We start from the raw sequence: 144,179 nt of genomic DNA, 5'->3' as shown, positions 1-144,179 counted from the left end.
CGACCAAATGGGCGGCGGAGAGCATCTACACGCAGCTGGGAACGAGCCGCATTGACTGGTGGTGGTGGTGGAGCTCGGGGTCGCCGGAATCGACACCGGCGAGGAGCTATGCGGCTGCCGGGGTACGGGTGTAGTCGAACCCGTCGCTAGAGAGCACGGCGAGGGGCGTGCGATGGTGCTACGGGCTCCTGGCGATGAAGTGAAGCTAACGGCCATGGTGGTGTGACCGTTGGATGGCCGGAGCCTCGTCGGCGACGAGCTCATGCGACGGCGTGTGCGGTGCTGCTGGTTACGGTCGACGCAAAGGCGGCAGCAAGAATGAGAGGATGGGGAAGGGGCAGAAGCTCACGGCAGAGGCGATGAGCTAGGTGGCGCTGTCGGGGACGAGCTGCTGCGGTGGTGACGGCGAAGGGGATCTTCGGCGGTGGGCGGTGAAGGCGAGGTCGAAGCAGTGGCTTCGGGGCAAGCGAGCGCTCGGGGCTCGCCTTGCTCGAAGGGGAAGGCGACGGCGGAGCTGCTGGACAGGGTCAGGTGACGCGGGGACGGGAGTGGCTACGGCTACGCCGGCGAGGTGGCAGCGGCTGTTTCGGCCATGGCGAGAGAGAGCGAGGGAGAGGCGATGGGGGCGAATGGAGGTGTCCAGGAGCTCGGGGGCGCGACGTGGAGGTCGTCCAGCTCGTCCACTGGCGAGGCGGCAAGCAGGTGGCGCCGTGGCGAGCTCGCGCACGCCGGCGTCACCTCTGTGCCTGCTCTGGCGGGAGCAAGCAGCTGACTGGCGCGGGCCAGCACATTGCTGGGCCGGCCAGTGGGCTGCCAGGTAGGATTCCCTCTCTGCTTTCTGTTTTTCTTTTTATTTATTTCTGTTCTGTGTTTTGAAATAGTAGAAATACTATTCCATTTAGGAAAATCCTGAAAATATTCAGAGGCACATTTAAAAATATTCTCAACAGCCTAAAAATACCTTCAAGATTATTTGGGCATTTTAAAATATTTATAGGATTTAAATTTCCCAAATGCAAGTACTTATGGTTTGGTGCAAAAATCCAGAATGGCCTCCAAAAATATGAAACCATTTTTGGCAGAGGTTTTAGCCAGGACCAAAGATGGTGAACATTTATGGAGGGCATTTCAGGTTCATTGAAAAGGATTTTAGTAAACCCTAGTTGTGTTCAGGGGGGGTGCTGGGGGTTTCTGGCATCCCCATTTCAAGATTCTGTGAAAAGTAGAGATGATGCAACACTCTAATGCATGAACTAGCTAGGATGTGACAACTATGCTCCAAGCAAAGCACATATCATGTAACGAATAAAAATATAGCTCCAAGTAAGGTATACCGATAATGTTGAAGACGAAAGAGGGGATGCCTTCCGGGGCATCCCCAAGCTTAGTTGCTTGTATCTTCCATGAATTTTATCATGGGGTGCCTTGGGCATCCCCAAGCTTAGGTTCTTGTCACTCCTTATTCTCCACATATTGATATCTCACCAAAAAGTTGAAAACTTCAATCACACTAACCTTAACGAAACTTTGTGAGATGGGTTAGTATAGTAAAGCAAATCATTCAATTGGGTACTGTCAAAGACAAGATTCATAATTGTTTCCACATAATGCCTTCTTTACTCTATAATTTCTACAATTTATATTGAGCAATATAAGCCATAGAAACTAGAAAACAAGCAAACTATGCATCGAAAACAGAATCTGTCAGAAACAGAACAGTCTGTAAAGATCTGAATTATAGTCTTACTTCCGTAACTCCAAAAATTCTGAAACATTAGGACAACATAGAAAATGTGTATATCAATCATCTAAAGAAAATTCAGAATTTTTCGCTGCTCCTGTAATTTCTAACAATTCTGTTACTGGGTGTAAAAGTTTCTGTTTTTGCACAGAATGAAGTCAACTATCATCCACACTATCCCAAAGGCTTTACTTGATACTTTATTGAAAAAAATCTATAAAACATGATTACTACAGTAACTTAATCATGTGAACAAAAAAAGTAAGGATAAATATTAGGTTGTCTCTAAACAGGAACTTTTCTTTAAAGCTTTTTCGCTAAGCAGTGCTATTTTAATGATACTCTTCCAAGCCCAATTTCAATGATAAATTTATTCATACTCCAAAAGATACAAGTGAAGTTGACATTGCATTCTACAATTAATATAGGTTGACCAATATCCAAGCTCAAAATATATAAGTGAAGCACACAAAGCATTCTATAAATCCATACTCAAAAGATTTAAGTGAAGCACAAAGAGCATTGTATAAAGCCATACTCAAAATATTTAAGTGAAGCACAAAGATAATTCTATAAAGCCATACTCAAAATATTTAAGTGAAGCACAAAGAGCATTCTATAAAGCCATACTCAAAAGATTTAAGTGAAGCACAAAGAGCATTAAATAAAGGAAAAGAAGAACACAAAAGACGCATAGCATGTGAACAAAAGAAAACCGAGGTATACCGGTAATTGTTGAGGAATAGAGATGGGATGCCTTCCGGGGCATTCCCAAGCTTAGATGCTTGAGTCTCCTTGAAGTATTTACTTGGTGTCGGTGCAACAAACACTGGGTCCGTTGCCCAGACAGTGCACATGCACGGGAGCAAGATTACAACCCCAAGATCAGAATGGAGCACAAGGAACCAGTTCTTCAAAGGACCAGCATCCAGCTCAAGGAGACCAAGACTAGACAGGAGAGAAAGATATCACTAAGGAAGAAACCTCCCTTGCCGGGCAGGCGAGGCTGGCATGGACGGGGTCACCCCCGGAAGCGAGCCTCCAGGTCGTCCCGACAGGCTTGCCGGGACTCGCGAGGGCAGAACCACCTCATCACGACGCACGCTGTCGATCGATGCGGTGTCAAGCCCCAAAGTGGCTAAGTGTGTGCTATTCGCCACATGGCAGCCACTTTCTACAGGAAATACCTACAGGCGACACCCGTCCTACGACGAGTCGACCGAGCAGATGCGAAGCTGGCAAAACAGCCCGGCAGGGCCTGTCGGGCAAGCTATGATGTGAAATTGAGCGGCGCATTTAATGCGCTCTGTCATCCCGTAGAGTTAGGTATGATAGCACTATTTGCTATCTAATCAGTGCATAAGGACTGATTTGGCACTGTGGTGACCCCTTTGTCTATAAAAGAAGGCCCAAGGAAAACATAGAGAGGGTTGGACCCTGGGTTAGCGAATCCACCCCCTCACACATTCATACGTGCGTAGCCGTTCTGCCCTGAGGCAACCCTGCCGGGCAAGCATGTTGCGCTCACCACCATTTTTACACCATCAATCCACCAAAGTAGTACTAGGGTTTTACGCCTCGCGGCGGCCCGAACCTGGGTAAAGATTGCCTGCGTGATCCATGTCGTGCTGTTCGACGCCCCTGTGCTCTTTGTGCAACGTGACATCCCCCTGCCGAACCAGCAAGGGACCCTTGGTCCCATAGGTGGTTGTGGTTTCCCACGACATCTTTGGCGTGCCACGTAGGGGGATCCCTTGTGCGAAACTGAAGGCATGAGCAACACGTCATCTCCATCACCATCTTCTTCATCTTGCGGCTCCATCGACTATGGCACCCAAGAAGAAGCCCGGTGCTTCAGCTCACCCGTCAACCTTGAAAGCTCCGCCGCTCGCAACCACCGACGCCGCGGGGGCCATGGAGGCGCACGAGGATGTGGGCGCTGTGAGGGATGTGGTCAGCACAGGTGGCGTCGTCACTACCTCCCCGTGGCCGAAACAGGAGCGGGAGGCACCGGAGGAGAGCAGCAACAGCATCATCCCAGCGGCCATGCTCCATGAGCTATGAGCAAAGGGGTTGTTCTTCCCCTTGCTGAAGGGCACAACCACAGTGGTGGCACCCCAGACTGGGGCTAATCGCCACCATCCAGCCGCCCCCATCACGGGTGCGACCGTAGGGATGGGCTAACCCAACCATTGCGTGCAATGGAGCCACTGGCCCACAAGCACCTTTGCCGCAGCACCATGCCCTCCAAGTGGCTGGCTCGCAATGGCGAGGGGGCGACGCCGTCGCCACTGGCACCGTTAGGAGCTAGGCGACGGTGCGGTCGACATCATCATCACCGATGCCGAGCACCGCTACGGAGGCCATGGCAAGGGCCCAGCTACTGTTGAGATTTCCCCCGACGGCCGATCAGATGGATGAATGGAGAGCCACCCTTCAGAGTCTCATTGGCTTCGCCGAGGCTGGGGGCTCACAGCGAGCTGGTCCATCATGGCCTCCCCAAGCGACGACAACGGCTTGCGCTGCTGGCCGCACGGAAGGAGCCACCCCACGGTGCAGTCCCCACCCTGGCAACCAGCGCGGGCCCGGCAGAATCAAGACCATCACGACGTCTCGATGAACTCTTCCAACCATCGAGCACGTCCAGGCCAATGGCGAGCCCCAGAGGACATGCGGAGGGGATACGTGTGCGTTGTCATCAAGCAGCGCCACGACGACCATCGCCAGGCCAATGGGTGCGATGGTCCAAACGTCGACAAGCCTGCGCTTGAGGACGGCGGGTGCCTGCCTTTCGAGGTTGGGTGCCCTGCCTTTACTCGTGAGCTGCGGCAAGTCCGTTGGCCATCCACTCATACGTTCAAGCCAGAGATACCAGAGAAGTATGATGGTAGGCTGAACCCGACAGAGTTCCTGAGCATTTACACCATTGTTGTTCAAGCTGCTGAGGGAAGAGATGGAAAGGTGTTTGCCAACTACTTCCCTTTGGCACTCAAGTCCAATGTGAGGTCTTGGTTGATGTACCTACCAGAGAACTACATTTCGTCATGGGCTGACCTATGCCATGAGTTCATGGGCGCCTTCACATGCGGCCATCAAGAACCAGGATGGCCCAGTGATTTGCAACTTCTCCAATAGAATGAAGGATAAACCCTCCAAAAGTATTTGCAGAGGTTCAGCAGAATCCACGGGAATATCCCAAATATCCATCCGGCGGCCGTGATAGCTGCCTTCCAGTCCAATGTGCGCAACTGCAGGATTCGTTCCAAGATGAACATGTGGTTGCCCAAGACTGTGAAGGAGCTTTACACCTTGGTGGACAAATGTGCTCGGATGGAGGAGAGAAGGAAACTCCCTGGAGAGGAAGAATGCATTGACATCGATTCAGAGGATGACGATAAATCCACCAGTCAGAAGAAGAAGAGCAAGAAGCACAACAAGAGGCGCAAGGATAAGGCAATGATGATCATCAAAGGATCGGGCACGCCTAATACCGACAAGAAGGCTAGGGCCGAAGCCCCCGGCAAGGAAGCTATCGCATGCGCTGACTGCCGGGAGGCTGCGGCTGCTGAGAAAGCTGGGAAAGGCGATGGGCCGTACTGCAAGATCCACCGGACCAAAGGCCACGATCTCCAAGAGTGTCATCAGGTTGAGCGGCTTGTCAAGAGGCAGAGAGCTGAGTATGAGAAGCATGACAAGGAAATGGGTCAGAATGGTGCTGGTGGTAAGGGCCGGGGCTGTGAAGCAAATCATCCCGACGAGGCTTTTAGGAACCAAGGAAAACCCGCTAGGGGCCGAGAGAAGGAAGCTTGCAATGATGAGAGTAATGGAGGGGATGAAGAGGAAACCAGTGACCAAGAGTTCCAGAAGGCCACTGAAGCCCTGTGCATTGACGGGGGTGCTTCTTTGCATCCTGTCGCCACCAACTTAAAAGGTGGGCGCGTGAGGTCAATGTCGTGGAGCCGGCAGTAGAGTCCTGGACGCCGCTCAAATGGTCATGCACGCCCATCTTCTTTGAAGAAGAGGACCATCCTGACCGCACCACTGCGGTAGGATGTTTGCCATTGTTGGTCTCTCCAACAATTCGCAACCTCGAAGTCACAATGATGTTGGTTGACGGCGGGGCCGTGTTGAATCTGATTTCCCGAAAGGTTATCAGCAAACTTTAGATAGCAGAGGAACAGCTAAAGGTCATAGGCATGTTTCAAGGAGTTAATCCCGGCAGGAGTCATCCTAAGGGAAAGATCACGTTGCCAGTGACATTTGGGGGAGATCTGAACTATCAGACTGAAAAGGTTGTGTTTGACGTGGTCGACCTCCCCCTGCCGTAAAATGGGATCCTTGGACGCCCAGCTCTGGCAAAATTCATGGTGGCATCCCACTATGCCTACAACACCTTGAAGATGCCAGGGCCGGTTGGAGTCATTTCCATTCCATCAAACGAGAAGGACGCAATCATTTGCGTGGATAAGATGTACCGGGACGCAGTCGCGGCAGAGGTCACGGCAGCGGCAGTTCTCGCCAAGGAAAACAGAGGAAAGAAGAAGGATAGCAAGGACACCGGCAAGGAATCTGGGAAGCATACCTCTTCGGAGTGTGCTGCGCCTATTGATGATCTGCTGGAAAGTTCCAACGGCAAGAGATCCAAGGTTGCTGCACCACATATGAAGAAGGTCCCGACAGGGTTTGCTGGCGTTAATGGTACCTTCACCATCAATGCCACCCTTGATGAGAAATAGGAAAGCGTGCTCGTTGCCTTCCTGCGGGGAATATCGATGTGTTTTCCTAGCAACCATCTGATATCCCCGGTGTTCCCAGGGAGGTAATCGAGCACCACCTTGTTGTCTGCCCGTCAAGCAGAAGGTTTGGAAGCAGGTCTTGGAGAGGCAGCAGTTCATTGCTGAAGAGATCAAGAAGCTTGAGGCGGCTGGTTTGGTCATAGGAGTGCTGCATCCGACATGGTTGGCAAACCCAGTGGTAGTGTACAAAGCTAACGGGAAAAGGAGGCTTTGCATAGATTTCACATATCTCAACGAAGGCTTGCCCGAAGGGCCCATTTCCCTTGCCGCGCATCGACCAGATTGTGGACTCCACTTCAGGTTGTGATTTGCTCTCCTTTTTGGATGCATACTTTGGGTATCATCAGGTCTTCATGTCTAAGGAAGACGAAGAGAAGACCTCGTTCATCAACCCATGTGATACGTACTGCTTTGTGCGCATGCCTTTTGGATTAAAGAGTGTCGGGTCCACTTTTGCAAGAGCAGTCCAGATTGGTTTTGAACCACAGTTACACAGAAACATTGAAGCTTATATGGATGACATTGTGGTCAAAACCAAGGACAGATCAACCCTCATCCATGATTTGGAAGAGACATTTGACAATCTATGCAAGATCAATTTGAAGCTAAATCTGGTGAAGTGTGTGTTTGGCATTCCCTCCGGCAAGCTACTTGGGTTCTTCGTGTCCCATCGGGGGATCATAGCCAACCCCGACAAGATCAAGGCTATCGAGCAGATATAGGCACCAGAGACAGTCAAGGATGTGAGGGATCTAACAGGGTGTGTTGTCGCGCTTAGCAGATTCATCTCCAAGTCTGCCGAGCATGCCTTGCCGTTCTTCAAAATTCTGAAGAAGGCAGGGCCCATGAAGTGGAGCCTGGAAGCAGATATAGCATTACAAGAGTTGAAGGCCTACTTATCCTCTGTGCCCACCTTGGTTGCCCCCAAACCACAAGAGCCATTGCTGCTATACTTAGCGGCAACCAATCAAGTGGTTAGTGTAGCCTGTGTAGCACAACTGGAAGTGGAGGAAGCAGAGAGTGAACAGAGCCCGGAAGAGCCAGATGAGGATTAGGAAAGAGAAGAGCACGACAGTAGGGGCAACCCAAGGACGCGGCAAGGAAGAAAGTGGTGCAGTGCCCGGTGTATTTTGTTAGCCCCCTGTTACAAGGGGCTAGATCGAGGTACTCTGGCGTGCAAAATTTGATTTTTGGCCTCATCACGGCCTCAAGGAAACTGTGCCACTACTTCCAAGCCCATGAGCTCACAGTTGTCACCCGCTTCCTGTTGCAAAGGATACTCTGAAACCCTGAGGCTACCGGCAGAATAGTGGGGTGGCCTTTGGAGTTATCCAGCTTTGGCCTGAAATTTGAGAGCACGTCAACAATCCAGAGTAGGGCGCTGGCAGAGTTTATTGCAGAATGGATGTCAACCCCTGATGAGGAAGTGCCGGAAACAGTTATCCCCGGTAAGGAAGCGCCCCAAGAATAGATCATGTATTTCGATGGTGCCTTCTCCCTACAAGATGCAGGGGCTGGCATGCTTCTCGTTGCCCCCACAGGGGAGCACTTGAAGTACATCATCCAGATGCACTTTCCCCGGGAGGAGGCAACCAACACTACAGTAGAGTATCTAGGGCTCCTTGCCGGGCTCAAGATTGCAACATAATTGGGAATCAAGAAGCTGATCATTCGAGGAAATTCACAACTTGTGGTGAGATAAGTCAACAAGTATTACCAAAGTCCATTGATGGAGGCATACGTTGAGGAAGTGAGAAGATTGGAGGAGCACTTTGATGGATTGCAAATAGAGCACTTACCCCGTGCGGAAAACAACGTAGCTGATCATCTGTCAAAGTGTGCTGCGCAAAAACTTCCTGTGGAACCAGGAACTTTTGTTCTCCATCTTACTCAGCCCTCCGTATCCCCGGCAACAATGGCCAGAAAAAGGAGGAAGTTGGACTCCGGTAAGCCTCTCCCGGTAGAGCCTCCTGGGGCTCCTGGCAGGAACCCTGCCGGAAACAACTCCCCATCACTTGCCGGACCACACCCTCTAGCCGGGCCAATGGTCCCCGCGAATGAGGTATGTGCCCTCGCAGATGAGGAGGTGCTGCTAGTCCTCGTTGCGGAGCCTCAGGCTCCAACTTGCGCAAGGCACATAGTCAATTTCCTCCAAATTGGAGAACTTTCGGATGAGCAAGAGGTAGCTGAAAGAGTAGCCCAGAGTGCCAGTATGTATCAGCTTGTCGATGACACTCTATACAAAAGGAGGCCCAACAGAGTGAAATTGAAGTGCATCTGCCGGGAAGGAGGGAAGGAACTGCTGGCAGAGATACATAAAGGCATGTGCGGCTCCCACATTGGATCAAGGGCATTAGTTGGGAAAGCATTCCGCCAAGGATTCTATTAGCCCACAGCCCTCCAAGATGCAGTTGAGCTAGTCACTAAGTGTGGAGCCTGCCACTTGTCGGCGTTCTAGGGACAGGGGTACCTATACTTGCCTGCCTGCGGACCATGGTGTGGCTCCATCGACGGCCTGGTATGGCCCACCTTCAGCATCAACAACTCAAGACCCTCGCGAGGGAACAAGCCTCGCGAGGCGGACGACACCAAGACCTCCAGCAGGAGCGGCCTCCTCAGGCTGGCTCCTGAGGAGCGAAGATCTCTATGCAAGCCACACCTCATGAGGTTTAGATGACGTGAGCCATGACGACCAAGGCCAGGCGGGCGCCAGTGGGCGTAGGACAGCAGTTTCCTCTTTGGTGCTAAGGAAGCAAGCGAGGCGCAGAGTCCTGGGGAATCAGCCAAAGGTTTCCATTCCTATGCAACAAAACCAAGACCGCCAGGACGGCAGGACGGAGTTCATCGCCGAGCCCACCACGGCGTCACGACCAGAGGCTTTGCAGGCGAACACTACTTTTGTCAGAATAAGAGATACTAGTTGTCTCCCTTCGAATTTGGCCGTTGTGGGATCCCTTCCCGCCTTCATTTGGGAAGAGGACCAAGGCCACTATAAACAGGGCAGCACCACCACCGTAGAAGGGATCGGATCCATTCCATCCTCACACCCACTAGCTTACTTGAGCACAAGAACACGCCTCCTCCTGAGGTTGTTCTTCCACTGTACTAGTTCATCCTCAGCCCCTCGAGGCCAATCCACCACAAAGCAAGAGTAGGGTTTTACACCGGAAGGTGGCCCGAACCTGGGTAAACTGTTGTGTCCCATTTCCTTGCTATTCATAGAGCTAGGCCGTGAGATTGGCGAGTAGGCAGACTGGGGAGGTTGAGTTCTTCGCACGCACCCCAGAGTTCGAATCTCTCAAGGGTCTGCGGAGCCCGAAATCTGACATTTGACGCGCTAGGCAGCGGTGCATCGGAGCCTCTCTTCCTGCAGTCGATTCACTGCCGTTCCGCCGTCCCCATTGCTGATGCTCATCGAGTTCGTGCTGAGCGCCGAGCCGCCCGCGTCGCCTAGACGGCACCCACTGGCAACAGTGCTCCCTGTCGTTCCCCGGTGCCTGCGGCCAACGCTGCCACTGGCCCCGTGGCCCACGAGCAGCAGGCTTCGTTGATGCAACCCTCCGTGCGATGGGATGGGTGCACCGCCACTTTGTCGCTGACCCCGGTGGCAATGCGAAGGCTATGTCGCTCATGGCACGCGAGCTCCTGTGCTATCACCCCATCGACGACCTCTACAAGGACTGGCTCGACCACCTCACCGAGCTCGTCAGCGCCGCCGGACATACCCCTGCATCATCCCGCTCGCTGCCTCCCCCACCGCCTCTCGCGGGCGATGTGGCTCACGGTGCGCCTCCTCCACCTCCCAGGCAAGACGTCGCCCTCGAGCCAAGGTGTGACGCTCCATGCTGCGACGCACCGTAACAGGTGCCGACGCGCGACGATGAAAGTTGCCAGGTGGTGCAGCGACCGCAAGGAGATGCGCGTGCGCTCCGAGCACTGCCACATCAAGATTGTGCGCCGCCTGTGGTGGTGGCGCGCGAGGGCCAAGATCAGGCTCCACCTCTACGACGGACTCCCATGACCACAGCGGGATGTCACGCGTTCACTCCGGAGCTGTGCAACGTCGTCTGGCCAGGGAAGTTCAAGCCCGACCTGCCTCCACATTACGATGGCACCCCCGACCCTACAGAGCTCCTTCTCCACGCTTCAGGTTGTGGCAGAGGCACTCGCAGGGCCCCGACGAGCTCGCGCGCCTCCCAGAGCGTTAGGAGGGCTCGACAACATCAGCATGGCCCACGGCGCTGCGCGTCCTACCACAACTGTGCCACCTCTAGGAGGAACGAGCACTGGCAGTCCCCTACGGGGCCGTGTCGGAATGCCACCCAGCGACCGCCAGGGCCAGGCGCTGCGGCCAGCGGCCCAAGGCGCGGGGCACGCAGGCGACGGCTCCGGCACGGCAACCATGGACGCCTACGTGCCCCGCATGATGGATCTGGAGTACACACCGGGAGAGGGCCCCAGCTCGTTCCCCGAGCCAGGATGGGAAGATGGAACGCTCGAGGATGGGGCCTTCCACGAGCTGCCCGGAGGCTTCGCTGACCCCTTCAGCGACGACAACAGCAGGGTACAGCCGATACCTCGGGAGCATGCTTACGCTAACCATGGGCTGCAGGTGAACCAGGCCGCAACAGCGGCCGGACACCCCAGGTCGGCGGCTCTGCTCCCGGCGGAAGTGGCACACTAGGGGCTGCGCGGGAGGGACCCGGAGCCAGGGCCTCCCCCGCGCCGCCCGGAGCAAGGCGTTGCATGGAGGTAGGTCCTCTGCCGAGGGAGGCGCAGGTAAGCCCTTCACCCCTGGCAGAGGGCCTTGATGACCCACAAGTATAGGGGATCTATAGTAGTCCTTTCGATAAGTAAGAGTGTCGAACCCAACGAGGAGCAGAAGGAAATGACAAGCAGTTTTCAGTAAGGTATTCTCTGCAAGCACTGAAATTATCAGTAACAGAAAGTTTTGTGATAAGGTAATTCGTAATGAGTAACAAGTAACAAAAGTAAACAAGGTGCAGCAAGGTGGCCCAATCCTTTTTGTAGCAAAGGACAAGCCTGACAAACTCTTATATAAAGGAAAGCGCTCCCGAGGACACATGGGAATTATCGTCAAGCTAGTTTTCATCATTCTCATATGATTCGCGTTCGTTACTTTGATAATTTGATATGTGCATGGACCGGTGCTTGGGTACTGCCCTTCCTTGGAAAAGCACCCCACTTATGATTAACCCCCCTCGCAAGCATCCGCAACTACGAAAGAAGAATTAAGGTAAACCTAACCATAGCATGAAACATATGGATCCAAATCAGCCCCATTATGAAGCAACACATAAACTAGGGTTTAATCTTCTGTCACTCTAGCAACCCATAATCTACTTATTACTTCCCAATGCCTTCCCCTAGCCCAAACAATGGTGAAGTGTCATGTAGTCGACGTTCACATAACACCACTAGAGGAAAGACAACATACATGTCATCAAAATATCGAACGAATACCAAATTCACATGACTACTTATAACAAGACTTCTCGCATGTCCTCGGGAACAAACGTAACTACTCACAAATCATATTCATGTTCATAATCAGAGGGGTATTAATGTGCACAAAGGATCTGAACATGTAATCTTCCACCGAATAAACGAACTAGCATCAACTACAAGGAGTAATCAACACTACTAGCAACCCACAGGTACCGATCTGAGGTTTTGAGACAAAGATAGGATACAAGAGATGGACTAGGGTTTGAGAGGAGATGGTGTTGGTGAAGATGTTGATGGAGATTGACCCCCTCCCGATGAGAGGATCGATGGTGATGACGATGGTGATGATTTCCCCCTCCCGGAGGGATGTTTCCCCAGCAGAACAGCTCCGCCGGAGCCCTAGATTGGTTCCGCCCAGGTTCCATCTCAAGACGGCGGCGCTTCATCCCAAAAGCTTCCTTGTTATTTTTTCTTAGGCAAAAGACACCTTATACCAGAAGATGGGCATCGGGGGCTTCCAGGTGGCCCACGAGGCAGGGGGCGCGCCCAGGGAGGTAGGGCGCGCCCTCCACCCTCGTGGATAGTGGGTGGCCCCCCTCTCGTGCTTTCTTCGCCCAATATTTTTAATATATTCCAAAACTGACTTTCGTGGAGTTTCAGGACTTTTGGAGTTGTGCAGAATAGGTCTCTAATATTTGCTCCTTTTCCAGCCCAGGATTCTAGCTGCCGGCATTCTCCCTCTTCATGTAAACCTTGTAAAATAAGAGATAAAAGGCATAAATATTGTGACATAATGTGTAATAACAGCCCATAATGCAGTAAATATCGATATAAAAGCATGATGCAAAATAGACGTATCAACTCCCCCAAGCTTAGACCTCGCTTGTCCTCAAGCGGAAGCCGATATTGAAAAATATGTCCACATGTTTAGAGATAGAGGTGTCGATAAAATGACATGAGGGCATCATGACCATTCTTAGAATAGCAACATATATATATTGTCATATGATTTCTTATGCTGAAGTAACAATCTATTCACAATGTAAAGTATGAATCAAAAACTTCATTGAAAAACTAGCAAACTATAATCTCAGTCATTGAAGCAATTGCAATTTATCATAACATCGGAAAGAGTTAATATAAGAGCTTTTCAGCAAGTCCACATACTCAACTATCATTTAGTCTTTCACAATCGCAAACACTCACGCAATACTTATAGGTATGAAGTTTTAATCGGACACAGAGAAAGATAGGGGCTTATAGTTTTGCCTCCCAACCTTTTACCTCAAGGGTAACGTCAACAATAATGCTTTATGAAAACACACACCCAATTGGATATATATATATATATATATATATATATATATATATATATATATATATATATATATATATATATATATATATATATATATATATATATATATATATATCAGGATCGTTCCAACACACAGTGCTTGCCAAAGGATAAAGTGTAAGAAGGAAAGGTGAAGATCACCATGACTCTTGTATAAGGTATAAGACAAAAATAAAACATAGGCCCTTCGCAGAGGGAAGCAGAGGTTGTCATGTGATTTTATGGTTGGATGCACAAAATCTTGATGCAAAAGAATGTCACTTTATATTGCCACTTGTGATAGGGACCTTTATTATGCAGTCTGTCGCTTTTATTTCTTCCATATCACAAGCTCGTATAAAGCTTATTTTCTCCACACTAATAGATCATACATATTTAGAGAGTAATTTTTATTGCTTGCAACAATGACAACTTACTTGAAGGATCTTATTCAATCCATAGGTAGATATGGTGGACTCTCATGGCAAAACTGGGTTTAAGGATATTTGGAAGCACAAGAAGTACCTCTACTTGGTGCAAAGAATTTGGTTAGCATGAGGGGGAAAGGCAAGCTCAACATGTTGGATGATCCATGACAATATAGTTTATTTCGAATATAAGAAAACATAACCCGTGACGTTGTCTTCCTTGTCCAACATCAACTTTTTAGCATGTCATATTTTAATGAGTGCTCACTATCATAAAAGATGTCCAAGATAGTATATTTATATGTGTAAACCTCTCTTTCTTTATTACTTCCTATTAATTGCAATGATGACCAAAACTATGTTTGTCAAATCTCAACAACTTTTATTCATCATACTCTTTATATGTGAAGTCATTACTCTCCATAAGATCAACATGATCTCTTTATTTCTTTTTTTCTTTTACTTCCTCAAGATCATAACAAGATAACCAAGCCCTCGACTCAAGACTAATCTTTATTATATATAGCTCACGGACTCGATTACATAGACAAGGATCAACACAAAAACTCAAAGCTAGATCATACTAAACTTTATTCTAGTAGATCAAGACATAACCAAAAGGATCGAACTAGGAAAAACGGTAAAGATAGAAGTGTGATGGTGATGGAGTAAGTGACCACGGGTACCCCGAAGACGGCAAGACAACATTTCCAGATATCGGGGCTAGCAAAGCCCCTCAGTACAACTGCCCGGCCGCTCCTGCCGGCTCCCCGTCCGACTGCTCCACCCGGTCGGCTACCTGGCCGGCTGCCGGCTGCCGACTGCGCCAACCAGCCGGCTGCCGACTGCAGCCTGACCCGACACCGACAAGACACCGACGTGACGGCCATACCGCGGACGAGACGGCTGTACCGCGATGACATCATCTACAGTGTATTTGTCCCTGGGCATTGTTTTATAAAGTGCACCAGGGACAAGGAGGCATGCACATCACGTCCACACCATCATGGGCATGGTGCCCCATGCCCACTTGTCCCATGCCACTACATAGCTTACATAGTAAGCTAGCCATGCCTATATAAGGCACACATCCATCCATCCACTCCCATGGGCACACACACATGCTCACGCACACACCCACGGCCAGGTGCCATTCGGCCACTAGAGCATGCATGTTCATCCGGCCACACGCATATACAAAGTCAGATGCCTATGGCACTGATCAAAGATACAGCTCCAGGAGCACTCTGTACGAGATATACCAGATAAACTCAGAATATTCAGACATGCAGGAGTAGGGGTATGATAGATACAAGATTGATAATATAATAGCATGGAACAATTAAAAATTATAGATACGTTGGAGACGTATCAGTGAGTAGCCCCTGAGGCCAAACGTGGTTTCAAGAAACCGACATTGGGGTCGTAAGGTTTAATTGGAGTTTGTCATGTAGCCCCAGGCAATTGTCCTGGATAAGTATTTTTGACCGTTGGCGTTGTAATAAGGAGCTCTGTTGACAGGTTTCGACCTCGGTTCCAGGATCCATCTTCGTGGACATAGCAGAGATGAACCGAAAGATCGAGAGGTCCCAGAAGGAGCTCGGCCTGGTGAACCAGAGCTTCGAGCAATCTCAGGGCAAGCAAATTGTATTTAAATTTCTAGGGTAAGCCTTGTTGAATAAAAACTAAGACTGAACTATTTAAATGATAGCAGCGCTAGCTGAGCTTGACAAGCTCAAGGCTAAGCTCAAAAGAGTTTGGCAAGAGTCAAAGAAGCATGAAGCTACAACCGCAGAGGAGGAGGAGGCCCGAATCGTCAAGAAGGTGGTCGGGGACAAGGACCAGGCGCATGTGGTTGAGGTCGATGAGATCCTGAAGGGCGTGTTTGAAGCACACGACAAGCTTCAGGTGTAAGGGCAGCCAACAAAGGACGAGCTCGAATAGCTCAAGCTTACCCATGCCAACCTCAAGACTACGGCCCGGGGGGACCGCAAGGTGCTCCAGCAGTTGGAGAAAATCACCTCGGGTAAGCACTACTTATTGCAGTGTGTTTTTGGTAGCAAGGGGTGCACCAAGCTCACCCAGCTATGGCATTCCGCAAAGGTCTTCAGAATCTCCCGCAGTGCGTGGCTGATGTCGTCACGTACATCAACCAGCGAGTGGGCCATGAGGTGGAGAAGGCTTTCTGGGGTCAATTCTAGGGGTCTCCGGCATCGCAGCTGCTGAACCATCGGATGAAGCAGCTGGCGGAGCTTCTCCGCCTTATGAGGTCATTGCTACAGGACCTCTGCATCGCTCTGTGGCCTACCGAAGCCCTTCCCACCATCCTATTTGGCCTAGTGATGCGTATACGGGGGGCTGTCGCCCGCGCGGACAGCTGGAAGAGGTCTGCGTGCTTTGAGGGAGAACAGAGGGCCTACGCCTGTGTGAAGATGCACTGGCGTAAGGTCGACGTAGTGACTGTGGACACTGGCCCTCCAGCGCAGATACCCCGCACCACGGAGCAAATCTACCAGGAGGTGGAGGAGGAAGCTCGACTTACTAAGACCACGTGTCCGAAGGACACTTTGTATTATTAGGTAGTACTTCGGAATACCGAAGTGATGTAATGTACAAAACATAATCTTTTTCTTAAATGGTCATGGCTTTAAATTCCATATGTGTGTCTGTTTTTAATTATTTTTACCTGCTAAGTGACTTTTCAAACTAAAAGTGGCCACTCGTCGACTTCAACCCCCTTGTAGCTTAGTACAAAGGGTGTTTCGAGATGCAGTTTTGACCCTCATGAGAGATTTCAATTAGTCCTAGGAGTTTGACTGTGGAGCTGATTGTCGGGCCCGTGGGACTGGGGGTACCGAGGTCCGTCTGCCTGCGGCCCATGGCACGGCGCTCATTGTGAATCCGGTATGTCCCATCTTCAAGGCTTCAATAACAAGACCCTCATGAGGGTCCCTATCTCGTGAGGCACCCAATGACGAGCTACCTAGGAGCTCCCGAGGCCTCGTGCTAGGCGGCATCCCCAAGCGGCCTCCCGAGGCCCCCTCGCGAGCGGATACTCCGAGGGTGCCAAGCCCTACCTCACGGTGCACGTGGGTGATGCGAGCCACAACTAGTGGCGCCAGAGCCGTGTCATTAGGTGCAGATGGTAGAGCTTTCCTCTTCCATGCAAAAGGACCAGGGCAGCTCGCCGGTTCCCAAAGCAATCACTAAAGGTTTCCACTCCGGTGCTAGAAGACCAGGACCGCGGGCTCACCAGGATGGAGGTCATCGTCGAGCCCACCGACATGTCATGCCCAGAAGCTTTAGCAGGCGGAGACTGCTTTTGCCAGGATAAGTTGTACTGTTGTCCCCCTTTGAATTTGGCCGTTGTGGCAACCCTTCCAGCCTAGAGTTTTGGGGGAAGAGGACCAAAGCCGGTATATGTATAGGTAGAACACCACCATATAGAAGGATCAGGACACCCGAGCTAGGTAGAATCCTGAGCCCTCCCGAGGCAGTTCATCTTCCTTGTACTCGTTTATTCATCCTCGCTTCCGAGGCAATCCACCACAAAGCGGGAGTAGGGTCTTACACCACAAGGTGGCCCGAACCTGGGTAAACTGTTGTGTCCCTAATCCTTCTTCCCTCTCGCTCGAGCACGTCGAAGCATCCCCGTGAGGCAGTGACCAGTGGGGCCAAGCATAGCGAAGTTCTGTGAGCACACCCCAGAGTTCAAAACTTTCTTGGGTCCCTGGAGTCCTTGTTCCAACATTTGGCGCGCCAGGTAGGGGTGTGCCTAAGTTCTTCCACTGCGCTCCGGCCTCCGCTCCACCGCCACCATGGCCGATGCTCGTCGTGCTCGTGCCAAGCGCCGGGCGGCTCGTGTCGCCCAGACGGAGTCTAATAATCCCCGATTGCAAGGAATCATCGTAGCAATTTCCAAAGGTGGAAGTGATAAGTATGGATTGTCAAACCCACAAGGAGCTAAAGGTAAGATCAATATTCTCTCAAGTCATGTCTGCCACTGATACGACTCTACGTACACCGAATGTTTGCTTCCATCTCGAAACGAGAAATAGAACTATAATATGGGTATAAAGAGGATAGCTTTGCATGATATCGGAGAGCTAAAATATAAAAATAGGTGTTGTTAACATAAAGTTAGAATATATCACAATATATTACAAATAGCGAGAGTGGAATAATGATGGATCGATGTGCGGAATTATCCTAGGCAATTGTTAACAAGATCGATAATCATTATTGCAATTTTATATGAGGGATAGGCATAAGCTAACATAATTTCTCTACATGGATCATATGCACTTATGATTGGAACTCTAGCAAGCATCCACAACTACTAAATATCATTAAGGTAAAACCCAACCATAGAATTATAAGGTATCAAGTCCTCTTTACTCCCATATGCAACAACCCCCTTACTCGGGTTTAAGCTTCCGTCACTCTAGCAACCCACTATAAGCGAATCATGAATGCATTGCAACACCCTATAGGGGAAATTCCTCACGTGAACGCGGAACGGAGGGCACCATAGGACAACACCAATATAAAACATACAACTCAAACCAATCTAGATCATCAATCAACCCAAAAGACAAAAGAAATCTACTCAAAACATCATAGGATAGCAACACATCATTGGATCATAATATGTTGCATAAAGCACCATGTTCAAGTAGGGGATTACGGCTAGGTGCGGGAGAGTGGACCGCCAAAAAGAGATGAGGGAGGCGATGAAGATGGTGTTGTCGATGAAGACTATTACCGTGGCGATGGTTCGCCCGGCGGCACTCCGGCGCCACCGAGAGAGGGTGGAGAGAGTCTCCCATTGTGCTTCCTCCTCCATGGCCTCCCCCCTGGATGGGGAGAGATTCTCCCTCTAGTCCTTGGCCTCCATGGTGATGATGGCCCCCTCCGGCTTCCTCCTCCATGGCCTCCAGTGATGATGGCCCCCTCCAGCAGGGTGCCAGAGAGGGCCTAGATAGATTTTTCGTGGGTACAGAGGCTTGCGGCGGCGGAACTTCTCTTCTAGGGTTCTTTTCGGAGGTTTGGGTATTTATAAGAATTTTTTGCGTTGGTCTCACATCAAGGGGGTTCCCGTGGGGCCCACAAGCCGGGAGCACCCTCCCTGGGGGTAGGGCGCGCCCCCTGGCTTGTTGTTTGCTCGTTCACTTCCTGGCCTAGCTGTGGTGCTTCGGGGGTCTCTTTTGGTCCAGAAAAAACACCGTAAATTTTCAGCCCATTCCGAAAACTTCTATTCCTGCACAAAAAACGACACCACGGTAGTTCTGTTGAAAACAATGCCAGTCTGGGTTAGGTCTAATCAAATCATACCAAAACCATATAAAATTGTTGTAAACTTGGCATGAATACTTCATAAATTATAGATACGTTGGAGACGTATCAGCATCCCAGGCTTAATTCCTGCTCGTCCTCGAGTAGGTAAATGATAAAAGAAATAATTTATGAAGTGTGAATGCTAGCATAGTGCATAAATTTGATCAATGATAGTTTGAAACACTTTTTCTAGCATCATTATATATCATAAACAGTAGCTTAACTCATAAAACTTCTCATGATCAAGTAACAAGATATTCACATGTTAAAGCATAGACCATGAAGTTTCTTGAAAACTAACAAACTATGTTCTCAGTCACCAAACAATTGCAATTCATCTTATTTTCAAGAAGGGTCTATGCAAGAGCATTGATTTAGCAAATTCCACATACTCAACTATCATATAGTCTTCCATGATTGCTAACACTCAAAGCATATTTTCAGAACAAATAGCATCTGTCGAACACAGAGAAAGATGGGGCTTAATGTTTCGCCTCCCAACTTATTTATCATATAGTTAATTGTCAACAATAATTATTCATGATAAAATTTATTTGAATGGCCATATATGCTTGGATCTTTCCCACCACATGATGCTTGCCAACTAAAGAATAATTGAGGTTGAAATAAGAAGGAATACTTTTGACTCTTGAATAAAAGTAAATATATGAAAGTAAAAGATAGGCCCTTCGCAGAGGGAAGCTGAGGTTGTCATGTGGTTTTTAATTTTGGATGTGCAAACCCTTAATGCAAAGGAATGGCACTTTGTATTGCCCTTTGTGATAGGAACCTTTATTATGCAGTCCATCGCTTTTTTTTCTTTACCATCACAAGTTCGTACAACACTTATTTTCCCTTGCAATAAAAGATCATACATATTTAGGAGCAATTTTTATTGCATTTTGCACCGATGACAACTTACTTGAAGTATCTTATTCAATCCATAGGTGATATGGTCGACACTCATGGCAAGAAACGAGGTTTAAGGGTTTCTGGATGCACAAGTAGTACATCTACTTAGTACAAATTTTTGGCTAGCAAAATATCCTAAGCAAGCACCACATGTTGGTGGATCCATAACATATAACTTCTATACAAATATACCCAAACATAACTCGTTACGTTGTCTTCCTTATCCAACTTCAACTAATTTTTTCAAGTTCGAAAATAATTAATGGGACTCACAATCATAGAAGATATCCAAGATAGTATATTTATATCTGAAATATCTCTTCCTTCAATATTCTTTAATTAATTGTTCAAGTGACCAATGTGTAGTTTGCTAACTTTCAATAAATTTTACCACCTATACTTCTTATATGTGAAGTCATTACTCCCCATCGGAGAAGCATATAAAACATATATAATTTTAGATTTATGATATTCAATTCATTCAACCATTTACTCATAGGATATAAGTGAAGCACGAGAGTAAATGACAAAACTACTCAAAAAGATATAAGTGAAGATCAATGCATAGTCAATTAGTTAAATAGCCATGTGAGGATTCTCTCTCATTCAAGATTTCAGATCCAATGATTTCATTCAAATATCTAGTAAAATGAAAATACGCTCCAAGCAAAACACATATCATGTGACGAATAAAAATATAGCTCCAAGTATGGTATACCGATAATGTTGAACACGAAAGAGGGGATGCCTTCCGGGGTATCCCCAAGCTTAGTTGCTTGTATCTTCCATGCATTTTATCATGGGGTGCCTTGGGCATCCCCAAGCTTAGGTTCTTGTCACTCCTTATTCTCCACATATTGATAGCTCACCGAAAATTTGAAAACTTCAATCACACAAACCTTAACGAAACTTTGTGAGATGGGTTAGTATAGTAAAACAAATCATTCACTTGGGTACTGACAGAGACAAGATTCATAATTGTTTCCACATAATTCCTTCTTTACTCTATAATTTCTACAATTTATATTGAGCAATATAAGCCATATAAACTAGAAAACAAGCAAACTATGCATCGAAAACAGAATCCGTCAAAAACAGAACAGTCTGTAAAGATCTAAATTATAATCTTACTTCCGTAACTCCAAAATATCTGAAAAATTAGGACAACGTAGCAAATGTGTATATCAATCTTTTAAAGAAAATTCAGAATTTTTTTATGCTCCTGTAATTTCAAACAATTCTTTTACTGGGTGTAAAAGATTTTGTTTTTGCACAGAATCAAGTCAACTATCATCCACACTATCCCAAAGGCTTTACTTGATACTTTATTGAACAAAAATCTATAAAACATGATTACTACAGTAACTTAATCATGTGAACAAAAAAAGTAAGGACAAATATTAGGTTGTCTCTAAACAGGAACTTTTCTTTAAAGCTTTTTAGCTAAGCAGTGATATTTTAATGATACTCTTCCAAGCCCAATTTCGATGATAAATTTATTCATACTCCAAAAGATACAAGTGAAGTTGATATTGCATTCTACAGTTAATATAGATTGACCAATATCCAAGCTCAAAATATATATGTGAAGCACACAAAGCATTCTATGAAGCCATACTCAAAAGATTTAAGTGAAGAACAAAGAGCATTGTATAAAGCCATACTCAAAAGATTTAAGTGAAGCACAAAGAGAATTCTATCAAGCCATACTCAAAAGATTTAAGTGAAGCACAAAGAGCATTCTATAAAGCCATACTCAAAAGATTTAAGTGAAGCACAAAGAGCATTCTATAAAGCTATACTCAAAAGATTTAAGTGAAGCACAAAGAGCATTCTATAAAGCCATACTCAAAAGATTTAAGTGAAGCACAAAGAGCATTAAATAAAGCATTAAGGACTATATCATCCTAGCACGGTGCATAAAGGAAAAGAAGAACACAAAAGATGCATATCATGTGAACAAAACAAAACCGAGGTATACCGATAATTGTTGAGGAATAGAATGGGATGCCTTCTGGGGCATCCCCAAGCTTAGATCCTTGAGTCTCCTTGAAGTAATTACTTGGTGTCGGTGCACCAAACCCTAGGTCCGTTGCCCAGACTGTGCACAGTCACGAGAGCAAGATTACAACCCCAAGATCAGAATGGAGCATAAGGAACGAGTTCTTCAAAGGACCAGCATACAGCTCAAGGAGACCAAGACTAGCGAGGAGAGCAAGATATCACTAAGGAAGAAACCCCCCTTGCCGGGCAAGCGAGCCTCGCAAGGACGGGGTCACCCCTGGAAGCGAGCCTCCAGGTCGTCACGGCAGGCTTGCTGGGACTCGCGAGGGCAAAACCACCTCACCACACCACCTCATCACGACGCATGTCGTCGATCGATGCGATGTCAAGCCCCAAAGTGGCTAAGTGTCTGCTATTCACCACATGGCAGCCACTTTCTATAGGAATACCTACAGGCGACACCCGTCCTGCGATGTGTCGAGCGAGCAGATACGAAGCTGGCAAAACAGCACGGCAGGGCCTGCCGGGCAAGCTATGATGTCACGTTGAGCAGCGCATTTAATGTGCTCTGTCTACCCGCAGATTTAGGTATGATAGCACTGTTTGCTATCTAATCAGTGCATAATGATTGATTTGCCACTATGGTGACCCCTTTGTCTATAGTGTTGGGGAACGTAGTAATTTCAAAAAAATTCTACGCACACGCAAGATCATGGTGATGCATAGCAACGAGAGGGGAGAGTGTTGTCCATGTACCCTCGTAGACCGAAAGCGGAAGCGTTAACACAACGCGGTTGATGTAGTCGTACGTCTTCACGATCCGACCGATCAAGTACCGAACGCACGGCACCTCCGAGTTCAGCACACGTTCAGCTCGATGATGTCCCTCGAACTCCGATCCAGCCGAGTGTTGAGGGAGAGTTTCGTCAGCACGACGGCGTGGTGACAATGTTGATGTTCTACCGACGCAGGGCTTCGCCTAAGCACCGCTACGATATTATCGAGGTGTAATATGGTGGAGGGGGGCACCCCACACGGCTAAGAGATCAATGATCAATTGTGTGTCTAGAGGTGCCCCCTGCCCCCGTATATAAAGGAGCAAGGGGGGTTCGGCCGGCCAAGGGGAGAGGCGCGCCAGGAGGACTCCTACTCCTACCGGGAGTAGGACTCCCCCCCCTTTTCCATGTTGGACTAGGAGAGAGAGGGGGAAGAGGTGGAGGGGAGGAAGGAAAGGGGGGGCTCCACCCCCCTCTCCTTGTCCTATTCGGATTGGGGGTTGAAGGGGCATGCGGCCCTGCCCTGGCCTCCTCTCCTCTCTTCCACCTAGGCCCACTAAGGCCCATTAAGTTACCGGGGGGTTCCGGTAACCTCCCGGTACTCCGGAATAATCCCGATTTCACCCGGAACACTTCCGATGTCCAAACATAGGCTTCCAATATATCAATCTTTATGTCTCGACCATTTCGAGACTCCTCATCATGTCCGTGATCACATCCGGGACTCCGAACAACCTTCGGTACATCAAAACATATAAACTCATAATATAACTGTCATCGTAATGTTAAGTGTGCGGACCCTACGGGTTCGAGAACTATGTAGACATGACCGAGACACCTCTCCGGTCAATAACCAATAGCGGAACCTGGATGCTCATATTGGTTCCCACATATTCTACGAAGATCTTTATCGGTCAGACCGCATAACAACATACGTTGTTCCCTTTGTCATCGGTATGTTACTTGCCCGAGATTCGATCGTCGGTATCTCGATACCTAGTTCAATCTCGTTACCGGCAAGTCTCTTTACTCGTTCCGTAATACATCATCCCGCAACTAACTCATTAGTCACAATGCTTGCAAGGCTTATAGTGATGTGTATTACTGAGTGGGCCCAGAGATACCTCTCCGACAATCGGAGTGACAAATCCTAATCTCGAAATACGCCAACCCAACAAGTACCTTTGGAGACACCTGTAGAGCACCTTTATAATCACCCAGTTACGTTGTGACGTTTGGTAGCACACAAAGTGTTCCTCTGGTAAACGGGAGTTGCATAATCTCATAGTCATAGGAACATGTATAAGTCATGAAGAAAGCAATAGCAACATACTAAACGATCGAGTGCTAAGCTAACGGAATGGGTCAAGTCAATCACATCATTTTCCTAATGATGTGATCCCGTTAATCAAATGACAACTCATGTATATGGCTAGGAAACATAACCATCTTTGATCAACGAGCTAGTCAAGTAGAGGCATACTAGTGACACTCTGTTTGTCTATGTATTCACACATGTATTATGTTTCCGGTTAATACAATTCTAGCATGAATAATAAACATTTATCATGATATAAGGAAATAAATAATAACTTTATTATTGCCACTAGGGCATATTTCCTTCAGTCTCCCACTTGCACTAGAGTCAATAATCTAGATTACACAGTAATGATTCTTACACCCATGGAGTCGTGGTGCTGATCATGTTTTGCTCGTGGAAGAGGCTTAGTCAACGGGTCTGCAACATTCAAATCTGTATGTATCTTGCAAATTTCTATGTCTCCCACCTGGACTAAATCCCGGATGGAATTGAAGCGTCTTTTGATGTGCTTGGTTCTCTTGTGAAATCTGGATTCCTTTGCTAAGGAAATTGCACCAGTATTGGCACAAAAGATTTTCATTGGTCCCGATGCACTAGGTATGACACCTAGATCGGATATGAACTCCTTCATCCAGACTCCTTCATTTGCTGCTTCCGAAGCAGCTATGTACTCTGCTTCACACGTAGATCCCGCCATGACACTTTGCTTATAACTGCACCAACTGACAGCTCCATCGTTCAATGTAAACACGTATCCGGTTTGTGATTTAGAATCGTCCGGATCAGTGTCAAAGCTTGCATCAACGTAACCATTTACGATGAGCTCTTTGTCACCTCCATAAACTAGAAACATATCCTTAGTCCTTTTCAGGTATTTCAGGATGTTCTTGACCGCTGTCCAGTGATCCACTCCTGGATTACTTTGGTACCTCCCTGCTAAACTTATAGCAAGGCACACATCAGGTCTGGTACACAACATTGCATACATGATAGAGCCTATGGCTGAAGCATAGGGAACATCTTTCATCTTCTCTCTATCTTCTATAGTGGTCGGGCATTGAGTCTTACTCAATCTCACACCTTGTAGTACAGGCAAGAACCCTTTCTTTGCTTGATCCATTTTGAACTTCTTCAAAACTTTGTCAAGGTTTGTGCTTTGTGAAAGTCCAATTAAGCGTCTTGATCTATCTCTATAGATCTTGATGCCTAATATATATGCAGCTGCACCGAGGTCTTTCATTGAAAAACTCTTATTCAAGTATCCCTTTATGCTATCCAGAAATTCTATATCATTTCCAATTAGCAATATGTCATCCACATATAATATCAGAAATGCTACTGAGCTCCCACTCACTTTCTTGTAAATACAGGCTTCTCCAAAAGTCTGTATAAAACCAAATGCTTTGATCACACTATCAAAGCGTTTATTCCAACTCCGAGAGGCTTGCACCAGTCCATAAATGGATCGCTGGAGCTTGCACACTTTGTTAGCTCCCTTTGGATCGACAAAACCTTCCGGTTGCATCATATACAACTCTTCTTCCAGAAATCCATTCAGGAATGCAGTTTTGACATCCATTTGCCAAATTTCATAATCATAAAATGCGGCAATTGCGAACATGATTCGGACAGACTTGAGCATCGCTACGGGTGAGAAGGTCTCATCGTAGTCAATCCCTTGAACTTGTCGAAAACCTTTCGCAACAAGTCGAGCTTTAGAGACAGTAACATTACCGTCAGCGTCAGTCTTCTTCTTGAAGATCCATTTATTTTCAATAGCTTGCCGATCATCGGGAAAGTCAACCAAAGTCCATACTTTGTTTTCATACATGGATCCCATCTCGGATTTCATGGCCTCAAGCCGTTTTGCGGAATCTGGGCTCACCATCGCTTCTTCATAGTTCGTAGGTTCGTCATGGTCTAGTAACATAACCTCCAGAACAGGATTACCGTACCACTCTGGTGCGGATCTTAATCTGGTTGACCTACGAGGTTCAGTAAGAACTTGATCTGAAGTTTCATGATCATTATCATTAACTTCCTCACTAATTGGTGTAGGTGTCGCAGAAACTGGTTTCTGTGATGATCTACTTTCCAATAAGGGAGCAGGTACAGTTACCTCATCAAGTTCTACTTTCCTCCCACTCACTTCTTTCGAGAGAAACTCCTTCTCTAGAAAGGATCCATTCTTAGCAACGAATGTCTTGCCTTCGGATCTGTGATAGAAGGTGTACCCAACAGTCTCCTTTGGGTATCCTATGAATACACATTTCTCCGATTTAGGTTCGAGCTTATCAGGTTGAAATTTCTTCACATAAGCATCGCAGCCCCAAACTTTAAGAAACGACAACTTTGGTTTCTTGCCAAACCATAGTTCATAAGGCGTCGTCTCAACGGATTTCGATGATGCCCTATTTAGAGTGAATACAGCCGTCTCTAAAGCATAACCCCAAAACGATAGCGGTAAATCAGTAAGAGACATCATAGATCGCACCATATCTAGTAAAGTACGATTACGACGTTCGGACACACCATTACGCTGTGGTGTTCCGGGTGGCGTGAGTTGCGAAACTATTCCGCATTGTTTCAAATGTAGGCCAAACTCGTAACTCAAATATTCTCCTCCACGATCTGATCGTAGAAACTTTATTTTCTTGTTACGATGATTTTCAACTTTGCTCTGAAATTCTTTGAACTTTTCAAATGTTTCAGACTTATGTTTCATTAAGTAGATATACCCATATCTGCTCAAATCATCTGTGAAGGTGAGAAAATAACGATATCCACTACGAGCCTCAATATTCATCGGACCACATACATCTGTATGTATGATTTCCAATAAATCAGTTGCTCTCTCCATAGTTCCGAAGAACGGTGTTTTAGTCATCTTGCCCATGAGACACGGTTCGCAAGTACCAAGTGATTCATAATCAAGTGATTCCAAAAGTCCATCATTATGGAGTTTCTTCATGCGCTTTACACCGATATGACCTAAACGGCAGTGCCACAAATAAGTTGCACTATCATTATCAACTCTGCATCTTTTGGCTTCGACATTATGAATATGTGTGTCACCACTACCGAGATTCATTAAAAATAGACCACTCTTCAAGGGTGCATGACCATAAAAGATATTACTCATATAAATAGAACAACCATTATTCTCTAATTTAAATGAATAACCATCTCGCATCAAACAAGATCCAGATATAATGTTCATGCTCAACGCTGGCACCAAATAACAATTATTTAGGTCTAATACTAATCCCGAAGGTAGATGTAGAGGTAGCGTGCCGACGGCGATCACATCGACTTCGGAACCGTTTCCCACGCGCATCGTCACCTCGTCCTTGGCCAGTGTTCGCTTAATCCGTAGTCCCTGTTTCGAGTTGCAAATATTAGCAACAGAACCAGTATCAAATACCCAGGTGCTACTACGAGCTCTGGTAAGGTACACATCAATAACAAGTATATCACATATACCTTTGTTCACCTTGCCATCCTTCTTATCCGCCAAATACTTGGGGCAGTTCCGCTTCCAGTGACCAGTCTGCTTGCAGTAGAAGCACTCAGTCTCAGGCTTAGGTCCAGATTTGGGTTTCTTCTCCTGAACAGCAACTTGCTTGCTGTTCTTCTTGAAGTTCCCCTTCTTCTTCCCTTTGCCCTTTTTCTTGAAACTAGTGGCCTTATTGACCATCAACACTTGATGCTCCTTTTTGATTTCTACCTGCGCTGCCTTTAGCATTGCGAAGAGCTCGGGAATTGTCTTATTCATCCCTTGCATGTTATAGTTCATCACGAAGCTCTTGTAGCTTGGTGGCAGTGATTGAAGAATTCTGTCAATGACGCTATCATCCGGAAGATTAACTCCCAGTTGAATCAAGTGATTATTATACCCAGACATTTTGAGTATATGCTCACTAATAGAACTATTCTCTTCCATCTTGCAGCTATAGAACTTATTGGAGACTTCATATCTCTCAATCCGGGCATTCGCTTGAAATATTAACTTCAACTCCTAGAACATCTCATATGCTCCATGACGTTCAAAACATCGTTGAAGACCCGGTTCTAAGCCGTAAAGCATGGCACACTGAACTATTGAGTAGTCATCAGCTTTGCTCTGCCAGACGTTCATAACTACTGGTGTTGCTCTCGCAGCAGGCCTGGCACCCAGCGGTGCTTCCAGGACGTAATTCTTCTGTGCAGCAATGAGGATAATCCTCAAGTTACGGACCCAGTCCGTGTAATTGCTACCATCATCTTTCAACTTTGCTTTCTCAAGGAACGCATTAAAATACAACGGAACAACAGCACGGGCCATCTATCTACAATTAACATAGACAAGCAAGATACTATCAGGTACTAAGTTCATGATAAATTTAAGTTCTTTTAATCATATTACTTAAGAACTCCCACTTAGATAGACATCCCTCTAATCATCTAAGTGATTACGTGATCCAAATAAACTAAACCATAACCGATCATCACGTGAAATGGAGTAGTTTTCAATGGTGAACATCACTATGTTGATCATATCTACTATATGATTCACGCTCGACCTTTCGGTCTCAGTGTTTCGAGGCCATATCTGCATATGCTAGGCTCGTCAAGTTTAACCTGAGTATTTTGCGTGTGCAAAACTGGCTTGCACCCGTTGTAGATGGACGTAGAGCTTATCACACCCGATCATCACGTGGTGTCTGGGCACGACGAACTTTGGCAACAGTGCATACTCAGGGTGAACACTTTTATCTTGAAATTTTAGTGAGTGATCATCTTATAATGCTACCGTCAATCAAAGCAAGATAAGATGCATAAAAGATAAACATCACATGCAATCAATATAAGTGATATGATATGGCCATCATCATCTTGTGCTTGTGATCTCCATCTCCGAAGCACCGTCATGATCACCATCGTCACCGGCGCGACACCTTGATCTCCATCGTAGCATCGTTGTCGTCTCGCCAACTATTGCTTTTACGACTATCGCTACCGCTTAGTGATAAAGTAAAACAATTACTTGGCGATTGCATTGCATACAATAAAGCGACAACCATATGGCTCCTGCCAGTTGCCGATAACTCGGTTACAAAACATGATCATCTCATATAATAAAATATAGCATCATATCTTGACCATATCACATCACAACATGCCCTGCAAAAACAAGTTAGACGTCCTCTACTTTGTTGTTGCAAGTTTTACGTGGCTGCTACGGGCTTAGCAAGAACCGTTCTTACCTACGCATCAAAACCACAACGATAGTTTGTCAAGTTGGTGCTGTTTTAAACTTCGCAAGGACCGGGCGTAGCCACACTCGGTTCAACTAAAGTGAGAGAGACAGACACCCGCAGTCACCTTTAAGCAACGAGTGCTCGCAACGGTGAAACCAGTCTCGCGTAAGCGTACGTGTAATGTCGGTCCGGGCCGCTTCATCTCACAATACCGCTGAACCAAAATATGACATGCTGGTAAGCAGTGACTTATATCGCCCACAACTCACTTGTGTTCTACTCGTGCATATAACATCAACGCATAAAACCAGGCTCGGATGCCACTGTTGGGGAACGTAGTAATTTCAAAAAAATTCTACGCACACGCAAGATCATGGTGATGCATAGCAACGAGAGGGGAGAGTGTTCCACGTACCCTCGTAGACTGAAAGTGGAAGCGCTAACACAACGCGGTTGATGTAGTCGTACGTCTTCACGATCCGACCGATCAAGTACCGAACGCACGGTACCTCCGAGTTCAGCACATGTTCAGCTCGATAACGTCCCTCGAACTCCGATCCAGCCGAGTGTTGAGGGACAGTTTCGTCAGCACGATGGCGTGGTGACAATGTTGATGTTCTACCGACGCAGGGCTTCGCCTAAGCACCGCTACGATATTATCGAGGTGTATTATGGTGGAGGGGGGCACCGCACACGGCTAAGAGATCAATGATCAATTATGTGTCTAGAGGTGCCTCCCTGCCCCCGTATATAAAGGAGCAAGGGGGGTTCGGCTGGCGAAGGGGAGAGGCGCGCCAGGAGGAGTCCTACTCCTACCGGGAGTAGGACTCCCCCCTTTTCCATGTTGGACTAGGAGAGAGAGGGGGAAGAGGTGGAGGGGAGGAAGGAAAGGGGGGCGCCGCCCCCCTCTCCTTGTCCTATTCGGATTGGGGGTTGAAGGGGCGTGCGGCCCTGCCCTGGCCTCCTCTCTTCCACCTAGGCCTACTAAGGCCCATTAAGATACCGGGGGTTCCGGTAACCTCCCGGTACTCCGGAATAATCCCGATTTCACCCGGAACACTTCCGATGTCCAAACATAGGCTTCCAATATATCAATCTTTATGTCTCGACCATTTCAAGACTCCTCGTCATGTCCCTGATCACATCCGGGACTCCGAACAACCTTCGGTACATCAAAACATATAAACTCATAATATAACTGTCATCGTAACGTTAAGCGTGCGGACCCTACGGGTTCGAGAACTATGTAGACATGACCGAGACACCTCTCCGGTAAATAACCAATAGCGGAACCTGGATGCTCATATTGGTTCCCACATATTCTACGAAGATCTTTATCGGTCAGACCGCATAACAACATACGTTGTTCCCTTTGTCATCGGTATGTTACTTGCCCGAGATTCGATCGTCGGTATCTCGATACCTAGTTCAATCTCGTTACCGGCAAGTCTCTTTACTCGTTCCGTAATACATCATCCTGCAACTAACTCATTAGTCACAATGCTTGCAAGGCTTATAGTGATGTGTATTACTGAGTGGGCCCAGAGATACCTCTCCGACAATCGGAGTGACAAATCCTAATCTCGAAATACGCCAACCCAACAAGTACCTTTGGAGACACCTGTAGAGCACCTTTATAATCACCAGGTTACATTGTGACGTTTGGTAGCACACAAAGTGTTCCTCTGGTAAACGGGAGTTGCATAATCTCATATTCATAGGAACATGTATAAGTCATGAAGAAAGCAATAGCAACATACTAAACGATCGAGTGCTAAGCTAACGGAATGGGTCAAGTCAATCACATCATTCTCCTAATGATGTGATCCCGTTAATCAAATGACAACTCATGTCTATGGCTAGGAAACATAACCATCTTTGGTCAACGAGCTAGTCAAGTAGAGGCATACTTGTGACACTCTGTTTGTCTATGTATTCACACATGTATTATGTTTCCGGTTAATACAATTCTAGCATGAATAATAAACATTTATCATGATATAAGGAAATAAATAATAACTTTATTATTGCCTCTAAGGCATATTTCCTTCATATAGAAGGAGGCCCAAGGCAAACGTAGAGAGGGTTGGACCCTGGGTTAGCGAATCCACCGCCCTCACACATTCATATGCGCGTAGCCGTTCTGCCCCGAGGCAATCCTCCACCAGAGCCAGAGCAGGGTTTTACGCCTTGCGGCGGCCCGAACCTGGGAAAAGATTGCCTGCGTGATCCCTGTCGTGTTGTTCAACGCCCCTCTGCTCTTTGTGCAACGTGACATCCGCCCGCCGAATCAGCAAGGGACTCTTGGTCCCATAGGTGTTCGTGGTTTCCGACGACATCTTTGGCGCGCCAGGTAGGGGGATCCCTTGCGCGAACCTGAAGGCGTGAGCAAAGCGTCATCTTCATCACCATCTTCTTCATCTTGCGGCTCCATCGACTATGGCGCCCAAGAAGAAACCCGGTGCTTCAGCTCACCCGTCCACCTCGAAGGCTCCGCCGCCCGCAACCAGCGACGCTGCAGGGGCCGCGGAGGTGCACGAGGATGTGGGCGCTGCGGGGGACTTGGTCGGCGCATGCGGTGTCGTCACCACCTCCCCCCGCGGCCGAAACAGGAGCGGGAGGCACCGGAGAAGAGCAGCAATAGCATCATCCCAGCGGCCATGCTCCACGAGATACGGGCGAAGGGGTTGTTCCACCTGTACCTCTTCCCCTCGCTGAAGGGCACAGCCATAGTGGTGGCACCAAGACTGGGGCGAATCGCCACAATCCAGCCGCCCCCATCACGGGTGCGACAGCAGGGACGGGCTAACCCAACCGTTGCGCCCAATGGAGCCACTCGCCCCCAAGCACCTTCGCTGCAGCACCATGCCCTCCAAGTGGCTGGATCGAAACGGCAAGGACACGACGCCGTCGCCACTGGCACTGTAAGGAGCCAGGCAATGGTGCGGTCGACATCATCATCACCGATGCCGAGCACCGCCACGGAGGCCATAGCATGGGCCCAACTACTATTGAGATTTTCCCCTGATGGCTGATCAGATGAATGAATGGAGAGCCACCATTCAGAGTCTGATTGGTTTCACCAAGGCTGGGGGCTCACAGCGAGACGGTCCATCACAGTCTCCCCAAGCAACGACAACGGCTCGCGCTGCTGGCCGCACGGAAAGAGCCACCCCACGGTGTAGTACCCACAATGGCAGCCAGCGCGAGCACGACAGAATATAGACCAGGACGATGTCTCGATGGCCTCTTCTGACCCTCGAGCAAATCCAGGCCAACGGCGAGCCCCGGAGGACAGGCGGAGGGGAGACACGCGCGTTGCCATCGAGCAGCGTTGTGACGACCACCGCCAGGCCAATGGGTGCGATGATCCAAACGTCGACGAGCCTGCGCTTGAGGATGGAGGGTGCCTGCCTTTTGAGGTTGGGTGCCCTGCCTTTACTCGTGAGCTGCGGCCAGTCCGTTGGCCGTCCGCTCGTACGTTCAAGCCAGAGTTACCAAAGAAGTATGATGGAAGGTTGAACCCGGCAGAGTTCCTGAGCGTTTACGCCATTGTTGTTCAAGCTGCTGGGGGAAGAGATGGGAAGGTGTTTGCCAGCTACTTCCCTTTGGCACTCAAGTCCAATGTGAGGTCTTGGCTCACGCACCTACCAGAGAACTCCATTTCGTCATGGGCTGACCTGTGCCATGAGTTCATTGGCGCCTTCACAGGCGGCCATCAAGAACCAGGACGGCCTAGCGATTTGCAGCTTCTCCAACAGAAAGAAGGAGAAACCCTTCACAAGTATTTGCAGAGGTTCAACAGAGTCCATAGGAATATCCCAAATATCCATTCGGCGGTCGTGATAGCTGCCTTCCAGTCCAATGTGCGCAACCGTAGGATTCGTTCCAAGATAAACATGTGGTTGCCCAAGACTATGAAGGAGCTTTACACCTTGGGGGATAAGTGTGCTCGGATGGAGGAGGGAAGGAAACTCCCTGGAGAGGAAGATTGCATTGACATCGATTTAGAGGATGATGATGAATCGACCAGTCAGAAGAAGAAGAGCAAGAAGCACAACAAGAGGTGCAAGGATAAGGCAATGATGATCATCGAAGGATCGGGCACGCCCAATACCGGCAAGAAGGCTAGGGCCGAAGCCCCCGGCAAGGAAGCTGCAGTGTGCGCTGACTGCCGGGAGGCTGCGGCTGCCGAGAAAGCTGGGAAAGGCGATGGACCGTACTGCAAGATTCGCCAGACCAAAGGCCATGATCTCCAAGAGTGTCATCAGGTTGAGCACTTGCCAAGAGGTAGAGAGCTGAGTATGAGAAGCGTGACAAGGAAATCGGTCAGAATGGTGCTGGCGGTAAGGGCCGGGGCTGTGAAGCAAATCGTCCCGGCGAGGCTTTTCGGAAGCAAGGAAAACCTGCCAGGGGCCGAGAGAAGGAAGTTTGCAATGATGAGAGTAATGGAGGGGATGAAGAGGAAACCAGTGAGCAGGAGTTCCAGAAGCCCACTGAAGCCCTGTGCATTGACGGGGGTGCATCTTTGCACTCCTCTTACCGCCAACTTAAAAGGTGGGCACGTGAGGTCAGTGTCGTCGAGCCGGCAGCAGAGTCCCGGAAGCCGCTCAAATGGTCACGCACGCCCATCATCTTTGAAGAAGGGGACCATCTTGACAGCACCACCGCGGTAGGATGTTTTCCATTGTTGGTCTCTCCAACCATTCGCATCCTCAAAGTCACAAAGAAGTTGGTTGACGGCGGGTCCGAGTTGAATCTGATTTCCCCAAAGGTTATCATCAAACTTCAGATAGCAGAGGAAGAGCTAAAGATCATAGGCATGTTTCACGGAGTTAATCCCGGCAGGAGTCATCCTAAGGGAAAGATCACGTTGCTAGTGACATTTGGGGGAGAACCGAACTATCGGACTGAAAAGGTTGTGTTTGATGTGGTCGACCTCCCCCTGCCGTACAATGGAATCCTTGGACGCCCAGCCCTGGCAAAATTCATGGTGGCATCCCACTATGCTTACAACACCTTGAAGATGCCAGGGCTGGTCGGAGTCATTTCCATTCCATCAGACGAGAAGGAAGCAATCATTTGCATGAATAAGATGTACCGGGACGCAGTCGCGGTATAGGCCATGACAGCGGCAGTTCCCGCCAAGGAAAACAGAGGAAAGAAGAAGGATGGTAAGGACACTGGCAAGAATCCGGGAAGGGTACCTCTTCGGAGTGTGCTGCGCCTATTGATGATCCGCCGGAAAGTTCCAACAGCAAGAGATCCAAGGTTGTTGCACCACATGTGAAGAAGCTCCCGACAGGGTTGGCTGGCGTTGATGGTGCCTTCACCATCAACGCCACCCTTGATGACAAATAGGAAAGCACGCTTGTTGCCTTCCTGTTGGCGAATATCGATGTCTTTTCCTAGCAACCATCTGATATCCCCGGTGTTCCCAGGGAGGTAATCGAGCACCACCTTGCTGTCTGCCCACGCGCCCGACCCATCAAGCGGAAGGTTCGGATGCAGGCCTTGGAGAGGCAGCAGTTCATTGCCGAAGAGATCAAGAAGCTTGAGGCAGCTGGTTTGGTGAGATGAGTGGTGCATCCGACATGGTTGGCAAACCCAGTGGTAGTACGCAAAGCTGACGGGAAATGGAGGCTTTGCATAGATTTCACATATCTCAACAAGGCTTGCCCGAAGGACCCATTTCCCTTGCCACGCATCGACCAGATTGTGGACTCCACTTCAGGTTGTGATTTGCTCTCCTTTTTTGATGCATACTCTAGGTATCATCACATCTTCATGTCTAAGGAAGACGAAGAGAAGACCTTTTTCAGCACCCCATGTGGTACGTACTGCTTTGTGCGCATGCCTTTCGAATTAAAGAGTCCCGGGTCCACTTTTGCAAGAGCAGTCCAGATTGGTTTTGAACCACAGTTGCACAGAAACATTGAAGCTTATATGGATGACATTGTGGTCAAAACCAAGGACAGATCAACCTTCATCCAAGATTTGGAAGAGACATTTGACAATCTGCACAAGATCAATTTGAAGCTAAATCCGGAGAAGTGTGTGTTTGGCGTTCCCTCCAGCAAGCTACTTGGGTTCTTCATTTCCCATCGGGGGATCGAAGCCAACCCCGACAAGATCAAGGCTATCAAGAAGATACAGGCACCCAGGACAGTCAAGGATGTGAGGCGTCTGACAGGGTGTGTTGCCGTGCTTAGTAGATTCATTTCCAAGTCTACCGAGCGTGCCCTGCCGTTCTTCAAAATTCTGAAGAAGGCAGGGCCCATGAAGTGGACCCCGGAAGCAGATACAACATTACAAGAGTTGAAGGCCTACTTATCCTCTGTGCCCACCTTGGTTGCCCCCAAACCACAAGAGTCGTTGCTGCTATACTTAGCAGCAGCCAATCAAGTGGTTAGTGCAGCCTTAGTAGCACAGCGGGAAGTGGAGGAAGCAGAAAATGAACAGAGCCCGGCAAAACCAGATGAGGATCAGGACGGAGAAGAGCACGGCAGTAGGGGAAACCCCATGGACGCGGCAAGGAAGAAAGTGGTGCGGTGGCCAGTGTACTTCGTTAGTTCCCTGTTACAGGGGGCTAGATCAAGGTACTCTGGCCAAATAGCCGCCCCCAACAACCACTAGCTAGTTGGCTGCTCTGAGAGAAACTGACACTTGTCATTTGAGAGCATCCCATCCTCCGAGGACTTTGAGCGAAATCATCAAGTGAGGAAAAACCCAAACCCAAACACCTACAAACCCAAAGTGACTGAGCATCACTGAAGAGATTGATCCTGCGTAGATCCGACGCTTGTTATCTTTGAAGACTGTGCATCTTCCAGACGGTTAGGCGTCATGGTCTAGAGCATCCAAGAGGAAATTGTGGATCGCCGAGTGACCGAGTTTGTGAAGGTTTGGAAGTCACCTGAAGACTTACCACGAGTGATTGGGCGAGGTCTGTGTGACCTTAGCTTAAGGAGAATACGGCGAGGACTGTGTGTCCGGGACTGTGTGTCCTCAGGTTTAAATACCTAGCCGCTCCAACCAGACGTACAACTGTCACAGCAGTTGGAGCTGGTCTACCAAATCATTGTCTTCACCAAGCCCACTGGTTCTATTTCCTCAACTCTTTCATTTCCTCATTACAGTTGTTGTGTGCTTGTTCATATCTGTTTGAAGACTTTGACTGAAGACTTTCTCAATTTCCTCAGTTCAATTTCTTCAGTTCAATTTCTTCAGTCTGTTTGTCTTCATCCTGTTTTATCCTGTGTTTACGCTTTCTGTACTCTGTGCTTGTCTTCATTTCATCATGATGACCATGCTTGTGTTCCGTTATGTTTACGTCTGAGTACTTATTCCACTGCAAGTTGTTCTTCGCTTAGGAATTTCCTCACCCTGAAATTCCTCAGTGAAGAATTCATAAAAATTGCCTATTCACCCCCCCCCCTCTAGTTGATATAACGCACTTTCAATTGTATCAGAGCAAGGTACTCCCTTGTTCTGTGTGATTTTGGTTTAACCGCCTGGAGTTTTAGTTATGTCGACCACAGGAATGAAGACCGTGTCATGCCCCATCTTTGACGGTCACAAGTATCCCAAGTGGAAGGCCATGATAAAGAAGCGTCTCATGGTGATGAACAGTGAGCTGTGGACCGTCACTGAGATTGGTCTTACCGATCTGTGCAAGATGGCAGAAGTTGATGACATTCGCAAGTTCACCCTTCTCAACCTCACAGCGAAGGACATCATCTGCTCTTGTCTGTCTCAAAATCAGTTCAGGAACATCATGCATCTCGATCATGCGAAGCTTATCTGGGACCGTCTCTTTGAGGTCTATGAAGGTCATCGAACCCGTCATGATCCTTGGTTTGAGGACTTCAAGGAATCTCTCAAAGAGATGACATTCGAACCAGAATCATCATCTTCTACACCATGTCTTATGGCAAAAGATGCAAAGGTAACTGAATGCTATCTATCTGAATCCAGTGATGATGAATCTGGTGATGAATTTGGACCCAGCTATGTCAAACTTGCTTCCGTTGCCACTAAACAACAAAGAGCTTTGGAAAAAGTTCAATTCATGCTAAATAAGAGCGATGATATGTTGGGTGAAGAAATGGATTAGCCGAATGCTTTGGCTGAGAGTCTTCAGAGACTTCAGTCTAGGTTTGACAACCTTCAAGGTTATCATAACACTCTCGTATCTGATCATGATAAGCTTTCTTATGAATTTCTTCAGAGAAAGCAAGATCTTGAAAAGCTAAGAGTGAGTTATGAAGATCTTCAAAAGGAGCGCGATTCATTACTTGCTCAACAAATCAGTGCTTCTTAGGAAGAATTTGTTCCTCCATGTTTGAAATGCAATGAACGTGAATCTGCTAATTCTTGAGCTGAATGTTCAAATGCTTCTAATGCTACAAATTCTTCAACTGTCTCTGCTATCACTAATTCCTCATATGAGAGCATTGCTAGTATCACTGATGATGCAGGGCTGAAGGAATTGTACATGACAGGCATGTACAAAAGCCTCAAAGGGCATCAGACTCTTTGTGATGTGCTTAAAAAGCAGATCCTCAACAGGAACCCTAGGAAAGAGGGCATTGCCTTTGAGAGGAAACTCAATGCTGATGGTACTCATTGGAAGCCTGAGCAGTACCCCAAAACCTCATGGGTTGCTGCAAAGGGACCACCAGTAGATCCATCTAATCTATCTGGATTTATATGTGAATCTCCTCATTCTTCTGATGAGTCATTTGACTCCAACTATAAACTGTTCAAAAATCAAAATGGTGAAGTATTTGCTAGATATGTTGGCACTAACTGCAGGAACGGTTCCCCTATGAAGAAAATCTGGGTTCCCAAAAGATGCCTTGAAAGTCTTCAGGTGAATGTCCTCATGACACCACCAGTGAAGAATAGGAACCCCAGATCAAATTCTTCATATGGACCAAATTCTTCATATGGATCCAAGTCCTCATACGGACCAAATTCCTCATGTGGATCAAATTCCTCAAAAGGATCAAAGTCCTCATGATCATCATCGTGCTAATACCTCTGTTTCGCAGGGAAGGGCTAAGGGCTATGAATATGAGCATTATTCTTCTAACCATTATGTTCATAAGTCGTCGAAGAATTTCTCTGCTCATTCATATGCTTACCCTAACTCCTCTTATGTGAAATGAAATGGACTGGCTTCTATGCCACCTTTCTCGTATGGAGCTCGCGGAGTGATGAACTCTTTGCCACCCCTTCAGATGTGGGTGGTGAAGAAAAGGAACTAATCTCTTATGTAGGGTCAGGTCTCCAGACGTGCTAAAACGTTTGAAGAATTTGCTGGAGACCTGAAATTGCCTGAAAGGATGCAGGCTAATCATGAAGAAATGAACTTTCATTTCTCACGTCCTCATATTGCTTTATCTGTTCTATTACTTGATCTGATGAAATTGATGTCATATTCTTCACGGATGAAGTATATGAGTTCGTAAGTTGCAGTAATTCATCTGCAGGATGATCAACCCAAAGCCAATGAGTTGGTCCTCGACAGTGGATGTACAAATCACATGACTGGTGACAAGAATCTATTGATCGATGCTCCCTTATCTCCATCGCATCTGAAGCATACCATCTTCACTGACAAAGGCAAAAGTCAGGTATTGGGTCTAGGTAAGGTTGCGATCTCAAAGGATCGACACATAGACAAAGTCATGCTTGTTGAGTCCTTAGGATACAACCTCATGTCTGTCTCAATGCTTTGTGATCTTGATATGGTTGGTGTCTTTGGCAAGTATCGTTGTGTTGTGATCATGGAAGCTGACCATTCCAAAGTCATCGAAGGCTTTAGGAGAGGAGATCTGTATATTGTTGATTTCTCTACAGGACCACAACCAGCCGTATGCGTCGCAAAAGCTTCAGAAGGCTGGCTATGGCATCGACGACTTGGTCATGCAGGCATGAGCAATTTGCACACGCTTTCGAAGAAGAAGCATGTCATTGGCATCGAGAATGTCAAATTCCTCAAGGATCACTTATGCGGAGCCTGTGAAGCTGGAAAGATGACCAAGGCCGAACATGCAGCGAAGACAATCATGACTACCACTCGACCATTTGAATTGCTTCATATGGATCTCTTTGGTCCTAACCATTATTCTGCAGTTACAAATGATGCATCTCTATATGGCTTTGTTATTGTTGATGATTACTCTCATTACACATGGGTACATATTGTCACTTACAAACATGAGGTGCAGGAAGTCTTCAAACGATTTTCCTCGAGGGCTTCCACCAACTTTGGTGTGAAGATCAAGCACATCAGGAGTGACAATGGAACTGAGTTCAAGAATTCTGGTCTTGATGACTATCTTGATGAACTTGGTATTACTCATGAGTTATCTGCCCCTTATACTCCTCAGCAGAATGGCGTCGTGGAGCGCAAGAACAGGACTCTTGTTGAGATGGCTCGCACTATGCTTGATGAGTACAAGACGCCTCGTCATTTCTGGATTGGGGCAATTGATACTGCTTGCCACATCATCAACAGAGTATATCTTCACAAATTCTTCAAGAAGACTGCTTATGAACTCCTCACTGACAAGAAACCCAATGTGAGTTATTTCCAAGTCTTCGGTGCTAAATTTTGGATTAGAGATCCTCATCACAACTCAAAATTTGCACCGAAAGCACATGAAGGTTTTATGCTTGGTTACGGAAAGGACTTGCACACCTACAAAGTCTTCAACAACATTCACCACGAAGTTGTTGAAATGGTAGTTGTGCGGTTTGATGAAACTAATGGCTCGCAAAGAGAGCACCTATCTTCTGTGATAGATGAACCAGCACCCGAGGAAACTATCAAGTTCAAGGCTACTGAGGATGTCATTCCGACCGAAGAATCTGCTGAAGAATTCATTCCAGAACGTGAAGAACGTCGAGCTAATGCACCTGAAGAAAATGGTGCTGAAGAAAATGCTGATCAAATTCCTCGACGACAACTAGCTCATCCTCGCATTGCAAACGAAGTGCAGATTGAGAAAATCATCGATGACATTGAAGCACCAAGTCCTCTCACATGCTCAAAAGCTTCACATTTATCTAACTTTTGTGGGCACTTTGCGTTTGTATCTATCACAAAGCTCACTAAGGTAGATGAAGCATTTTTGGAGCCTGGGTGGATTCAAGCTATGCAAGAACAATTACATCAGTTCGAGCTCGACAACGTCTGGGAACTGGTCAAACGTCCAGATCCTCGCAAGCACAATATCATTGGCACAATGTGGATCTACCGCAACAAGCAAGATGAAAATGGCCTTGTGGTGAGGAATAAGGCACAGCTTGTAGCTCAAGGCTACACACAGGTTGAAGGAATTGATTTCGATGAAACTTTTGCACCTGTTGCTAGACTTGAGGCTATTCGCATATTACTTGCTTATGCTAACCATCATGATATCACTCTATATCAAATGGATGTGAAAAGTGCATTCCTCAATGGTAAGCTTGAGGAAGAAGTATATGTTGCTCAACACCCAGGTTTTGAAGATCCAAAGCATCCTGATAAAGTCTCCAGACTCAATAAGGCCCTCTATGGCCTCAAACAGGCCCCTCGGGCATGGTATGATACTTTGAAGGAATTCCTCATGAAGAAAGGCTTCAAACCCGGTTCACTTGACCCAACTCTTTTCACTAAATCCTATGATGGTGAATTGTTTGTGTGCCAAATATATGTTGATGATATTATCTTTGGCTGTACTGACCAACATTACAGCGATGAATTTTCCTATATGATGAGTGAAGAATATCAAATGTCTATGATGGGAGAATTGAAATTCTTCTTAGGTCTTCAAATTCGTCAACAGCGAAATGGCATATTCATATCTCAGGAGAAATACCTCAAGGATGTACTAAGGAAATTCGGCATGCAAGATTGCAAAGGGGTCAAAATTCCAATGCCCACAAATGGCCATCTATGAACTGATGAAAATGGTATTGACTTCGATCAAAAGGTATACCGCTCCATGATTGGCTCTTTATTGTATTTATGTGCATCTAGGCCAGACATTATGCTTAGTGTTTGCATGTGTGCCCGATTTCAAGCTACACCGAAGGAATCACACCATAAGGCTGTGAAGCATATTCTTCGATATCTAGCTCACACACCAACACTTGGATTATGGTATCCCAAGGGCTCGACTTTTGATCTCATTGGATATTCGGACTTTGAATATGCTGGTGATCGTGTGGACCACAAGTCAACATCTGGCACATGCCATTTCCTCGGACGATCTTTGGTCTGTTGGTCCTCGAAGAAATAGAACTGCGTATCAATGTCTACTGCTGAAGCTGAGTACATTGCTGCCGGTTCTTGCTGTGCTCAATTGATGTGGATGAAGCAAACTCTCAAGGAATACGGCGTCAACGTGAAGAATGTGCCTCTCTACTGTGACAATGAGAGTGCAATCAAGATTGATCACAACCCAGTTCAGCACTCGAAGACAAAGCACATTCAGATTCGTCATCATTTTCTTCATGATCATGTGTTGAAGGGCGACATTTCTATTGAGCATGTGAAGACTGAAGAACAGCTAGCCGATATCTTCACAAAGCCCTTGGATGAGAAGAGATTTAGCAAGTTGCAGTGTGAGCTAAATATCTTAGAATCTTCGAATGTTCTTTGAAAAGGACACTCATCCTAACACTTATGCAAAATTGATGAATTAGATGTGCAACACATGAAGAAACATTTTTCTTCAAACAATGAAGACTAAGTGTGAAGAAATTAACGAAGAATTTGATTCTCAGAACCCTACGACAATTGTACGCGGTGTCTGAAATCATCATTCTTATACGGTGGGTCACGCCACCACCAAAAGTTGAAAATCTTCAATTTGAGTTTTTCCTCATTTTTGAATTTCCTCAGTTGTTCAATTTTCTTCAACTTTGCATTGTCTTCATTGTTTCCGTTGTTTTTCTTCATTGGCTATATATATACATTTATATATATATATATATATATATATATATATATATATATATGAGTTTATGTCCTCTACAACATTCACTTATTGCTATTTCTTCAAGTTGCTTTTTCTGCTAAGTGAATGTGATCGGACCCTTCCCCCTCTATGCTAAACTCAACCCAATCTATTCACGAATTCTTCATGTGCGTTCTATTTGAAACTCGTTCAAAATCTTCACTATGTCCTTGTCAGCTGAAGAATCTGCGAACGGAACTTTTAACTTATCTTATCTAACTTTTCGGTTTTGTCGCTCAAACCGTTCCGCATCCCACGAAAATACTTATCTATTCACCCACGATCTCACACGATCTTCACCTCTCAGTACGTGGGTGACACATGTCAAGCGAATGAGAAGGGTCAGGGGCACGTTCGTCCAATTTCTTCGGGCGAACCGTTTTTCACCGTGGCTATATATACCCCTCCCCTTCCTCACTTCACTTTTACTCCGCTCGATCTCTCTCCCGCTCAAGATTCTCAAACCCTAGCGTCGCCGCTACTTCATCGTCACCGGTGAGGAAGAGCTTCACTGCCTCGACCTCGTCGCCGTCGTACTCGCGCCGGCTGCGGATTTCTTCACTCCGCCACCGCCGTAGCTGTCTTCATCAGCCGAGTTAGGGCATGGAAGATCTGAACTGACGAACTTCACATCTACACTTCCCAGTTCATCATGTTCTTTGTCTAGGGTAATTAAAAGTTACTTTTACTGCCCTCTTTGATTCAAATGATTTCTACAAAATCTTCAAAGGTGTTTTTTCTTCAAATCCTCACACACTAAAACACCTCGCATGTCATTTGTTCCTGATCCGTTTCTCTAAGCAATATTTTTCTTCAAGATTCCTCAATTGTGTGGATTTTTGATCTTTACAACTCCGGAACCTAAGACAAAGAATGCTTAGTGAAATTCTTCAAGACTCATCTGGTCAAATTCCTCAAACTTGTTCTTTTTTGGAAAACCTCTGAGAACGCATATGACCTCTCCAAATTCCTCGCAACTATACTCTGTTCACAGGTACTCATGTCCGCTGCTGAATCACTAGGTTCTCATCAACTTAACTCATTTGCAGCGTTCCTCGAAGAAAAGTTGCACTCCTCTTCAGAAAATTCAGTTGCTCATATTCCTCAACTGAAGAAAATGGATGATGGAAAGAAGCGACGGAAAGGAGGAAAGAGGCCTGAGGTCAATACTGCCTTTGAGATCCCTGATGACATATACAAGGACTATTGCACTCATGATGAGGCCAAGTTTGGCAAAGAGGACAAAACTCAGTGCAAGGTGCTTATCAAAAGAATAGAGAGGAGATGGGTAAGAGAGTGGAGGGAGTACAAGTATGTTACTCCCAAGTATATGAAGAAATTTGCTCTAAATCCTCCATGCCGAAGACCTCCGTTGGCACCTGGCCAAGTAGCAGATCCCACCAGCCTCAAGCGCGGTGAGGACTATCCTGACGAATGGGCCAAGCGCCAGACCAAATTGGCCAAACAGGCAAGAGAAGCAGTGAGGAAATTTAATGAAGACTCTGCTGCTGCTGCTGCCACTGTTGAGGCCTCTGCATGCAAGCTGAAGAAGGCCATGGCAAAGAAGCCTGCTCATAAGCCAAGTGCTTCACCCTCAATGCCCTCAAGGCCAAGTTCCTCAGCAATGCCCTCACGGCCAGATTCTTCAAAGCCCTCACGGCCAACTCCTCAAACTGCTCCCGCTCCTCCGCCAAAGTCCTCAGCTGCTCCGTCAAAATCCTCAGCACATGTGCACCTCGCCACGTGCCAAAGGACAACAGGCATCTCTATTGCCTTAGGAGCTTCTGCTAGTTCCTCAGCTGCACCAAATTCTTCAACTGGCCCCTCTCTGCTAAAGAAAAAGGCCACTGCTGGATGAGGCTCTCGCCCAAGTCCTCACAAGAAGCAGGTCGCTTTCCAAGTGCCGTCTGATGAAGACGAAGCTGATGATGAGGAACTTGCCAAAATCATCAGAGACAGGCAGCTCAAGGCCGCTAGAGCCAAAGGCACAAATGTGCTTCTACTTTTGGATCCAAAGTTGATCCTTGACTACATTGATCTCTGGCACAAGGACCCCAACACTCCTATGCCTGATTTCAAGCTGACTCCTGGCCAAAGTCATATGCTGACTGCCTTTATCTAAGAAGAAAAATTGAAGTTTGAAAAGGCCAGGCAGATCAAGAAAGAGTAGTACAAGAAGGAGCGCTTCCTGAAGAAAAACGTTGTCTCTATGACAACTGAAGAACTTGTCACTATTCAATCAGAGATCAAGAAACTCAATGATGAATTTGACGTATACCGTGCTGACTGGCTTGGAGCCAAAGTCAGATTTGTGAAATTGACAGAAAAGTTCACTTCCAATGTTGCAGCCCCAACGTTACAAGAAAATCCTCAGGCTGAAGCATCTGCTCAGCCGACTGAAGAAAATGCCAGCACCACTGATGATATTCAGGCTGCTGAAGAAACTAAGAGTAATAGGGCTGATGACTGCATTCCAGCCGCTGAAGAAATTGCCAGGGCAACCACTAGTGTTGCGCCTAAAGAAAATGTTAGGACAGCTGAAGCTTCAATGGTTGTGCGTGAAGAAACTGAAGGAGTCAGGGTAACTGCATCAGTTGTTCCTGAAGAAATTCAACCAAATTCCTCTTCTCCTCCTGCACCTACCCCAACTCCAATCCTTCCATCTGCATCAGATGTGAAGAAGACCAAGGCTGTAGAGCGTGCAGCGGTGAAGAAAAGGAAGGCATCAACTTCATCAGATTCTTCAGCTCCGAAGAAGATGAAGCCATTGACTAGCTCATTCGACAACCCAATTGATGTCGTTCCTATCACAACCATGCCATCAAAGGACCTTGTTCCTTTTGATGAAGAATATGTGATTCCTAGTGAATCTGATGATGACATTCCTTCTGCTGCTTCGTCAGAGCAGTTGGATGAAGAAATTGAAGCGGATGCAATCCCTTCAACCCCACAAGTCTCATCGCCCATGCCATAGTTCACTGCTGAAGAGGCTGGCGTTGAAGAACAAGAAGAAGATGAATATGTGGACATTGGGTGTACAACACCAGTGCTGAATGATGACTTTTGGGAAAGTCAGCACCCCAACTCTCCTCTGTTCACACCACTTCAACAAATTCCTCAGTCCCCTATCAACACTGAAGTACAAATGGGATCTGAAGAACCTCGTGCAACTCCTTCTGTACATGAAGAGATTCCAGCCACTAGTGCTGAAGAAAATGTAGATGAAGAATTGAAGACCCAGGCTGCCACTGAAGAAGAAGCTGAAACTCCTTAGCATGTGGAACCCGAGATTGCGATTTCTGAGGTAGTAATACAATTAACTGATACTCCTCAGCCCAAGCCAAAGGATCCATTCTCGAAGAAACAAAAATTCAAGGCTGATGACTTTTTCGGTGACCATGTGATCTTCACTGATTATAATCCTTATGACTCTGCTCGTCTTAGAAGGAAGCGCTTCTGGACTGCCAACCAGGCCAACTTCTATTCTTCACTACTCTTCAACAAGGATAAAGTCTTCGACCACGAGCACATTCCTCCTGTGTACATGGAAACCCTGCCATGCTTCTCTCCTATCCTCGGTGTGCTTCATGACGCAGGCCTCCTCAACTTTTGCTCTGACATTGTTGATTGGAATGAAGAACTTATTCTTTAGTTCTACGCAACGCTGCACATCACACAGGAGATGCTGACGATGTGAATACCTGGGTTCTAGACTGGATGACCGAAAACACTCAATATAAGGCACCGTCATCTGAATTGCTTCATGCCCTGCCAATCAATCCTCCACCTGAAGGAGCTCGTTGCCTGTACCAAGAGCCTGAACTCACTGCCCATTATATGCAAGTTCTTATGAAGCCTCTGAAGCCTGGTCAAGCCCCAATGACCAAATTCCTCGTGAGGGAATTGCTCTATGTGCCAAGAACTATCTATCGCATTCTGACGAAGGCAATGAGTCCGATCAAAGGCCGTGACTCGTCTGATGAGGAAATTGTTGGCATCATGAAGAATCTGCTATTCAACATCATGCATGGCATTCCTGTCAACTATCACGATTTCTTCATGAGGACTCTGGCAAATGTTGCACTCTCTCCGTTTGAGTTGAAGCCTTATGCTCCTTGGATTATGAGATTCCTCATAACAAGGTCTTCACTCAACTACAAGGCTGATTTTCAGAATCACCTCAGCTACTTGCCCCTAATTGAAGTCCTCAAGCGGACATATTCCTCAGCTGATGAGAAGGGCAAGGCACCAGCTATTATTGATGAAGGATGGATGGTCAGTTTCGCAAAGCTGCATCTTATTCCACCAATGATGACTCTGCCACTAATGATTCTGCTGCCAATGCATCCAAGCCAAATCCTCAAGCCACATCTCCAAGGGTGATGACTGACCGTGAGCTGCTTCTTAGTCTTCACCAGAAGGTGGATCGAAACCATAAATGGGTTAAGCGTCAGTTTGGTTCTATTCTTCACAACATGACTGCTACACATAATGGAGTGAAGAAAAACCATTACTACCTCCACGAAGTCTTCGGTCGCACCTGGGCTATTCTGTCACATGTATATGGTGAAGAAGATCTGAAGCAAATGGGTCTCAAGGAGGACTTTGACTGGTCTGAACCTCCACCGAAGAAATACAAGAAGGTCAAGGTTCCTTCCTTCGTGGCCAGCTCTTGTTCCTCATCACGCGACACCGATGAGTATGAAGACTTGGACGACACTGCGGCAGGCCCTACAACAACAAACGACCCCAACAACGCTGGCGCTCCTCCATCAACTTGATATTCTTCAGGGGCATTAGTCCTCATTTTCGATCCTTTTGTTCATTTGATGACAAAGGGGGAGAAATTTGAGTTAGTCTTCAAGCGGGTCTATCTTATATGGGCGTTTCTTTTGCTAAGTTACAACTCTCGTTCTTCTGATGACTTTGCTGGATCAAGTTGTAAACTTAAACTCTATGGTGGCCTGATACTTTTGCTGAGATTTTCTGCATGCTTATTCCTCGTTAATGTTAATGCACGCATGCTGAATTACATCAGTCACCATATTTCATCATGCATTTCAAATTCTTCATATTATATGTCAAATGCGTGTATGAATTGCAAGATATAGGGGGAGATCTCCATGATTCTACTCTTCAAGTGTGCATTGCTTCAAAAGCAAATTCCTCACTATGCACATCTTCAGGGGGAGTTCTTCTATATCTTGCAATAAAATTCTTCAATTTCAGTTTTTACACTTCATATGTTTATCCCCGTTGAAAACTTAACCTATAATGTCATCAATCACCAAGAAGGGGGAGATTGTAAGTGCATCTTGTGCCCCTTAGTGATTTTGGTGTATTGAAGACTTATAGGTTAAGGGACTGATGTGTTTATGAGTGTACACAGGTCTATAAGTCTATGAGTAGTTTGATATTTACAGAGAAAGTCGAACCCCAAAAATGAAGTTCTTCGACTGAAGACTTTGGATTTCTGAAGACTTTCTGAAGACTTTGAAAGTGAAGAAATTGGTGTGACCTTGAAGACTTGGTATTAATACGAGGAACATGAAGCATGAAGACTTTTGTTCTTATAGTTTTATTTTCTCTTTCTTGAGTCATAGGAAACAACGTACTGTTAAACGGGGTCGAGGAAATACTAAGGAAAAATTTCCATGTGATGCTCAACTCAAAATCCTACACCTACCAATCCATTCGAGTGAAGCCATTGGAAATATCATACAGTTCAGTCATATTCTTCAGTGACAGAGACGAAGTTCTTCTGGTCTCTAAGGAATTTCTTCTGACTGAGGATTTAGGAACTCGCCAGTGCGGATTGCCTACAAGTGAGGAACATGATAGCCCTGAGGAATTTGTGCCTCAAAATTCCGACCGTTGCTATGCTACGCGCCAGCTATTCCAAAATATCTACCCACCTAACGGTCATATCATTGAAGGGCATTTATGTCTTATCGTCTTGGGCTCCTCCTTAGGCTATAAATAGCCGCCCCCTACAACCACTAGCTGGTTGGCTGCTCCGAGAGAAACTGACACTTGTAATTTGAGAGCATCCCATCCTCCGAGGACTTTGAGCGAAATCATCAAGTGCGGAAAAACCCAAACCCAAACACCTACAAACCCAAAGTGATTGAGCATCACTGAAGAGATTGATCCTGCGTGGATCCGATGCTTGTTACCTTTGAAGACGGTGCATCTTCCAGACGGTTAGGCATCATGGTCTAGAGCATCGAAGAGGAAATTGTGGATCGCAAAGTGACCGAGTTTGTGAAGGTTTGGAAGTCACCTGAATACTTACCATGAGTGATTGGACGAGGTCTGTGTGACCTTATCTCAAGGAGAATACGGTGAGGACTGTGTGTCCTCAGCTTTAAATACCTAGCCGCTCCAACCAGACGTACGACTGTCACAGCAGTTGGAACTGGTCTACCAAATCATTGTCTTCACCAAGCCCACTGGTTCTATTTCCTCAACTCTTTCATTTCCTCATTGCAGTTGTTGTGTGCTTGTTCATATCTGTTTGAAGACTTTGACTGAAGACTTTCTCAATTTCCTCAGTTCAATTTCTTCAGTCTGTTTGTCTTCATCATGTTTTATCCTGTGTTTACGCTTTCTGTACTCTGTGCTTGTCTTCATTTCATCATGATGACCATGCTTGTGTTCTGTTATGTTTACATCTGAGTACTTATTCCGCTGCAAGTAGTTCTTCGCTTAGGAATTTCCTCACCCTGAAATTCCTCAGTGAAGAATTCATAAAAATCGCCTATTCACCCCCTCTAGTCGATATAACGCACTTTCAGAGGAATTTCAAGGTGAGGAAATTCCTAAGAGACGAACTACTTAGAAGCGGAATAGGTACTCATATGCATGCATAAAAGAACAGAAGCACAGTCATCATGATGAAATGAAAACAAGCATAGAGTACAAGTAGCGTGTAAATAGGATAAGCAGGCTGAAGACAAACTGACTGAAGAAATAGCATTGAGGAAATTGAGAAAGTCTTCAGTCAAAATCTTCGAACAGTAATGATCAAGTACTTCAACACAAGAATGAGGAAATTTAAGGGTTGAGGAAATAGAACTAGTAGCCTGGTGAAGACGATGATTTGGTAGACCAGTTCCAACTGTTGTGGCAGTCGTACGTCTGGTTGGAGCAGCTAGGTATTTAAACCTGAGGACACAAAGTCCCGGACACACGGTCCTCACTGTATTCTCCTTGAGCTAAGATCACACAGACCTCGCCCAATCACTCGTGGTAAGTCTTCAGGTGACTTCCAAACCTTCACAGACTCGGTCACTCGGCGATCCACAATTTCCTCTTGGATGCTCTAGACCATGACGCCTAACCGTCTGGAGGATGCACAGTCCTCAAAGGTAACAAGCATCAGTTCCACACAGGAACAATCTCTTCAGTGATGCCCAATCACTTTGGGTTTGTAGGTATTTGGGTTTGGGTTTTCCTCACTTGATGATTTTTCCTCAAAGTCCTCTGATGATGGGATGCTCTCAATGACAAGTGTCAGTTTCTCTCGGAGCAGCCAACCAACTAGTGGTTGTAGGGGGCGGCTCTTTATATTCTAGGGAGCAGCCCGACACGATAGGACATAAATTCACTTCAATGATATGACCGTTAGGTGGGTAGATATGCTAGGACAACTGGCGCATAGCATAGCAACGGTCGGAATTTGACTATCAAATTCCTCAGGGCTATCATGTTCCTCACTTGTAGGCAATCCGCACTGGCGAATTCTTAACTCCTCAGTGAGAACAAATTCCTCAGAGACCAGAAGATCTTCGTCTCTGTCACTGAAGAATTTGAATGAACTATATGAGATTTCCAATGGCTTCACTCGAAAGGATACGATAGGTGTAGGATTTTGAGATGAGCATCAGTTGGAAACTTTTCCTTAGTTTTACCTCGACCCCCTTTAACAGTACGGTGTTTCCTAAGACTCAAGAAAGAGAAAGAGAAACTGCGAAAACAAAAGTCTTCACGCTTCATATTCCTCGCATGAATATCAAGTCTTCATGGTCACACCAATTTCTTCACTTTCAAAGTCTTCAAGAAAACCAAAGTCTTCAGCTGAAGACATTCAGTTTTAGGGGTCGACTCTCGTCGTAAATATCAAACTCCTCATAGACTTATAGACCTGTGTACACTCACAAACACATTAGTCCCTTAACCTATAAGTCTTCAATACACCAAAATCTCTAAGGGGCACTAGATGCACTTACAACCTGGGGGAGGTAAACTCGGTCACCACCCAGGAGGCGTTGTTGCAACAGCCGTCCAGCTGCAGCCACAGGCCCAGGGGCACATGGTCGATCATATCCTCCGTGAAAGAGTCCGGGAGTTGGAGCCAGGTCTGGGGCTAGCCGTCCATCCCCACGATGAACTCGCGGGCCAAGTCAGCGGAATGACTCCATGATCAGGGCGGCTGGGTGCCTACGCTGCTCCTTCCCCTCGGTCGCGGCTGCCCCGTCCCCACGGTTGTGCCCGTGGGCCATGTTTTTCCCGCGGCTACCCGAGCCGGCATCAGTCGACAATGGAGGACGCTCGTGTCCCCTGGGAGCTGCCTCGGGCGCGGCGGCGGACTTGCGAGGGTGGTCGCGCCCCCTCATTGGCAGCGGCGGCTCCGCCCCCTCCAGTGCCACCTTTCCTTTCTCGGTGGCAGAGAACATCCTCAAGGGCGCCATAGCTATAACACTTACAGATGGAGATGAAGGGGCGATGGGACGGTGGTGGACCAAGAGGTCCGGCCCTTGCCCTTATATAACACTAAAATGAGGCCAACATGTGCCCCTTCGCCTTCGGAGCAATGATGGCCACGCACGGCCCCCGCCAGGCTTTATGTCAGCCCGGTCGGTTGCCAAGGCGTTGTGGGGGCGTCCCGCACCCCGTCGTGCGCCACACATCGTGCCTAGCCCGCAGGCGGTTAGGGCCCGTGCCATTTCGCCCCCTTCCTCAACTAGCGGGGTCGCGCACATCGCATGCCTGGGGGCTACTATTGGGCCCATGGGACTAGGGGTACCCAGGCCCGTCTGCCTGTGGACCAAGGCATGGCACTCGGCGTGAATCCGTTACAACCCATCTTCAAGGCCTCAAGAATAAGACCCTCGCGAGGGTCCCCTCCTTACGAGGCGCCCAACGACGAGCTACCCAAGAGCTCCCGAGGCCTTGTGCTAGGCGGCATCCCCAAGCTGCCTCTCGAGGCCCCCTCGCAAGCGGATCCTCCGAGGGCACCAAGCCCCACCTCAAGTGCATGTGGGTGAGGCGAGCCACGACGAGCGGCGCCAGAGTTGTGCCAGCAGGTGCAGATGGCGGAGCTTTCCTCCTCCATGCTAAAGGAGAAAGGAAGCTCGCCGGTTCCCAAAGCAATCACTGAAGGTTGCCACTCCGGTGCTAGAAGACCAGGACCGCGGGCTCGCCAGGACAGAGATCATCGCCGAGCCCACCGATGCGTCATGCCCAGAAAAGTTAGCAGGCAGAGACTGTCGTTTCTAGGATAAGTTGTACTGATGTCCCCCTTTCAATTTTGCCGTTGTGGAAACCCTTCCCGCCTAGAGTTTTGGGGGAAGAGGACCAAGGCCGGTATAAGTATAGGTAGAACGCCACCATACAGAAGGATCGGGACACCCGAGCTAGGTAGAATCCTAAGCCCTCCCGAGGCAGTTCGTCTTCCTTGTACTCGTGTATTCATCCTCCCTCGAGAGGCTATCCACCACAAAGTGGGAGTGGAGTCCTACACAGCAAGGTGGCCCGAACTTGGGTAAATTGTCGTGTCCCTAATCCTTCTTCCTTCTTACTCGAGCAAGTCGGAGCATCCCCGTGAGGCAGTGACCAGCGAGGCCAAGCGTAGCGAAGTTCTGTTAGCACACCCCAGAGTTCAAACCTTTCTTGGGTCCCCGGAGTCCCTGTTTCGACACAGATGACTAGCCCCAGGTAGTCCGAGGTCTAAGCCATGAAACACTTCGGGTCAAAAGTAGAGCCCTTTGTTTAACGCAGGTGATCTCTATCGTCACATTGCTTAACGCGTTCTACAGATGGCCAACCAGTTTGCGCCTTCCTAGGTATTCAATTTTCTTCTTTCTCCACTGAGGTGCTCTAGCAATTAACCTAGCGGCGCTATCATAGTGGTTCTCTCGTTACACCCTTAGCTTAATTCATCAGGAACGTAAGGGGTACACATAGGAGCCGGGCAACCCAACTATTGACCAAAATCTAGGTTCGAAACTAATGCATATAAAACCGAAATCTGAGACGCCGAATACTTCGGACTTGTAATATAATTATCTCTTTTTAAAGAACTTATGCACAGCGAAGGGCCTTGCTTATAAGGAAATACGAGTAGGAGCTTGAAGGGAGCGGTTTCTTTATTTCATAATTTTAAGCCTTTACATGCCCTACTTCAACAGGAGGGACTAAAAGAGTACAATGTAAAGGGGAAAGGAAGGAAGAAGAAATACAGGGTGGGTATTAACATCGGGCTTTTAGGAACCCAGGCCGCATCCTGCCGCACGTCTGCACTTCTAGGTTGTTGACCAGCTTGTAGTCAGTGATAGCGGTGTTGTAAGGAAGACTGGTGAAATCTCGGTCCTTTATGCGCCCCAGGCATTTATTGGTCGATCCCCTTGAAGGGGTCCTGCAGGAGTCTGTTTGCGTGGTTTAAGCCACACTAGCGAGGTCGTGGTTGCTGGCTCTTTGACATAAGCCTGGTGGTGTAAGTGCTTGAAGCCACGTCAGTTCTCGGTTGAACTGTTCCGATGTGCTAGTGACGTTTTGGCTCCTTGGCGGCCCAGGGAATTTTGAGTGCGAAATTGTGCACCCTGGGGACATAGTGCCCCATCCTGAGAGGGCAAGTAAGGAGCTCGTATCCCTATTTAGGGTGTGGGGGTATGTGGTCGGAGTCGATTTGTGCGGCCCGAGTGCACATTGAAGAGCTAGTAGTGCGTTTATCGCTGCGGGCCGCCTCCTCGGATACTTGCACTTTGGCTGCAAAAGCCGCGGTTTGCTCTTCAATCCGGAGCGAGCACTCAGTGTTACCATTGTCTGTTATAACACCGTTGGGTCCTGGCATTTTAAGCTTTGGATAAGCATAATGCAGGACATCGTTGAAGCGTGCGAAGGCTATGCGCCCAAAAATCGCATGATACCCGCTCCGAAAGAGGACGATGTTGAAGATTAAGTCTTCGCTTCTGATGTTACTGGATGAGCCGAAGACTACTTACAGGGTTACTGTGCCGGTGCAACGAGCATCAACACCTGGGATGACACCTTTAATAGTGGTAGTGCTTGGTTTGATCCGAGATGAGTCAATTCCCATCTTCCTAACCGTGTCCTCATAAATGAGGTTGAGGCTTCCGCCTCCGTCCATAAGGACGCATGTCAAATGGTAACCATCAACAATTGGGTCCAGGACGAGTGCCGCTGATCCACCATGCCTTATGCTGCTCAGATGGTCATGCTTATCAAAGGTGATCGGACAAGCCGACCCGGGATTGAACTTCCTCTCCTTTTTAGGGATATGGGTAACATAGATCATGTTAACCTCGGTTTACCTCATTATGAAACTTCTTTTAGCCTCCATTATTGGGCCGTCGAGGTTCACCCCCGTCTTCACTTTGGTTTTGGGTTTTACCTGGACCCTCCACCACGACCTTGCTCGCTTGTTTGAAGACGCAGCAATTCCTTTTAGTGTGGGTTGCTGGTTTCTCTTGGGTGCCATGGAATCCGCATGGGCGGTCCAGGACTCTATCAAGCTGGCTAGGTCCATCTCTATTCCCTTTAAAGGGCTTCTTTTTGTGTCTAGTTTAGGTCTGGTGAACCACGCGTTAACCACAGCGTCCTCTGTGTCGCTTTTGTCGTTCTTATACATGCACTTGTTTTTATTGCACTTGGGTTTTCCATTGGCGTCGCATGTTTTCGAGGTGCCTGCTAAGGGAGTCCTGGATTAGGGGGTCCTCGGAGGTCCGGACTATGGTACGTGGGCCGGACTGATGGGCTGTGAACATACAAGACCGAAGACTATCTCCCGTGTCCAGAAGGGACTCTCCTTGGCGTGGAAGGCAAGCTTGGCGTCCTGATATGAAGATTCCTTTCTCTATAACCAAGTTTGTACTACCCTAGTCCCCTCCAGTGTCTATATAAACCGGATGGGTTAGCCTATAGAGGCAAGAATGGTAATCATAGTCATATAGGCTAGCCTTCTATTGTTTTAGCCATTACGGTCTCGTGGTAGATAAACTCTTGTAATACTCATATTCATCAAGATCAATCAAGAAGGAAGTAGGGTATTACCTCCATAGAGAGGGCCCGAGCCTGGGTAAACATTGTGTCCCCTGTCTCCTGTTACAATCGACCTTAGACGCACAGTTCGGGACCCCCTACCCGAGATCCGCCGGTTTTGACACCGACATTGGTGCTTTCATTGGGAGTTCCGTTGTGTCGTCATCAAGAGGTTCGATGGCCCCGTCAATCATCTACAACAATGTTGTCCAGGGAGAAGTCTTCCTCCCCGGACAGATCTTCGTATTCGGCGGCTCCGCACCGCGGGCCAACTCCCTTGGCCATCTAGAGCAGATCGACAGCTACGCCCCTGGCCATCAGGTCAGATTTGGAAGCTTGAACTACGTCGCAGATATCCGCAGAGACTTGATCTTCGACGGATTCGAGACCACGGCAGCCGCTCCCTGTCACCGCGATGAACATGACTTAAATCTGTCATCGGACCATACCCACGAGATAGCGCCTGTAACTGCTCTGGCCCTAGATCCGGAGCAGATCGCGCCATCCGAGGACGGGAGGCTCAACCCCGCCACGGAAGCCGTAGACTCAGCAGCGTCGGAGCCGCACACAGACCCAACCTCTAGTGGGATCTATGTCACCGGAACCTCGGACTCGTTTCCGGCTACGGGTTTCGAACCATGTGCGTCCGCGCACGTCGAGCTTGATCGGACATCGATCGTCGAATTCAGCTCCGCGGACATCTTCCGGCACTCGCCTTTAGGCGACATGCTAAACTCATTAAAAACACTCTCCTTAGTGGGGGACTCACAGCCGAATTATATCTGGTTCGAACTGGAGGCTGATGACGGAGAATTTCGCTTCCCACCCACCGCCCACTTCATAGCCAATGTCGAGGACCTAACTGACATGCTCGATTATGGCTCCGAAGACATTGACGGTATGGACGACGATGCCGGAGAAGAGGAGGCCCAAAACCCGCCGTTTACCGGACGTTGGACGGCCACTTCCTCGTATGACGTATACATGGTGGACACACCAAAAGAGAATAACGGCGACGACAAGGAAGACCCAGTCGAGGCTAAACCTCCTAAGATACAACCAAAGCGTCGACGTCAGCGGCGCCGCTCCAAGTCACTCCGTGGAAAAGACAGCAATACCGGCACAGGAAAAAACAATACTCCGGACGATGCCGAAGACAATGAAGACCCCGTTGAGGCAACTTCCGAACAGGACGAACGGGAAGACGGGCAAGTTAGCCCTGATGAACATGCCATGCACGAAGACTCGGAGGACGGTAATTATCTTCCGCTCTTCGAGGTGAGGTGAGCCTTGGCAACGAGGATTTTATCGTGCTTGAGGAACCTCTCGAGCAGGAGCGCTTTAAGCGCCGGCTAATAGCCACTACAAGGAGTCTGAAAAAGAAGCAGCAGCATCTTCAAGCTGATCAAGATCTGCTCAACAATAGATGGACCGATGTTCTGGTAGCCGAGGAATACGGCCTTAAGTGCCCAGCCAAAAGTTACGCAAAGCGCAAATTGCTACCTCAGTTCGACGACGAGGCGCTAGAGCCCGTACCATCATTGCACAATGCGGCTGACCGACCACCACGTGGTCGGGACAAAGCAGCAACCCAAGCCGAACACCAGCCCGCCCCACCTCACCGTAAAGGCACAGATAAAACAGCTCGGGAACATACATATGACCTGCGGCAGGACTTGGACTGTAGAGCAGGTCAGAACAGATCGATCTATGGATCACGGGGACGTACCCCGACACGCGACAATGGCTACCTAGCCGGACGCAACAATCATAATAACGCCCGGGCCGAGAAACGCAGACGGACTCCATCCGAGCTACGTCGCGACGCCGCCCAATACAGAGGCACCTCACACCCACTTTGCTTCACCGACGAAGTAATGGAGCACGAATTCCCAGAAGGGTTTAAACCCATGAACATCGAATCATACGACGGAACAACAGATCCCGCGGTATGGATTGAGGACTTTCTTCTCCATATCCACATGGCCCGTGGTGATGATCTCCACGCCATTCAATACCTCCCACTAAAACTAAAGGGACCAGTGCGGCACTGGCTAAACAGCTTTCCAAAGAGCTCTGTTGGCAGCTGGGAAGACCTGGAAGACGCCTTTCGCGATAACTTCCAAGGTACATATGTCCGGCCACCAGATGCCGATGACTTAAGTCACATCATCCAGCAGCCCGGAGAGTCAGCCAGAAAGCTCTGGACTAGGTTCTTAATTAAAAAGAACCAAATTGTCGATTGTCCGGACACCGAAGCCCTCGCGGCCTTCAAACACAGCGTCTGGGATGAGTGGCTCTGCCACCTCGGTCAAGAAAAACCAAAACCCTTGGCAGCCCTTACCGCTCTAATGACCCGCTTTTGCACGGGAGAAGACAGCTGGCTCGCTCGTAGGAACAACAGCGCCAGTGATCAGGGCACTTCCGAAGTCCGAGATGGCAACGGCAAGCCACGACGCAATAAACACAAGCGTCGTAATAATAATGAAATAACGCAAGACACCACAGTCAACGCCAGATTCAGCAGCTCCAAACCCGGTCAACGGAAAAAGCCATCCAAGGCAAATAGAGATGTACCATCCAATCTCGACAAGATATTGGATCGGCCCTGCCAGATTCATGGCACCGCCGATAAACCAGCTACTCACACTAAGAGAAGATGCTGGGTCTTCAAACAAGCCGGCAAGCTTAATGCCGAACACAAGGGGAAGGGGCCGCCCAGTGACTGCAATGACAAAGAGACTCGCCAGCCGAATACCGGGGTTCAGAAGCAATTTCCCCCCGAAGTGAAAACCGTAAACATGGTATATGTGACGCACACCCCTACAGGGGAGCGCACGCGCGCACTACAGGACGCATACGCCATAGAGGTGGTTCCCCCAAAGTTTAGTTGTATCCGTCCCGAAGGTTTGGCAGCTCTGATCATTGATCCAATTATCGATGGGTTCCATCTCACGAAAGTCCCTATGGACGGCGGCAGTAGCCTTAATCTACTCTACAAAGACACTGTCCACAAAATGGGCATTGATCCTTCTAGAATCAAACCCACCACAACTATCCTCATGGGAGCAGTACCCGACGTAGAAGCTCACTGCACAGGCTCCATCACACTGGAAGTCATTTTTGGTTCGCCGAACAACTTCCGAAGCGAGGGCTTGACCTTTGATATTGCCCTGTTCCACAGTGGCTACCATGCACTTCTGGGGCATACCACTTTTGCTCGTTTTAATGGGGCCCCACTCTACACCTACGCAAAACTTAAAATGCCCAGTCCATGCGGCGTCATAACAATAAATGGAAATACGGAACACTACCTCCGTACAGAGGATCATACTATGGCTATTACAGCCGAAGTACAGAGCGGCCTCGTCAAGCCGCACAACTCATCGACCATTAAGCCGGCGGTCTCTATTAAATGGAACTGATCAATCTCAGAGCTAGATTAGCAGTTCGGCCTCCGTCGTTCGCCTCACAATCACGCAAATTTTATACCGCACATGCATAATTATGTACTTAAAATACCCTGGTCATCGGCGGAGGCACAATACGGGCAAGCCTACAAGCACTCCCATTTCCTCCTTTTCCTTTCTAACTATTTCTTAATATTTTATCACAGGTGGCTCAAACATTGGTCATCTCACGGACTCTTTCGGAGTTTGGCTTCATACACTTACCCAAAGGTTATTCCTATTAAGGAATCCTTTCACCGAGGCAAGGCGGCGCAGACGTGCGACAGGAGGTCCAAATAATTTTGTGTAGACCGCACTCTCTATTTTGAGCCTGTAAAGTGCCTTCTGCCTCAGCCTTCGACCACCGGCATGTCAAATAGCCTGGGTCGTGGCGTTATTATTTGTAATATGGCAATTGACATATCGATCAGGTCCCAGTGAACATAATCCGTATCCAGTATTCGCTTTTTCTAAAGAGCTGAATTTCTCAGGTTGTTTCACACTCGCACCTCGACACAGATTGCCAGGGGCTCGATATGGGAACAAATGAGTTGCCGACAAGTCCGAACAGCTTTATAGCACACTTCGGCATCGCGAGTTTGGCCTTATATGCATCAGCTCTGAATCATGTCTTTGGTCAATAGTTGGGTTGCCCGGCTCCTGTGCTTACTACCTTATGTTCCGCTATATCGACTAGGGTAGTAAAGGGAGAACTACTGCGATTGTGTCCCGGCTTATCCGGATGACCACCTCAGTAGAGAAAGCCGAAAACTGACTGTCATGATGCGGCGAGAGCTGGTCAACCACTCGATGACTTATTAGAATCTTTCGCGATTCCTTCCATATTACACGAAGGACCATTCTTCTGGTCACCCATGTAACGCACCATATTCGGATAACTGCGGACATACCAGGGGCTATATCGTAGACCCACCGTCAAACTCCTATGGCTAACTGAAAGTGCTAAAGCCCTATAGTCCGATTTCCTAGTTCGCTGCATTGACACCTCCTTCACGGACCAAGACGTTGGGTCAAGAGTGATCAAGTGCTTTCCCGAACACCCCTATATTTTATGTGAGGGGCCTGAAGCCGACGACTGGAAAACTTTTAGATTATACAAAAATGGCCGCACAGGAGGAGCCAAAACTTTCTAGGCATAGCCTTAAAATATTATAATAATTTTTTTTACAATTTCAATACATTTCACTTGAATATCATCTCTTTCGAGCACTGACCCTATATCAAGCGGGCACCCTCTAAGACATCCTCGAAATAATGCTCTGGCGTGTGATGCTCCTTGCCCTTGGGTGGACTTTTCGCTGCAATATCGGTGGCCTTCATCTTCGCCCAGTACGTCTTGACATGGGCAAAGCCTAACCGTGCACCTTCAATGCACGTTGACCACTTAACGGCGTCGATACGCGGCACCGCATCAACTAGTCGCTGCACCAAACCGAAATAACTCTTTGGAACTGGCTCAGTTGGCCACAGCCGGACCACGACGTCCTTCATGGCAGAACCGGATATCTTGTGGAGCTCGGCCCACTGGGCCATCTGTTATTTCAGAAACAGCGGGTGCTTTGGCGTGCCGAATTGTGACCAGAAAAACTTCTCCATTGCATACCCTTCTTGCGCTTCATAAAACTGCCCCCCATCGGAGGCGCTCTTCGGCAAGTCCAAGAAGGCGTCTGGAGAGCTCCACATTTGATTAAGCGGGGAATACTTCGGATCGCCGAATTTAGTCTGTAATAAGAAAGGCTTAATGGCCGCTATGTCCCCAGCTTGCCGGATCTCTTCCCGAGCCGCTCTAGACTCAGATCGTGCTTCTCTTGCCTCTAGTAAGGCCTTGTCGAGATCGGCCGCTTTGGCTTTGTTATCCCTCCCAAGGAATTCGCACCGGATAGTGCCTTCCTTTAGCTCGCGCGCCATAGTAGACGTTCTCTCCTCACACTGGCGATGAGCAGCCTGTCCGGCTTCTAACTCATCAGCTGCCTTCTTGGCAGCCACAGTACTCATCCGGGCTTGCTCCTTGGCTCGGACAAGTTCAGCCCGAAGAGTCTCAACCGCGGCAACACCATCTGTAGATACGCATGTGTCAGAATATAATTCTAGCTTCGTGCTCATGTTATTATACATACATACACTGACCGCCCCCAACACATACCTTGCGCCTCGTCGAGTCGCCTGTTAATAAGCGTGATGTCGTCATCCGCCACATCAAGTTTTTGCTTCAGACCTGCAACCTCTGTAGCATGGGCAGTCGTCATGGAGGTAACAGCCTGTGTTTCAATTAATTAGATTATTTCCTGGGCACATCTTTATGGATCCTCTGATTGCCTCCCTTTGGACGCCAACCAGAGTCTCAGGGGCTACTATCTATACACAAGTGCATTTTGCGTTTAGAGCACAATCGAAAAAATAACATTACGTACCTCGAAGCCTCTTAGCAGGCCCATGAAGGCTTCATTCAATCTGCTTTTCGCGGACAGAATCCTCTCAACCACTATACCCATCAAGGTACGATATTCCTCTAGACGGACGAATACCGCAACATGTCCATCAGTGTATCCGGCGCCTCCGGATTCCTGGAAGCAGCTGTGGGAGTATGCACTCCCTTTGAAAGGATATGTTTGCTCGACCCTAGAGTTGTCTCCGGCTGTAAACCGGATAATCCGGAGCCTTTATTGTTATCCCCCGTAGGGATCGCACACTCCGGACCCCGGGCGGCCGAAGTTTCACCTTGGGGTGTTGTCTCCATTATCCTCTGTTGATCGGGAGAGATCATCCGGGACGACACCTCGACGTCGTCCGCCCTGTTGGGCGAGGAAGCTTGTGGAGGCGTCTTGCTTTCCATCATCTCTGGAAGAAGGTCCCCCGAGGAGGAGGATTGTTGAGGAAGACTGCGTGCCGGACTACAAAACACATATTCTAGATGTTACCCTTGTAACGAGAAAAGGAACGGGATATGTTCAAAACACCTTTGTTCACATACGATTCGGCTGGAGACTTGTCCTTATAAAGGAACTGTGCGACAACGTCACCTTCCGAGCCTGAACTGCCCAACAGGGGCGGCTTGCCTCGCTTAGGAGCCTTTACCTCCCAACTTTCGGAGGTGGCCCTTTTCTTACCATAGGGAGAAAGGATGTCAGCTTCTCCTTCTCTTTTGTTTTCGGAAGAGGGAGCCTTAATCTCCCCGGACACAGTGTGTGGTGTACCTCCGGGAAGGAAGCCACCTTTGGCTCCCCCGATCTCCTCATTGTCCTCTTCCACCAGCACCTGGTATGGCACCGGGACCAGCATCCTTGTTAGCACGGGACTAGCTGAGTATTCAGGAAGAGGAGCCGAACACCTGATTCGCTCCGCCTTCTTTATCCAGCCTTGGAAGAAGATGGTTTTCTCAGTATCTTATTATTAGATGCTTAACTAAGCTATGTTCGGGAGTCGAGTGCTTATCGAGGTATCCGGATGGTTGCAGTCAAGGCTGACGTCCTCTGTAGTATCCCGCCACTGTTTTCGTGTCCCGAAGAATAATTTCCACATTTCTTTGTGCGTTGTGCCGAAGAAGTGCTGAAGGGTTCGTGGTCCTTCCGGATTGAACTCCCACAGGCGAAGAGGCCGCCGCTGGCATGGTAGGACCAGGCGGACTAGCATTACTTGGATTACATTGATAAGTTTGATGTCCTTCTCAATAAGGCTCCGGATGCGGCTCCATAGAGTCTGCACTTCGTCGATTGATCCCCAGTCCAACCCCTTATTGATCCATGATGCGAGCTAAATTGGAGGGCCAGATCAGAACCCGGGTGTAGCCGCCCACTTGGTGCCCCGGAGTTCAGTGATCTAAAACCACTCCCGCTGCCATAAGTCGGAAGATTCTGTGAAAGATCCTTTTAGCCAAAAAGCGTTGATAAGTTTGGTCATTGTAGCACCACCACACTCTGCTTGTTTCCCATTGAATACCTTCGTCTTCACCTTAAAGGTCTTGAGCCACAAGCCAAAGTGTGGGGAAATACGGAGGAAGGCTTCGCATATGATAATGAACGCCGAGACGTGAAGAAAGGAGTCCGGAGCTAGATCGTGAAATTCTAGCCCGTAATAGAACATGAGCCCTCAAATGAAGGGGTGGAGAGCAAACCCTAGCCCTCGGAGGAAGTGGGAGACGAATACGACCCTCTCGCTGGATCTGGGAGTAGGAATAACCTGCCCTTGAGCAGGAAGCCTGTGGGGGATATCTGCGGTCATGTATCTTGCCGCCCGGAGCTTCGTAATATCCTCCTCTGTGACAGAAGAAGCCATCCACCGACCTTGAAAGCCGGTTCCGGACATGACTGGGAAGCTCGAAACAATTAGATTGAACCTTGGGTGCTGGAGCTCGAGGCTGGAGAGGTTGAGGAAAGGGTTGGCGTGAAGAAGCAAGACGAGTCTTAGTCCCTTTATAAAGGCAATGAATACCGAATGCCTCCTCGTAAGCCTTAAAACCTGCCTATTCTTAAGGAATCATGCCAACAGGACGGTTGGGATACCCACGCCCGTATTAATGAGGATCCCGCAATAAGGGGACACGATCTCTGCTTCGACAAGAAGTGCCAATGAAACTGCATCCCGGAGCATGGAGCGATGGGCTAAAAAATGGTTCGATATAATAACCGGGTGGTGACGTGATATCACGTTACAGAAAAGTTGTCAGCAGATTGGACTCATAAAATATTATTTCCTCTGCGGTGGTGTGTGGTATTTGTTTTGCAGAGACGGACACGTTCGTTATGTCTGAAGACTATGTTGGAATATTCGGAGAAGGAACCCGCCTTGCAATACCGAAGACAATCTGCGCGACGGACACCTCGTCATTGAAGCCTGGTTCAGGGGCTACTGAGGGAGTCCTGGATTAGGGGGTCCTCGGGCGTCCGTGTAACGCCCACGATGCGGCTATATCTCCCACGTGTCGAGGCACGACTTAGAGGCATAACCGCATAGTGGTTTTGTCGCAAGAAGGGTCATCTTCACACAATCCCATGTAATGAACAAGAATGGGATAAAGAGTTGGCTTACAATCGCCACTTCACACAATACATAAATATTAATCATACATCATCCAAAATACAATCATATAGACCGACTACGGTCAAAATCCAGATGAAAATAAGACAACCCCAAATGCTAGATCCCCGATCGTCCCAACTGGGCTCCACTACTGATCATCAGGAAAAGACACATAGTAACGACCACGTTCCTCGTCGAACTCCCACTTGAGATCGACGCCATCATCTGCACTGGCATCGTCGGCACCTGCAACTGTTTTGGTAGAATCTGTGAGTCACGGGGACTCAGCAATCTCACACCCGCGAGATCAAGACTATTTAAGCTTATAGGAAAAGATGGTGTAGTGAGGTGGAGCTGCAGCGGCAAAAGCATATATGGTGGCTAACTTGCGGAAATGAGAGCGAGAAGAGAAGCAACGGAACGGTCGTCACCTAGCAATGACCAAGAAGTGATCCTGAACACCTACTTACGTCATACATAACTCAGACCGTGTTCACTTCCCGGACTCCGCCGAGAAGAGACCATCACAGCTACACACGCAGTTGATGTATTTTAATTGGGTCAAGTGACAAGTTCTCTACAACCGGACATTAACAAATTCCCATCTGCCTCATAACCGTGGGCACGGCTTTCGGAAGATAATACCCTGCAGGGGTGTCCCAACTTAGCCCATCATAAGCTCTCACGGTCAACGAAGGATAAACCTTCTCCCGGAAAGACCCGATCAGTCTCGGAATCCCGGTTTACAAGACATCTCGACAATGGTAAAACAAGACCAGCAAAGCCCCCGAATGTGCCGACAAATCCCGATAGGAGCTGCACATATCTCGTTCTCAGGGCACAACCGATGAGCCAGACGTCGGGTTGGCATAGACCCTGGTTGCCCAGGGGGCGCCGGACATCGCTCGGTTTGGGCCAGCACTCGAAGGAGCACTGGTCCGGGGGTGTAAAATAAAGATGACCCTCGGGCTCGCGAAAACCCGGGGGAAAAGGCTTAGGCGGCAAATGGTAAAACCAAAGTTGGGCCTTGCTGGAGGAGTTTTATTCAAGGCGAACTGTCAAGGGGGTCCCATAAATCACCCGACCGCGTACGGAACGCAAACTCAAGGAACATAATCCCGGTATCTCAGTAACTAGGGCGGCAAGAGTGGAACAAAACACCAGGCATAAGGCCGAGCCTTCCACCCTTTACCAAATATATAGATGCATTAATTAAATAAGAGATATTGTGATATCCCAACATATCCATGTTCCGACATGGAACAAACTTCAACTTCACCTACAACTAGCAACGCTATAAGAAGGGCTGAGCAAAAGCGGTAACTTAGCCAATCAACGGTTTGCTAGGAAAGGATGGTTAGAGGCTGACATGGAAAAATGGGTGACATGATATAGCAAGTGATAGGTAGCGGAGCATGGCAATAGAGCGAACAACTAGCATAGCAAAGATAGAAGTGATTTAGAAGGGTGGTCATCTTGCCTGCAAGGTTCTCAGAGTTGTCGAAAGCTTGATCCTCGTAAGCGTACTCGACAGGTTCCTCGTTCACGAACTCGTCTCCCGGCTCTACCCAAGACAAGAACACAAACAAACGGAACCACAATCAACAACGAGAAATGCGCAAGCAACATGATGCAAAACATGTATGATATGCAAGATATGATATGCGATGCATATGCGTGCTACGGAAGGAAAGATGATGAACATGGCAGTAACTTGGCAAACCAAGCATGCCACTGGAAAGGTGAGATGATTTCGGTCGAAATCGATATAAAGATCACCGGAATCGGATGCACGGTTTGCAAATGGCAAGCAAAACAAGAATGACACGAATCTGCGATAAACATCAAGATAGCACTTAAAATGCAACAAGCAACAATGCTACAGCAACCCAACATAGCAACAAAGCACATGGAAGTAATCTATAGGAGATGCTTGACAAAAGATGAACACTGATCTGCGGCTAGTTCACAGCATATCAAGCTCAAACAAGCATGGCAAAAGTGCAAAAGATTACAGGTTCACAGACGGTGAAAAACTGGACATGGAAGAAAACAGCATCAGGTAGAAAAGTTCAGAGCACGAAATCAACATGCTACAGGAACTTAACATAGCAAAACAAGGCATGGGAGTGTTCTACTAAATGCACATGACAAAAGTCCCTTACTGACCATAAGCCAAAAAGGACCAGAAGATATGATAGCAAGCATGTAAACATAGCAAGTTTCGTTATCAGGTTTCAGACAGCAGAAAACAGAGCATGGCAGAAATAATAATATGTAGGCCTCTTTGTGAGCTCGATGCACTCACTACAGAGCAATGCATGACAAACCAAGAATACCTACAGAAAGATGGCATGTTTATGAAGTTATCCAAGGCAAGAACAATTGCATAGCATGTATGGATCAACTACAATAAGCTTGGCAAAAATGAATATCATGTTAAGAAACTGCCAGAAATATTTTATAGCAAAAGTAGAGCAAGATTGAGTCATACTATGGCACTCCATAATTTCAAACAATTGCAGAAATGGATCAAATACAACTATAGCTACAAAACATCCTTACTAAACATCTCCAAAATATGCATGGATCTCTCTGTAGCATCAAGTTTACATGGCAACCAAATAACAGCAGACGAGGACTTGGAGAAATCACCAAGTCCCTGAAAACAGAAATATTACGGGGCCTACTTTGCATGCTTGTGCTAGTAACCATAGAGATCACAAAAATACATGGCATACACGCTTGAAAAGATGGCATGGCATACTTCAAAACACATGTAGAGCTCATGCTCATAAGATGCACAGATTAAATGATACAAAAATGACAAATCACCAAGTTCTGTCAAGAACCAGAGAATAACAGCAACTAGCCCTCTTCCAACAGAGATTTGGGAATCAAGATGACCTCTAATGAACATGGTGCAATTGAACAAAATGAAGATCATCACGAGACGAACAATTTGACATACTACACGCCCGAATCGGAGCTTTATGCAAGGAGTTATGGCATCACGAACAAGTGCACATGCTAAAGATATTTGAGGACTTAGAGAAATAAGAGGGGGCGAGAAAGTCAACGTACGGGCTCCGGATCTGGATCGAGGCCGGGTCGCTCGAGGGAGCTCGCCGGGGCGGCGCGGAGGGCGGCCGGAGGTGCGGGCGCGCGGGTCCGGGCGGCGCCGGCGTCGGGCAAGGCGGCGGGGACGGCGGCGAGCGGCGGAAGGCGCCGGACGGGGAGGCGGCGGCGGCCTCGGGGCGCAACGGCGGAGCTTCGTGCGGGCGGCGGCGGCGGACGGTCGGCGGCGGCGGACGGTCGTGGCGGCGCGAGGAGGAGGGCGCCGGCTCGGGCGCGGGCCGGGAGGGCCTCCCGCGGGCTTCGGCGGCCCGCGGGCGCGCGGGCGGCGGCGGGTGGTGACGTGGCGGCGCAGGAGAGGTCGGTTGCGGCGGCGGACGTGTCCGGCCGACGGTGGACGCGTCCGGCAGCGCGGAGGGAAAATTTTCTAGGGTTTCGTCTGCGATTTCGTTTCGGGAGGGGATGGAGTTTTATAGGTAGAGGGAGCTAGGAGACTCCAAATGAGGTGCGGTTTTCGCCCACACGATCGTGATCGAACGACCTAGAGCATGGAAGAGAGTTTGGTGATTTTTGAGCTGGTTTTAGAGGGGGTTTTTGCTGGACACTCAAATGGACTTTGCGGATCCCCGGTTAACCGTTGGAGTACCAAACGACCTTCAAATGGAACGAAACTTGACCGGTGATCTCCGGGTGGTATATTAAGGCAACTTGACAAGCCTCGGTCCATTCCGAGAAAGTTTGACACACGCACACGAAAGAAAACAAGAGGGGTGCACCGGAGGAGATAGGAGTGCCGGATTGAAAAACGGACAACGGGGAAAATGCTCGGATGCATGAGACAAACACGTATGCGAATGCAATGCACATGACGACAAGATATGAAAATGCATGACATGACAAAATGCAAAACGAAAGACAAAACGCGAACACGGAGGGAATATCATAACACATAGCCGGAAATGGCAAGAGTCGGAGTTACAATTATGGCAAGTTACATGCGGGGTGTTACAGTTCGGACTATGGTACGTGGGCCGGACTGATGGGCTGTGAAGATACAAGACCAAAGACTATCTCCCGTGTCCGGAAGGGACTCTCCTTGGCGTGGAAGGAAAGCTTGGCGTCCTGATATGAAGATTCCTTTCTCTGTAACCGACTTTGTACAACCCTAGTCCCCTCCGGTGTCTATATAAACCGGAGGGGTTAGCCTATAGAGGCAAGAATCATAATCATAGTCATGGAGGCTAGACTTCTAGGGTTTTACCATTACGATCTCGAGGTAGATCAACTCTTGTAATACTCATATTCATCAAGATCAATCAAGGAGGAAGTAGGGTATTACCTCCATAGAGAGGGCCCGAACCTGGGTAAACATTGTGTCCCCTGTCTCCTGCTACCATCGACCTTAGACGCACAGTTCAGGACCCCCTACCCGAGATCCGCCGGTTTTGACACCGACACCTGCCTTGTCGTTGTGAGAGCTACGGGCGAGCCAGCTATCCTCTCCTGCGCAAAAGAAGGTCATCGGCAAGGTGAGAGCAGCCATAGTCCTCAGCTTGTCTTGACCAAGCCATCGGGCCAACCATTCATCTCGGATATTGTTTTTGAATGCGGCGATGGCCTCGGCTTCAGAGCAGTCTATGATTTGGTCCTTCTTAGTGAGGAACCTGTTCCAGAACTTCCGGATGATACGCCTGGCTGCTGGGTGACACGACTGAGGTCATCGGTGTCCGGAGGCCAGATGTATGTGCCCTGGAAGTTGCTCTAAAGGTGACTTCGAGGGCCTACTAGCTGCCAATAGAATGAGGAGGCAGGTTGTTATGCCAATGCCTTGCCGACCCCTTTTGTTCGAGCAGTAGATATTTAATGGCATGGAATTATCTCCATTGGCCATGTGTATGCGGAGAAGGAAATCCTCGATCCACATTATTGGATCGGTGGTGCCATCGTATGATTCTATATTGATGGGCTTGAATCCTTCAGGGAACTGATGTTCCATCACCCTGTCTGTGAAGCAGATCTGGTGAGTTGGACCTCGGAACCGAGGAGCATCTCATCGGAGGTCCGGCGAAAGCTGTGAATAGGCCTGATCTCGGGCACGGCCGTTCCTGTCCATCCAGGCATCATAGCCGTCGACCCCTGCGGGTGCGTGTCCCCTTGATCCATAGATGGATCGAGGGGGTGCCATGTTTGCCTTGATGTGACGTCGAACGTCATGAGGGTCTAAGTAATCCATGGGGTCCATGCCATAACGGCATGGAGGTGGCCGATCATCAAGGTTTTCCATTATTGGCTTGTCTCACCCACTAGGGGGTCAGACTGTTGGGGAACGGAGTAATTCCAAAAAAAAATCCTACGCACACACAAGATCATGGTGATGCATAGCAACGAGAGGGGAGAGTGTTATCCACGTACCCTCGTAGACTGAAAGCGGAAGCGTTAGCACAACGCGGTTGATGTAGTCGTACGTCTTCACGATTTGACCGATCAAGTACCGAACACAAGGCACCTCCGAGTTCAGCACACGTTCAGCCCGATGACGTCCCATGAACTCCAATCCAGGCGAGTGTTGAGGGAGAGTTTCGTCAGCACGACGGCGTGGTGACGATGATGATGTTCTACCGATGCAGGGCTTCACCTAAGCAACGCTACAGTATTATCGAGGTGGACTATGGTGGATGGGGGCACCGCACACGGCTAAAAGATCAACAGATCAATTGTTTTATCCTTGGGGTGCCCCCTGCCCCCGTATATAAAGGAGCAAGGGGGAGGTGTGGCCGGCCAGGGAGGAGGTGCGCCAGGAGGAGTCCTACTCCCACCGGGAGTAGGACTCCCTCCCTTCCTTGTTGGAATAGGAGAAGGGGAAAGAGGTGGAGGAGAGGAAGGAAAGGGGGGGCCGCCCCATCTCTCCTTGTCCTATTCGGACTAGGGGGGAGGGGCGCTCGGCCCTTGCCCTGGCCGCCTCTCCTCATATCCACTAAGGCCCACTATGGCCCATTAACCCCCGGGGGGTTCCGGTAACCCCTCCGGTACTCCGGTAAAATCCCGATTTCACCCGGAACACTTCCGATATCCAAATATAGGCTTCCAATATATCAATCTTCATGTCTCGACCATTTCGAGACTCCTCATCATGTCCGTGATCACATCCGGGACTCCGAAAAACCTTCGGTACATCGTAACATATAAACTCATAACATAACTGTCATCGAAACTTTAAGCGTGCGGACCCTACGGGTTCGAGAACTATGTAGACATAACCGAGACACATCTTCGGTCAATAACCAATAGCGGAACCTGGATGCTCATATTGGCTCCCACATATTCTACGAAGATCTTTATCGGTCAGACCGCATAACAACATACGTTGTTCCCTTTGTCATCGGTATGTTACTTGCCCGAGATTCGATCGTCGGTATCTCAATACCTAGTTCAATCTCGTTACCGGCAAGTCTCTTTACTCATTCCGTAATACATCATCCCGCAACTAACTCATTAGTTGCAATGCTTGCAAGGCTTAAGTGATGTGCATTACCGAGTGGGCCCAGAGATACCTCTCCGACAATCGGAGTGACAAATCCTAATCTCAAAATATGCCAACCTAACAAGTACCTTCGGAGACACCTGTAGAGCACCTTTATAGTCACCCAGTTATGTTGTGACGTTTGGTAGCACACAAAGTGTTCCTCCGGTAAACGGGAGTTGCATAATCTCATAGTCATAGGAACATGTATAAGTCATGAAGAAAGCAATAGCAACATACTAAACGATTGATTGCTAAGCTAACGGAATGGGTCAAGTCAATCACATCATTCACCTAATGATGTGATCCCGTTAATCAAATGACACCCATGTCAATGGCTAGGAAACTTAACCATCTTTGATCAACGAGCTAGTCAAGTAGAGGCATACTAGTGACACTCTGTTTGTGTATGCATTCACACATGTATTATGTTTCCGGTTAATACAATTCTAGGATGAATAATAAACATTTATCATGATATAAGGAAATAAATGATAACTTTATTATTGCCTCTAGGGCATATTTCCTTCAGTCTCCCACTTGCACTAGAGTCAATAATCTAGTTCACATCGCCATGTGATTTAACACCAATAGTTCACATCACTATGTGATTAACACCCATAGTTCACATCGTCATGTGACCAACACCCAAAGGGTTTACTAGAGTCAATAATCTAGTTCACATTGCTATGTGATTAACCCCCAAAGAGTACTAAGGTGTGATCATGTTTTGCTTGTGAGAGAAGTTTAGTCAACGAGTCTGCCACATTCAGATCCGTATGTATTTTGCAAATTTCTATGTCAACAATGCTCTGCACGGAGCTACTCTAGCTAATTGCTCCCACTTTCAATATGTATCCAGATTGAGACTTAGAGTCATCTGGATCAATGTCAAAACTTGCATCGACGTAATCCTTTACGGCGAACCTTTTTTTCACCTCCATAATCGAGAAACATATCCTTATTCCACTAAGGATAATTTTGACCGATGTCCAGTGATCTACTCCTAGATCACTATTGTACTCCCTTGCCAAAATCAGTGTAGGGTATACACTAGATCCGGTACATAGCATGGCATACTTTATAGAACCTATGGCCAAGGCATAGGGAATGACTTTCATTCTCTTTCTATCTTCTGCCGTGGTCGGGCTTTGAGTCTTACTCAATTTTACACCTTGTAACACAGGCAAGAACTCTTTCTTTGACTGTTCCATTTTGAACTACTTCAAAATATTGTCAAGGTATGTACTCATTGAAAAAATTTATCAAGCGTCTTGATCTATCTCTATAGATCTTGATGCTCAATATGTAAGCAGCTTCACTGAGGTCTTTCTTTGAAAAATTCCTTTCAAAAACTCCTTTATGCTTTGCAGAATAATTCTACATTATTTCCGATCAACAATTTGTCATTCACATATACTTATCAGAAATGTTGTAGTGCTCCCACTCACTTTCTTGTAAATACAGGCTTCACGGTAAGTCTGTATAAAACTATATGCTTTGATCAACTCATCAAAGCGTATATTCCAACTCCGAGTTGCTTGCACTAGTCCATAGATGGATCGCTGGAGCTTGCATATTTTGTTAGCACCTTTAGGATTGACAAAACCTTCTGGTTGCATCATATACAACTCTTCTTTAATAAATCCATTGAGGAATGCAGTTTTGTTTATCCATTTGCCAGATTTCATAAAATGTGGCAATAGCTAACATGATTCAGACAGACTTAAGCATCTCTACGAGTGAGAAAATCTCATCGTAGTCAACACCTTGAACTTGTCGAAAACCTTTTTGCAACAATTCTAGCTTTGTAGATAGTAACACTACTATCAGCATCCGTCTTCCTCTTGAAAATCCATTTATTTTCTATGGCTCACCGATCATTGGGGAAGTCAATCAAAGTCCATACTTTGTTCTCATACATGGATCCCATCTCAGATTTCATGGCCTCAAACCATTTCGCGGAATCTGGGCTCATCATCGCTTCCTCATAGTTCGTAGGTTCGTCATGGTCAAGTAACATGACCTCCAGAATAGGATTACTGTACCACTCTGGTGCGGATCTCACTCTGGTTGACCTACGAGGTTCGGTAGTAACATGATGTGAAGTTACAGGATCATCATCATTAGCTTCCTCACTAATTGGTGTAGGAGTCACAGGAACAGATTTCTGTGATGAACTAATTTCCAATAAGGGAGCAGGTATAGTTACCTCATCAAGTTCTATTTTCCTCCCACTCACTTCTTTCGAGAGAAACTCCTTCTCTAGAAAGGATCCATTCTTAGCAACGAATATCTTGCCTTCGGATCTGTGATAGAAGGTGTACCCAACAGTAACTTTTGGGTATCCTATGAAGATGCACTTTTCCGATTTGGGTTTGAGCTTATCAGGATGAAACTTTTTCACATAAGCATCGCAACCCCAAACTTTAAGAAACGACAGCTTAGGTTTCTTGCCAAACCATAGTTCATACGGTGTCGTCTCAACGGATTAGACGGTGCCCTATTTAATGTGAATGCAGCTGTCTCTAATGCATAACCCCAGAATGATAGTGGTAAATCGGTAAGAGACATCATAGATTGCACTATATCCAATAAAGTACGGTTATGACGTTCGGACACACCATTATGCTGTGGTGTTCTAGGTGGCCCGAATTTGTGAAACTATTCCACATTGTTTTAATTGAAGACCAAACTCGTAACTCAAATATTTGTCTCCACGATCAGATCGTAGAAACTTTATTTTCTTGTCACGATGATTTTCCACTTCACTCTGAAATTCTTTGAACTTTTCAAATGTTTCAGACTTATGTTTCATCAAGTAGATATACCCATATCTGCTCAAATCATCTGTGAAGGTTAGAAAATAACGATACCCGCCGCGAGCCTCAACACTCATCGGATCGCATACATTAGTATGTATTATTTCCAATAAGCCAGTTGCTTGCTCTATTGTTCCGGAGAACGGAGTTTTAGTCATCTTGCCCATAAGGCATGGTTCGCAAGCATCAAATGATTCATAATCAAGTGATTCCAAAATCCCATCAGCATGGAGTTTTCTTCATGCGCTTTACACCAATATGACCTAAACGGCAGTGCCACAAATAAGTTGCACTATCATTATTAACTTTGCATCTTTTGGCTTCAATATTATGAATATGTGTATCACTACGATCGAGATGCAACAAACCATTTTCAATGAGTGTATGCCATAGAAGGTTTTATTCATGTAAATAGAACAACAATTATTCTCTAACTTAAATGAATAACCTTATTGCAATAAACATGATCAAATCATATTCATGCTCAACGCAAACACCAAATAACACTTATTTAGGTTCAACACTAATCCCGAAAGTGTAGGGAGCGTGCTATGATGATCATATCAATCTTGGAACCACTTCCAACACACATCATCACTTCACCCTTAACTAGTCTCTGGTCATTCTGCAACTCCCGTCTCGAGTTACTACTCTTAGCAACTGAACCAGTATCAAATACCAAGGGGTTGCTACGAACACTAGTAAAATACACATCAACAATTTGTATATCAAATATACCTTTGTTCACTTTGCCATCCTTCGTATCCGCCAAATACTTGGGGCAGTTCCGCTTCCAGTGACCAGTCCCTTTGCAGTAGAAGCACTTAGTCTCGGGCTTAGGTACACACTTGGGCTTCTTCACTTGAGTAGAAACTTGCTTGCCGTTCTTCTTGAAGTTCCCCTTCTTCCCTTTGCCCTTTTCTTGAAACTAGTGGTCTTGTCAACCATCAACACTTGATGATTTTCTTGATTTCTACCATCGTCGATTTCAGCATCACGAAGAGCTTGGGAATCGTCTCCGTTTATCCCTTGCATATTATAGTTCATCACGAAGTTCTAGTAACTTGGTGATAGTGACTAGAGAACTCTGTCAATCACTATCTTATCTGGAAGATTAACTCCCACTTGATTCAAGTGATTGTAGTACTCAGACATTCTGAGCACATGCTCACTAGCTGAGCAATTCTCCTCCATCTTGTAGGCAAAGTACTGTCAGAGGTCTCATACCTCTCGACATGGGCATGAGTATGAAATACAAATTTCAACTCTTGGAACATCTTATATGTTCCGTGGCGTTTCAAAAAATGTCTTTGAAGCCCCGATTCTAAGCCGTAAAGCATGGTGCACTAAATTATCAAGTAGTCATCATACCGAGCTTTTGTCAAAACGTTCATAACGTCTGCATCTGCTCCCACAATAGGTCTGTCACCTAGCGGTGCATCAAGGACATAATTCTTCTGTGCAGCAATGAGGATAAACCTCAGATCACGGATCCAATCCGTGTCATTGCTACTAACATCTTTCAACTTATTTTTCTCTAGGAACATATCAAAATAAAACAGGGGAGCTAAATGCGAGCTATTGATCTACAACATAGATAAGCAAGATACTATCAGGTACTAAGTTCATGATAAATTTAAGTTCAGTTAATCATATTACTTAAGAACTCCCACTTAGATAAACATCCCTCTAATCCTCTAAGTGATCACATGATCCATATCAACTAAACCATAACCGATCATCACGTGAAATGGAGTAGCTTTCAATGGTGAACATCATTATGTTGATCATATCTACTATATGATTCACGCTCGACCTTTCGGTCTCAGTGTTCCGAGGCCATATCTGCATATGCTAGGCTCGTCAAGTTTAACCTGAGTATTCTGCGTGTGCAAAACTGGTTTGCACCCGTTGTAGATGGACGTAGAGCTTATCACACCCGATCATCACATGGTGTCTGGGCACGACGAACTTTGGCAACGGTGCATACTCAGGGAGAACACTTTTATCTTGAAATTTAGTGAGAGATCATCTTATAATGCTACCATCAATCAAAGCAAGATAAGATTCATAAAAGATAAACATCACATGCAATGAATATAAGTGATATGATATGGCCATCATCATCTTGTGCTTGTGATCTCCATCTCTGAAGCACCGTCATGATCACCATCGTCACCGGCGCGACACCTTGATCTCCATCGTAGCATCTTTGTCGTCTCGCCAATCTTATGCTTCTACGACTATCGCTACCTCTTAGTGATAAAGTAAAGCATTACAGGGTGATTGCATTGCATACAATAAAGCGACAACCATATGGCTCCTGCCAGTTGCCGATAACTTGGTTACAAAACATGATCATCTCATACAATAAAATTTAGTATCATGTCTTGACCATATCACATCACAACATGCCCTGCAAAAACAAGTTAGACGTCCTCTACTTTGTTGTTGCAAATTTTACGTGGCTGCCACGGGCTTAGCAAGAACTATTCTTACCTACGCATCAAAACCACAACGATAGTTTGTCAAGTTGGTGATGTTTTAACCTTCGCAAGGACCGGGCATAGCCACACTCGGTTCAACTAATGTTGGAGAAACTGACACCCGCCAGCCACCTATGTGCAAAGCACGTCGGTAGAACCAGTCTCGCGTAAGCGTACGCGTAATGTCGGTCTGGGCCGCTTCATCCAACAATACCGTCGAACCAAAGTATGACATGCTGGTAAGCAGTATGACTTATATCGCCCACAACTCACTTGTGTTCTACTCGTGCATATGACATCTATGCATAAAACCTGGCTCGGATGCCACTATTGGGGAACGTAGTAATTTCAAAAACATTCCTACGCACACGCAAGATCATGGTGATGCATAGCAACGAGAGGGGAGAGTGTTGTCCACGTACCCTTGTAGACCGAAAGCGGAAGCTTTAGCACAACACGGTTGATGTAGTCGTACGTCTTCACGATCCGACCGATCAAGTACCGAACGCACGGCACCTTCGAGTTCAGCACACGTTCAGCCCGATGACGTCCCTCGAACTTCGATCCAGCCGAGTGTTAAGGGAGAGTTTCGTCAGCACGACGGCGTGGTGACGATGATGATGTTCTACCGACGCAGGGCTTCACCTAAGCACCGCTACAGTATTATCGAGGTGGACTATGGTGGAGGGGGGCACCGCACACGGCTAAAAGATCAACAGATCAATTGTTTTGTCCTTGGGGTGCCCCCTGCCCCCGTATATAAAGGAGCAAGGGGGGAGGTGCGGCCGGCCAGGGAGGAGGCGCGCCAGGAGGAGTCCTACTCCCACCGGGAGTAGGACTGCCTCCCTTCCTTGTTGGAATAGGAGAAGGGGGAAAGAGGTGGAGGAGAGGAAGGAAAGGGGGGCGCCGCCACCTTTCTCCTTGTCCTATTCGGACTAGGGGGGAGGGGCGCGCGGCCCTTTCCCTGGCCGCCTCTCCTCATCTCCACTAAGGCCCACTATGGCCCATTAACCCCCGGGGGTGTTCCGGTAACCCCTCCGGTACTCCGGTAAAATCCCGATTTCACCCGGAACACTTCCGATATCCAAATATAGGCTTCCAATATATCAATCTTCATGTCTCGACCATTTCGAGGCCCCTCGTCATCTCCGTGATCACAGCCGGTACTCCGAACAACCTTCGGTATGTCAAAACATATAAACTCATAATATAACTGTCATCGAAACTTTAAGCGTGCGGACCCTACGGGTTCGACAACTATGTAGACATGACCGAGACACGTCTCCGGTCAATAACCAATAGCGGAACCTGGATGGTCATATTGGCTCCCACATATTCTACGAAGATCTTTATCGGTCAGACCGCATAACAACATACGTTGTTCCCTTTGTCATCGGTATGTTACTTGCCCGAGATTCGATCGTCGGTATCTCAATACCTAGTTCAATCTCGTTACCGGCAAGTCTCTTTACTCGTTCCGTAATACATCATCCCCCAACTAACTCATTAGTTGCAATGCTTGCAAGGCTTAAGTGATGTGCATGACTGAGTGGGCCCAGAGATACCTCTCCGACAATCGGAGTGACAAATCCTAATCTCGAAATACGCCAACCCAACAAGTACCTTCGGAGACACCTGTAGAGCACCTTTATAATCACCCAGTTACGTTGTGACGTTTGGTAGCACACAAAGTGTTCCTCCGGTAAACGGGAGTTGCGTAATCTCATAGTCATAGGAACATGTATAAGTCATGAAGAAAGCAATAGCAACATACTAAACGATCGAGTGCTAAGCGAACGGAATGGGTCAAGTCAATCACATCATTCACCTAATTATGTGATCCCGTTAATCAAATGACAACCCAGGTCAATGGCTAGGAAACTTAACCATCTTTGATCAACGAGCTAGTCAAGTAGAGGCATACTAGTGACACTTTGTTTGTGTATGTATTTACACATGTATTATGTTTCCGGTTAATACAATTCTAGCATGAATAATAAACATTTATCATGATATAAGGAAATAAATAATAACTTTATTATTGCCTCTAGGGCAAATTTCCTTCACAGACATGGTCGTCGGCGAGCTCCTCGTCGAACTCTGGCAGGAGATGCCTGCGTGAGTATGATTTCGGCGCGCTATGGCACCGGTCTTCCATGTCTTGCTCGGCGGAGAGCACTTTGACCCACTTTTTCCTTTAGTGCGTCGGTGTTGGCCTTCAGCTGTCGCTGCTTGCGTTTCATGCTCCTGGCTGTTGCAATGTGGTGCCGCCGGAAACGCTCTTGTTTGAAGGGTTTTTTGGGGATGACAAAGTCCTCGGTACCGAGGCTTTCGTCCTCCTCAGATTCTGGCATGTAATTGTCATCTACTCCTTTGAAGCGGTCATCGAGATCTAAATCCATAAGATGTACATCAGGTGTGTCGTTGCGCCCTGCGAAAGCTTGATGGTCTCCCTCGGGGTTATCGGTGTCACCGGCTTCTGCGTCGTTGTTATTGGCGGTTGCGTTATTTCCGCTAGGTTCCCCGTTGTTGACTCTTCTGCGTCTTCGCCGACGTCTTGGAGGGGTATTGGGGGTGTCCACCATGTAGACATCATAAGTAGATGTAGCAGTCCACCTGCCGGTGTTTACCAGGGGCAAGGTATCTTCTACAGGACCATCGGCGTTTTCCTCCATGTCCGAGGCCTCTCCGTAGTCTAGTACGTCGGTTAAATCATCGACTGTGGCGACTAGGTGCACTACAAAAATAAAGACACATCCGTGACATTTTGGGCCGAACGAAAAAAATTCTGTCATACATATGACACTTCTATGATGATAATTGTGACAAAACCCGGTATCATCATAGATGTGGTGGGCTCCTACTTCTATGACCAAAAATCATGACAGAAAATGGGCTTTTCGTCCTGGGCGGGCCGGAGACGCAGCTGCATGACATTCTTTGGGCCATCCATGACGAAAAAACCGTGGTAGAAGCGAGGGGGAGGAAAATTTCGGGGAGTTCCCGGTTACAGTGGGAGGTCAGGGGCCGAGCGATGCGTGTTTCTCTCGTACATGTACGCGCTGGTGTGCGAGGCGTTGGCTCTTACTGAACCCGAGCAAGGCGTTGGGCTCTAACTGAACCCGAGCGATTGCACTGCAGGCTATGCGTTACAGAACCCGAGCGATCGATCGATGGCTGATAACTGAACCCGATCGAGCGATTCCTTCGCTACTACTGCTAACTGAAGCCGATCGATTGGATGAACAGTGAGCATTGCGCAGGGGGGTTGGATGAACAGTGAGCGGTGGCGTTGCCTCTGGATGAACAGGACCCCGTGGTGTGGAGGGCTGGATGAATAGTAGACCGTGGAGGCGTGCCCATGGAGGAGTGGTTGAACAGGACCCCGTGGTGTGGAGGGCTGGATGAATAGTAGACGGTGGAGGGGTGCCCGTGGAGGGGTGGTTGAACAGTAGCCGGTGGAGTAGCGCGCAGTGGAGGCTGGATGAACAGGAGCCCGTGGAGGCTGGAGGAGGTCGACGGTAGCCCGTGGAGGCTGGAGGAGGTCGACGGTGGAGATGAAAAGTATCCCGTGGAGTCCCGTTTTGCGGTACGCCACACCCCTCCCGATGAACAGGACCCCCGTTTTGACCGTAGCGCTCCAACACAAGTCCGTTTCATCCGTTTTGCGGTACGCCACACCCCTCCCGATCAACAGGACCCCCGTTTCGACCGTAGGAGGTCCGTTTCCTCCGTTTTGCGGTACGCCAGACCCCTCCCGATGAACAGGATCCCGTTTCGAACGTGGCCGGTCAAACACAAGGCCGTTTTCTCTGTTTTAGGGTACGCCAGGCCTCGTTTCCATCGCCTGTTCCGTCCAAGCCCTCCCAATGAACACGACCACGCATTCCGTTTTGACCCAGTCGGTTGGCTCCCACGCGTTCCGTTGCCTCCCCATGAACACGACGCATTCCGTTGCCTCCCCATGAACAAGACGACGACGTTGTTTCTCCGTTCCGACCCAGCCATGTACACGAGCCCTGGCCGTACGTATGCGCGAGTAGGCGTTCGAGACCCTGCCCATATGTACGTACGTGGCCGTATTTTATTTCTTGCACCCTAGCCGCTGTACGTACGTGTACATGCTACGTGCGCGCCTCTACTACGACAAGTACGCGCCTCTACTACGACACATGCGCGCCTCTACATCGACCAGTATATATGTACGTACACATTCACGACCAGAATGACAACGCTACGTATGCTTCGACCAGGTGGGTCCCGACTGTCAGGCACTTCCTTGCCTGCGAAGATGTAGCTGGTGGGTCCCAGCAGTCAGGGGGACGAATCGTTTTGTTTGTTTTTTTGCCCGGACGCACTTCCTTGCGTGCGAAGATGTAGCTGCTGGGTCCCAGCAGCCAGGGGGGAATCGTTTTGTTTTTTTTTTGCCCGGATGCACTTCCTTGCGTGCGAAGATGTAGCTGGTGGGTCCCAGCAGTCAGGGGGGCGAATCGTATTTTTTTCGAACGCACTTCCTTGCGTGCGAAGATGTAACTGGTGGGTCCCAGCAGTCAGGGGGGCGAACGTTTTTTTCGGACGCACTTCCTTGCGTGCGAAGATGTAGCTAGTGAGTCCCAGCAGTCAGGGGGAAACGTTTTTTTCACGAAATACGGTGGCCCGTCCGGTGGGTCCCCGCTGTTAGTGGAGGAATAATTATTTTGCGCGTAATAAGGAGGCACTTCCTTGCTGCGGCCGTGGACCCAGCTATCAGCCTCTCCACATACAGTCCACGTCCGATGGAATCCATTCCTTGACCACGTTGACCACGCCGCGCCGAGAGCACCAGGGCGGTGGACGACGGCGAGGCCTAGGAAGGGGACGACGCGGAGCCGGGGAAGACGCGTCAGTGGATGCCCACGCGTAGAGGAGTATGAGGGTTCACTCGTTCGGCTGCGGTGTGAGGCTGCCGTCGCCGCAGAATAACAGGGGGTGTGGGTGCGTAGAGGGATGGCCTGGCCAGCGGTGGGAGTAGTAGGGGGCGGTGAGGCCTCCGCGGCATCACAGCCGGCCACGGGCGGCAGGAGCAGGCGGCACGACCGGCGCTGCTTTGGGCGGCTGGAGCAAGAAGACCAGAGGTTGAAGAAGCACTATGACCGTTGGATGGACATCGTACGGTCACTTGAGCTAGAATCGTTCATATATTGACTAAAGTTGACAAAGGCCTCCGTCCCAGTCAACTTAGTAGGCCCACAAGTCAGCCTCCCACCAAGGTGGGTCCCAGCTAGCAGGGGGTATTCATTTTTTTTGTGCGTAATAAGGAGGCACTTCCGGTGGGTCCGAGCTGACAGCGGGGGGAACGTTTTTTTTGCGAAATACGGTGGCCCATCCTGTGGGTCCTAGCAGTCAGGGGGAAACGTTTTTTTCACGAAATACTGGTGGCCCATCCGGTGGGTCCCTGCTGTCAGGTCAAGGAATAATTATTTTCCGCGTAATAAGGAGGCACTTCCTTGTGGCTGCCGTGGACCCAGCTGTCAGCCTCTCCACGTACAGTACTCTTCTGATGGAAGCCGGTCATTGACCACATTTACCACGCCGCGCCGAGAGCACCACGGCGGTGGACGATGGTGAGGCCTAGGAAGGGGACGACGCGGAGCCGGGGAAGATGCGGCAATGGAAACCCGCGCGGAGAGGAGTACGAGGGTTCACCGGTTCGGCTGCGGTGTGAGGCTGTCGTCGCCGCAGAATAACAAGGGGTGTGGGTGAGTAGAGGGATGCCCTGGCCAGCGGTGGGAGTAGTAGGGGGCGCTGAGGCCTGCGCAGCAGCACAGCCGGCCACGGGAGGCTGGAGTAGGCGGTCCCGCCGGCACTGCTTTGGCGGCTGGAGCAAGAAGATCAGAGATTGAAGAAACATGACGGCCGTTGGATTGACATCCAACGATTACGTGTGCTAGAATCGTTTGTTGACGTATATAATAACTAAAAAGATCTTGCATACGCGTCAACTAAACAGGCCCACAAGTCAGACCACTCCCTCTTTTTTTAATAATTTATATATAGCTCATGGCAACTTCTTATGCAATTTATTGCAGTCGATTTTTTTGGTTGGCCAGGGCCAATTTCGCATATTTCTGTGGGTTCCAAACTATTTTTAATACCGAAATGTCGAGCCATATTTAAAGTACTTTGAAGATATATTTAAATTAGGTTAATGACCAGTGAAATAGGAATCTGAAAATGTGAAAAAATTCAAAAATTATAAAGTAATTGCCAATTTGTCATCTGTTTTTATATTTACAACCCATTTCATATTACTTTCAAGATTTGCAGGCGTCTTGAAAGAGTTGCAGCCCATCAGGGCGTAGAAAAATAAGTAGGACTGGATTGGGTATTCTTCAGAAAAAATAAACTGGGCTCATTTTCACAAAGAAAAAATAGTTGGGCTGGTCACATGGTGAACATAAAATATAAGCCTGGGCTAGACGGGCCACAGCCCAGTTCAAACCCTGCTCCGTCTCAAACAATACCAAACAAAAAAATACTGCTCGAGTAGCTACGTCCCAGGTGTCAGCCGATCTTGTGATGTTCTCTTGTCTATTGACTATATACGCTCACAATGTCGTGGGTCCCAGATGTCAGGAAAACACTAGGAGGAAGCATTTTATTTTTCCATACGCTGACGTGGTGGGCCCCTACTGTCATCCTCTCCACGTACTTCTGCCGATTCCTGTTGTTTGTTGACCATGTTGACAACGCGAGAGGGCGGCGCCGTGGAGAGCGCACCAAAGCGCGCGGAGGACGTCGGCGTTAACGATTTAGGAGACGGTGGGGCGGCGATGCGTGCGCTGAGGCGCAGCCAGCCGTGGGAGGCGGAAGCAGGCGGCCCCGCCGGCGCTGGTTTGGTTTTGGTGGCTGGAGGAAGACAGGACTGAAGAAACACGACAGACTATAAAAGCAGCAGGAGTACATAACAACCATAACTGAAACCAGCAGGGGCACTTAACAACCAAAGCTTAAAGCAGTATGAGTACTTATACAGGTTCAACCATACAAAGCACGCCTTGAACAGTGCTACTTTGCCTACAGTTAACCAAGGGTGAGGCTGCCAAGCCCCAGGACAAGGCCCAGGCGCCACCCCTGTAACGCCCCGAGACCGACGCTTCAGAAGACTTCCTTATTTTCGTGATCGCCATGTGTTCCTTTTGGTGCTTGCTCTTTTATTTTTGCATTGCATCATGTCATCATGCCATCATGTCATTAATCTTTGCATCAAAACTCAACTAAATAAATTGCATGGATCTTCGATCCATTTAAATCGAGGGAATTCACATGGTGATTTCTCTTTATAACATATCCTCCTAATATTTATGGAGCTATTATAAATATTCCATTAGTTTGGAAATAACCTTAACACACGTGCAAAATTAATCCTATGCCTTTTCTGCCTTGAGTTGATCTCTCTAACCTTGCCAATAATTCTTTTCCCATTTATCGAGGCTCTTCCTAAATTCCCAACATTTTTGGACTCCTCAATACCTTGAACTCTTGCAAATCATTTGAATTTAAATCAAATGAGTTTGAGTTTAAATCTTTCAATCATGGCCTTTTCTATCTTCTCGGAACAAGCACTTTGTTGTGAGTCTGGGAAAATAATCCCCATGCCCAAATTCTTGTCCACTCTTTCCTTTTCTCTCCTTTTCTTTCTTTGCTTTTTCTGTTTTTAGAAGAGTTTTGAAGAAGAGAGGGAGTGGAGAGCCCAGCACCCTCCCTCTTCACTGGGCCGGCCTCTAGGCCCAGCAGCCCCTCGCTAACCTAGCCCGATCCCCATCTCTCCCTTCGTTCTCCTCTTGCGCCGCCACTTCCTCCTCTCGATCTCTCCCTCATCTCCCCTGCAGCGCCGCCAGCCTCCCCTGTCTCATCATCCCGATCCCCTCACCCTCTTCCTCTCGTCCTCTCCCTTGCACCGCCACCCAGAGAGAGGAGAGGAGCGAGACCCCCTGTCGCCGAGCGCCCAAGGAGAGGAGTTCCTCGAGCACCGGCCGCCCGCAGCATCCTCCTCCCCTCGCGACCTCCCCGTCCACATCCGCTGCTGCTGCCTCCCGTCGTCATCTTCAAGCTCGTAGCGCAGCCGCCGCCCGGATCCACCCCCGGCTGCCGTCCGGGACCTCGTCTGCCTCCCCTACACCACGCCCCATCGCCGGGAGCTCGCGTCAAGTCCACCTCTCCTCGCCATGGCCCTCACGAACTTCCTCACCGCCACCTCTTCTCCTGCTTCTCCTTGTCGCCACCAACCCGCCGTTCGCCTCCAGCCCTCGTCCGCGGCCGCGCCAAGTCCAGCGAGGCGTCGCCGTACCCGCTGCCTCCCGCGTCTCCTCGTCGCGCGCTGGCTCCACCACGCCTCAATCCTCCTCTGCCCGCGCCTCCGTTGCCTCTGCCGCCCTTGCTGCCGTAGCTTTGCCCTGCTGCTCCCCGTGATGGAGTTTCAGCAAGACCCTGGTCGACCTCCTCCTTGACGACCCCCGCACCCTGCCTGCTCGTCCCTTCGCCGCTTGCGGTCCAACTCCGAGGTCACGGCGGTGTAGTCGAACTGGACAAAAACGGCAAGATCACACGGACGCTCGAACGACTACACACCGAAACGTCAAGTACCTCGTCAATGTGTACGACTACCGTCACCGCGAAGACCGCGAGTTCAATTACTTCCACAACGCGTCGTGTACGACTACCGTCGCTTGGGTTCGACAAGTCGTCGAGTACCACTACGTTGGCCAAGTACACCTTCGTCAAGACCGATGCCCGAACAAGCACCGTTTGCATGGTTTGCGTCAAGTACCTCTACTGAAGACCCCGAACATCTATGGAGTTTGCACGATTGCGAGATGTAAACCACTACTTCTAATACCGTCGTCGTGTACAACTACTTCCTCTACGAACTTGGTCCGTTTCGAAAAGTCATGCCTCGATGGTATAACCTGAGTCGACGTCCGTGGAACGAAAGCATGTATTGTTTGAGTTGCTTGCGTTTGCACCGTGCCCGACTTGTTCGTCGCACGCTGTCACTCGTTTCCTTGCCATGCCGTCGAAACGTGGGAACCCGGTAACCGAGAGCACCCCACAATTCTCTTGCGTGTTTCACACATCCGCACAATTCTCTTTTGCGCCGGTATCTCCATGAGCTACCCGAACCGATATGTTGCCGAGGCATCATTTTTGGATTCGTTGCCGTGGCACCCCTTTCTTCCACCACGGTGACAAATGCTTCATAACATGCTCTTGTACACGTTTTATAAGATTGCTTAAACCTTGCATATGTTCATCCGCATCATGAAACAACATTTAAAATGTCTAAAATTGATGTTTGCTTTAAAATTGCTAAATGACATATGGGGATTTTCCGGTATTGTCGTTTGTTATTTCCGGCCTCATTTAAACGTGCCTAGATAGGTTGTTTAATTATGCTTCACCCCTTGCCATGGTTAACAACATTTAATATTGTTGGTTACTTAAACAAGAGCGAACTAAATAATTAAATGTGGTGTTTCGTCAATATGCAAATCGTTGCATATTGAGCTCCACTTAATTTGTAGTGTTGTTTGTTGCACTTTGCTATGCCATGCATATTTAAACCGGACATGCATCATATTTGTTTTTTTGCATCATGCCATGTGTATGTGGTGGTTGTTTACTATGTTGTTTGTTTCTTTCCGGGTTGCTTCTCTCGTTACCTTCAGTTTCGTTCCGGAGTTGTGAGGATTCGTTCGACTACATCCGTTTGTCTTCTTCTTGGACTCGTTCTTCCTCCCAGCGGGATCTCAGGCAAGATGACCACCCCTCGAAATCACTTCTATCTTTTCTTTGCTAGTTGTTCGCTCTATCGTTATGCTGCACTACCTACCACTTGCTATATCATGCCTCCCAAATTGCCATGAAACCACCTCTAACCTTTGTCACCCTTCCTAGCAAACCGTTGTTTGGCTATGTCACCGCTTTGCTCAGCCCCTTCTTATAGCGTTGCTAGTTGCAGGTGAAGATGAAGATTGCTCCATGTTGGATTATCTTTTTGTTGGGATATCACAATATCTCTTATTTTAATTAATGCATCTATATACTTGGTAAAGGGTGGAAGGCTCGGCCTTATGCCTGCTGTTTTGTTCCACTCTTGTCGCCCCAGTTTCCGTCATACCTGTGTTATGTTCCTTGATTTTGCGTTCCTTACACGGTTGGGTGATTTATGGGACCCCCTTGACAGTTCGCTTTGAATAAAACTCCTCCAGCAAGGCCCAACCTTGGTTTTACCATTTGCCTACCTAAGCCTTTTTCCCTTGGGTTCTGCAGACTCAAGGGTCATCTTCATTTTAAACCCCCGGGCCAGTGCTCCTCTGAGTGTTGGTCCAACCTGTCAGTCGCCGGTGGCCACCAGGGGCAACTCTGGGCTGGCCTACCGGAAGCTTGGATAATCCGGTGTGCCCTGAGAACGAGATATGTGCAGCTCCTATCGGGATTTGTCGGAACATTCGGGCGGCTTTGCTGATCTTGTTTTACCATTGTCGAAATGTCTTGTAACCGGGATTCCGAGACTGATCGGGTCTTCCTGGGAGAAGGAATATCCTTCGTTGATCGTGAGAGCTTATAATGGGCTAAGTTGGGACACCCCTGCAGGGTATAAACTTTCGAGAGCCGTGCCCGCGGTTATGTGGCAGATGGGATTTTGTTAATATCCGGTTGTAGAGAACTTGACACTTGACCTTAATTAAAACGCATCAACCGCGTGTGTAGCCACGATGGTCTCTTCTCGGCGGATTCAGGGAAGTGAACACAGTTTCTGGGTTATGTTTTGACGTAAGTAGGTGTTCAGGATCACTTCTTGATCATTGCTAGTTCACGACCGTTCCGTTGCTTCTCTTCTCGCTCTCATTTGCGTATGTTAGCCACCATATATGCTTAGTGCTTGCTGCAGCTCCACCTTATTACACCATCCTTTCCTATAAGCTTAAATAGTCTTGATCTCGCGGGTGTGAGATTGCTGAGTCCTCGTGACTCACAGATACTTCCAAAATAGTTGCAGGTGCCAGGGATACCAGTGCAGGTGACGCAGCCGAGCTCAAGTGGGAGCTCGATGAAGATCTTGTTCGTTGTGTTGTTTCTTTTCTTGTTGATCAGTAGTGGAGCCCAGTTGGGACGATCAGGGATCTAGCAGTTGGGTTGTCTTCTTTTCTTTTGGTTCCGTAGTCGGACCTATGTGTGTACTCTGATTGATGTATGATTTATTTATGTATTGTGTGAAGTGGCGATTGTAAGCCAACTCTTTATCCCATTCTTGTTCATTACATGGGATTGTGTGAAGATGACCCTTCTTGCGACAAAACCACAATGCGGTTATGCCTCTAAGTCGTGCCTCGACACGTGGGAGATATAGCCGCATCGTGGGTGTTACAAGTTGGTAATCAGAGCCATCCCCGACTTAGGAGCCCCCTGCTTGATCGAATCGCTGACGTTGTTGAGTCTAGAACAAAATGTTTTGAGTCTTAGGATTATATATATCGGAGAGTAGGATTCTATTTACTCCTCAGTCCCTTCGTCGCTCTGGTGAGGTCTCCTGACGTAGAAGTTTTGATTTTCCTCTCCTCAAATTTCACAAAAAAAAATTTAGGATCACGCGGGTATCTTGGAATCGTTTCGATGGTTCTGTGACGAGAACATTGTTCTTGGTGCCTCCTGACATTTAGGGGTTGTGGCAGTGTCCCGGGGAGTTGAGCTCCGAGGTGTTGTCGTCACAATTTTATCGTTGCAGTTCTGGAATACCTGAGTTTCGCCGACATCGAAATCTCTTTTATGCAGTTGTTGGTGAGATCACCTCGACGCCACCTAGTACTGGGGTGGGAGTTCAGGAGTATTACCATACCTAGTATAACGGATGCTTTTTCAAAGGTTGAGGTAAATGATTTCCCAAGGTTTCTTGGTTATGTGTTGACGGATGGATACAGCTGGATCTAGGTATTGTTAGTTTGGGTGATACATATTTTGTGTCCCCTGTATCCCCAACACCTGATTGCATAACCAGAAAGTTTCAGGAGTTTATAAGTGGGAATTCAAGTAGCTCCTATGATATCTTTTCGACAGATGCATGATATGAGATTGGGGTTCGACATCTAGTGGTCCGCCTGTACACGGTTGGTTTTACAGTGGTCTCGTAGTGTCTTAAAGAGTCCTTGGCTATGCCGACTCGGGGACGCTTCGTATGTCATGTGCACAGCCTTGTACATGATGGTGCTGTACGATCGAGCCCGTGTGGGCCCCACCACGAAAACTTCGGACGAAATCTCTATCATATGTTTGTTCTGGCTTATTTTGCAAGCCAATCCTTTGTTTTGTTTTATTTGTGGTATTCGAGTTGCTTCGAAGTCAAATGTTGAATCCATACCTTTCCTAAACGGTGTTCTTATATTGCTATGTGAATACTAATCCTTCTTGATCATCGAGATCGTCATGTTAATTCTTTTCCAACCGGTGTGCTTCTCTTCAAGTGGATCCGATCATTTCAACATTCACAAGAGCACCTCTCAGTTTTTCCCAACGTTGTTTGTTTCATCCATCCCAAATTGTCCTTGTTTTTCCCGCCCTCCCACCCTTTTTCTTCAAGGAATTAGATGTCTTAACCAAGTATCCATTTTATTCATGTGAAGTCCCTTCATTCTTTTCAATCAATGTTCTTACTCGGTGGTTCTCATGAAGATGTTCTTCAAGTTTTTCATTCTTCATTCTTTTTCTTCTTCGGTGGATTCAATTCAAGCTTCAGTGTTGATCGTATTCTTTTCCTCGTTTCAAATACTTTCTCATGTCGGTGCATCTCTTAATCATCAACCTCTTGCTATTCATGTTATCTGGAGTGCTGAAGATATCTATGAAGATTCGCATTTCCATTCCAAATCCATTCAAGCTATTTCGAGGTTGTTATCACATTCAAGCCATGTAATTCAACCGGCGCGATCTTTCTTTTAATCATTTTAACGGTGTATCTTTTGAGTGGGCCCTAACCTACAGGTCTTATCCCAGGATCTTACCTGACTCTTCTAATTTTCCCGGAGCTATTTCCAAATTCTTTTCAAAGTCTGACGTAAGAATGAGTTATCATCAGTCATATTTCTTCTCCAAGATCTTTCAAATTCTTTTCATTGTTGATTCAACCTTTCTATTCTTCATGGTTCCGGAGTGCCTCAACAATTCATGGTGGTGTTTCTTATCATCATTCTCAACATTTGAAGACCGAAGAAGAGTTTTTCCTCCAAATCTTATCCGTTCTCTTGAAGATTCATAGTTCTAGCTTATGCCATCCTCTCATACTTGTTTTCGATTGTGAGAATTCTTTTCATACCCATCCGGAGCATTTCATGAGTTGTTTTCATTTCTTGATCATCCAAAGGCCATCTTTTCAGAAGATTTCTTCGTTCTAAGTTTTAAGCTTCATTCTCCAACTATTCTAAATTGATGTCTCTTCGTTCTTCTCCAAATCTTACCGATGCATCGTCCAAGTATTCTCTAATCAATTCATGATCTCTTCGTTTCACTTGTATCTAAATTATGTCTAGTATCTTCATTCGTTTTTCCAATTCTTCCCAGTGAATTGCGGCTTTTCTACTTTCTTTTCCTATTCTTACGGTGATTCGTTCTCTTTTCTTCATTCATTTTAAATTCTTACGGTGGTTCGTTCAAGAGTTGTCTTCCTTGGTTATCATATAAATATATTCGTTGTTTCAATCCTACCGGTGGTTCGATGAAGACCTTCACTAGTTTGCGCAATATCTATCTTAATCCTTTCTACGAGAATAAGTAGTCTGCAAAAATACATTGCTTGTCATCAATCTAAATTGGTGAAGGCTAAGCATAACATAATTCTTATCCTTGTTTCATCCAAGTGTTTAATCCTTTCTTTTGGAGTTCGTTCATGATATCAAATTCTTGATTTCAAGTTGTTCATCTTTTCTTTCCCGAGCTCCAAGTTATTTCAATTATTTCATTTCAAAGCTCCATCTAAATCATTGCAAGGCTTCTCCCGGAGTTCTTTTCAACTTTCCATTTCGTTTGATCATTCTTTTATTACCGGAGTTCTTCATGGAGGCTCTACATAGTGGTTCGTCAAGGATTCCTTTCATTTTTCAATTGTTCTTCAAGATTTCTCTTGAAGTTATGATCCGTCAAGCTATACTCTAAAATAAACATGGTGCTCAACACATGTATTGTTTTGAGGAGTTCAAGCATTATTCATCTTGCATTCCGAAGTGCAATTATTTCTACCTCATTTTGAGATGGTGTTATGTCCTTCTTGACAATTTCCATTCATGTTCCATGATTCACTTGTTGTTAAGAATGAGGTATTTTAAATCCATCAATCTCGTCGTTGGATTTATCTTGTGTCATGTTTCACCTAAAGCTTTCCCTAAGGATTTTGCTATTTATGGTGCTCATAAATGACCCAAGTTCTTCATTTGTCCTCCTGGTGAAATAAGTTTCTCGTCTCCTTGTTGATATCAATCTAATCAATGGTTTCCATTAGTGGCCGTTTGTCACCTCATAATGTTGAGATGTTTTCATAAGCCCACTACAATCTCATTCTTTGCGGTGTTGGTTTTCCAACAACTCCGTTCTAACCTTCTTGCAAGGATGCTTTCCAAATTCAATTGTGGTATAAGTTGTCTTTTCCTTCTCTGTTCTCTTATTCCGACGAACAAGCTTCTATTCGTTCGTTCCGAAGGCATTGTGATGTTGCTCTCTCCATCCCACCAATCGTTTTGCCAAGATCATGTTCTTTTCTTTTTCTTGCTTATCCATTTAACCGGAGTGCTTGCATGTACTTCTTGTCCATCTTAACCATTTTGGTTTGTTTTTCAACCTACAAGGTTCTTGTAATGGTCCTTGTTCCTCTTGCTGAACGCAGTGTTGTAAATCTTGTTCACCTCCGTCGTGTCATTTCTTCAAGCTTTGCAACCTCTCAAGGTTCAATGGTTTCACTCATTTGTCAAAGAAGCAATTTGTTTTACCTCTTCCTCTTTCGCTTTTCTCCGGTGCCATCCTAGATCACGGGACGAGATCCTCTTATAGTGGTGGAGTGTTGTAACGCCACGAGACCGACGCTTCAGAAGACTTCCTTATTTTCGCGATCGCCGTGTGTTCCTTTTGGTGCTTGCTCTTTTATTTTTGCATTGCATCATGTCATCATGCCATCATGTCATTAATCTTTGCATCAAAACTCAACTAAATAAATTGCATGGATCTTCGATCCATTTAAATCGAGGGAATTCACATGGTGATTTCTCTTTATAACATATCCTCCTAATATTTATGGAGCTATTATAAATATTCCATTAGTTTGGAATTAACCTTAACACACGTGCAAAATTAATCCTATGCCTTTTCTTCCTTGAGTCGATCTCTCTAACCTTGCCAATAATTCTTTTCCCATTTATCGAGGCTCTTCCTAAATTCCCAACATTTTTGGACTCCTCAATACGTTGAACTCTTTCAAATCATTTGAATTTAAATCAAATGAGTTTGAGTTTAAATCTTTCAATCATGGCCTTTTCTATCTTCTCGGAACAAGCACTTTGTTGTGAGTCTGGGAAAATAATCCCCATGCCCAAATTCTTGTCCACTCTTTCCTTTTCTCTCCTTTTCTTTCTTTGCTTTTTCTGTTTTTAGAAGAGTTTTGAAGAAGAGAGGGAGTGGAGAGCCCAGCAGCCTCCCTCTTCACTGGGCCGGCCTCTAGGCCCAGCAGCCCCTCGCTAACCTAGCCCGATCCCCATCTCTCCCTTCGTTCTCCTCTTGCGCCGCCACTTCCTCCTCTCGATCTCTCCCTCATCTCCCCTGCAGCGCCGCCAGCCTCCCCTGTCTCATCCTCCCGATCCCCTCACCCTCTTCCTCTCGTCCTCTCCCTTGCACCGCCACCCAGAGAGAGGAGATGAGCGAGACCCCCTGTCGCCGAGCGCCCGAGGAGAGGAGTTCCTCGAGCACCGGCCGCCCGCAGCAGCCTCCTCCCCTCGCGACCTCCCCGTCCACATCCGCTGCTGCTGCCTCCCGTCGTCATCTTCAAGCTCGTAGCGCAGCTGCCGCCCGGATCCACCCCCGGCTGCCGTCCGGGACCTCGTCTGCCTCCCCTACACCACGCCCCATCGCCGGGAGCTCGCGTCAAGTCCACCTCTCCTCGCCATGGCCCTCGCGAACTTCCTCACCGCCGCCTCTTCTCCTGCTTCTCCTCGTCGCCACCAACCCGCCGTTCGCCTCCAGCCCTCGTCCGTGGCCGCGCCAAGTCCAGCGAGGCGTCGCCGTACCCGCTGCCTCCCGCATCTCCTCGTCGCGCGCTGGCTCCACCGCGCCTCGATCCTCCTCTGCCAGCGCCTCTATTGCCTCTGCCGCCCTTGCTGCCGTAGCTTTGCCCTGCTGCTCCCCGTGCCGGAGTTTCAGCAAGACCCTGGTCGACCTCCCCCTTGACGACCCCTGCACCCTGCCTGCTCGTCCCTTCGCTGCTTGCGGTCCAACTCCGAGGTCACGGCGGTGTAGTCGAACTGGACAAAAACGGCAAGACCACACGGACGCTCGAACGACTACACACCGAAACGTCAAGTACCTCGTCAATGTGTATGACTACCGTCGCCGCGAAGACTGCGAGTTTAACTACTTCCACAACGCGTCGTGTACGACTACCATCGCTTGGGTTCGACAAGTCGTCGAGTACCACTACGTTGGCCAAGTACACCTTCGTCAAGACCGATGCCCGAACAAGCACCGTTTGCATGGTTTGCGTCAAGTACCTCTACCGACGACCCCGAACATCTATGGAGTATGCACGATTGCGAGATGTGAACCACTACTTCTAATACCGTCGCCGTGTACAACTACTTCCTCTACGAACTTGGTCCATTTCAAAAAGTCACGCCTCGAAGGTATAACCCGAGTCGATGTCCGTGGAACGAAAGCATGTGTTGTTTGAGTTGCTTGCGTTTGCACCGTGCCCGACTTGTTCGTCGCACGCTGTCACTCGTTTCCTTGCCATGCCGTCGAACCGTGGGAACCCGGTAACCAGGAGCACCCCACCATTCTCTTGCGTGTTTCACACATCCGCACAATTCTCTTTTGCGCTGGTATCTCCATGAGCTACCCGAACCGATATGTTGCCGTGGCATCATTTTCGGATTCGTTGCCGTGGCACCCCTTTCCTCCACCACGGTGACAAATGCTTCATAACATGCTCTTGTCCACGTTTTATAAGATTGCTTAAACCTTGCATATGTTCATCCGCATCATGATAACAACATTTAAAATGTCTAAAATTGATGTTTGCTTTAAAATTGCTAAATGACATATGGGGATTTTCCGGTATTGTCGTTTGTTATTTCCGGCCTCATTTAAACGTGCCTAGATAGGTTGTTTAATTATGCTTCACCCCTTGCCATGGTTAACAACATTTAATATTGTTGGTTACTTAAACAAGAGCGAACTAAATAATTAAATGTGGTGTTTCGTCAATATGCAAATCGTTGCATATTGAGCTCCACTTAATTTGTAGTGTTGTTTGTTGCACTTTGCTATGCCATGCATATTTAAACCGGACATGCATCATATTTGTTTTTTTGCATCATGCCATGTGTATGTGGTGGTTGTTTACTATGTTGTTTGTTTCTTTCTGGGTTGCTTCTCTCGTTACCTTCGGTTTCGTTCCGGAGTTGTGAGGATTCGTTCGACTACATCCGTTTGTCTTCTTCTTGGACTCGTTCTTCCTCCTAGCGGGATCTCAGGCAAGATGACCACCCCTCGAAATCACTTCTATCTTTGCTTTGCTAGTTGTTCGCTCTATCGCTATGCTGCGCTACCTACCACTTGCTATATCATGCCTTCCAGATTGCCATGAAACCACCTCTAACCTTTGTCACCCTTCCTGGCAAACCGTTGTTTGGCTATGTTACCGCTTTGCTCAGCCCCTTCTTATAGCGTTGCTAGTTGCAGGTGAAGATGAAGATTGCTCCATGTTGGATTATGTTTTTGTTGGGATATCACAATATCTCTTATTTTAATTAATGCATCTATATACTTGGTAAAGGGTGGAAGGCTCGGCCTTATGCCTGGTGTTTTGTTCCACTCTTGCCGCCCTAGTTTCCGTCATACCGGTGTTATGTTCCTTGATTTTGCGTTCCTTACGCGGTTGGGTGATTTATGGGACCCCCTTGACAGTTCGCTTTGAATAAAACTCCTCCAGCAAGGCCCAACCTTGGTTTTACCATTTGCCTACCTAAGCCTTTTTCCCTTGGGTTCTGCAGACTCAAGGGTCATCTTTATTTTAAACCCCCGGGCCAGTGCTCCTCTGAGTGTTGGTCCAACCTGTCAGTCACCGGTGGCCACCAGGGGCAACTCTGGGCCGGCCTACCGGAAGCTTGGACAATCCGGTGTGCCCTGAGAACGAGATATGTGCAGCTCCTATCGGGATTTGTCGGCACATTCGGGCGGCTTTGCTGGTTTTGTTTTACCATTGTCGAAATGTCTTGTAACCGGGATTCCGAGACTGATCGGGTCTTCTTGGGAGAAGGAATATCCTTCGTTGACCGTGAGAGCTTATAATGGGCTAAGTTGGGACACCCCTGCAGGGTATAAACTTTCTAGAGCCGTGCCCGCGGTTATGTGGCAGATGGGATTTTGTTAATATCCGGTTGTAGAGAACTTGACACTTGACCTTAATTAAAACGCATCAACCGCGTGTGTAGCCATGATGGTCTCTTCTCGGCGGAGTCCGGGAAATGAACACGGTTTCTGGGTTATGTTTTGACGTAAGTAGGTGTTCAGGATCACTTCTTGATCATTGCTAGTTCACGACCGTTCCGTTGCTTCTCTTCTCGCTCTCATTTGCATATGTTAGCCACCATATATGCTTAGTGCTTGCTGCAGCTCCACCTTATTACACCATCCTTTCCTATAAGCTTAAATAGTCTTGATCTCGCGGGTGTGAGATTGCTGAGTCCTCGTGACTCACAGATACTTCCAAAATAGTTGCAGGTGCCAGGGATACCAGTGCAGGTGACGCAGCCGAGCTCAAGTGGGAGCTCGATGAAGATCTTGTTCGTTGTGTTGTTTCTTTTCTTGTTGATCAGTAGTGGAGCCCAGTTGGGACGATCAGGGATCTAGCAGTTGGGTTGTCTTCTTTTCTTTTGGTTCCGTAGTCGGACCTATGTGTGTACTCTGATTGATGTATGATTTATTTATGTATTGTGTGAAGTGGCGATTGTAAGCCAACTCTTTATCCCATTCTTGTTCATTACATGGGATTGTGTGAAGATGACCCTTCTTGCGACAAAACCACAATGCGGTTATGCCTCTAAGTCGTGCCTCGACACGTGGGAGATATAGCCGCATCGTGGGTGTTACAACCCCGCGCATCCACAACCTTCTGAAAGCGGCTTCATCTCGCAACGTGGTCAATAAACAGGATGTTCGCTTTAGAGCCATGGAAAAGCATGAACATAATCTTCTGTCCTATTCTCCAAGATGGATGAGCCTTCATTATTTGAGACCACCCATGAATAAGTATCTTTTCACCTTCAAGGGGAATTGAGTAGGTCGACATAAACATCATGTTGTGACCAAGCGCAAGTCTGACCCGGCCATGGTCAGGCATCTGTATAGGAACAATAGAACTGTGTATAAGAAATAGTTTATGAACAACATATATAAAAGAAAACAGCTCGTACCATAAGTTTGTCGACACAGTTGGACCTGTTCAACGAGTGCAGCAGTGGCACACATATCCCACGTGGCCTTCCACCATTGAAACTCCCCACAAGGACCTCAAGACGATCAATAAAGTGTAGGAACTTGTGGATGTCGATCCAGTCAACTTCAGTGCCATTAGTAACAACCAAGTTATTACAGAGTAACAAACGAGCAGACTGCTTAACTCTGAAAAAACCTACATGTGCCCCCAATTATAAGAAAATATTAGTTAGAAGTAGCATCTTTGTGAGAGATTCGTTGCTACTTCTAAAGTTAAATTGTGATTAGTTAGACAGAATAGGTGGATTAAGAAGTAATCGAGGCAACAAGCAAGAACCAGATATAAAACTAACATGGATGAACAATTGGAACGACGTCGGGGTGGAAGATCGCAGTGAAGATGAGACCAGGTTCTGCTATTTCCATCAACATTCGTGCGCCAACTTTCAGTCCGTAACACTTGAGAAAGTTTATCCAAGTTCGGCCATAAAAAAAGCAGCGATCTTCTTGGTTCATGAACCAAACTCGGAACTTATATCCATGGCTTGTCTTCACTGTGACCATTAAACTAGTGTTTCAGTTATGGCAAGGCCGAGCATCTTGAGTACATGTGTTCTGGCAGAGCAAATAATACACTGCAGGAAAAATAATATGAGAACATAGCATGTTCAAAAAACCCCCACCCTCCCGGATAGAAAAGAGGATTCTAGGAACATACTGTGCGCGTTTCAAAATGTTGTGTTAGGATGAGAAGGAACAAGTGTGGCGTCTCGCCGAGGGCGCAGAAACCTGTAGGGTACTCGCACTTTGGGCACTGCAAATGAAACACACTAGATTCAGTAGGAATAAAAATGCATGAACGGCAGCGGCTGCCATCCTAGGATTACCTGCGACCAAGGGACTTGGATTTATCGGGGATGGATGAAGAATTCGTACCTGGTTCTCCATGAGAAAACCCTATGCAATCGCCGAGAGGGGGTTTTCTCTGAATAAGCAGACGAGGGAGAAGGGGATTCAGGCCCAGTGAAATATTGCCGCTTTGTCCGTCCAGCTTACTGCTAAAGCTGGAAAGGGGGGGGGGGTTGTGATTTGACGGCTCATTGGGCATTACTGCGGCGCTATGACCGGGGTGTGTCTACCGTGAAGTTGTGCACTCTAATTTGTGCATATGGCACGTGGATCCCGTTGCCGGTTGCCCCACATATCAGCGAAAGGAAGTAGAAAGACATGAGTAACTAGTTACACATAAATATATTTTTTGACAGAGAGATACTCCCTCTGTAAAGAAATATACAAATCTTTTATATCACAGGCTCACCTTGCCGAGAAATATACTCCCTCTGCAATGCACGGGCATTATGGGGGTTCAGCTTTTTTTATGGGGGTTCAGCTGAGAATATAATACTCAGATAGGCTCACGGTTCTGGACTTTGGGCCGCAGGCCAACCCTGCATGTCTGGGGGCCCATGTGTTCTACCTCAGCGCTTTTCATATTGCAAGCGATCGGTACAGCGCTGGTTTGAGATGCTGTCGCAAGGCGAATACACAAAATTGAATAAAGCACGGCAGCTGTTGGAATGAAATCGAACGACAGTTCCTAACTAGCAATCAGAGTTGCAATTCTATCAACGATATACCATGTGATAAATAATACTGTCGTAATACGTATACACACAGGACACTTGTTTCACCATGCCAGATTATTACATCAAAATCTCTCGGAGGATAGATCAGTTCGGCAGTTGCGTGCTGCTACTGAAGAATTTCAAAGTTGATTTGGACCGGCTCTCCTTGCTGAGAAAGTTCGATTTTGACATCATCCCCTACCGCAAGATAAGATTTAGATTTGAACCTTGACCATCCTTTAGCATCAATCATCATGCGACCATCCTTTGTACTTACGGTATATTGAGCAGGTTCATTCACACCAAGGCTGCGCATGGTAAGAGAAACTTGGCCGCGGTCGCCCGGATTGTTGAATGACTCCCTCGTTGCTCTAGGAATTCTCTGTTTGCTAACAAGAATACATACCCAAACAGTTAGATCAACACAGTGAATCATGTGAAACAACATGGAAAGAAAAAAGAATGAAGCACTTGGGCGGCCAATGCTTACCAAGAAGGTGGACATGTCGGTTTTTTGTAAGGACTTTGGTATATGAAGTGCGAACTACAGCCCAGTCTGTTGCCGGTGCAACTGCACGGGCCGGAGCAGATGCAAGTGCAAGTGTTGGTGCAGGTGCCGAAGCCGCTGCTACTGCCGAAGATGGTGCTCCTTGTAGAGCTGGTGCCGGTGTCGGAGCATGTGCCGGTGTCGATGCCCGATCCTCCAGTAGATCAGACTGATCCGCTGACGCGGTCGGTGCCCAATCCTCAGCTAGATCAGACTGAGCTGCTGCCGCTGTCAGTGCTAGAGCAACTGCCGGTGCTCGATCTGTGCGAGACAGCAGCGATCGTGTCTGGTCTACTATTATCAGCTTTCTAACTTGACTAGGATCCGTGACCGTGATCCAGTTTTTTTCTTCATTTCTTTTAAACGCGAGAAGGACTAATTGTGGCGTTTTTGTTAAACCAAACTGCAGTTCCTCATAGGGATTCAGCTTATACTCAGACAACAGACTGATCCAATTTTTTCCAGTAATATAAGTGATGGACAGTGCCTTCGTTACTGACACGACATAAGAAGTGAAACCTGCAAAAATAGCCATCGTAGAGCAAACCAAATGGTTTATTCTGTGATGAATGTGACATGGCAAAACCTGCATCGTAAAATTGCAGGAAAAGAAAGAAAACATGACATTAAATCAATAAGATTTAGACAGTAAATCAATAAGATTTACTTGATGTGACACGATTGAATCCTTACCAGGAAATCACTATGTTGAAGTACTAAACAGAAGATTGATCGTCCAACTACGCGTGGCATGCAGGGGCCCCGCCTACTCCCACAAGCAGGACAGTCCAAAGGTCGTGACAAATCGTATGGACCGAACATCCATGGGACTGGAAATCCTGGTGGGTGCGATAGACCCTACAATGCATACAGATATTGGAGTGTAACCATAATTGATAAACCGTCCTCACAAAAAATATGATCTGGATACTTCAAAATATACAGACTAAATTGAGTGGACAGACATTAACATAGACATTAACATAGACCGTTCACACACCAAAAGCGGCAATACTAATAAACAATACAGGGTTCACAAACACAAATCAAGTACTGAACAATAGTACTTACTACAGACAAGCAAAGTTGCACTAACTAAACTCTGCAGACTATTTCTTGCCACCGACCTACGGGATGAACCCCGCGTAACTTACTAGGCCATGGACTTCGTGTGAGATGTCTACATGCACCATCACCATCTTGTCAACCTTGGAGAACCTAACAGAGTGGTCTTTCCACTCATAAACATGATGATGAAGACAGGCCGCATCAGATTTGTTGGGAAGCTTTACAAGAACCACACCCTTCGTAATCGAAGGCACAGCCAGGAAATTGTTGTGGTCAAGTACAGCCTCGAGAACACGCCTGACAACAATGCTACAGGAAAACACTAGTTCAGGACACGTGGCGACAAGGACACAACAGCTGCATAGTTCAGCAGTAGAACTCATCATCAGGTCTTCCAGTTCACACGGCATGACTTTGAGAACTTCATCTCCACTGCGGACCTGGTTCTAATTCAAATAGAAACCATATTTTATTACTACCTCCGTTCAGAAATATAAGATGATTTTCGATATTATACTCCATATATGACTACATATACGCACAGAAATGAGTGCACAAAGACACTAGAACATGTCTTCAAAGGCATGAGAGCAGAGGGATTACATGCAATATCCATAACACAAGTTACTGAGGCAAATATACCCTCTTAAAAGGTAGCATTGATGTTCATAAAGTACTCCCTCCGTCCCAAAATTCTTGTCTTAGATTTGTCAAGATACGGATGTATCAAGTCACATTTTAGTATTAGATACATCCGTATCTAGACAAATCTAAGACAAGAAATTTGGGACAGAGGGAGTAGTTGAAAGTAATCTATAAGAAATCAGTGTCAACCTCTCGCATGTTTTTGTCAAAAGAGGAATTTAGAACCGTCATTTGGCACACTAAAATCACATGCAAGATCACCCAGAAAGTTGTACTACCAGTACTAGTACTACGTGTTAGATGAAAAAACACGATCAAGATCGAGAAAAAGATCATCAACAAGAGACATTACTTGGACTTGTTAATGAGGGATCCCGGAGAGGGGGGCTTGGACAGGGTGATAGCTTTGAGCTTGTCTGCGGTAGTCTTGGCGGGGTGCTTGTGCTTCTTCGTACCATGAGCCTCGACGGTTTTGGCCAGAGCCATAGACATCACGTCGGCCGGTGCTCCGGCGTCCATCCAAGAGAGGAAGCTGAGAGAGAAGAGTGAAAGGAGGAACGAGATGAGGGAGAAGCGAAGCGAGTGGGGGTTTTCTTCAAGAGAGGAAGCTGAGAGAGAAGAGTGAAATGATGGTTGCTTCGTCTGTCCAACTTACTGCTGGAAAGGAGGGGGTTTTGTGATTTGACGGCTCATTGGGCATTACTGCGGCGGTTCGATCGGGGTAGTCTACCGTCACTCTACTACGGAGTAATTTAGTGCATGGCTGGTGGACCCAGGTGCTGGCTGTCCCACACATCGGCGAAAGTGAGTAATTTAGTGCATGGCTGGAGGAGGATCCGCACGGTAGAGCGTGTCCACTGTTTTTCTGAAGAAAAAATGATTACAGCAAGCCTTTCCACTCTTACGACGGAGGAGTGCGAAACACGGCAGCCACTTGAACATACACAGTGCTCCTACTACTAGGCATGTGCAGTGGTTCATACGTCAGTACTACACAATATTGTTGCTAGTGTAGTAAGATATGACGATAACAAATGATGTTGTGCGCATGTCAACTACTCCTATATGTAACATAGTACCACTTTTTCGACTGTCCGGTCGAGAATGAACGGTGAGAACAATGTTAACAGAACTAGGTCCACAGCGCACGGAGAGTACGGTGCTACAGTACTCCATGAAACATAAACCATATGAAGCACGAATAGTGTTAGGCAGGGTGTATGAAGGGTGCACGGGATGGGAGCAAAAGTTCCCTTCTCGACCCACTTTTGGGTGTTTGGCAGAGTGCATGAAGGGTGCATGAGTCCACACTAGTAGGTTGACAAAAATACACGAAGAGGAAACAACTATATTGAGATGAGAATGCAACCAAACACACCCACACACTTTGTGCTACAGTGACTGATCTGCACCGTCTGAGTTTGATCCAACGGTCATGTTGTGTCGAGACATGGACATGCCCATGCAGAGGGCACCTAAACACCACCGAAGTCCCTCTGCTTCTCGAGGCGCACGACGTTGGTGATGCAGGGTGCAACCGCCCGCAGAGCCCGCTCCCGGTCGACGGGAGCCAGCACGTCAAAGACGGTGTCCAATGGCACGAATGGATTCCGGTGACGGAGCCCTGAAAGGATTCGCCTGGCAATGGTGACGGCAGCCTGCAACCCCTCCTTGTCCAGCTCAGCCCCCACCATCGCGCGGAGACGCCTCAGCTCCTCGGAGATATAGGTGAAGAAGGAGACCAAGTCAGGAAGCCGCAGCTCGTTGAAGTCGACCGGGTGGTCGAACGGGTTTAGCCCGACGGCCGGCATCGTCGCGCTGGCAAGACGGTAGGCATCGCGTAGCCGCAACACGTGCGTGGCAACTTGGTTCACCAAGTGGCTGAGGCGATCCTGGACCTCGTCACGATCGGCCCGCTCGCGCTCCAGCCGGCTCCCCTGAAGGCCTATCGTATCTCCCGCTTTCTGCAGCAACGCCACCGACGCCTCGAGCATCTTTGTGGTGGACCCTACCGCTTTTGAAGCTCCGTGAACTCCCGCACATAACGGAGGAGCATGGCACTCCTCTCCTCCTTGAGCTCACGGAGCTCCACGTCCTTGGCCCTGAGCTCCGCATCCTTGGCATGGAGCTCCTGTGTCAGGCGCCTCACCTCGGACTCCGTGATCTGCTGCGCCGCCATGGCACCAGGTAGAAGCAATGGGGAGAGGAAGCAAAGGGCGCGAAACGGCTGAAAGGCAATGCAATCTACGGGAAGGCGGAGGGAGCGGGGAATCTTTTGGTTTTCACCACGGTAAAACACCAGTCGACGACTTCTCACATCAGGGAGCAGTGGGTTTTTACAGGCGGAGTCATCGTGACTAATTGCTGCCGCGCCTGCTCCTGTCAATCAACAAATTAAAAATCCTGCCACGCCTGCTCCCGTCAATCAAAAAATTAAAAATCCTGCCGCACCCAAACACCAGAGCAACGCCGCGGTGGATATTTGAATTTACCTGCCGGCAAGTAGATAAAAAAAGGGGTGAAAAAACAAATGTGGCGGCAGCCTAGCTAATCGGTCGAACTAGCCCAACTAGCTAGCCACCGTGCTTCACTGATGTACTCGGCGGGAAAGGTGGTCTTTCGTGATTTGATGACTCATTTACTTGCTTCGGTGCTACGACCGAGGAGGAACCAGAAAACGCGCGGTAGGGCGTCCCACGTCAAGAAGAATATATGCGTGCACCACCCGGGAGGACCCCGAAACCGCGCGGTAGGGTGTGCCACGTCTCAGCACAGAGGAAAAATGTGCGTGTAAAAGTATACTGTATCAGACGTAGTACCTATGGTTCGACCTCGGGACCCAGCCAGTCGGTCGAAAACACCCCACTAGCCACACAGCTTCATCATGCAAACGTGGCACGGAGGATAGATGTGGTTAGCTCCATCTCGACCAGCCACAATGTCTCTTGTTCAAGGCGATTCTTCTATTTTCCAAGATTTTTTTAGTTGTAATAACACCACGGCAAGCTAGCGCTGCTCTTCATGTGTGCCCGTGCAAAGGTTAGACGATGGAGAGAAGAGAGATTGAGATCGCAGACCTGGGACCCACCTGTAAGTGAGACAACGGTCATGCACGTGTTGACGAGGCACTCCCTCTACTCTACTCAACGCAAGTACTGTATAAAATCAAGTTATGGGACAAAGCCAACAACCGTTCGTTTTTTCAGGCTATCAACTTACGCTTTGTAGTCCAGGTTGCCAGTTCGAATCTCGTCTTTCAGATTTGTTAGTTTTAGGTCCAAATTTGATTAATGACAAGTGGGACCCCTGTGTGTTGTTCCGATATTTCAGTGTAGGATGGTTTTTTTGAACAAACACTTTGCGCGGTTAGACAAGTAACGGCACGAGTTGCACGTATTTTGCAAGTTTGTGAACAAAAATGACAGCGGCATAGAATATCACATCCACCCCGCAGCTTAGATACTATGGTGATACGAGTTTTTACACCGTTGGAAGTGAGATCCAATGGCTTGGGAGTAGTCTTTGTAATTATGCGCAATTTCCAAACTCTCCAAAGGTTTTTTTGCAAATAAAACATTCAGGCCTCGTGTGTGCTGCTGCATCTTCGATCCAACGGCTCCCCGGTGCTCATATTAGGTGCTCCCGTAGCTTAATTACCCGCTACGGTGATATGAGCATCTAGGTCGTATGATCAGTGATCAGATGGCACATGCGTAGTACTTGTACTTTCTGTGCATTTCCCAAACTCTATCAGCCATATATTGCAAAAACATTCAAACCTCCTACTATGGGCCGTTAGATCTCAGTGAACTCGTATCACCATAGAATCTACGGTGCGGGAGCACCTCATACTCTCCCGTGCGAGAAAACATAAGGTGCTATCGCAGCTTGGATGCTACGGTGATACAAGCTTGGAGGTCGTTTGATCTAAGATCCAATGGCATCTGAGCAGTCTTTGTGCTTGTAAGCAGTGGCCGAACTCTTTTGGGGCTTTTCTGCAAAAACCATTCGAACCACCGAGGAGGTGTTGGGTCACAAATCCAACGCCTCCGAAGAGCTTGTATCACCAAAGCATCTAAGGTGTGGTAGCACATGATATTCTTACATACAGGAGAATATGATGTCCTCCTTCATCTTAGATGCTACGGTGATACGAGCTTCGAGGTCGTTGGATATGGGATCAAAGGGCATCTAAGTAGTTTTTGTACAAATTGTGTGCAATTCTCAAACTCATCAAGGTTCCCTGCAAAAATATTAAGACACATCATGTGAGCTGCTATATCTCAGATCTACAAGCTCCAAGCAACTCGTATCGGCATATAGCATCTAAGGTATGGGGGCACATGATATTCTCCCGGGGAGGAGGGGTGGGGGTGCACAACCAATCGGTGGTTGGGAGGGTGGGGACAAATATAATCTAAACAACCCTAAAAAGAGCTCCACAATTTTATCTAAGGTCGAGGGGTTGACCCCCGACAATCATAGCTCCGCCTAAACACAACATTTGCATGTAGTACTAGACTTAACATTCATGGTTCAGTTTCATGTTCATTTTAAATATTGAACTGAGGACCATGGATGTCTTACATTTTACTCCCTTCGTTCCTAAATATTAGTCTTTTTAGAGGCTTCAAATGGACTGGCACATACGGATGTATATAGACATATTTTAGAGTCTAGATTCACTCATTTTGCTCCGTATGTAGTCACTTGTTGAACTCTCTAAAATACTAATATTTAGGAATAGAAGGAGTATTTTTGAATTCATGTCATGCATGCATGGTTTGGAAAAAAAGATGCACTATACTTATTGGATTGTTGTTGTGTTCGTGCGTGTGTGTCTCTGTGTGTGTGTGTGGTCATATGCTTGATACATACAAAGTTTTCTCACCTCCATATTGTTCATCTTTTAAATTTGAATTTTCATTGGAAAACTTACTAGAGATACCATGAAATGTGAAATCCACGTTGAGATCACTATATCACAAACTCACTCTAATTCAACAACTCGTCACAAATCAATTACCACGTTGAGATTAGTATTTGCAAGGAAAATACGGGTATTGTAATACACATAGATTCGTTCGGCAATTTAAAAGGTTCCTTTCGTATTCTCGAATGGTAGGACCCAACGGCGTACCAGCCAGACCTTGGCTCGTGTTGATCCTAAAAAAACCGGGCTCGTGTCCTTCGGTGGCGTGTGTGGTACGCACATTAGGCAACCCCAACCAGTCGAGCCTCAGCGTTTCAAGTCGAAATATCTCGCGGCCAGAATTCCAGCCCTAGGAAATTCCCCTCATGTCCCCGGTCCATAATGACTACCGATGAACAGCGGAGGGATGCTTTAGTAACTAGACAACGTTACCTACCGTGCCGAGCACGATTCAATTCCCTCGGTCGCCGCTCGTCAAGGTCACTCGTCACTGCATTGCCTAGTACTACTACTACTACACCAGGATGAGCACAGAATTGAGCCCGTTTGTTCGTTCCTAGTACTTGAGTTAATATATCAAGCAATGCACTGGTACGGAGGGATTATCCTTTTACTCTGCATATATAACTTGTCTGAAGTCTAACTAAGCAAAATGTTTGACCAAATCCTTTCTTAAGAAATACAACAGGACAGATGTACGGCTTGAAAATTTATTGCATGATGCAGGTTATGATATTGTTTCGAATCATGGATCTTAAATTTCAGAAAATCCAAAAGTGAGCATAAATTCTTGAAACTAAGCATGGTCACGTGATATGGCACAAATATTACTTCGTAAGTTTTTTCTTCAATTTGAGACAAGCTGCTTATGACAAGTTGCACAAATGAAGAGCCAAGGCATTTTGGAACAAAGACCTGTCACGTTAAGGCGAACGCTTTCACTATTGCAACCGTGGGCGTTTACGTGCCGCCACGAGTCCCCGCTTCTCATCGGCAGGTGCCGTCCGAGCAAGCGTGTGAGTCAACGGGAGGCGTGCGAGCAGACCGCTGCGCCGGCTGTCAGGGAGGCGTGCGAGCAGCCGCTGTGCAGGCTCACCGGGAGGCGAGCCCTTTGACCAGGCTCCACCGCCCACCGTCGTCCCAACTGCTCCCACTTTTAATGTTGCCGGCGCCGCAGTTTAAAATCAACCCCGCACTACCCGGTATTGCTACAATCCTCTCTCTTCCTCTCCGATTCTCCTGTCGTCTACCTCCAACTAGCCTGACCTAAACGTACGCCATGCCGCATCACGATGGTCTGCCCTTAGTGTTCCAGTTTCCTGAGGAAGACACCCAGCCGGAGTCTCAAGAACATAAGGCACTTTGGGACGAGCTTGAACTGGCCTTGCGGGAAGACGCCGCGCCTGTCCCCGCTCCCGTTCCGGCTCCCGTCGCCCCGACTGCGCTAGCGCCCATCCCCATGGCATTGATGGGCTGGGAGCTGCACATTGTTGCCGAGCTTGATCCCACGGGGTTCCATGAGGTCCCCGCCGACTTTCACACGCCCGTGCACCTGCCAGCGCATGCGTCTGCGCGTGCACTGACGCGCATGCCCGTGCCGGTGCCCGTGCACCTGCCAGCGCATGCGCCTACGCGTGCACTGACGTGCGCGCCCGTGCCGGTGCCCGTGCACACGAATGTCTCCGCCGCGCCGTTGACAGCGCCTGTCCCCGCGCGGGTGCCAGTGCCCCCCTCAGCGGCATGGATGGCCGCCGTCGACCTCTTCCTTGCACCAACGCCAGTCGCATCCTCCCACCAGTTGACTCGCTCCAAAGTCCAGAACATTTTGGCCTTCCTTGAAGCTAGGCCAACGTCCAGGAGTACGCCAACAACGGCGGAAGACGCCGCCGTCGCCGTCGGTCAGTGGCCCGATGACACAGCACGGCAGATTCCCACCGCGAGACGCCCCCGCCGCCGCCGCGTAATCTAAATTTGCCATGAATAACGTTCGGATTGCCATGCTTAAAATCCGAACGTTTATCATTTTTGTTTATTTTATATCGATCGTCGTATAATTTAAAGTCGGAGTCAGACTGAACGAAATGTATGGTTTGATCGATGGAATGTTCTGCTAGAGCCGTATCAAATTAAATATAAAACGTCATCAAGCCACATGTATTCCTTGTCATCCAACAACCTAGGTTGCTTCAATGTCGAGCGCTCAACACGTTTAGCGTGCAGTTAATTTCATGCCAAAAATATTGCTAATCACATGACAACACGCAAATAATATCCTAGTAGTTAATATCCGCGTGCACTTAATATACTTCCAAATTAATGTGCATTGCACGTACACACGGACTAGTGCTGCTAGTACGTGAAACTGGTGCCATGACTTGTGAATGCGTCCAGATATGGTCAACGGCAACATCGCCCACGAGTTCTTCCTGTTTGCCCGTGCGTCTAAACGCAGAAGGGGAGGAGAGAGAGAGCACACATGGAACCCACCAGTAAGTGAAGGCGAATAGTACTAAAAATAATATTACATGTTATCCATTAATTAGGCTGTGGTAATATAAAAACATTACGTGAACAAAGGGGGTACAACAAACATTGCTATTCTACGTATGTTGCCTATTGACGTGCGGCTTGAAGGCCCGGTCGCATGTTCGATCCTCGTCCTTTATTTTTTAATTTGTATATGGGTCCAAATTTGTTTCATGACATGTGGGCCCCTTGATGTGTAGTTTGTAGCACTTTAATTTGTGGGTCGAAATTTGTTCCATTCCAAGTGGACTATCGGTGTGTAGTTTTGTAGCTTATTTATAATAATTAAAGAGAACAACATAGTTTTTGCAATAATACCATGGTGCGACGTTGAAGGCGAGAAAGGACGTGCGAGAGAGCGATGACCGAGCCAGAGGGAAATCAACTAGGGGAGTTGCGTGGGTTGCAACGGTGTTTGGAGTAGTTGTGGGGAATGCTATGAAAATATAATCTAAACCGACCGGAATAAATGCCTACACAAATTAATCCAAGGTTGGAGTGCCCCTCGCAATGTAAATAGCTCCGGCTTTGCAAGGGATGGAGAGATAGTAGCTTCAACGCGTGGAAGATACGGTGTGAGAAAGCGAGGTCAATCGAGAGACATATAGATAGAGAGACAAAGTGAGTGTGGTCCGACATTCATTGAACAAATATATATGCTCTGGAGAGATATTGTCCGATTGAGCTTTTTGGCAAGGGTGAGGGCTGTAAGATAGAGCTTGAGAGATGATCCAGTCACAGATGTGTAGATATATTTTGTGCGTGGGAGGAAGCAAGGTCAACCGATCACATAGGGTCGCCGTGCGATCGGAAAAGTGAGACGGGTTGGAGAGAGTGACCTAGATAGACGATGTGCGTGAGAGAGTATACAATGTGAATAGGTCGAATTGGGCTCAAACATGGTGATATATCGTTTTTGTCCGAGAAAGAGCGAGGTCAATCGAGACATACGGAGAGAGAGAGAGAGAGACAGAGAGAGAGAGATTGAGTGAGCGTCGCCCACCATGAGGTCGAAAGAGTGGCGGCGGCTTGGATGGACTGACCTAGATAGACAATCTGCGTGAGAGAGTATAGAGTGTGTCGATTGAGGCCCGAATAGGTAGATATATCATTTGTGTGTGAAAGAAAATGAGGTTAAACGAGACTCAGATAAAGAGAGCGAGATTGAGCGAGTGTGGCCCGCCGTGCGGAAGAAAGAGTGAGATAGTCTCGAGGGAGTGACCTAGATAGACAATGTGCGTGCGTGTGCACGAGAGGTTGGGGGGCTAGATAGGCAATGCATGTATTTAGCGCGAGAGGGTGAGAGGGAGAGGGGGGAAAGAGAGAGCTCGGCATGGGGTGCAATGGTGGGTGTGTGAGGTAAATACACTTGGTAACAGAGTGGAAAAAGGGGTTGTGTAGTTGAGAGACTTAGAGATCGAAACATGGAGAGAAAGAATGAACGTGTTTTGGAAACCGATAGCTTCCTAAGGTGGTCAGGAGAGGAAGATTGACCGATACAGGAAGTATGTAGCGTTTGTGCGGGGGGGGGGGGGATAAAAACAACATTTGAATGTACATAGTACGAGACTTAATATCGATGTTTCAATTCGGTGTACATTGTAAGATTTGAACCGAGGACCAGGCATACAGGTAATTATTTCGAATTCGTGCCATACTAAGTTTCGAAAAGTTGACATTGACTCAGTTTGTTGTGCTATTTTGTAGGTCATATGTTTGAATCCATCCAAAAGTTTTCTCACTACCATGGTGTTCATCATATACATATGAATTTGTATTAAAAAAGTAGCGTGGAAACAGTGAAATGCGAAATCCACGTTAGAATTGGAGATCGCTACGTGACACACACTCTAATTCAAATAACTAACTACGTGACACACACTCTAATTCAAATAAATAATTATGTGACACACACTCTAATCCACGTTAGCGTGGGTACCGTTTCGATTTTTTTCAAAAACTCCTCATTAATTAATTTATAGTACTCCCTCTGTTCACTTTTATAAGACCTTGAAGACATTTCAGACAATGTGCAAAACAGTTCATTTTAAGTTGTCTGAAACAACTTACAAAAGTGAACGCATGGAGTATCTCGTTTCGAATTACTAATTATTGCAAGGAAAACACGGGCATGGTAATACATACAGATTCGTTTGCAAATGAAAGAAGATTCGTTTGCATTCTCAAATGTAGGCGCACCAGGCAGACCAGGGTCGTGTCGGGGTGGACGCTGCTTCGGTGCCTTAAAGGAAACTGCCTTTGGGTCACTGACATGTGGACCAGCCACCTGTTGGGCCCACATGTCATGGACACAAAGGCAGGTGCCTTAATGCACCGAAGCATAGTCCTGTCGGGGTGGTCGCGTGTGTCGGACGGACGCGTAGCACCCAGCCAACCACCCCCCTCCCCCCCCCCCCCAAAAAAAAGGACAACGACAATATAAGTTCGCGCTTCCACGTTTCAGATTGAAATATCTGGCGTCCCCAATTCCAGCCCTGCAAAATCTCTCTTCTCCACCATCCCCTTCCGCGCCCAGATTGCTCAAATCCCTAATTCGCCGCCAACCCTCAAATCGCCCCTCGTCTCGTCTCTTTCCCCACCGTTCCCCACCTCTGTGCCGGACGACGAAGACGAAGACGATGGTCGCGCTTCACCACCGCACCGGAGCTACCTCATCTACGCCCTCGTCCACCGCACCGGGTGGTCCCCCGACAACGTCGGCCGCCACAACCGACGTGCCTCACAGACACCGAGTTCCACCGCATCAGGTGCGCTTCACCGACGCCGTCTCCCAGCTCACCGGGGCTACTTCACTGAGCACATCGTCGCACCGCCGCCCCCCGAGGCCGTTGGGGCTGCACCAACGGTCTCGTCCACCACATCGTAGCGCTCCGCTGCCACTCAAGATCTGCATCCGTGCGCGGCTAGCCAACACCAGCGCATCACCCTCAACGGCTCTGAAGTGACCCGCACTCTAGCTAGGCGAGCATGCCCAAACGCCGGCCCAAACTAGGTATCCACACATCACTCCCTTGTGCACTGTTCCGACGATGTTTGGATATCCTTTCACTGCTCTCTTAGCTTACACGCCTATGCAACTCTGACTTTAACTCTTATTTCTTCTGGAGATATCATCTGAAACAAGCAAATCCATTTTTTAGCGAAGCATGACGGCGCTACGGGATCGGGTACACATCCTGCACACCCGTATAACCTTGTAAGTATATGTCCTCCGGTACAACATCAAGGTCGATTCCTCTTATTTGATCAACCATTCGCCATGTCAAAAATGCAGAGGGGGATGCAAGGAGCACAAGGCCTGCACATCCAAGCAAGTGGTAACATGGACTTGTACATGGAACATCCCAAGCGCAAGCAGAGCTGCAGTGAGCCTGTACAACGAGCTAGCGTAAGTCCCTGCATTTCATTTAATTCGTACTGGCATTCGTGTATGATTTGTGTGCAGTGGCTGATCCATGAATTCAAGTTACCAGGGGCGAATATTTAACTTAAAAAATACGAAGTGCAAGTCCGGAAATCAACATAACTTGAGAAATGTGAAGCTACATGCACTTTGAAAACCAGCTAATGATCCAAAGTAGTTCAGATTATAAACACTAAATGATGCAAGCACCAAAAAACACAAAATGCAACATGGTGTACAAGGACTACAAACATGGTCTGTACCTGCTTGAATTATTCGTTCTCTGGCTGAAAATATCGAAGTGTAATTGCACGTATAACCAGTGCGCAAACTGCATATCAATATATCTATCCTGCACAAGTATGCCAATAGTTTCAAACAACAGATTAGAAAAGTATTTATGCTATGTTGTCATGATACGGGGACTTTCTGGTAGATGGCCTTAACGTTTCCTCAAGCTATGAAAATGCATTATAATTTGCTTGTCATCAATGCCTGCAAATCTCTGTCTCTCTCAACATAGTAGATCATCATTAGACACTAAATCCTTCAATGAGCTTGCAAAATGCTTGCATTAGATCCCTCATTGGACACTATATGTTCATCACCAGGAGCATGTAAAATGTTTGCATCAAATCCTTCATTAGCAGTCTGTTCATTAGACACTTCAGGCTCAAGAACAACATGATCTTGTATGTTTGCACCGGAAACTTGATTAGATACATCAGATTCAGTCAGTTCAGTATTGATTGGGGGAGTTATAAAATAAGTAGAAATTGGTTTCATTTTCTCATAGATTCCCTACATACAAGCAGTTTTACAACACCGTCAGGTTTAACTATTGGCCAGAAATTGAAGAGTTGAATTAGATATAATCAGGGATGTGATGTACCTGCTCGTTGCGCATGCTACTCTTGCAAGCTACGACTGTCCGTTTGCGCAAGCTCGATGCCATGCCCGTGCTGCCGCCGCTGCCTCCCACGCAGGCTACACCCAGGGTTGGATCTTCATCTTCTTGTCCTTCCGTTCGCTTGAAGCCCGGCGACCGCCCTCCAACGAGGGCGCGAGGAAGTGCTGTGTCAGTCTGTCTAGTGGCGGCTAGGTTAGGAGCGAACCAGACTGGAGGCTGGAGCGAATGAATTGGGATTTTTCCTGCTGTCGATCGATATGGGAGGCACTCGTTTGGGCCGCGAGCCTGCTATAGGGCCTGCCTTGCACTTATGTTATTGGCCCATCCAAATTGAAACATTTTTCTTCATTTTTTACATTGCCTGCTCGTGTGTTGGGACGAACAAAACTAGCGTGGGCCAACCTGGACGACTCAAACTAGGTGCACACTTTCCAGCCACCTGAGGCGGCCGCCCATACCAGCCCCTATGGTGGCGTCGCCCCTTTTTGCGTGTATGATTGGATAGTGAAAAATATTCCAGTGGCGCTTTTGATTTACCCACAGAATGGTTGAATTGCTTGTTTCTATGAACTGAGTTCGCCAATAATGTGAAGGATGCCAGTCTTTTCATCCTATTGTAGATTGCTTAGATCTTGATATGCCAAAAGTAATCGCATGAAATATACAGTAAAAGCCTGTGTGATGTGTTTGGCTACAACTAGTCTGACTACACGTCCTCATATAACATATCAAGGACGCACCATCTTACCAGATTAACCATTCGACTTACCCATGCAGTGTGGGAAGAAAGAAGTATTGGGACTGCGTATCCAAGAAATTGATGCCATGGACTCCTTCGTACAACCTTGTAAGCGAAAAAGAAGTTGCAGTGTGCCTGTACAAAGAACAAGCGTAAGTTCAGTTACCTGCTTCTCGGAATTTTAGTTAGCCACTTATTGCAAAATTGTTCAATTACGTTGCTTGGCTTAATTTAGTTTGCTACTAATTACATAATGGCACAGCCTGTTAATCACATTGTAGACTGCGCCTATCTATGTGTTAGATACTTACTGTTAAGAATTACCTGTTTGCCTTAACTTAAATATCTACTTGTTTGTTTAACTGCTTTGCTGCTGCAACAGCGGGTTACATTGATGTTAATAACTACTTTTCAGCATCCAATTGAAACTCTTTAATTCCTTGTTTGTTTAACTGGTTTGCTGTTATAACTCCCAGTTGAGATGTTTTGTAACTTCAACTTTTCTGAATCCAATCGGAACTTTAATGGCAAAACAGGTTAGCCCAAGATCAAAGAGCGAGGTCCCCATGGACGTTGCATCATCCCACAGCAGTGGCACCGGCCCAATCGTGCATTATGAATTGCCAACTGCTGATGCTCTAGAGGCTAAACTAGTGGTAGAAAGAGATTCTGCTTCTGCACTTAGAGATGAAGTTGACATGTTGAGGAAGCAAACAGCACAATCACAAGCAGTACTCAAGACAACCATTAAATATTTGGTGGATTTCAAAACGAAGCAAGCTGAGACTGACCAGATTGTTAAGGTCCTGAAGGAAAAAAGGAAATTAAATTCCTACTTGGTAAATCATAGGTGAAATGTTCTTTCCATAGTTGAATAACCTTTGTGTTGTCTGTTCATGTAATCAATCAAACCATTTGTTTTAGAGATCATGTAATAATTGTTTTTTTTGTTTTTTGGTTTGTAATTTTATTTGAGCAAAAGTCTATATTATTTGATAAGACTCGGAGACATTTCATTTGGATTGTTGTGCCAGACCTACAAATATGCCAATCGGGCTGAATGTGCATTCAGCAATAGTAGTAGTATAGATGGACCATAAGTGGCACGCATCGGAAAGAGCCAAGATGCTGGCTAAAAAAAGGATGCTGTTGTAGCCAAAAAAAGTACAGCGGCCTGGCTTATGTATGTTAGTTGATATTATTGATCCATATACTCTATAAGTGTTTATATGTCTGTTAGTTCTGTACATTCTTGGTTGATTGACTCGGTATTTGAATCTTGATACATCGCTTGTGTACATATCTAAATGGGAGTACACATTATGCTGCGTGTGACATTTGAGTTGGACATGAAGTGTTCCAAATATTCGAATTCACCTTAAACTGGATTCTAGTTTCTGAATTTGAGTATCGGCATTTGTAAACCATATTCATATATCACATTGGAATACATCTTTGTCGTCCTTTTGAAGATACATAAAAACACATAGAATGATTTATAAAGATTCATATAGGAATACAAAATGGATTCGAATTTAGTTGCCAGGGTAAACGTGGATGCTTATTGTCCCAAAATTCGAAAGAAGCAGCAAAATGTCCACTCCCACGTCGGCTGCCCGAAGCCAAGTGTTTGGGAGATGGAAATTACTGTCTACCCATTACTCGGACAATCCATCGGCCCGATTTCCACTGCTCTAAATAGGGGTAGGTTAGTAACTTCAATTAGACGTGACACGACCGCCTCTGAGCCCATTCCGACACGGTGGGCGTCAAACATGGGCGGCAAAACTCATTTGATTCAAGCTCGTCCGAAAGACCTCTGTTTCTCCCTCCATTCCCCATTCATACACGGTGGGCGGCAAAACAAACTCGACTCGGCCAAAATCGATGTAGGCAAATATTTTCAATATGAGCAGGTTTGTAACTTCACTCAGACGTGACACAACCGCCCTACCTGTCAGCCCCGTTCATACACCGTGGGCGCCAACCATGGGCGCCAACCACCCTCTCCTCGCCCGAAATCGCTCTGGGCAAATATTGGCGAGATGCGAGATTACCGTCCTATCCCCAATCGACGAGACGTCCAAATTTTAAACGGGGGCTAAGTTCATAACTTTCCCATATTTCAGACAGGCGCGTCACAAAAACATGGTTCCCCGTACCTCTCCCTCCATTTTCCCATTCATACACCGTCCGTGCTAGAACACCCCATCCCCACACCAGCCTCCGTCCGCCACCCCATCCATCGCCGCCGTCCTCCACCACATCCATCGCCACCGTCCTCCACCATGCCGGAGCGCCTACCAAGACCGCGTCGTCCACTGCTAGAGATGGACGTTTCTCATCCACGGCGACGGACCAATAGCCTTGCATCGCGTCCTCTCGCTTCATCGGCGCCGTCGTCCTCTTTGCCGGGGCCGCTCACACGACCTTCTCTTCCACCGCAACGGGACTTATCCCCCGATGCACCCGTCTACCGTCGCAGATCTGCTTCAACGCCACCGACAGCCATCGCACCCCCAATGCCTACACGGCGCCGCAAGAGAGGTGGTACTTCATATCTCCTCAACTTTTTGATCTCAACCAGAAAATAGATCTTAACTTGGTTACTCTACTTTCTTTTCAGCTCTTAGAATTTAGTTCTTAGTTCGAAGCAAACAATGGATGCTAAATATCATTTCTCCGGTTTGCAGCTTCAAATCTGCCATGGCACAGCCATAATACGGTTTAATTGATCATGCTTAGGGTTTAATTGATCATGTTGGTTCCGTGGTGGTTTCTTTAACAGAAATCGGAGGGGAAACCCTCTTTTGCTAAAAAAATATGCTTAGACTTTCCCCCTTTTATGATCACTATACGATCAGAATACGTGCTTCGTGTCATAATAACACTGCTCCACCCATCAAGCTAAACAAGCTTAGTTGTTCAAATACGAAATTGATATTATTAAAACTGAGTTGTTTAATTGGTCAGCTAAATGTTCCTAAATTAGTTTCGAAAATGCATGTTCGCCGCTCGGGTGTGTATCTCTACAGGGTGCCCACGGTGGGCCGGCCTACCCTGGGATTTTGGGTCGTCCCAGGCCCCGATTCCCCTCTGTTCTGCTGCGCGCTTCCGATCTCTACTCGCCCCCAGCCGTCTGCCTCGCCGGCGACTTGCCGTCCCCGGACGGCATGACTCTAGGAGGAGACGCCGGACTAACAGGAAGCCAGGAGCCGCTCGCCCAACAGCGTCACCGCTGCCCGGGCGCGCCGCCGTGCCTACCTTCCCAGTCCGTTCAGGGCTCAGGCGTGCAGCACCCACCAAGCCAACCCGATTTATCCTGAGATACGTCCTCAACACTCAGCAGCCACTCCTCATCACCCATTTTCTAATTGATTCATTACTCATTAGGAAGGACTGTCATTAGGGTTTGTTGTGTGCTCAGTGCTACCTACACTTAATGGTTCAGATGTATTTCGGTAATCTTTAGTACCTCTAAAGTTCACAGCGTTTTCAAAATTCCGGCCCTCGGAACAGAAACTAGTCATTTTGGATTGTTGGTCGTAGTGACATTGACCCAGATTACTACAGCAAGCCAGGTTTGTTGACAATTTTACTTGTCTTTCTTACTCATTCGATATAATATCCAATTATTCACGTCGATTAGTTGCAAACAATAAGTGCTAGACAAACTTCTTCATTCAGATTTTGGACGGTCTCTTACTGCGGTTACAATTATGCATACTTGTCCTAGTAAGCTCACAAGTAAATGATTGATTCAATACATCTATGCTTGCCTTGTCATATTTGTTGTCAATATTCTTTTAGGGTGGACCACCCTGTTTCTAAATACTGGAACCGTAGACATGAGTGAATAGTATTTCTCTATGTGATCTCTTCCATCATGTGTGGGTAACGAACACTGCATTGTATAGAAAGAAAGTGTCATTTCCAGCTTTTACATAGGTTTCGATCTTTTACATAGAATACAATCTGCCTACTTGCTTTGTGTCGCACTACCAACACTCCACCCTTGAAGCTAAACATTACGCCACTCATAATTGCTTAGTTTATTTGTTCAAATACGAATTTCATATGATTCTAATGTTCCTACTTCAGTTTTGAAATGTGTGCCTGCCTGTTATAGAGACATAAGGGGTTTGTATTTCTGTGTGTGGTCTGGTCAGCACGGTTGGGGAGGTGAACTTTGCATATGCAGGGGTTTATAGGGAGACACTCTCCGAGTTGAATCCGCAATGCATTCCATAGATAATCTGACTACTTTTTATGTTTTCATGAATCTCAGATTCTGAACAGCATCATAATGATTATGAGCTTGTGCGCATGAAAAGAATAAAGCAGAACAATGCCATGGCTGTCAAACTTGGCATTAAGGGACTGAAATCAAGTCTGGATGCAATGCGATGCAAACGCTCTCCACCTACAGATCCATGATCAGAATATGATCCTAACAGTGATTCTGAGCTAGAGGGAGACCTAAGTTAATGTAGCTCCCTAGTAGAGGACTCAGAGGAAGATGCCCTATCTTATTCACCCATGAAGGTACTTGCTCTAACTTTCCAAGGTTACATTGCTCGCACATATCTTGCAACTGATGCTTTGCATTGCTTCTACTTTGTTGAACTGCCATTAGCTTAGTTTACACATCGTGTATGTGAATACGCCCTGCCTATCCATTTCCAGTACATATTCCATCTGTCATCATACCATATTTATCCATTCAAATGATGTTCTTGTGTATCAGACGTTCAAAACGAAGAGGGCGATTGCTGATCGTGGAAGGAGCACAAGCAAAGTATTTGGAAAAGGTAGTGGCACCTGATAAATCAAATAGCCCATTAGGTGTACTTGTAATATCACCTGACCCACAAAATACCCCAACTCTAGCAGACTCTAGCCTTACTACACTGGCCATTTCTGATGCCCCAACTCAGCAGACCCCAACTGCAGCAAATAGTATGAATATGCCAGTTGACATAGCACCAGTTGTACGACGCAAAACCCCCATTCCAGCAAAGAGTACACCAAATCCAGTTGCCAAATCCCTTTTCGAACCAGAGAGAGCCCCAATTGCAGCAAATAGGACCCCTGTTCCATTTCTTCCCAGTTTAGAAGACGAAGCTTATGTTGTTGTCAGGAACTTTGTGCGCATCTTTCCTTCATGGAAAGATTATACCGCAGACACAGAACAATTTCCAGTCTTCCTCCGCAACTTACGCGTAAGTAATGTACTAATGTTATTCATGGACATTACTGCATATGTTTCTGCTGACAGAAGACACAAGATTTCATTCTTTTAAATAGGCGAGGAGCAAACTGGATTGTGATGACGAGCAAGGGTTGGTTGCGCTTTTCAAGCACTCGTTGATGAAGTATCGTTCCTACCTGAGGCAAGAGCACTTCGATGGCAAGCCTCTGAACGAAATTTCTGTAAAGTCTCCGGTGCTACATTTATCCGACGGTGACTGGAATAATCTTGTTACACATTGGTCTCGGCTGCAGCGTAAGGTACTTTCTATGATATCACATCACAATTTGAACTACATTTCTGCATTTGCCTTAATGTCTCACTTGTACGAAAACTGTTAGCAGAAGAACATTCGTTCTCAAGGGACCACAGAATCTCGCAACTATACTGCACACTGCATTGCTCTTGTGAGTACCTCTTGCCCTGTATGACCATACTTACTTTCATAGTTGTTTGATTATGTAGCATCACTGCACATGTTAGCCTCGTAATCGTCCATTTGGTGGACATTATAAGATCCGTATGGACTCTTACATAAATTTAGAATCAACCCAATGCTTTTGAAGAGGTTTAGCTCTGCAGTCCTCTTGTAAGGACTGAACGTGGTCTATCACTGTACTTAAAACAGCTACTCCCTCCGTCCCATAATATAAGAACGTTTTGTACAGTACACCAGTGTTCAAAACACTCTTGTATTATGGGAAGAGGGATTGGTTCATTTTGTAGCATTCTGCATCTTATCTCCCTCGCCCACCATTTACTAAAAAAGATCAGATCTATATTTAATCTTACCAACAAGTAGAATACACAGACAATGCCAGTGCAGAAGTGTAGCCCATTGCTCTTGTCAGTACATTTTGTCCTGTAACGCTTGTACTTCCAGGGATTGGTAGTTGATTATGTAGCATCAATCTGCATCTTATCTTCATTATCCTCTATCCCTTCCAGTATTATCATATCTATAATTACTCTCTACAAAATGTAGAGTACAGGCAATGCTTATGAAGAAGATTCTGTGCTGAAATTCTTGAGTTATCCTTCCCTTGACATGGAGAAGGGCATTATAAAGCCGGTGTTAACTATTAATGTAAGTCAGTCCTTCTAAAGCCTTTATCCTCAACTGCTGTTTAATTTGCTCATACTCCCTATCGTTTACTGCTGTTTAGTTTGCTGTTTCTACCGAAATGCATGTTCGTAAGAACCGTAAGTTCTAAGTTTTACTTTAAAACCAAATTCCTTATTCATACCATGCACATTACTTAATACTCCCTATATGTATGCTTGTTTTTGTGGATCTATAATCCAGTGTGTGGTGAAGCAGCCCACGTTTGCACCTTGTCATCTCCTGTTTTATCTTACTGATTTGGCTGATGATATGAACAACATGCCATGCACATTATCCAAAATAGATACAATGATTTTCTTTGCCCTTCATCTATGCTTGTTATGTTGACATGGTAATCCAGTAGTGTGGTGAAGCTCCCCGCATTATGAACAATGCCAAATTATGCTATTGATATTTTGAACTTACTATTTATTTTCTAATTTGAAATTGGATAGAATTGACAGAACAGTTATCATCTTTGTTTATACACGTGCAAAACCTGTCATCTCTCTGCTTTGTTTCAGGGTGATATGCCTGATGGCATGCACAAGTCTGCTGAAGGCTGTGAGACAAACCCAGCATATATTGCAGCAAAGAAGGCAAAACATCTTGAAGATAGCGAGACAACCCCAAAGTCTTGTCTTGATGCAGTGTTCAAGTTACTTGAGACTAACAGTCAGACAAGCTCACAGAATTCGTTGTCTGAATTAGTTCGACTTCTTCAGTCCCAAGTTCTAGCAGAAAGGCATTCTGCAACTCAACTTCGACTTGAAGTCCTATCTCTAAGAAAGATTGTGGAGAACACCAATGAGAACCTCATCGCTAAACAGCTACACCTGGAAGCTATGACCGACATGCTAGGCCGATCTCACAGCCTTGCTCAGCAGCTTGCGCAGCAGTTCCCCCGCAAGGCTAACCTTTCTTGAACTGTCTTGGAAGTGGTCTCGGTTCAGTATTATTTTGTTACGCTGCAATGGTGCCCAGTTTTTGTAATCTGCTTCTTCGTTGCGCTTTATGATCACTGGTGGCGAACTTCGATGCCCAGTGGATGTAATATACCATAAATCCTTTATTGTATAGTGTAGGTTTATTCTTAGTTACTATGCCGTAATTTCTTTATTGTATAGAGTAGGTTTGTTCTTAATTCCTACTAGTTACTGCCATCATTCGCTATCTGAAAAAAAATCAGATGTAGTCGACCGGACCGAAACATTTGACTCTAACGGGCCAGGTTTTTAGCGGGCCACAATTGGGCCGGCCTGCGTCTTTCTTGGGCCCGAATGATTGGGGCCTTCACACATTGCGCCAGGCCCAAACTTACACCGGCCTATATTTTAGTTGGGCCTTTTGTCGACCCAGCGCTTAGTTTGGCCCAGGTAGTGTTGGGCCATTAACAGGCTGAATATTGTACTGGCCTGTTACGGCCGAGATGAAAGCACGGGCCTTTAGCAGGCCAAAATGCATGTTGGGCCTCAATTTTCACTAGTCGTCGACGGGCCTTCAGCAGGCCGAAATGTAGACCAGTCCATTTTGGGCCCAGTTAGCTCACGGGCCGTTACCAGGCCGAAACATATCTCGGGCCTTAGTTGGCCCACTGATATCATGGGCCTTTAAGAGGCCGAAAGCTTAGCACAGGCATCAACGGGCCGAATTACGCGATAGGCCTTTAACAGGCCCAAAGTCACATTGGGCTTAACTGTTGCCACCTTTAGCACGGGCCGTTAGTGGGCCCGATGTCCCGTCGGACCATATATGGCCCATGGGCAGCACGGGCCATTCCCAGGCCGAAAGTCACACCAGGCTGAAATGGGCCCATGTCTACATCAGGCCTCTAACAGGCCGAAAGTCACTAGGCTGTAGTTGGGCCCAAATATTCGGCGAACAATTAACGGGCCAGATCTGGCTTCGGGCCGCAAATGGGCCCAACTATTGGGCGAACAATTAACGGGCCAGATCTGGCTTTAGGCCGTAAATGGGCCCAAATATTGGGCAAACAATTAACGGGCCAGATCTGGCTTCGGGCCGTAAATGGGCCTTTATTAAGCAGGCTGTTATTGGGCTGGCCCACTAGTACCTGATTAAGTTCTACGGTTCTTTGACTGGGCCGGCCTTTTTAACCTATATGGGCCTCTGTTGGGCCCAGCCACGTGTCGACGTATCATAGGCATGTCTCCTCCAATGGACGGGCGACATCTGGCCCACTGACGAGCTGACAGGTGTTCCCTTCGGCCAATCAGAATTTTACACGTGGAAATTTCCCATTGGTCAGGGCTGTTAACGAGTTATCGGATCCAAAATCCGACCCGATAGCTTAACGGCGTTCTGTTACGGTGGATGCCACGTGTCGGTCACCCTTGACGAAAGCACTTCTGTGACGCGCGATTTATCGTCATGGAAGTGGACACTTCCGTGATGATAATTTTGGTAATGTCATGGAACACTTCTATGACAGCACAGGTATGACTATTGATTATGTCATAAATTTGTCATGGATGTACATGCATGACAAAAAACGCGACCTACTGTGACAAACACGTATCATCACGGAAGTGTTTTTTTTTGTAGTGGTGGGTGGTGGGTGGGACGTAAGTTTCCCGATCGTCGACTTTAAGTCCGACCTGATCATAGACCGAGGTCTTGCCGTCCAAGATGGACATGGCTTGGATACGGTCAAGCATCTCATTAAGGTGCGAAAGCTCTTCCGGATTTATTACTAAGTTATAGGCAGGGCTGACTCCAAGTGTGCCCGCCTGGTAACTCGACATGTCTTCGGCGCGAAGGGGATCCGGGAGTGATTCCGGATTCTGCGCCGAGGTCAGGTCCAACCCTGACATGATTCCCGAAGTGGGGGCCGGACATCCAGGCTAGAGATCAGAAGGGTGTCGGCCGAGGTGGCCACGTCGGGGGCCTTTAACGGTGCCGCGTCGGAGATCGGTTCTGGGGTCAAGCCCCCGGCACTACGTAGGTTCTCGATTCGGCCGATGGCCCATCCCGACAGGATGAGCTCACCACGGGAATCCGTGGTGTACTCGAGGCCGCCAAAAGTCCCGATCTGACCTGGGGCGTAGTTCTCAACCGAGGCCAGAAGATCGGTCGATTCGGCGCAAAAGACCATGCTGCCGAACACAAAAAGTTGGCCAGAGGCGAAAGCGCTCCCGAGGCAGTGGGAGAAGTTGATCTGCAGGTGAGCCATCAATCCTTCTGGTGATCTCACAGCTCTCAATGAAAGCACCAATATCGGTGTCAAAACCGGCAGACCTTAGGGTAGGGGGTCCCAAGCTGTGGATCGAGGGTAACAGGAATGAAGGAGACGATGTTTACCCAGGTTCGGGCCCTCTCGATGGAGGTAAAGCCCTACGTCATGCTCTTGTTTATATTGATGAAGATGTATCTAGTACATACTTGATTTACCTCGAGATGGTAATGTGTGGTCTAACTCTAGGGCTAGGTGAATGATTTTGTATTGATGTCCCCTCTACGGGCTAAACCCTATGGCTTATATACATGCCAGGAAGGGTATCTAGGGTTACAAGGTCGGTAGCTATGAGCTAGGCAGCGGCACAGATCTTGGAGTATACGTCAAGTCTTCGGGGGAGGCAGTCTTGAACACGCCTCCTACATGCGGCTTCCGGAGTCCATCTTGATCATGAATGGCGGCTTGCCGGCCCAACCCGAAGAGAGTGGGTCGGCTGGGTTAGTACCCGGCACTATCACTCATCAATTTCGTTGGAGCATGTCAGGATTTCTCGTCCATGTTTATCGGACCGCTGGTCTTTCTCACAACATCCTGATCCTTGTATAGCGCACATTCCCCGTTTTTACTATATACGACCTCATATACAAGCAGGACTAATTTTTTAGATTAACGGCTCGTGTCCACTATGGTGTGATATGTTAATCTTGTCAAAAAGATCTCACCGAGAATAGCTTCAATGAAATATCAACGAGTAATCTTCTCTTAAAAGACGACTTCTACATTGTTTCTCATACAAGGGCTTTTGAGACATCTTACATTATTTTTAAGATCACTATTACACAACCGAACCTAATTAAGTGCCAGAGCACTTATTAATGCCGCAACATGTATGACTTTCATTCTCCTTCATGCTTTGATTGGCTGGATACTATGAACCAAAATTAGATATAATTTAATGTGATATAACCGATATTTGCCCATTTTCAAAGCAAAAGGGCATACAAGCTGAAAATTTTAGATTTTTGAAAAAATGAGAAAGGAAAAGTACTACTAGCATGTCATGTTGTTTAAGCCAGTGGTACAAAAACTGATAACATCAAATGTCTTGTGTGTCGGATGCATCTGAATATCGAGATGAGAACGGATTGACATTGTGATTCGGTGTTTCTCCTTTTTTTTTTACTGAATAATTATTTTCAGCTTTTGAGTCACAATGTACGGGAACCAGCTGGTAGACATGGGCCCCGTCGTGTGAGGCGCGCCGACCAACCTGTTCCTCATATGGTACGGCCGGTGGGAGGCCCCGGCTGTGCTCCGCGACTTTCTCGCCTCCCTCTCCGCTCCGGCGCCGTTCCCCGCCGTCTCCGACTGGTGGGCCCGCACGTCGCGGCTCTACACGGACCAATCCGGCGCCAATGTCACCGCCACATTCGCCATCGCCGGGGAGCACTCCGACGCCGTGTACTCCCACGGCGCCTCCCTGAAGCGGATCAACATGCAGTCCATCATCCGCACCGCCGTGGTCGCGTACCCGGACCCTCTGCCGCTCGACCCGTACAACGGCGTGTACCTGGTGCTCTCCTCACCGGACGTGCAGGTGGAGGAGTTCTGCCGCGCCATGTGCGGCTTCCACTATTTCACCTTCGCGTCCGTGGTCGGGGTCACCGTACCGTACGCGTGGGTCGGGAACAGCGGCTCGCAGTGCCCAGGGAGGTGTGCGTATCCGTTCGCCGCGCCGGAGTACGGCGCCAGCGGGCAGGGGGTGCTGCGGCCGCCGAACGGCGACCCCGGGGTGGACGGGATGGTGATCGTGCTGGGGCACGAGCTTGCGGAGCTGGCCACCAACCCGCTGGTGAACGCGTGGTACGCCGGTGACACGCCAACGGCGCCCACGGAGATCGCCGACCTCTGTCTCGGGGTCTACGGCGACGGCGGTGGAGCAGGCGGGTTCGTCGGGAATGTCTCCCACGCAGCCGACGGCAGCTCCTACAACGTGAACTGCGTCAACGGCCGGCGGTTCCTTCCTGGTGCAGTGGCTCTGGAACCCCGTCCTCGGCGCGTGCTACGGACCCAACTCCAGCAACTGAAGCCGCTCTTCTCTTCCCCGGATCCGTGGCTTCTCTCAGTTGATGCCATTGCGCTGGATGGCGTTGCAGAGGCAGATGGCAAGTCCATGGATGGATGGGTACGGCATGGCATGATAACCAGATACTGAATGTCTGAAATGTCATTCAGACTCGATCTGTTCCTTATTTGTTGGCCCAGGGTTTGCGATAGGTTTATGGATTTTGATAGATTTGTATCTGTCAAGGACAAGATGAATTTTTTTGCAGGAAGAAAACAAATTAGGATGCGTTTGTAACATATTTTCAGTTCAGCATAAATATGATCAAGTTAGAGTAATGTACTGTCAGGACGTACATTTAGTTTCCAAGTTCATACTTTCGTCGTTGCTCATACAGACTGACAAAGTGTTTCTTGCTTTTGACTTTCCTTTCATCATCGAAATCTCTGCATCTTGGTCTCCGTTTCTCGGTTTGTGGTGAACTTTTAGTGGGGGTGATGATTCTTGTTTTTCGGTACTCCCTCCCTTCCTAAATCTTGTTTCTCGGTACTCCCTCCCTTCCTAAATAGTTAAGTCTTTTTTAGAGATTCCATTATAAACTACTTCCTTCGTTTCAAAATAGATGGCTTAACTTTGTACTCCCTCCATTTCTTTATACAAGGCCACAAACTCATATTACAGGTATCTTTTTTTTGAAGGTACGCCAATGGTGTATCTTAGCTTTATAGAAGGAAGAAAAATATGTACAAAAGATTACACATCGCTAGCTAGGAGTCACAAACCGACCCTAACCAAGCCTCCACACCACTCCCTAGCTCTACTCGACTACTCTATGATCGGTTGTCCTCCGAAAGCTCCTGCTTTGGCCCAAGTCCTCACCTCATCAAAGATAGAGTCCACCATATTTCACTCGTTCTTGATTATGCCCGTGCCGGAGACCCTCGCATTCCTTTGCTTCCATATCGTCCAACAGATTAGCATCACGAGGGTGTCAAAGCCTTTCCGAGACAGCTTATCTATTCGCTTTCTCGTATCCATCCACCACCGCACCAATCTTGAGTCATTTGTTGGGCAAAGGTCGGCCGTCAAACCCATCCTAGTAGTGCAGCGGAACTGTAACGCCCTGACACCGACGCTCCAGTCGCCTTCCATGTTTTGCGTGTCAGCTGTGTTAATTATTTGTTTGTTGTATTCATCATCGCATCATGTGCATTGCATCCGCATTTGTTTTCAAAACATGCATCCGTTCATAGTGCCGCTTCTCCTTCATCTCGGTGTCCTTTCTCAGATCGACCGGGTTTTGCTTCCCTCTTGTCTGGCCGCATAACCTCTCCGCACAACCCACACTCTTTGCTGCCTTGTCCAAAAACTTCCCCGAACCGCACGGTCATGACCAGTGGGTCCGGAACAATCCCGAGTTATCCTAAACATCATCCGTTCTTTGTTTAGACCACCCAAAGTCGTCCGATAAAAATCTAGGGGCTAATCCCCTCTCATATTAGCCACCTACTATATATAGTGGGCAGCCCCTAACCAAATCAGACCAAACCCTAAATTTTAGGGAGATGTCCCATCCATCCTTTCTCTGCCGCCGCCACCCCGTGTCTCATCTTCCACATCGGGATCCCCTCACTCAATCTCCCTCGATCCCCTCGCCCAGCCAAGCCATCGAGCGCCTCCTCCTCCCTGTTCGATCCAGAGGAGTGGAGCTCCTCCGCGCCCACGCCTCCTCGCAACCTTCTTCCTCCAAGGCCGCCCCTCCTCGCATCGATTTGGAGCCCGATGCCCTCTGCGCCTCGTTCCCTCCTCCTGTGGCTCGATCCGGGATGGATCGGAAGCAGCACCGACCAGGACCAGGCCGTCCCCGCGCCGCACCCTGCCTCTCCTTCTCTTTTCCTTCTTCCCCTGGTTCTTCTCTCTCCCTCACCCCGCGGTCTCTCTCTCTTTCTTCAGGGAGAACAGGAGCATGCCCCGCCATGGCCGCCTCGTCCCTGAGCAAGCTCGTCGGCGTCCTTCGTCGTCCTGCGCCTAGCACCGCAACGGATCCGGAGAACGCCCTCCGCCTCGCCAAGTCCAGCGCCAAGTTGCACCCCCTGCGTCCTGCGGCTCTACCGCCCCGTCAAGTTCCCGGCGCCGCCGCCACCGCGCGCTTCCTCTGCATCGATCGGGGAGGACGAGATGCACGTTTCCATCGCCATCGCAGCTGCCCTTGTTGATCCACGCGCCAAGCCTCCATGTCGCCGGAGCCCTGTGCAGCTGCGCCGCTGTCTGTCTGCACCTCCTCTGCTTCGTGAGCCGCGCCGTTTGACCGCCAGCTTCAACCCCTCGTCGCCACCGCTTCGCCGGATGCCTCGTCATCGGTGAGCACCCCAGCAGTGCTGCCCTGTTCCCCTTCTTTCTTCTCCCCCGTCCTCTACCTTTTCCCCTCGCTCTCCAAGCTCTCTGAACACTCTGTCTTTTCTTCAGTTAACAGCAGCCTGCCTCGACTCCTCGTTCGTGGATCCCGTTCGCCCTCGCTCCGTTCCCGCGGGATCCGGCGTGATCCGGCCGGAAAAGGGCCCTCGTCCGCGACCGCGCCAAGTCCCGCGAGGTGTCGCCCGTGCCCGTTGACAGCGTCGCCAGCCACGTCCCCGCGCCCGCAAACCTCTGCTTCGCCTGCTCGGTCCGGCCAAGCGAGCGCCTCGCCCGCGTTGACCCCGTCGTCGACCGCGCCTGTCACAGCCTCGTCAAGGCCCAGCCGCATGCCACGCCGGCCTGCTGCTTCGTCCTCCACCAAACGGGCCAAGCCCATGGTGAGCATCAGATCCAACGCCCCCCCCCCCCGTGCACTGTTGGGCCAGCAGTTTCGGCCCATATTTGTTTTTTTCCTGCTGCGAATTTGTCTAATTTCCAGAGAACGCTGTACTGCAGAAAAGTCCCTCTAGATCATGCATTTAATAACTCACAAATGGTGCATCAGTTTAAAATGATTTTAAATATGAAAAATGCTTAGAATTTTATCTAGTTTCATAATATGTGACTTTCATCCATGTTTAAAATGTTTAAATGTGCGGTTTGAATTAATTTGCATAATGCCATGTTAAAATGATTTATTTCATAACTAAATAACCGTAGCTCCATTTTAAATAAACTTTATATGAAAATGGGGTAGAAAAATGGATAGATTAACTTGGTGTACTTTATTTTCCTGTTTAACAACATTAAAATATAGTTTTGGGCAGAACAGTACCATAACCAAAATATGCACATGGGGATTTTCCGGAATTATTGTTTGTTGTTCCGGCCTCATTTAAACTTGCCTAGATAGGTAGTTTTCATATGCTTCACCTCTTGCCATGTTTAAAAACATTTAATATTGTTGTGTACCTTAACGAGAGCGAACTAAATAACTCGAATGTGGTGTTTCGTCTATATGCAACTCATTGCATATTGAGCTCCACTTAATTTGTAGTGTTGTTTGTTGCATTTGCCATGCCATGAATCATTAAACCGGACATGCATCATACTTGATTGTGCATCATGCCATGTTTCTGTGATGGTTGTTTACCATGTTGTTTGCTTCTTTCCGGTTTGCTTCTCTCGTTAGCTTCGGTTTCGTTCCAGAGTTGTGAGGATTCGTTCGACTATGTCCGTTTGTCTTCTTCATGGACTCGTTCTTCTTCCTTGCGGGATCTCAGGCAAGATGACCATACCCTCGAAATCACTTCTATCTTTGCTTGCTAGTTGTTCGTTCTATTGCTATGCTGCGCTACCTACCACTTGCTATATCACGCCTCCCATATTGCCATGTCAAGCCTCTAACCATCTTTTCCTAGCAAACCGTTGTTTGGCTAAGTTACCGCTTTTGCTCAGCCCTTCTTATAGCGTTGCTATTTGGAGTTGAAGATGAAGTTTGTTCCATGTTGGAACATGGATATGTTGGGATATCACAATATCTCTTATTTAATTAATGCATCTATATACTTGGTAAAGGGTGGAAGGCTCGGCCTTATGCCTGGTGCTTTGTTCCACTCTTGCCGCCCTAGTTTCCGTCATACCGGTGTTATGTTCTTTGATTTTGTGTTCCTTACGCGGTTGGGTGATTTATGGGACCCCCTTGACAGTTCGCTTTGAATAAAACTCCTCCAGCAAGGCCCAACCTTGGTTTTACCATTTGCCTACCTAAGCCTTTTTCCCTTGGGTTCTGCAGACTCAAGGGTCATCTTTATTTACCCCCCGGGCCAGTGCTCCTTCGAGTGCTGGTCCAGACCGAGCGATGTCCCGCGCCCCCTAGGCAACCAGGGTCTATGCCAACCCGACGTCTTGCTCATCCGGTGTGCCCTGAGAACGAGATATGTGCAGCTCCTATCGGGATTTGTCAGCACATCGGGCGGCTTTGCTGGTCTTGTTTTACCATTGTCGAAATGTCTTGTAAACCGGGATTCTGAGACTGATCGGGTCTTCCCGGGAGAAGGAATATCCTTCGTTGACCGTGAGAGCTTATAATGGGCTAAGTTGGGACACCCCTGCAGGGTATAAACTTTCGAGAGCCGTGCCTGCGGTTATGTGGCAGATGGGAATTTGTTGATGTCCGGTTGTAGAGAACTTGACACTTGACTTAATTAAAATGCATCAACCGTCTGTGTAGCCGTGATGGTCTCTTTTCGGCGGAGTCCGGGAAGTGAACACGGCTTGTGGGTTATGTTTGACGTAAGTAGGAGTTCAGGATCACTTCTTGATCATTACTAGTTGACGACCGTTCGGTTGCTCCTCTTCTCGCTCTTATTTACGTATGTTAGCCACCATATATGCTTAGTGCTTGCTGCAGCTCCACCTCACTACCCCTTTCCTACCCTTAAGCTTAAATAGTCTTGATCTCGCGGGTGTGAGATTGCTGAGTCCTCGTGACTCACGGATACTTCCAAAACAGTTGCAGGTGCCGACCATACCAGTGCAGGTGATGCAACCGAGCTCAAGTGGCAGTTTGACGAGGACCTTGGTCGTTACTATGTTTCGTTTCCTGATGATCAGTAGTGGAGCCCAGTTGGGACGATCGGGGATCTAGCATTTGGGGTTGTCTTCTTTTGTTTTGGTTCCGTAGTCGGACCTATGTGTGTACTCTGAATGATCTATGAATTTATTTATGTATTGTGTGAAGTGGCGATTGTACGCCAACTCTTTATCCCATTCTTGTTCATTACATGGGATTGTGTGAAGATGACCCTTCTTGCGACAAAACCACAATGCGGTTATGCCTCTAAGTCGTGCCTCGACACGTGGGAGATATGGCCGCATCGTGGGTGTTATAAGTTGGTAATCAGAGTCATCCCCGACTTAGGAGCCCCCTGCTTGATCGAATCGCTGGCGTTCTTGAGTCTAGAACAAAAAAAATTTGAGTCTTAGGATTATATATATCGAAGAGTAGGATTCTTTTTACTCCTCAGTCCCTTCGTCGCTCTGGTGAGGCCACTGACGTAGAAGTTTTGACTCTCCTCTCCTCAAATTTCACGAAATTTTTTTTAGGATCACGCGGGTATCTTGGAATCGTTTCGCTGGTTTTCTGACGAGAACATTGTTCTTGGTGCCTCCTAACATTTAGGGGTTGTGGCAGTGTCCCGGGGAGTTGAGCTCCGAGGTGTTGTCGTCACAATTTTATCGTTGCAGTTCTGGAATACCTGAGTTTCGCCGACATCGAAAATCTCTTTTATGCAGTTTGTTGGTGAGATCACCTCGACGCCACCCAGTACTAGGGCGGGAGTTCGGGAGTATTGCCATAACTCGTATAACGGATGCTTTTCGAAGGTTGAGGAACACGATTTCCGGAGTTTTCTTGGTTATGTGTTGACGGATGGATACAGCTGGATCTAGGGATTGTTAGTTTGGGTGAGATATATTGCGTTCCCTGTATCCCCAACACCTGATTGCATAACCAGAAAGTTTCGGGAGTTTATAAGTGGGAATTCAAGTAGCTCCTAGATTATCTTTCCAACAGACACATGATACGATATGGGATCTATCATATGTTTGTTTCCGGCTTATTTTGCGAGCCAATCCTTTGTTTTGTTTTAAGTTGTGGTATTCGAGTTGCTTCATTGTCAGGTGTTGATTCCCTACCTTTTCTAAGTGGTGTTCTCATATTCCTATGTGGATACTAATCCTTCTTGATCATCGAGTTTGCCATCTTAATTCTATTTCCAACCGGTGCGTTTCTCTTCGAGATGATCCCATCATTCTCCCCATCCGGAAGATCAATTATAAGTTTTCTCAACGGTGTTTATTCCATCTGCCCCAAGTTGCCTTTGTTTTTCCCGCCCTCCCACCCTTTTCTTTAAGGACTCAGATTTCTCAATCATGTATCCTTTTATTGATTGGAAGCCTCTCCATCCTTTTCCGTCAATGTTCTTATCTGGTAATTCTCAGGAAGATACTAACGGAGCTTCAAGTTCATCATTCTCTTTTCTTCTCCGGTGTATTCAATTCAAGCTTTCTCGATCATATTTTTCCTCATTTCAAATGCTTTCTCATGCCGGTGTACCTCTTAATCATCCACTTCTTGCCATTCATTTGTTCTGGAGTGCCGAAGATATCGCAGAAGATTTGTGTCTCCATTATCAATCCGTTCAAGCTATTTCGAGGTTGTTATCACATTCAAGCCATGTAATTCAATTGGCGCAATCTCTCTTCCAAGCGACCTTTTTAACGGTGTATCTTTTGAGTGGGCCCTAACCCACAGGTCTTTTCCCAGGATCTTACCTGACTCTTCTAATTTTTTTCGGAGTTATTTTCAAATTCATTTCAAAGTTTGACGTAAGAATGAGTCATCATCAGTCAAATGTCTTTCTCCAAGATCTTCCAAATTCTTTTCATTTTTGGTTCAACCTTTCTAATTTTCATCCCGGAGTATCTCAATAATTCATGGTGGTGTTTCTCATCGTCATTCTCTGCATTTGAAGACCGAAGAAGAGTTTTCCTCTAAATCATTCCTCTAAATCATATCCGTTCTCTTAGAGATTCATGGATCTAACTTCTTGTCATCCTCATAATTGTTCTCGATTGTGAGAATTACCCATCCGAAGCATTTCAGGAGTATTTTTCAGTTTGATTCTTCGGAGCCCATCATCTCAGAATTATTCATTCCAGCTTTCAGCTCTCGTTCTCCAAAAATCTTATCGGTGCATCGTTCAAATATCCTCTAATCAGTTCATGATCTTTTCGTTCTCATGTGTCTAAATTCTGTCAAGTATCTTTATTCGTTTTCTAATTTCTTCCCGGTGAATTGCGCCTTTGCTACTTTCATTTCCAATTCTTACGGTGGTTCGTTCAAGAGTCTCTTCCTTGGTTATCATATCAATTCCTTCGTTCTTTCCAAATCCTACCGGCGGATCGTTGAAGACTTTTCTCAAGTTTGCGCTATATCTATCTTAATCCTTTATACGAGAATAAGTAGTATGCCAAATCCATTGCTTGTCATCAATTTAATTGGTGAAGGACGAGCATAATGTAATTCTTATTCTTGTTTCATCGAGTAAATTTAATTCCTTATTCCGGAGGTTCATCAAAATTCTTGATTTCATTTGTTCATCTTTCTTTACCGGAGTTCTTCATGGAGGCTCTACATGGTGGTTCGTCAAGGATTCCTTTCATTCTTCAATTGTTCTTCAAGATTTTTCTTGAAGTTATGACCCGCCAAGCTTTACTCTAAAATAAACATGGTGTTCAGGACATGTTTTGTTTTGGGGAGTTCAAGTATTCTTCATCTTGCATTCCAAAGTGCAATTCTTTCTACCTTATCGTTTTAGATGGTGTTATATCATTCTTGACAATTTACATTCATGTTTCGCGTTTCACATGTTGTCAGGGATGAGATATTTTAAATCCACCAATCTCTTCGTTGGAGTTATCTTGTGTCATATTTCACCTAAAGCCTTCCGTAAGGAATGTTGCTATTATGGTGCTTATCGATGATCCAAGTTTTCGCCTATCCTCTCGGCGGAAGAAGTTTTTCATCTTCTCATCGGTTTAAAGCAAGCAATTGTTTCCATTTGTGGCAGGATTTCTCCTCAAATTTTGAGAAGTTTTTTCCATAAGCCCTCAACAAGCTTGTTCTTTTCGTTGTTGGTTTTCCAACAACTCCGTTCTAACCTTCTTGGAAGGATGCTTCCCAAATTCAATTGTGGTAGAAGTTATAATTTCCTTTTCCATTCTCTTATTCCGACGATCTATCATCTATTCGTTCGTCCCGGAGGCATTGTGATGGTGCTCTTTTTGACCCATCATCTCATTTTATCAAGATCATGTTCTTGTTCTTGCTTATCCATTAAACCGGTCTGTTGTGTCGATCATTCCTCTTTTAACCGGAGTCTCATCTAAGTGCTTTCATTTTGCCAAGTTCAAATTCTATTCCTTCCATTTCCAATCGGAGTGTTGGATCATCTCTTCAATATCTTTTAATCTTATCAAGTTTTCTTCTCTTTTCTACCGGAGTGCTGTCCAAATTCTGCCATTCTTGTTCCTTGGCTATCTCATTATACCGGTGGGGTCATATTCTTTTGGTTCTTGAAGCTCTTATTTCATGTCTTTCAACCTACAAGGTTCTCGAATGTTCCTTGTTCCTCTTTTCTAACGGAGTGTTTTCAACTTTGTTCGTCTTCGTTGTATTCTTTCTTTCAATCTGTTCAACCTCTCAAGGTTCGTGGTTTCACTAGTTTGTCAAAGAAGCAACTTTGTCTTACCTCTTCCTCTTCCGTTTCTCTCCGGCGCCATCCTTAGATCTCGGGACGAGATCCTCTCGTAGTGGTGGAGTGTTGTAACGCCCCGAGACCGACGCTCCAGTCGCCTTCCATGTTTTGCGTGTCAGCTGTGTTAATTATTTGTTTGTTGTATTCATCATCGCATCATGTGCATTGCATCCGCATTTGTTTTCAAAACATGCATCCATTCATAGTGCCGCTTCTCCTTCATCTCGGTGTCCTTTCTCAGATCGACCAGGTTTTGCTTCCCTCTTGTCTGGCCGCATAACCTCTCCGCACAACCCACACTCTTTGCTGCCTTGTCCAAAAACTTCCCCGAACCGCACGGTCATGACCAGTGGGTCCGGAACAATTCCGAGTTATCCTAAACATCATCCATTGTTTGTTTAGACCACCCGAAGTCGTCCGATAAAAATCTAGGGGCAAATCCCCTCTCATATTAGCCACCTACTATATATAGTGGGCAGCCCCTAACCAAATCAGACCAAACCCTAAATTTTAGGGAGATGTCCCATCCATCCTTTCTCTGCCGCCGCCACCCCGTGTCTCATCTTCCACATCGGGATCCCCTCACTCAATCTCCCTCGATCCCCTCGCCCAGCCAAGCCATCGAGCGCCTCCTCCTCCCTGTTCGATCCAGAGGAGTGGAGCTCCTCCGCGCCCACGCCTCCTCGCAACCTTCTTCCTCCAAGGCCGCCCTTCCTCGCATCGATCTGGAGCCCGATGCCCTCAGTGCCTCGTTCCCTCCTCCCGTGCCTCGATCCGGGATGGATCGGAAGCAGCACCGACCAGGACCAGGCCGTCCCCGCGCCGCATGCTGACTCTCCTTCTCTTTTCCTTCTTCCCCTGGTTCTTCTCTCTCCCTCACCCCGCGGTCTCTCTCTCTTTCTTCAGGGAGAACAGGAGCATGGCCCGCCATGGCGCCTCGTCCCGGAGCAAGCTCGTCGGCGTCCTTCGTCATCCTGCGCCTAGCACCGCCACGGATCCGGAGAACGCCCTCCGCCTCGCCAAGTCCCACGCCAAGCTGCACCCCCTACGTCCTGCGGCTCTACCGCCCCGTCATGTTCCCGGCGCAGCCACCACCGCGCACTTCCTCTGCATCGATCGGGGAGGACGAGATGCACGTTTCCATCGCCATCGCTGCTGCCCTTGTTGATCCACGCGCCAAGCCTCCATGTCGCCGGAGCCCTGTGCAGCTGCGCCGCTGTCTGTCTGCACCTCCTCTGCTTCATGCGCCGCCCCGTTTGACAGCCAGCTTCAGCCCCTCGTCGCCACGGCTTCGCCGGATGCCTCGTCATCGGTGAGCACCCTAGCAGTGCTGCCCTTTTCCCCTTCTTTCTTCTCCCCCGTCCTCTACCTTTTCCCGTCGCTCTCCAAGCTCTCTGAACACTCTGTCTTTTCTTCAGTTAACAGTAGCCTGCCTCGATTCCTCGTTCGTGGATCCTGTTCACCCTCGCTCCGTTCCCGCGGGATCCGGCGTGATCCGGCCGGAAAAGGGCCCTCGTCCACGACCGCGCCAAGTCCCGCGAGGTGTCGCCTGTGCCCGTTGACCGCATCGCCAGCCACGTCCCAGCGCCCGCAAACCTCTGCTTCGCCTGCTCGGTCCGGCCAAGCGAGCGCCTCGCCCGCGTTGACCCCGTCGTCGACCGCGCCTATCATAGCCTCGTCAAGGCCCAGCCGCATGCCACGCCGGCCTGCTGCTTCGTCCTCCACCAAACATGCCAAGCCCATGGTGAGCATCAGATCCAGCGCCCCCCTGTGCACTGTTGGGCCAGCAGTTTCGGCCCATATTTGTTTTTTCCCTGCTGCGATTTTGTATAATTTCCAGAGAACGCTGTATTGCAGAAAAGTCCCTCTAGATCATGCATTTAATAACTCACAAATGGTGCATCAGTTTAAAATGATTTTAAATATGAAAAATGCTTAGAATTTTATCTAGTTTCATAATATGTGACTTTCATCCATGTTTAAAATGTTTAAATGTGCGGTTTGAATTAATTTGCATAATGCCATGTTAAAATGATTTATTTCATAACTAAATAACCGTAGCTCCATTTTAAATAAACTTTATATGAAAATGGGGTAGAAAAATGCATAGATTAACTTGGTGTACTTTATTTTCCTGTTTAACAACATTAAAATATAGTTTTGGGCAGAACAGTACCATAACCAAAATATGCACATGGGGATTTTCCGGAATTATTGTTTGTTGTTCCGGCCTCATTTAAACTTGCCTAGATAGGTAGTTTTCATATGCTTAACCTCTTGCCATGTTTAAAAACATTTAATATTGTTGTGTACCTTAACGAGAGCGAACTAAATAACTCGAATGTGGTGTTTCGTCTATATGCAACTCATTGCATATTGAGCTCCACTTAATTTGTAGTGTTGTTTGTTGCATTTGCCATGCCATGAATCATTAAACCGGACATGCATCATACTTGATTGTGCATCATGCCATGTTTCTGTGATGGTTGTTTACCATGTTGTTTGCTTCTTTCCGGTTTGCTTCTCCCGTTAGCTTCGGTTTCATTCCGGAGTTGTGAGGATTCGTTCGACTACATCCATTTGTCTTCTTCATGGACTCGTTCTTCTTCCTTGCGGGACCTCAGGCAAGATGACCATACCCTCGAAATCACTTCTATCTTTGCTTGCTAGTTGTTCGTTCTATTGCTATGCTCCGCTACCTACCACTTGCTATATCACGCCTCCCATATTGCCATGTCAAGCCTCTAACCATCTTTTCCTAGCAAATCGTTGTTTGGCTAAGTTACCGCATTTGCTCAGCCCTTCTAATAGCGTTGCTAGTTGGAGGTGAAGATGAAGTTTGTTCCATGTTGGAACATGGATATGTTGGGATATCACAATATCTCTTATTTAATTAATGCATCTATATACTTGGTAAAGGGTGGAAGGCTCGGCCTTATGCCTGGTGTTTTGTTCCACTCTTGTCGCCCTAGTTTCCGTCATACCGGTGTTATGTTCCTTGATTTTGCGTTCCTTACACGGTTGGGTGATTTATGGGACCCCCTTGACAGTTCGCTTTGAATAAAACTCCTCCAGCAAGGCCCAACATTGGTTTTACCATTTGCCTACCTAAGCCTTTTTCCCTTGGGTTCTGCAGACTCAAGGGTCATCTTTATTTACCCCCCCGGGCCAGTGCTCCTTCGAGTGCTGGTCCAAACCGAGCGATGTCCGGCGCCCCCTGGGCAACCAGGGTCTATGCCAACCCGACATGTTGCTCATCCGGTGTGCCCTGAGAACGAGATATGTGCAGCTCCTATCGGGATTTGTCGGCACATCGGGCGGCTTTGCTGGTCTTGTTTTACCATTGTCGAAATGTCTTGTAAACCGGGATTCCGAGACTGATCGGGTCTTCCCGGGAGAAGGAATATCCTTCGTTGACCGTGAGACCTTATAATGGGCTAAGTTGGGACACCCCTGCAGGGTATAAACTTTCAAGAGCCGTGCCCGTGGTTATGTGGCAGATGGGAATTTGTTAATGTCCGGTTGTAGAGAACTTGACACTTGACTTAATTAAAATGCATCAACCGTGTGTGTAGCCGTGATGGTCTCTTTTCGGCGGAGTCCGGGAAGTGAACACGGCTTTTGGGTTATGTTTGACGTAAGTAGGAGTTCAGGATCACTTCTTGATCATTACTAGTTGACGACCGTTCGGTTGCTCCTCTTCTTGCTCTTATTTGCGTATGTTAGCCACCATATATGCTTAGTGCTTGCTGCAGCTCCACCTCACTACCCCTTTCCTACCCTTAAGCTTAAATAGTCTTGATCTCGCGGGTGTGAGATTGCTGAGTCCTCGTGACTCACATATACTTCCAAAACAGTTGCAGGTGCCGATGATACCAGTGTAGGTGATGCAACCGAGCTCAAGTGGGAGTTCGACGAGGACCTTGATCGTTACTATGTTTCGTTTCCTGATGATCAGTAGTGGAGCCCAGTTGGGACGGTCAGGGATCTAGCATTTGGGGTTGTCTTCTTTTGTTTTGGTTCCGTAGTCGGACCTATGTGTGTACTCTGAATGATGTATGAATTTATTTATGTATTGTGTGAAGTGGCGATTGTAAGCCAACTCTTTATCCCATTCTTGTTCATTACATGGGATTGTGTGAAGATGACCCTTCTTGCGACAAAACCACAATGCGGTTATGCCTCTAAGTCGTGCCTTGACACGTGGGAGATATAGCCGCATCGTGGGTGTTATAGGAACCACACTTGCCGCGAGAACACGCACTGCAGCAAAATGTGGTCAACTGTATCCTCCTCCTGGTCACACATGTAACATTTTGATGCTTGGTCTTGCAATCCATGCCTAGCTCTCCTGTCCGAGGTCCATAGACGATATTGCACCACGAGCCACATGAATAGCTTGCACGCAAGCAGTGCCCAACACTTCCATATGGCTCCGAAGCAGTGGAATCTGACTCCTCCCTCGCATAGCATCTTGTACGCAGATGATGCCGTGTAGAGTCCGGACGTGTTCCAAGCCCAGATGGGGCAGTCCTCGACCTGAGCGTCCAAATGAACTTCCAGGAGAATCTCCCAAAGCCCGATGAACTGGGTGAGACCCTCAGTGCATAGGTCACCCACTACATCGTCCATCCCTGAATGCATGTACATCGCATCTCGCACAAGTCTCCTGTTTGCCACTTGTGTCCGCACCTTTGCCACAACCAAGGGTGCAAAATCTTTAATAGCTGCTCCATGTATCCATCGGTCTTTCCAAAACAAGGCCTTGCCTCCTGAACCAACTTCGCATTTGACAAGGCTTCCAAAAGCTTGATCCACCTTTTTGTCCGAGGTCAAGTTGAGGCCTTGCCACGGCCTAGAATCATCAGTGCATCTGAGCCATTCCCATCCGAGTCTTAAAGCGATACCGTGCTTAACCAGGTCAATGACACCCAAGCCTCCCAAGTGTTTAGGCCTGCACACTCTAGCCCAGGAGACGACACATTTCCCTCCATTCACCGCCTCGGTTCCGGCCCAGAAAAATGCCCGACACCCCTTGTCCACTCTCTCCAGAGCCCATTTAGGTGCCTCTGCTATCATGAGATGATGTGTAGCGCACGCCCTCATTACTTGATTGACAAGAATGAGCCTCCCCGGCCTCGTCACGAGACCCCTTTGCCATCCTGGCAGGATGTGGAGAGCCGTGTCAACAATTGGCTGCCACTCTGACCTTTTGAGTTGCCTGATGCAAAGCTGGAGTCCAAGGTATTTGCATGGAAAGGTGTCGATTCTCCATGGCAGCACGGACTTAACAAGCTCTTCATCCTCATTTTCTGCTCTGATCAAGATTGCCGCATATTTGGAATAGTTGACTTTGAGCCCAGATGCCACTCCGAATATAGCAAGGATTTCTTTAACGCACATGAGGTCTGGCCATGTTGGTTTTATGAAGAGCACCACATCATCAGCATATAGGGACAAGCGCTGCATTGGGCTACATCCATTGATAGTACTAAGCACTCGTGCCTCATGCGCCTTGGAGATGATTGCCGTAAGCACGTCCATGGCAATAACAAACAACAAGGGAGATATCGAGTCCCCTTGTCTCAGTCCTTTAGCGTGCATGAACTTGTCACCAGCACATCCATTCACTAGCACCCTCGAGCTAGCGGTGGTGAGGAAGATCGCAATCCAAGAGATCCAGCGCTCCGAGAAGCCCTTGGATCCTAACACCTCAAACAAAAATGGCCACGCCAGCGAATCAAAAGCTTTGGTTATGTCAAGCTTGAGCATCACTCCCTTGGCTTTTCTCCTATGCATTGTGCGCGCCATTTGCCGAACCAAGAGAAAGTTATCATGCAAGCATCTGCCCTTAATGAATCCGGACTGGTTCGTCTGTACAAGCTCTCCCATGCGTGGTCTTAGCATGGCAGTCAACAGCTTGGAAGCTATCTTGGGCATACTGTGCACAAGGAAAATAGGTCGGAAGTCGAACACCGCGCATGCTTCCGGTGTCTTCGGTATCAGAGTGATCAAAGCTTGGTTGAGCCTTCCAAATCCCCTTCCATTGCCAAGGAAAAACTTGTGAATCGTAGCAACTAGATCCACCTTGATAATCTCCCACACTTTTTGAAAGAAAATGCCAATGAACCCGTCCAGCCTAGGTGCTTTGTCCGAAGGCATATCCTTGATAACTGCCCAAATCTCATCTTCAGTGAACACGCGATCTTGGTCCGAAAGATCAATGGCCGTGACACCAAGCCCCTCCAAATCAAGTGTGAAATCTCGGGCTCCATCCTTGCCTAGCAGGTCCTTGTAAGCTTTGTAGAAGGCTTCCTCCTTGCCTTTCTGATCCGTGATGATGCACCCATCCATGGTCAAGGAAGGAATGTAGATTTTCATACGTCTCCCATTAGCTACTAGGTGGAACAACTGCGTGTTAGCATCCCCTTCTTGAAGCCATGTAATTCTTGACCTCTGTCGTGCAATAGTCCTCTCTAGGGATGCCAACCCAAGTACAAGCTGTTTTAGGGTTCGTCTAAGCCATCTCTCCTCCTCCGTCAGACTACGACTCTCCTGAGTGCAATCAAACCGCTTGATGACTATGTTCGCAATAGCAATTTACAACTTTATGTTCCCGATCTCCTTCTGCCCCCATGTAGCAAGCGCTCGGGCTGTGTTTCGTAGCATGCTGTCTAAGCGCAAGAACGGGTCTGTGATATCCGGATCGTAGACCCAGGCCTCCTTGACTACATCCAAAAATCCATCCATTTTGACCCATAACTTTTCAAAACGGAACCTCCTTCTGGCATGCATGTGCTCCTCAAGAGCAAGATGGAGTGGGCAGTGATCGGAGTGCTCGGTAGATAATGCTTGCAGCAAGCACTCCGGGTGGTCTAGCTCCCAATCTACGGAAACAAAAGCACGGTCGATCTTTGTGAGCGTGGGCGTCTCCCTTTCGTTGCTCCACGTGAATTTGCGTCCATGCAAAAAGAGCTCCTTGAGCGCGTTATCATCCACAAAGCGCTTGAACTTCCCCATCATTCTCCTGTCCAAGTTAGAGTTGTTTTTTTCTGCCGCATAAAGGATGAGGTTGAAATCTCCCAAGACGAGCCATGGCCCTGGACATAGGTATCTACGCTCCGAAAGCTCATTGAGGAAGTTAATTTTGCGCTCATCTTCCTGAGGCCCATATACTACTGTGAGCCACCATGGCTCTCCCTCCTTGGGCGAGACGTACGCCGAAATGCTATGGGAGTCATTGACATAATTTGACAAGAGGACCCGTGTGATGTCCCATGCCACAAAGATACCGCCTCTAGTGTCCGACGCTGGTAAGTAAGTGAAACCATCATAGTTTGGCCCCATGCATTGCAAGATTACAAAAGTGTCCACAACCTCAAGTTTAGTTTCTAGGATAAAAACAATCGCCGCGCGAGTGGAATCCACAAAACCCCTAAGCGCCTTCCTTTTGGCCGGACTGTTAAGGCCTCTAACATTCCAACACACTAACTCCAAAGCGTTGAACGACATCGGAACAAAATGCCTCCAACACCACCGGCACCAACGTGCCTACTGCGCCAAGATCGGCTATGTCATCCCTGCCTCCTCTGCGAGGTTGAGAGGTATCGCCTTCCCGAAGATAGCCGCGATGGCCCTCAGCTGCGGCTCCTAGAGTGGTGAGTCGAAGACTGTACGGAGCTGCCTAGCGCATCTTCCGAGACCTCCAGATCATCACAGTCCAGGCCCAAGGTTCTAAGCAGCACCGTTTCAGCTGCCGAGGCCTTCGTCTTCCTAGACCTACTTGCACAGACGGACCGAGTTGTGCAGCGTGGGGTGAACGGGTCATGGCCTGATTTGACCCCTCGCAGACCTTCAAACTCCTTGAGAAGCGGCGGGGCAAGCTTTTTAAGCAACCCAGCGCAAAACGCCTTGATGTTCCCAAGCGCTGCGATTTCTTTCGCAGATAGATTCTCCTCGCGGCGCTGTATGAAAATTGCACCAGTATCAGTAGCATTGCCGCCATGCAACGACTCTTGCATGCATGCATGTGGTGCAGTCACGTCGCCCCCCTAAAAACCCGCACCAGACTCCTGTATACTGGGACCCGGGTCCATCGAATCAGCTGATGGCTTGTCGATCATCTCCGTTGTCGCTAGCTGTAGCGCGTCCAAGACCGGTGCCCACCCCTCTGAGATTTTTTCTGGCAGCGGAACCAGTGGGGCCTCCTCCACGGCAACAACAAGGGATTGGGCGTTGGAGACCCCCACTGAATCAGCTGCGGACGGGATGGCGGGATAAAATTTAATGACTGCTTTGCAAGTCAACTTTTCTTTTCGTTAACCGGAATCATAATACACCACAAGCATGCAATGAACAAATGGAAAGGAAGTGGCTGAGTGTCACTATGACTACATGCATGTAATTATTAAAAAGTTGCTAGTACGAGAAAACATCATTAATTTTTGTCTCGATTACTGTTGGTGGCCTTGTATTGATGCAATTTTTTTTGATAGTGACCTTGTATAAGGGAATGGAGAGAGTGCTAACTTTAGTACAAAGGTGGGTCATCTATTTTGGAACAGGGGCATAGGTTGCAAAATGAGTGAATCTACACTCTAATACATGCCTATATAAAAGCATACGTAGTTTGTAGTGAAATCTCTAAAAAACCTTATATTTAGGAACGGAGGGAATATTTTTTTAGGTAATAGCATCACAGACCCGTGAACTTGCACAAGTCTGAAACTCGCAAAACCTCACCCCGCCGCCCAACAATCAAGTAAAGGGACAACCCTATAGACTTCATCAATCAAAAACAATAAACAAGCAATCGTCAACCACTTCCAAGTCGGACTTTGTATAACTTTCAAGCGGCAGCCGCGGCGGTTGGCTGAGCGAGGTCTCGAGGGCCTCGATGACGGGGGCCTACCAGGGGCGCTTGACCGACTGCTCCGCGTCCGTGCGGGCGGCCTCCTCCTCCCACTGTCGCCTTCTCTGGGGGCATGCGGGGGAAGGAAAGGGAGCAATCTCCTCCACCCCCGAGTCAGCCCTCTCCACCTCCTCGGACGAGGCAGTGGATGAGGCCCTATAGCGTCGAGTGGGACGTCTTCCCCTCTCGCTGTCGGAGGACTCCCCACTGAGAAGAAAGTCAGTTTCCCCATCATCATCGGACTATAGCACAAAACAAGCAAAATCACACAGGGAGCCAACTGGAATGATGGAAACAAGGCTGAGTGTAAGAACTTACCATTGGAGGGGGGTGTCCTACTTCATAGGGCCTAACGGGGCCCTCCCGGCGAATCGGTCCATGCCCTAGGGGCCGAGTAATCCGCCTCATCCGGGCCTCGAAGGTGATGTCGTCTAGTCGGATGGGCGTCATGTGCCGAGGGTCCCGGCCTCACGTGTAATCCCACATCCCTTGGCCGTGGGCCGAGGGGCTGGATCCGCAGACTCACCCACGCAGCCACAATGTCCTGGCTGGAGAGCTCGGCAACCGACAGGGCAACTACCCACTTCTCCAACATCGTGGCCTGTGCGGCCTTCGCCCGGGTGAGCTTCATGCCCCAGGAGGGGTACCACACTACCGGGTCGGAGGAGTATGGTGACAGGGTCACATCGCCGACTGGAGTCGATGGCTCCTCGCAGTAGAACCATGTGGAGGTCCACCCCTTCAGCGCGTCGGGCCACCTCATCCTGAAGTTGCATGGCGTCCGCTTGGCCTAGATGCCGAGTGCCCTGCGGGTCTGGTACTTGTCCTTCGACACCATCTGCGGGTTGACATAGAAGAAGTGCTTGAACAGGGCCCAGTTTGGCGGGATACCGAGGAAGACCTCGCACAACGTCATGAAGCCGGAGAGGTGGGCAATGGTGTTTGGTGGAAGATGGTGCAGCTGCACGTGGAAGAAATCCAACACCTCCCGGAGGAAGGTATCGACCGGGAGGCCCAATCCCTCGTCCAAATAGGACGTAAGGATCACCCGCTTCGATCTCGCGCGCGGGGGGGGGGGGGGGGACGAGTTGCGCGCTTCTGGTAGCCTATGGTCCCGCACATATGCGCGGAGAACGCCCTCCGTAACGATCGAGAGGAACAAGTCTCTACGCTTCCTATCCTTGGTGGCTACCGCAGCCGTGGAGGAAGATGCACCGCTCGCGGCCTTTGCCTTCTCGAGCTTTCAGGTGGAGGAAGCCATGGCTATCCAAGGGTTTGAGAGGAGCAACAATGAGGAACTGCTCCGATGACTACGGAAGATGTGGGGGGCATGTAGAAACCCTCCTAGGTAAGGCCAGGTATTTATACCCAAGTCGGTGATGAACCACCATGAGAAAACCACGTGAGGTCACACACTAACGGCAAGGTCGTCCTCGCAGACCTAGCGCCGGAGCGGGATGGCCTCCCTCCCCAAGCTCGCTGTCGTAGTGTGTGCGGAGGACGACAACCACGAGCGAAGCCACTTCCCACCGACCCTCGGGTATGCTACCTCTTGTCGAACGATACCCTTGTCCTATTGCCCCATCTGCCACGTCGCTGCATGTGGATCTTTTTCCACTCCCCCATCTCCCCAATTTACTATCCTCTACTCTGCTGGTCACGTAGACGAAAACCTTAATTTGCACTATTAAAGGAAACCCTACTTCATGCAGACTAATCCATGTCTGGGTTGAATAAGGAAAGAAAGTGAGAAAGTACTGCCAAAAGACTAGCTATCGAACTGGCATCTTGGTTGAAAAGGGGAAAATTAGTAGCTAAGCAATGAGTATCTTGTCTCTTGGTTGAAAAAGGGTAGAAAGGCATGACAACGCAATAGAGAATGACCAGGCCGATTGGTTTGTTGTCCTCACATAGGAAAAAGGTTGCTAAAGAGAACAAAAATGCGACGTAATACACATATGCTGCCTAGATATTTTTTGTTCTGGGCAACCATCCCTCCCTCACCACTCTATGCGTACGTGGAGGTACATGGTACTGGTGCACCCACTGTTTGAATGGGCCTCCCCATGCTCTTACTGCCACTTTTTTCCTGTTACTATAGTGCCACCTGTAAAATCAAGCAATGCTACTGCTAAAGTGATGTCACATTTAACTAATGCGGCATTCAGTCTAATACCACCGACAAATTTAAACAATGCCATTTAATGTCACTGGATTATTTCAGGGTTAGCTGTTGATTGTGGATGTATTAAAGATTTTCTAGCTAAGGCATTCTAATGCTGTTGCACAGCCAGTATACCAATGATGAAAATTGTTACTACCTTCAGATTTTTGCACTATTAGTGCTTATAGATTACATACCTCACTTCATGATGTTATGATAAGTCAATTTTTTTGTACAGTGTCACCAAAATGGCAAGGCGGTGATGGCATTTTATTTCAGTTAAATTGCAAATAAATTATGAAGAGAAGAGGAAAGGTCAGGAGTGGGCACCTCTTCCTCCTGGTGTTTTCTCGATTCGTTTGATCAAGTTTTTATGTTTGATCAATTATCAAGATTGGGATAGCAATTTTTTAGGTCCCCTCGAGTTTGAAATGATATTTACCTTGAAGGTACATGGTTTGCAATTTTTTTATACTGTCATTAGTTAATAATCCTAGTTACCTTCAGACTTTTGTATTTGGTTTAATGTTGTTGCACAGCCAATATACCAATGCTGAAACTTGTTACCTTTAAATTTTGTATAGCTAATGCTTATAGAAATCTTCTAGTGCTAGCTTATGGAAATCTGTTCCGTAAAACCATTGTACTGTACCCCGTAATAAAAACTACTCTACTATTGCGCTAGCCACTTGATTAGTGTATATTTGTACTATTCAAATCATGTTGCATTAGCGTATGGACATATATAAGGTGTGGCAAGCTTTCACAGATATGTGCTCAAGAAAAGTACTACCTATTTTTCTAAATTCTAGACGTTTCGATACTTTAAATTTAACTGCGAAAACGTCTTATATTAAGGAACAAAGGGTGTAGAGTTCATTCAAATTATGCCGGCAAAGCTAGTCACACCTTTGTTAAAATTATTGTTCATTATGTTATCGGAGGAGGTCTGCATGTTTGTCTCTATTGCATGTCGATTACATACCTGACATCATGATGTAATGGTAAGTCATTTCTTTTTGTATAGTGTCACCGAATTGTCAAGGCGGTGATGGAATTTTATTTTAGTTGAACTGGACAAAAAATGCTTAAAAAAGAGGAAAGGTCATGAATGGTTCAATCTTTTATAAAATACTATGTATGCCTTCCTGACATCAGCCGTCGTTGAGGGAGTCCCAGATTGAGGGGTCCTCGGACCCCCGGCCCATTGCTTATGGGCCTGACTGATGGGATTCTATGGAGCCAAGCTAGAGCGCGGATCCGTGGCCGGATAGAATATCTTCGGAGCCGTGGTGTTTGTCCTCCAAGTCAAAACTTAGCATGATATTTCCTTTATTGTAACCGACCGTATGTAACCCTAACCCTACTGGTGTCTATATAAACCAGAGGGCGTTAGTCCTTAGGGTTAGAGCAACATCCAATACCCCATCAACCTAGGATTTAGCTCGCCCGATCTCAAGGTAGATCGACTCTGTAACCATACCATACACGTCAAATACAATCAAGCAGGACATAGGGTTTTACCTCTTAGAGAGGGCCAGAACCTAGTTAAAAACCATGTTCTTCGTCCCTTGTTCCCCA

The 144,179-nt window shown here is 47.5% G+C and overlaps 1 protein-coding gene across 1 annotated transcript; it reads left to right on the top strand.

The window, feature by feature from the left end:
* Positions 1-33,316: 33,316 nt before the first annotated feature.
* On the top strand, positions 33,317-123,144 carry LOC109778093 (uncharacterized). Its single transcript, XM_040400193.2, has 3 exons — positions 33,317-33,930; positions 35,132-35,193; positions 121,998-123,144. The coding sequence occupies exons 1-3, from the start codon at positions 33,317-33,319 to the stop codon at positions 122,954-122,956; spliced, it is 1,635 nt and encodes a 544-aa protein (XP_040256127.1). The 3' UTR covers positions 122,957-123,144.
* Positions 123,145-144,179: the final 21,035 nt, after the last annotated feature.

Source organism: Aegilops tauschii, chromosome 2 (assembly GCF_002575655.3).
Source record: "Aegilops tauschii subsp. strangulata cultivar AL8/78 chromosome 2, Aet v6.0, whole genome shotgun sequence".
Lineage (NCBI taxonomy): Eukaryota > Viridiplantae > Streptophyta > Magnoliopsida > Poales > Poaceae > Aegilops > Aegilops tauschii.
The sequence above is the reverse complement of the archived record's forward strand: the minus strand, read 5'-3'. Positions and strand labels throughout refer to the sequence as shown.

What these genes read in the sequence shown, in the direction of transcription:
- LOC109778093 (XM_040400193.2), top strand. Translation starts at nt 33,317, where the DNA reads ATGGAGGAGGGAAGGAAACTCCCTGGAGAGGAAGATTGCATTGACATC. An exon ending in TTAAAAGGTGGGCACGTGAG is followed by an intron (nt 33,931 to 35,131) that starts GTCAGTGTCGTC and finishes TGCATACTCTAG; the next exon opens with GTATCATCACATCTTCATGT. An exon ending in CTTTTTCAGCACCCCATGTG is followed by an intron (nt 35,194 to 121,997) that starts GTACGTACTGCT and finishes CCGTCGTGTGAG; the next exon opens with GCGCGCCGACCAACCTGTTC.